The sequence below is a fragment of the Mytilus edulis genome, chromosome 2 (genome assembly GCF_963676685.1).
Source record: "Mytilus edulis chromosome 2, xbMytEdul2.2, whole genome shotgun sequence".
Classification (NCBI taxonomy): domain Eukaryota; kingdom Metazoa; phylum Mollusca; class Bivalvia; order Mytilida; family Mytilidae; genus Mytilus; species Mytilus edulis.
The window spans coordinates 51,686,358-51,830,536 of record NC_092345.1 but is presented as its reverse complement, the minus strand read 5'-3'; the positions used below and the strand labels follow the sequence as shown (position 1 = coordinate 51,830,536).

General features: G+C 32.1%; 3 protein-coding genes and 2 long non-coding RNA genes across 8 annotated transcripts; 4 read left to right on the top strand and 1 right to left on the bottom strand.

The window, feature by feature from the left end:
• Positions 1 to 21,029: 21,029 nt before the first annotated feature.
• On the top strand, positions 21,030 to 49,024 carry LOC139510226 (uncharacterized). Of its 3 annotated transcripts, none has more exons than XM_071296700.1 (14): positions 21,030 to 21,215; positions 25,866 to 26,162; positions 28,582 to 28,761; positions 33,199 to 33,519; positions 35,311 to 35,517; positions 36,645 to 36,716; positions 41,324 to 41,494; positions 42,520 to 42,601; positions 44,296 to 44,510; positions 45,260 to 45,433; positions 46,277 to 46,410; positions 47,277 to 47,442; positions 47,769 to 47,924; positions 48,530 to 49,024. In XM_071296700.1, the coding sequence occupies exons 1-14, from the start codon at positions 21,155 to 21,157 to the stop codon at positions 48,640 to 48,642; spliced, it is 2,349 nt and encodes a 782-aa protein (XP_071152801.1). In that variant the 5' UTR covers positions 21,030 to 21,154; the 3' UTR covers positions 48,643 to 49,024. The 3 variants fall into 3 exon arrangements, with proteins under 3 accessions (XP_071152801.1, XP_071152802.1, XP_071152803.1); XM_071296701.1 differs by lacking the exon at positions 21,030 to 21,215 and adding an exon at positions 24,583 to 24,665; XM_071296702.1 differs by lacking the exon at positions 21,030 to 21,215 and adding an exon at positions 24,625 to 24,741.
• Positions 49,025 to 60,289: 11,265 nt separating this feature from the next.
• Positions 60,290 to 76,494, top strand: LOC139510225 (coadhesin-like). Its single transcript, XM_071296698.1, has 5 exons — positions 60,290 to 60,555; positions 67,939 to 68,199; positions 71,483 to 71,662; positions 74,582 to 74,974; positions 76,014 to 76,494. Exons 1-5 carry the CDS (start codon positions 60,495 to 60,497, stop codon positions 76,247 to 76,249), a joined length of 1,131 nt encoding a protein of 376 aa, XP_071152799.1. The 5' UTR covers positions 60,290 to 60,494; the 3' UTR covers positions 76,250 to 76,494.
• A 69-nt stretch (positions 76,495 to 76,563) lies between these two features.
• On the top strand, positions 76,564 to 142,581 carry LOC139510901 (uncharacterized). Its single transcript, XM_071297449.1, has 33 exons — positions 76,564 to 76,684; positions 79,113 to 79,283; positions 79,848 to 79,929; positions 80,951 to 81,168; positions 82,627 to 82,797; positions 83,351 to 83,484; positions 84,979 to 85,135; positions 85,570 to 85,725; positions 87,122 to 87,427; positions 87,793 to 87,972; positions 88,399 to 88,782; positions 89,553 to 89,753; positions 91,369 to 91,449; positions 91,824 to 92,003; positions 92,540 to 92,621; positions 94,117 to 94,331; positions 94,909 to 95,079; positions 95,560 to 95,693; positions 97,141 to 97,297; positions 97,967 to 98,110; positions 98,798 to 99,097; positions 100,963 to 101,142; positions 103,638 to 104,009; positions 104,684 to 104,890; positions 105,692 to 105,763; positions 106,899 to 107,069; positions 133,912 to 133,993; positions 135,799 to 136,013; positions 136,344 to 136,517; positions 137,575 to 137,708; positions 138,884 to 139,049; positions 139,726 to 139,881; positions 141,040 to 142,581. The coding sequence occupies exons 1-33, from the start codon at positions 76,564 to 76,566 to the stop codon at positions 141,150 to 141,152; spliced, it is 5,787 nt and encodes a 1,928-aa protein (XP_071153550.1). The 3' UTR covers positions 141,153 to 142,581.
• On the bottom strand, positions 109,616 to 110,902 carry LOC139512402 (uncharacterized). The gene is made up of 2 exons (XR_011662256.1): positions 110,281 to 110,902; positions 109,616 to 109,932 (listed from the first exon to the last, which is right to left on the bottom strand). It is a non-coding gene; the product is annotated as an uncharacterized lncRNA (long non-coding RNA).
• Positions 128,753 to 132,277, top strand: LOC139512401 (uncharacterized). 2 transcript variants are annotated; one of them, XR_011662254.1, is made up of 3 exons: positions 128,753 to 129,051; positions 129,459 to 129,512; positions 131,677 to 132,277. It is a non-coding gene; the product is annotated as an uncharacterized lncRNA (long non-coding RNA). The 2 variants fall into 2 exon arrangements; XR_011662255.1 differs by lacking the exon at positions 131,677 to 132,277 and adding an exon at positions 130,535 to 130,995.
• Positions 142,582 to 144,179: the final 1,598 nt, after the last annotated feature.

Sequence of the window (144,179 nt, the reverse complement as noted above, 5' to 3'; positions counted from 1 at the left end):
ATTCTTTCTGACAAATAATATGTAAAAAATGTATAACCATCACTCCAAACAAACAACAAGAAATATCTGTATCTTACACATAATAAGACTGTTAACAAGGTAATGCTAGTCATTAACTCAGATTTTGAATACTTTAAACTAAACAACCTTCTGTGTTAAATATTGTCCCAGTAAAAATCCCAAGAAAAAGCTTGTGTCATTGAAAATAAAACAAAAGACTTTAATTAAAATAATTTACATGCTATATGCATTTTGTCTATATCTATATTCGTCATTTATCATATTTCTACTAATCTCAAGGACAGAACACAATAGTGTTTAAACGTTATAATAAGTTCAGTCATGCATTATATCTTGCATAGTCATAGTTATGTAGCGAAATCGTGTATTATCGGCATATATTTCCATACCGGGCTGTTTTATTAAAATGTGTTGTTGTTTTTTGTCGATTCTTTGTTTGTTTGTGTTTTAACTTTAAAGACATACGTGTTTGTGTATTGTTTTCTATGTCATCCAAAATTTATGTATCAATTGCAAACTAAGAATTTTTATTAATTCATGTTTGTTTACTTCCACTGCTTAATTTTTCATGTAGATATTTACACTACTAGTATTGTATATATAAGGTACGTTCTGAATAGTTTTAAGTAACCTGAAGTAAAAAAAACCATGTGAACTGTCAGAGGACCATATCATATATAAATAAAGAAAAGTTATTGTACAAAATGTACATGAGGTAAAGGTCATCTCAAACATTTAGTCAAAGTTATAGTAATGTACTTTTACTAGTAAAATAGCACGTTCAAAAATGAAGAATCGAATGTCAGGGTTTCTCTCAGTCTCAGGCCGACCTTGTGTGATTTTAGTCGTTCGTTTTACTTCACTTTCGGTCATATAACTCCAAATAATTATTTATATTTAAATATCCTTAGATTTGAAATGTTTTGGTTTGGGCGTTCATGGCGAGATTATTCTAGATGGGCGCGTCGAACTTAATAATGTTATTTGCATTAACTGATTTGGGATTGCAAATTTGGGACTTTAGAGTGTGTGCACCGGGATTTAAGATTTTAAAAAAATCTATATAATATGAAGATAGATTAAAATACAGTGATTCTTTTGCATACCAGATATTCCACTCGCACATCGTGAATCATTGGATTAAACGTCCAAATTCTACCCGGCCATGCAAGAATGCTTATGTATTTTCATTTCATCTCTACAGATAGCCATAGGAGTACGAATGCCCATCTTTTTCTAGACTTCATTACAATGAATTGAACTTTATGATCAATCTTATATCTAAAACATTAAAATATATAAACGTTAACATTTTAAAGCTTTCGCTATAACTGATCAATATTTTACGCCTACTTTAAATAACAGAACATTCATGCTAACCTTTTTAGATATTTTTCTTCTTCAACTATAACGAACGATAGGACCTATTATATATTTGTTATCATGAGAAATATATATTGAATAGCTACTTTACTTATAGAAACACTAATCCTGATTATCTACTTACGCTTCGGGGGAACCTACGATCACATCCGGTTTTTGGTTGAGTTTGCGTTTTTCAATTATATGTTCTTTTTGTTTTGTTATATGTAATGTTTGTCTTTTGGTCTTTTAGTCCTTTCTCTTTTTTGTCCAGGGCGTCGTCAGTTTTTGATTTGTGCTCTTGATTTTCTTTTTGGTATCGTTTGCCTCTCTTTTATCCATGCACATTCAAGACAACCACGTCAAACATTATTGTTCAAGTTGAAAGCAAAAGAACTCAATAATACAAACTGACAAACGTAAAACATAAAACATAAAACATAAAACATAAAACATAAAACATAAAACATAAAAAATAAAAAAGGTTTGAGTCAAAGAAATAGAACATCTTTTGTTATTTTTGTTATTGATTGTACAATCGACAAAAATACTGAACATTCTGCATTAACAAGAAATTGAATGCAGAAAATTCTAGCTTTAAATCTGCTTAGAAATTAATGGATTCGATGTGTTAAACTATTGACTATTAAAGCAAGTTTAAACATAGTAATAGAACTTTTTCTAAAAAAGAGATTTTCCTATACATATGTCCATATACAACATACATATATGACCATGAAAGAAAAGAACAGTCGAAGATTTGATTACTAACAGTTGACCAGCTGATCAAAATTTATTTATAAAGGCCAGGTTAACTCTTTCACTGTTACAAATTACTGATCATTAAAAAAAGAATAAACTAACAAAAATTCTCAATTTTAGTCATACGTTTACATACTTAGACACCTTGTTTTCAGAATTTCTCATGTGTTATTAAGAGATTCCAAAACTAATTTTTATGCCCCACCTACGATAGTAGAGGGGCATTATGTTTTCTGGTCTGTGCGTCCGTTCGTCCGTCCGTCCGTTCGTTCGTCCGTCTGTCCCGCTTCAGGTTAAAGTTTTTGGTCAAGGTAGTTTTTGATGAAGTTGAAGTCCAATCGACTTCAAACTTAGTATACATGTTCCCTATGATATGATCTTTTTAATTTTAATGCCATATTAGAGGGTTTACCCCAATTTCACGGTCCACTGAACATAGAAAATGATAGTGCGAGTGGGGCATTCGTGTACTGGGGACACATTCTTGTTATTGTATGCTCTTCTATTCCCCTTGTGTTAATTAATTAACGGTGAGTTTAAAAGGGTGAATTAAGATCTTCCGCGTTAAAATGTCAGACTGTGGACTCATGTATTCGAAAATACTGATAGTGTAAAAATACCTGACAATCACTATGATTTTCTACAAATGCCTTGCATTTCATGCAATAAAGTCCAACAGCTCATATATGTGTGCGTTATATTTAATTTTGAATTACTTATACTTGACTCTTTATATTACAGATACTTCTTTCTCATAGTATCTATTACCAGTCAAGACAATGTTAACTGACCAGTCCCATCGTTACTGTTTTGTTCAATGGTAACTTCTGGTTTATCATCCAAGATCAAAAGGGGTAGTATTTAGAACTTAACACTAGACAGTATAAAAAATATATCATCAGATCAGCTTTTTTTTACTTATATTAGACAAAGCAATATGCATTAAGTTACAGTTATTTAACTGTGACCAAGACGTTCTGTCAGAAACTACATGCATGATATTTAAGACTAGATTATATGCGTCATTAATTAAATGCGATGTTCAAAACGTGTAGCTATATAGAGTTAAGAAATTGAAACATAATTTTCAAAAGACCACTCTAATTCTTTTACAAAATACAAACTGAACTATATAACAGATACTAATAGGTACACCAAGGTCTAAGATATACTTATTGGCTACACAATAGACAGTCAAATGTTCAGAATTTGCATAATAAAATATCAAGAATAACAGAAAAGTAGAAAGAGCAACATAAAGAGAGTGACAAGTTATAATGTATGCATGTTTTTTTTACGTGGAAACAGGTACACATTTAAGTTATTATTTTAAATAAAAAAGCTGGCCGGACTACAGTGTATGTATTTGCATTTTTCATGTCAGCATATAAATAGTAGACGCACAAAAATACCGAACGCGGAGGAAAATTCCAAACGGAAAGTCCCTAATTAAATGACAAAATCAAAAGCTCAAACACAAACACATAGGCAGTTAACAAATTCACGATCAGTGCATACAAAAAATCACGAAAAAGTCGACCGATTTTCTATTTTTATTTTTTTTATTTTTTTTTTTTTTTTATCAAAAAAGTGTCTCCCTTTCATAAACTATACAAATACAAGACATAGAATCAAAACCCGTATATTACAGGACTTTATTACAATAAGGGTTAAATATTCAACAGTAAATCTATTGCAAATTTTATATGGCTAACATGATTTAAGTAAAACGTGTTAAAAAAATTACATTTAATGAGTTTTAAAATCATTAAAAATAAACCATGTCAATTTTTTTGGAAACTAATGTTCATGTTACACATGTCGATAATGGCATTCAAAGATCTAAATGTTGTACTGCGAAAATGTTTTGCTTGTAGGTTGAGACACAGAAATATCGAATCAATCAACATATTCTTGATGTTGGCCGTAAAACGTGTATTGTCGATTTCGTTCGTTCTTCCTCATCACACTGTTTTATATTGTAATAAAATAATCAAATAACATAATTAGAAACCTAATCTTTAAATATATCCAATTTTTTTGAAATTTACCTGGGACGTTGATGCATTCGTTTGACACACACAATTTGTAATTCTACTAGGCTGTTTTTTGTGTACTATCCTTATAAAGTACTAAATGTTGGCCCAATTGCCGGCAATGCTATTTTAAGCATTATCTCCTTAAACAGCGTTTTTATAAACTATTGATGGAAAAACTGCTGTTGTTTAACTGGAGCTCGATATCTATTTGTGATTTTACCCCACTTTGATATTTTTGGTCCAGTGGCTTTTCGTGGTGAACGTTACGATTTCGCAGAAAGTTTCCCTAATTTTGATCAAAATAAAAAAAATATTTGATCATAAACATTTGAGGACAAATTTCTGCTTGCATTAAAATTTATTCATAATGCTTTACAGGGGTAAAATATATAATGATATAGCAACCAATCACAGATAGCCAGCTATTGTTATCTCAATGTCATGTTCCCTTCACAAATAGCTGCGCCCATGTACTTTATAAAGTTACATTGTTACCTATATAAATTTTAGTTATTCGTTCTTATTCTATGGTTAACAAGTCGAAATGTACTATTAACTCGGATTTCTCTTGAACTTAATTTTAATGTGCGTATTGTTATGCGTTTACTTTTCTACATTGGCTAGAGGTATAAGGGGTTGAGATCTCATAAACATGTTTAACCCCGCCGCATTTTTGCGCCTATCCCAAGTCTCTGGCCTTTGTTAGTCTTGTATTATTTTTAATTTCAGTTTCCTGATTACAATTTGGAGTTTAGTATGGCGTTCATTATCACTGAACTAGTATATATATTTGTTTAGGGGCAAGCTGAAGGACGCCTCCAGGTGCGGGAATTTTTCGCTGCATTGATGACCTGTTGGTGACCTTCTGCTGTTGTCTGTTCTATGGTCGGATTGTTGTCTCTTTGATACATTCCCCATTTCCATTCTCAATTATTATTATATTATTTTATGAATTTCTCTGTTCTGGGTGTTCTTGCATTTATTTGGACTTATATTTTGACATTTCTTTAAAGCGCGCAAGCCACAAAACCAGGTTCAATCCCCCATTTTTTTCTTTAAATGTCCAGTTCAAAGTCAGGTATATTGCAGTTGTTATCTAATAGTTCGTGTCTATGTTTGTGGCATTGTCGTTTGTTTATTGTTGCACTAGTTCTGTTGTTTCGTTGTTTTCTTCTTAAAATTGATGCGTTTTCTTCTGTTTATAACCCGGATTTGTTTTCTCTCGATCAACTTATTAGTTTTGAACAGGGTATACTACTGTTGCCTTTATTTATCCGTTTTCGTTTAGGAGTATAGTATCGTATTCTAGATATCTATCAACTTTTCAGTATACACTTTGTGTAAAAAGTATATACTGAAAACTTGATAGATAACTTTTTGTAATGATGTAATTACTTTCATTGACAGGGTCAATTCTATTACACCAGATGGGCATTTCGACAATAAAAGTTTCTCTGTGACTTTCCAGCCGAGAACATTTGTCCAAAAACTAATAAAACGATTAAAAAACTGATAAAACTCAAAATAAGTAATGAACAAAAAAAGAACTAATATAAATCAAAATCTGGCCAAGGAATCTTTTTCATGACTTAACTTTTTATAGTTAAGTTTCCTTATTCCAAAACAGTATATTTTTATCAAACAAAATTCGAATGTTCATGCCAGTTCACAAGTCTAACAAAATTACGTTCCAACATTAAATTTTAAAAAAAATCTGTTGATTTTTTCTTAACAAGATATGGCAGAAGTAAACTCCGTTGATAATCATAATTCTAATTAAATCCTATTGGTTCCATGTATATGGTATTTATCGGTATTGACTATTTTTAAATAGTTTTATACATAAATAATTACATTAGATGTATGTTTCATTGTAATACTTTAGTTTGATTGGCTAAATGCACATCACGTGTTATTCCGTAAGCAGTTGCATTGCTCAATACAACTTTTCATTCATGATAACACGTGGTCCAACAATAAAGTGCACAGGTGAATTAAATAAAAAGATATATAAAATTCGTGTTTTCATGATTATAGCTAAAAAAATGTAATTATAAGTATTGAATGCTTCTTTTTTAAACTTTATAGGGTTGTAAAAGCGTTGACCGTGCGCACATTTTTAGAATGAAGCGCTTCCGCGCTTCATACAAAATGTACTTCGGTCAACGCTTTTACACCCCAATAAAGTTACAAAAAGAAGCATTCAATTCTTAACTAAACATGTATTTCTGTTTGTTAAAACTTTTTAAATAGACCTTAATCCTGTAAATACCTATGTTTTACATTTGACAAACTTATGTGTTTCTTGAAATGTATATAACATTTATTTTACTAAAAGTTCTGAATCCCTCCTGTGGTTGCTTGTAATTATGAGCCAAAACATTTGATAGCTTTAAACTAAACAATCTTTTGTTTGTGAATTTGTCCCAGTAAAATCCCAAGACAAATTTCGTGTCAATGAAAATAAAACAAAAGACTTTAATTAAAATATTTTACATGCTGTATACTTTGGTCTAGTTAAAAATATTCGCCATTCATGAATACACATCGAAAAAAGTATTGCAACACCTTGATTTTTTAAAACTTGAAAAATCAGCCTTTTATTTTGGATGGAATATGATAAAATATTTGTAAAATAATATTGAAACATAGTTTATGATTACATTGGCATTTTAACGAACAAAAAATGTTTGAAAAAAAAAAGATTTAGCTAACCACAATTTTAATAACAAAATGAAGTGTTTTTTGTACAAAAAACTGCATTTTACAACTTTTACTGTAGTCGAACTTCACAATGTCAGACATTTCAAGATTGATCTTAAGATGATTGTTCACATCATGGTTGATCGTTATACGCCAAAGAATTAGTACTTTGCAGCCTCAATTCAAATGGTTAACCTCCACTTTACGTCTTCTGATTCCTGCCATAAATCGACCAATTTGTTGCTAAGGTAGCAGCAACCATTTCTGATGAAGGGCATTGTTTATTTCATCACGTGTTTGGACTGGGTGTCCTTTCGCGCACATTACGCCCAAAAGTGACCCATACATACTTATTGGCTACACAATAGACAGTCAAATGTTCAGATATTGCATAATAAAATATCAAGAATAACAGAAACGTAGAAAGAGCAACATAAAGAGAGTGACAAGTTATAATATATGCATGTTTTTTTTACGTGGAAACAGGTACACATTTAAGTTATTATTTTAAATAAAAAAGCTGGCCGGACTACAGTGTATGTATTTGCATTTTTCATGTCAGCATATTAATAGTAGACGCACAAAAATACCGAACGCGGAGGAAAATTCAAAACGGAAAGTCCCTAATTAAATGACAAAATCAAAAGTTCAAACACAAACACATAGGCAGTTAACAAATTCACGATAAAAAAATCACGAAAAAGTCGACCGATTTTCTATTTTTATTTTTTTTATTTATTTATTTTTTTATCAAAAAAGTGTCTCCCTTTCATAAACTATACAAATACAAGACATAGAAATAAAACCCGTATATTACAGGACTTTATTACAATAAGGGTCAAATATTCAACAGTAAGTCTATTGCAAATTTTATATGGCTAACATGATTTAAGTAAAACGTGTTAAAAAAATTACATTTAATGAGTTTCAAAATCATTAAAAATAAACCATGTCAATTTTTTTGGAAACTAATGTTCATGTTACACATGTCGATAATGGCATTCAAAGATCTAAATGTTGTACTGCGAAAATGTTTTGCTTGTAGGTTGAGACACAGAAATATCGAATCAATCAACATATTCTTGATGTTGGCCGTAAAACGTGTATTGTCGATTTCGTTCGTTCTTCCTCATCACACTGTTTTATATTGTAATAAAATAATCAAATAACATAATTAGAAACCTAATCTTTAAATATATCCAATTTTTTTGAAATTTACCTGGGACGTTGATGCATTCGTTTGACACACACAATTTGTAATTCTACTAGGCTGTTTTTTGTGTACTGTCCTTATAAAGTACTAAATGTTGGTCCAATTGCCGGCAATGCTATTTTAAGCATTATCTCCTTAAATAGCGTTTTTAATAAACTATTGATGGAAAAACTGCTGTTGTGTAACTGTAGCTCGATATCTATTTGTGATTTTACCCCACTTTGATATTTTTGGTCCAGTGGCTTTTCGTGGTGAATTTTTGATTTTTTTAACGAAACGTTACGATTTCGCAGAAAGTTTCCCTAATTTTGATCAAAATAAAAAAAATATTTGATCATAAACATTTGAGGACAAATTTCTGCTTGCATTAAAATTTATTCATAATGCTTTACAGGGGTAAAATATATAATGATATAGCAACCAATCACAGATAGCCAGCTATTTTTATCTCAATGTCATGTTTCCTTCACAAATAGCTGCGCCCATGTAACTTTATAAAGTTACATTGTTACCTATATAAATTTTAGTTATTCGTTCTTATTCTATGGTTAACATGTCGAAATGTACTATTAACTCGGATTTCTCTTGAACTTAATTTTAATGTGCGTATTGTTATGCGTTTACTTTTCTACACTGGCTAGAGGTATAAGGGGTTGAGATCTCATAAACATGTTTAACCCCGCCGCATTTTTGCGCCTATCCCAAGTCTCTGGCCTTTGTTAGTCTTGTATTATTTTTAATTTCAGTTTCCTGTGTACAATTTGGAGTTTAGTATGGCGTTCATTATCACTAAACTAGTATATATATTTGTTTAGGGGCAAGCTGAAGGACGCCTCCAGGTGCGGGAATTTTTCGCTGCATTGAAGACCTGTTGGTGACCTTCTGCTGTTGTCTGTTCTATGGTCGGATTGTTGTCTCTTTGACACATTCCCCATTTTCATTCTCAATTATTATTATATTATTTTATGAATTTCTCTGTTTTGGGTGTTCTTGCATTTATTTGGACTTATATTTTGACATTGCTTTAAAGCGCGCAAGCCACAAAACCAGGTTCAATCCCCCATTTTTTTCTTTAAATGTCCAGTTCCAAGTCAGAAATATTGCAGTTGTTATCTAATAGTTCGTGTCTATGTTTGTGGCATTGTCGTTTGTTTATTGTTGCACTTGTTTTGTTGTTTCGTTGTTTAATTCTTAAATTTGATGCGTTTTCTTCTGTTTGTTACCCGGATTTGTTTTCTCTCGATCAATTTATTACTTTTGAACAGCGGTATACTACTGTTGCCTTTATTTATCCGTTTTCGTTTAGGAGTATAGTATCATTTTCTAGTTATCTATCAAGTTTTCAGTTTACACTTTGTGTAAAAAGTATATACTGAAAACTTGATAGATAACTCTTTGTAAAGATGAAATTACTTTCATTGACAGGGTCAATTCTATTACACCAGATGCGCATTTCGACAATAAAAGTTTCATAGTGATTTTTCAGCCGAGAACATTTGTCCAAAAACTAATACAACGATTAAAAAACTGATAAATTTCAAAATAAGTAATGAACAAAAAAAGAACTAATATAAACCAAAATCTGGCCAAGGAATCTTTTTCATGACTTAATTTTTTATAGTAAAGTTTCCTTATTCCAAAACAGTATATTTTTATCAAAAAAAATTCGAATGTTCATGCCAGTTCACAAGTCTAACAAAATTACGTTCCAACATTAAAATTAAAAAAAATCAGTTGCTTTTTCTTAACAAGATATGCCAGAAGTAAACTCCGTTGATAATCATAGTTCTAAAGCCTATTGGTTCCATTTATATGGTATTTATCGGTATTGACTCTGATTTTTAAATAGTTTTATACATAACTAAACATGTATTTCTGTTTGTTAAAACTTTTTAAATAGACCTTAATCCTGTAAATACCTACATTTTACATTTGACAAACTTATGTGTTTCTTGAAATGTATATAACATTTATTTTACTAAAAATTCTGAATCCCTCCTGTGGTTGCTTGTAATTATGAGCCAAAACATTTGATAGCTTTAAACTAAACAATCTTTTGTTTGTAAATTTGTCCCAGTAAAATCCCAAGACAAATTTCGTGTCAATGAAAATAAAACAAAAGACTTTAATTAAAATATTTTACATGCTGTATACTTTGGTCTAGTTAAAAATATTCGCCATTCATGTATACACATGGAAAAAAGTATTGCAACACCTTGATTTTTTAAAACTTGAAAATCAGCCTTTTATTTTGGATGGAATATGATAAAATATTTGTAAAATAATATTGAAACATAGTTTATGATTACATTGGCATTTTAACGAACAAAAAATGTTTGAAAAAAAATGATTTATCTAACCACAATTTTAATAACAAAATGAAGTGTTTTTTGTACGAAAAACTGCATTTTACAACTTTTACTGTAGTCGAACTTTACAATGTCAGACATTTCAAAATTGATCTTAAGATGATTGTTCACATCATGGTTGATCGTTATACGCCAAAGAATTAGTACTTTGTGCGCAGCCTCAATTCAAACGGTTAACCTCCACTTTACGTCTTCTGATTCCTGCCATAAATCGACCAATTTGTTGCTAAGGTAGCAGCAACCATTTCTGATGAAGGGCATTGTTTATTTCATCACGTGTTTGGACTGGGGTGTCCTTTCGCGCACATTACGCCCAAAAATGTCCCATATATGCTCGATATTGTTCAAATCCGTGCTACGATCGGGCCAAGGAAGATAAACTGAATTCCATTGGAACAACGGATCTTCCTCCACGATGCTAATTTCCAACTATGGCGAGCTCTGCACTACATTGGATAAGGGCAACTGTGTGTCTGTTCGTAAGCAAAGGTCCCCGAAATGGTTTTATCGCACGATAACCAGAAGCGATGAGTCGATCTCGAACAATATTTGTTACAAGGCTCCTGTGTGCCCACCACTCTCATTTTAGGATTGTATTGTATGCAATGGGTTTCTTTCTGACCAAGCTTCATTATGCTTGATTGTCCCTAGCAGATGGCATAGGGGGTCTTTTTGATCTCGGATAGTCTTTAACATCGTTTATTGCCTGATTCTATTCTCAAAACGACTAATAGTGAAATGGTGATGACCAACAATACGTGCGGTTGTCACAGCGACATTCCTGTTTCTCCCATGCTGATAATCTGCCATCTTGCTGCGGTTAAGAGTTGTGGAGGACCCATTACAATGTGTTAATCACATAACTTTATAAACTTGGTTATTTAAAGTGTTGAAAACAATGAGGATAAAAACACCTGTTTTGCTGTTTACGAGTACAGTAGCTGCATGTGCAGATAAGAACTCATCGAGTCAATAATTATTGATCAAACTCAAAAAATGTTTAACTAGTTCTATTATAACAAATTACATATAAAAAAAATAAAGAGTGTTTTTTTAATTTCAATTTCAATTTGGTGTTGCAATGCTTTTTTCCATGTGTATATTTTGTCACGTCTTTACTCATGGTTAATAAATAAAAGGATTTAAATGATATAAAAAATCTAACTTGCATAATTTTCTCATTTGAATTGTTTTACATTGTCATTTCGGGGCCTTTTATAGCTCTGACTACTATGCGGTATGGGCTTTGTTCATTGTTGACGGCCGTATAGTTACCAATAGTTGTTAATTTCTGTGTCATTTTTGTCTCTTGTGGAGAGTTGTCTCATTGACAATCATATCACATCTTTTATTTTTATATATATCTTACATAATTTTATAAGCAAAATCATGAGTTGTCGGTGTATCCTTCATTAGTTTTAAAGTTGAGAATTGTTTTGGGTGTTGGGTTTTGATAATCGCTTTGATTTGTTTGTGTCTTAAAAGACGCGTTGTGAGTGTGTATAATGATATAATGTCATGAATACATCCTTTCCTATCAGTAATCTATCATTTATATAAGATAGTTTAGTTATGTTTTGTATACTGAGCAAAGGAACATCAAGCACACAAAGGTCAATGCAACATGACTAAAGGTTCCCGGCAATAATATATTCGTGGGAATTGGATATGTCATTCCTAATAACAACAGCATACCAAAATGCATTGATTTATCATTAGTGACATTCTTTCAAATGATAGAATAAAGAAACTACGCTGACATAAACAACAACCACAAATCTCGCCTTCACGACTGCATCGGTGCGATTAAAACATAACTTGCAGTGCATAAGAAACAAACATTTAGACGTATATATGTTCAATTATTTTCAAATATAAAGTTATAGCTACTATATCAAAATGGAAATCCCACATATCCTTTATAATAAAATACAATGGTCAAATACTATATCAGGGTATGCCAACAACTTGGTAGATTGTTCTACTTTCGAACTTAATTCAATGTGTTCATGGCAGAGGTTTTTTTTTTGTTAAATGATAAAACAAATTATAACAAATATCAGGTTCATTGTGTATTTCTTTGTGATGAAGTTTCGTCGACATTTGAACATGTCCATAGTATCAAAGGACCAAAAATTCAAAGTTCCTTTGCAATGCATATGTCTTCATTCGTTGTTAATTGACAAGAGTATCACAGGTTCCAAAAAATTGTCTATCAATGATGAACATTCCTCAAGCTTACTTTTAAAAACGTTACCATCAGGTCAAATAGAAGATAGAAATGAAATAGACTGATGGAGTGAAGAAAGCACATGACCGTTGCTTAATTTTTCATAGAATTTCTCTCTTTCTCTCTCTCTCTTTTTTTCTATTTTCTTTCGGAAGTTTAAAGTTCAAGATATAAATCATATATTGTAAATGATAATGCATTCGAATATGATTTTTTTATATGGTCACTAACTGTAACAAAGACAATCTATTAAGAATTCCATACAAGAAATTAAATACGGGGAAGTCTAGTCTAAATTACCTCCCGAAACAATCACGTGTGGTTTTAATGATTTTAAAGTGAAATCATGAATAAACAAAATTTGAAAAGAAATTTATACGTAAAAACCTCATTGATTGCTAAAGGACGTTTCAAATATCATGATAGAATGTTAGATAATAATTATTTTCTTGATACCCTCTTGAAAACTACGTATTTACTAGTCAATGTATAAAACAAAGAAAGAAAATAAAAATTTAGGTACAATTGACCAGCTGATCAAAAGTTTTAACTATTGAAAAAGAACAACTTAGCAGAAATTTAGTTATGTTTACCAGCACCTTGAGGAGAAAGCCGAGTTCTGGTATTGCCTTATTTGCTTAGAACTGAGAACAGCACTTTCTTTAAAATCTTAATGCGTTTGATGCGCTTTTCTGGATTTGCCTTCATTATGAACGTTCAAACCGAACATTTGAAAGCCAAATATTGAACCGAAATATAAGACCAAAAAGAACCGAAAGTTAATAGCAAAATTAATACAAGGCCAACTTTGCCTGAGTGCATTGCTCACAAAACTTGTATATGTTTGTGTTACGTAGCATGTCCATAAGACGCAATAATAAAAAAGGATGCTTTTTTACTGACTATGTTACGTTTACTGTTACTAATGACTGTTTTGGCAAAAAAACATAAAGACCCAACAAATAACCTCTTGGTAGATATTCTAAGTAAAACTCTGCAAAATAAAGGCAACAGTAGTATACCGGTATTCAAAAGTCATCAATCGATTGCGAAAAAATCAAATCTGGGTTAAAAACTAAAGCCGAGGGGAAAACATTATCTATAAGCATATAAGAAGAAAACAACGGAACACCAAAGTGTAACAAAATCAAACGCCAACACACATAGAAACGAACTATTTGATAACAACTGCCACATTCCTGACTTGGTACAGGACATTTAACGCAAACATGGTGGGTTTAGCCTGGTTTAATTGTGGTATAATGGCATGACAACCCTCCCGCTTTATGACGATGTTAAAAAAAAATTAAAACACTACGTTACAGAAATTCAACACAAACACACAAGAAAATTTATAACAGAGAAACGCACAAACAAGTGATATAATAGTCGACACAAACCAGAGAACAACAACGAACATATTACATCAACGACCACAGGATATCAGAAACAGTGAGCGCTTGTAAAAACATGCAATCTCAAATTTTGTAAAAAACAAAAATACGATATTCATTCAAAACATTTCACGACAAAGATGATAAAGAAAAATAATTATATAATTTTTAAACTACAAACGATAACAATGGATAAGACATAACAGATTATCAAACCGAAACCATAACAGAAACATCAAAAATTAAAAACCAATTGTTCAGAGAACAATTGAAGGTCTTTCCATCAAAACAATGTATTTTGATATGAAAAGTTGTGAAACTAAGTTTAAAATGTCATTTCAATCGTCAAATGATAGCTCCTAGTAAACTGATTCCAAAAATATATTGTTTCCATACATTTTTTTTTAAATAAGGGAGATAATTTGTTACTTCCGGTTTGAAAAATGTTACTTCCGATTATATTTGAATATTTACTTGACACTGATTCCAAAAATATCTGGTTCTATATACTTTTATATTAATAAAGTACAAAAAAATAGCTACTTCCGGTTTACAAAAGGTCACTTCCGGTTGTTTTTTTTCAAGGTTAAATGGTTTGATACCTTTTTCTAAAAGTTGGATATATTTATCATGTATACATATAGAATAAAATCAAAGGTCAAAATCTAGAACGTCAAATTAAGCTATGACCTTGAGATCAATTTCAAGGTCATAAACCAAGGACCTCAAATCAAAAGACCATAGGTCTTAATTATATTTAGTTAATGAGTTATATCACCAAACGCGTATTTTTAAATACAAGAGGGGAGAAAACTCCCTTTTACATTCAACGTACGCTTGCAATCAAAATTTACATCTTACGACATGTCGCAACTAACAATTTAGTAAAAATAATTTGTTGATATCTTATACAGTCTTTGAATATAAGTGAAAATAAGCCAAATTCAAATATAAGAATATGACCTTGACCTTTGACCTTGACCTAATTTTCATTTTTTGGGACCAAGGACCTCAAATCAAAAGATCCTAGGTCTCTATCACTTATGATCTATAAGATAGAAATTCATATCACTTATATCAGATGCATAAGGGGAAATAACTCTCATATGGAGCGGTCATATCGCTTCGGTCAAAATAGGACAAATCATGCGAAGGATATAACGAGCAATTTTGTAAAATAAATTTGTCATAATCTTTTACGGTTGCGAAGGAGATGCGATAACAAGGAAAACAGTGTTTGGGGAGATAACTCCTACAAAGAAAAGTATTCATTTACGCAGGGTAAATTTCAAAAGCGCATAAACTGTTCCATATCATATACAAAATATCTAAGCGACATATTGCGAAACAAATGTTTATCGCAAGAACAAAATTAGGCGGAAGAAAAAAAAAATAATCAGAAGAAAAACAATAGGTCTTTCCACAGAAAAGTGGAAAGACCTAATAAATACATGAATGTTTGATGTATAAAACACCGAGACACGTCGCACAGCAATGTAAATTCACGTGCAGTACAAGAGTTATATTCGGGAATATGACAATGATAGTATTGAAAGGCAATTTTATAATTATTTGGACAACAAACGATATGAGAAATCTTCTCAGTTAACAAAAAGATTTACCTCACTTATTTACAGAATGTATCCCAAACTTTATCGTCGACCGGTGTTCATTTTGATTAGAAACTAGCATTATCAAAGCTCGGTGACTATGTTTAACGCATCTATCCCATTGTCTATTTCAAATTGACTATGAGGATCGGCTCATAACAAAACTTAATGACAAAAGAAAATTATTTAGCTTCCCAATTATGACTTTTCTACTATTTTTATATATATTTATATATGTAGCAACATTCTAGCAGCGCATTAAAGTATGAACTATGTATCTCTCAACTGATACGATATTTAAGAGCTTGCATTACCTATCATGATTTCTTTGATAAAGGGTTTCTCTTTATAAGGAATCATTAAAACTAAGAGTACCAATGGGTGAAGATGGAATCCTCTCTTCGAAAATTTACGGACACCATCTCGAGTTGGTTGACCGGTATGCATTATTTGTTTCACAGATGACGACGAATATGTTCCAATTGTCGTAATCGTAAATTCGTCCTCTTTTCCTCACATGTGACCTGCCGAAGAAATTTTATCCATGTGTGAGTACTTACAAGAGAAACACGACATGTGCAATATGCGGAGTAAGATCTGCATAAACTTCCGGGGAACACAGGACTTGAGTGCAATTGAGTTTTTCGGATAAAATTTTATACTACAAAGTGAAACATTACGACTCATCAATAAATTCGGTTCGAACTCGACATTGTCATGTCTAATCGTTTGCAAAGTGATTCACAAAACAGGCGGCAAAAAGTTGCAGGATTGTTACTTTGTGCATATAGTGCTATGGCAGCATCGTCCAAATATCGTGAACAAACTTCTTAGTAGGAATTGAAACTTGCAAACTCAGCTTCAAAAAGATCGAAAATTTTACAGGAAAGTTCAAATTTAAATAATCCCGTGTCTAAACAAAATACATATGGTTAGTGGCACGTTATTGCAAATATTTATAAAATCTGTTGGGTTTTGTGTACTGCTGATCGTTTTCGTCGTTATTCATTTTTAGCCATGGCGTTGTCAGTTTATTTTCGATTTATGAGTTTGACTGTCCCTCTGGTATCTTTCGTCCCTCTTTTACTAGGTTTGTAATAAGGATCTCACTGTGAAAACTAATTTTCAGCATAATCGTTATCTGTAAAAACGTATGTGATTATGCGCGGTCGTCCTTATTCAATCACGAGAATCAAACAACGGCACGAAAGTTTGACGCAATACTTTTTGGCAAAGGATCTGTCAACATACATACTACACGTTTTTCTCAAACTAGTACGAAAAAGTTCAAATTTACTAATAAAGAGACAAATACATAGCACATTATTGATAACACGTATTTTATTTAGTTATCTGCTGAATAAAAAAATGTTGATAATGTAAAAACACCTGAATATTATGATTATGATTTACGCTATACAATCTTCATAATTTGAGTATAAATTTTCAGCAGTTCGTATTTGCGTTTTCGGAACAGTAGATGATTAAGGAGAAAGGTATACTGAGCCCTGTATTTTACATGCGTCTTTTGGGTGTTATTGCATTTGCAAGCAGGGCAACTGCCAAGTCCTCTTTCACAAGTGTTAAAATTTTGTTTTATTGAATTCCTAATGTTAGAAAGGGTAGTCTATAGAACTTATAACTAATTAGAGAATAGATCAACAGATCAACAGATCAAAAGATCAGCTATTTGTATTGCCGACTGAAATTTAATCAAACAAAATGTATTCGATTGTATGGTTAATGAACTCTTACAAAGACTTTCAGTCAGAAATCATGTACATGATAATACAAGGTTAGATCAGTTTATGATTGGTTAATTTGATGTGAAGTTCAAACAGTGTAAAAGTAAAGTTATTAAATATATCTTTTCAAAAGAAACATTGCATAAAACACTTTTTGATAATCATGTTAAAACGTAGAGATATTTTGAAACAGCCAACCAATCCGCATCCGTCCTTTTTGTCAAAAATATATTTACGATTTAAGTTTAACGGATATGATCAAAAGAAAACGAAAGATCAAGGATAAACTAATTGGCAATTCGCCAGCTGGTAAATATGTGCATATACTGCAAAATAAAAGTCGCGTACGTGTATACAGTCAGATACGTATATACATTTATAAGATACGTGTATAACCAATCTGAACAGAGAGACATTTAGAAAAAAAGATGTTCATGTTTATGTGAAATAATCTAACAGGTCGTCAGATTGAATACTTTCAGTTGTACGTTTAAATGACGAACAAAAAGAAAAAAGAAACGTTTTTCAGGCTGTTATAACATAAAAATACTAAACACAGGATATCATGGAATGTCTCAGATAACCACGCAAATGTTCCTGTGTCACTACTGGCGTTCCCTGCGTATTTCATTATGGGAAAAGCTATGACTTTCTAAAAACTGCAACGTTGCAATATTACTATAATAGCATATGCTTCTACCAAACTAAACTTGCTGATTTGGACGGGGCTGTAGTCAGCTTTAGATGCATGAGAACAAATAATGTTTATCTTTACATTTAAAAATACAGAAATTTAAATTACGTGAAAGACTGGTGGCAATTTGGCCTGAGTTTATTTATATATAGCCTTGTATCTTTGATAACTTTATAATTCAATTATGTGTATTATAGCTTCATACATTTGGCTGTAGCTACAGTGTATCGATGGTATTTCAAAACTAGAAGCTAGGCAATAAATATCAAAGTGATCTCAATACAGAAATGTAAAAGATTTCAGCCAATATCGAGTATTAATTCAAAACTGAATGAAATTAAGTCTATTGAAACCACATTTAATAAATCTAAAAACACTTACCATTATTTCGATATGTTTTGCTTGGATAATTAAAAATTTTCTCATCATAGTTTGGAAATTTACTCCAAGGTACATTGTAACCTATAAAAACAGCAATAAGTGCCATTTTACGACAAAACGGACAATTTTCATTCCTTATTGTTAATTTTCCATTTTTGAACGGTGAAGTTCCTTTGTCCCTTTCTTACGGTGTGTATATTTTACAAATCCATCGCTATGTTCGTGTCCGTATTGACGTCTAAGATATCATTGAACATAATGTTTGTATAACTGGTAAATATATAGAGTCAGAGATTTCGTTTTCCGTTGCAAAGTTAATCAAATTAAACGAAATTTGATCTTGAAACAAAGATTTGTTTTGGAAGTTTGGCTGATCCTATATAATTCTTGTTAAAAACGGGACATCGTATCCTAATTTTTACAATGATGTAGAAATGATTCATATAAACTCGTTCATCTTTTCAAAAAACTTCAAAGGTCAGCATTTTAACACCGAGGTTAAATCTGTAAAAATTGTTTATATCGTTACTGAACAAACTTACCACATATATACGTTTCGTCTACAAAAGACTAATCAGTGACCCTAAAACCCTAACGGGAGGACTTGTGCTTGATTTTCATATGAAGAAGACATAATTTGCAATCGGTTTCATTGAGGTATGGAGCTGGCATGTCAGAAACTGCTAGTAATCCATTATCCACGGTTACTGCAAAAACTATTATATCAGGGGGGGGGGGGGGGGGGGGGCAGTGCTTATAGTGTCTATTGTTTGATGTTAATTGGACTTCGTACCGATCAATTGGGTTATGTCATTTGTAACTGAATTTTACAGTGTATTTTTATGATGTACTGTTCACCACTGTCTAAGGTTAGATGAAGGGTTGAGCGTTTGTTGTCTCATTAGCAATCATACCACATCTTCGTGTTGTTTTTTTTTTATTGAGAAGTATTTTCTAAACCAAAACCAAAAGTATCAGATGAAAATCTATGACTAATTAATTGTTGGCAAGATTTTATCTCGTTAATCGTCATGGAGGTAAGGTGTCTCAAATACGAACCACACCAATGGGTTTACAACTTAGTGAGAAAATCCAGCACCCGGATTCATCTGACCCCTGAACAATAAGCGGTACGTGTATACTATATATATATCAGCGAAATGAACGCCACGCTGATATACTACGAAACGTATAATATATGTTTGCTCATGAACTAATTCCATTTCATATATGTTTTTTAAGGTTCTCTCACTTTGGCGAAAGTTTTATATCCCATTAATATGCAACACCCTTGAAAGCACGTTCTCTCTTTGACAGCTTTACAACAATTAATAAGAACATTTAAAAAAAAAAAAAATACCATTAAATTATATTTCAAGGGAGCTGCACATTTTAGCGAAAAAAATTGAACTACTAGGGAACATTTGAGCGCCGATATAAGAACCAATTTTAGCGTCGGATTAGTCCTTTCACCTGTATCTTCGGTAGCCCATTTTAGCGGAAAACTTACCAGCTGGTTGAATAATACTCACTAAGCTTTGGGCAGAAGTTCAGTGTAATTCAAAGAGAACAAATAATGGTCTAGAGTCGTTCCATGCTCATTATAGTTGTCACCCAGCTATTTGCATTTTTCTTGATACTATTATCAAATTGCAAACAACAACATATAATAAAAAAACGAAGTATAGACAAATGTGCACCAAAATCTAGAAAAGATATAGCGAAAGAACAATTTCTAATGCAATTCAACAATATTGTACCGGGGGTATATCCAGAGTCGTTCTCTAGGATATAAATTTCAGGCTCAGGCTAAAACGAACATTTAACATTTGTTTGCATTTTTTAGACATTTAGTGCTGCACATCATATATGTTTTATATTAAGCTGTCTTGAATCTAATACAGTTTTTTTTTATTTATTATATATAATAATGGGTTAAGATTATTTCGCTTAAATGGGTATTGACAATTTTAATTTTCGCTAAAATGGGTTAAAAATCATGCGCTAAAATAGGTTCTACTTTGGCGCTAAAACGTCCTACTTTTTTCGCTATTAAAATGTCCATCGCGGTATTTCAATATATAAATTGTTTCTACAACAACAAACAAAACAATTTAATTAAGTTATTTATTTATTGAAACCATTCAAAACTATTCTGTAATTTATTATCATGATCATCATCATTACTATCAATAATATTCATTTTCTAATTATAATGACATGGGAAAAACACTGATGAATGATGATATGCAAATTGATAATTTCGGTTGTATTACTTTTATTACTTAACTTCCGTAACAGAAAAGATAGTATACAACTTATATAAAGTAAGCTTGTTGTTGATTGGTTATATAAAACGCAGTAAATATATTTGTTTTGTTACCTTAGTTTATGTTCCGCCCATAATGGCATTTGTTCCAGGAATAATAATAATTTCAAAAAATACTAGACATCCGATATGCAGCTTAAAAGGTTAAAATTCAATGATCATTAATTTATCTTTCCATTTCACCATGTCCATTTCAAAAGTTTAACTTAGGATAATGGGGCATGCGTAATCGAACTCGAATAAAACATAAAACTTCGGTTTCTTTTGTTAAGTTAATTAAACATTTAAAACGTTAATGAACAATGTGGCTCTTAAATGTTTTCTTTATTTCAGTGTGTATTTTACCAATTACTGCAGTTAAAAGTAAGTATCCAAAGATACGTAATTTAAATGTGCTGGCGAAAAAGGGAGGAAAAGAGTAGCTGTTATATTGATAAAAATACAATTCAAAATTTGAAAGAAAAAGGGATGCATGATTTCAATGTTGGATTTTGATTGAGGAAATTGGCTCTGAAATAATGACTTAATATTCTGCGTTAAAAATGGATATTTTACGATTTTTTTTCTGTATCCATGGGCCCGCTTCTTTGAAATAGTAAATGAGAAAGGATTAAAATCAACAAGTGATACTTATTTCTTTATGCAAGACGATGTTTGTTATTGGAATAACCTTCATCAGAAACACAGTTATACTAACAGTTTGAACTACACTAAATAGAGAAGATTATCAGAAGCCAGTGGCGGATCCAGAAATTTCATAAGTGGGGGCCCACTGATTGACCTAAGAGGGGGCCCGCTCCAGTCACGCTTCAGTGATTCCCTATATAAGCAACCAATTTTGTTGACAAATACTTCGGCTGAGCAAATAGCCTTCGTCAGTCAATAATTTTAAAAATGTTGTCAAAATTATTGACACTGTGGAAAGCTTATTGTTTGATAAAACATCTCATATTAGTTTACAGTACCGTTGGCAAATCTTTAGAAATGGATTTCATTTTATCTTTATATCTTATCTAAAAAAGTAATTATACTTTAACTACCAATACCATGCAATTGTAGTTTTAAGTGCGTGTTTAATATTGTCAAATTTAAGATGATTTTTTTTAATAATTTTCCTACAGTTTTTGACCAAAGTAAAATTTAATAACTTGAAGTTTTTAAAAGTTCCAAAGAAATAAGGGTTTAAACAATTTTTACTTTTACATGTAAACTATATAATGAAATGGAAGCCCATATACATGTAGGACCTCATGTCTCAGTGAAACTATAATTTGAATTAAATTCGTTATCACGAATATAAAAATTCGTTATAAAAAATATTAAATTCATTATCACGAAATTATAGAATTAGTTATTACAAGTTTTTGTAATTCGTACTAACGTTGCGCACGATGTTGCTATATACAACACGACGTTACACCACCACGACGTCAAAGAGAGTTTGCTGAAACTTTTGACGTACATTTATTCAATTTGTAAGTTTCATTTGCTTTTTTATGTTGTTGGTTGATTCTAAATCTGTCTCTATTAATTTTGTGATGTCTATTTACCATGAATTTATTTACCTCAATTTGTGGAAATCGATTAAATAATTTTTACCCTTAATTTATCTTAAAATGTTGTATTGTCGTGTAAGTAATGAACTTGAAGGAAGGAAAATTGGGACAGAAGTACACGGTTTTCAATAAATGAATTATAACAAAACTTTAATCGCAGGGGCTGCTAAAATTGCATGGTGCATGTCATCTGTTATTGTAAATTTTTCATATCTTGATTCAACTCTAAATAATACAAATATATTCGACACTCTGCAAGTAAATAGAATAAAATTGAGAATGGAAATGGGGAATGTGTCAAAGAGACAACAATCCGACCAAATAAAAAACAACAGCAGAAGGTCACCAACAGGTCTTCAATGTAGCGAGAAATTCCCGCACCCGGAGGCGTCCTTCAGCTGGCCCCTAAACAAATATATACTAGTTCAGTGATAATGAACGCCATACTAATTTCCAAATTGTACACAAGAAACTAAAATTAAAATAATAAAAGACTAACAAAGGCCAGAGGCTCCTGACTTGGGACAGGCGCAAAAATGCGGCGGGGTTAAACATGTTTGTGAGATCTCAACCCTCCCCCTATACCTCTAACCAATGTAGAAAAGTAAACGCATAACAATACGTACATTAAAATTCAGTTCAAGAGAAGTCCGAGTCTGATGTCAGAAGATGTAACCAAAGAAAATAAACAAAATGACAAAAACATTTTATTTTGTTTTGCGGAGGAAATTTCGAAGATTCTGTTTTAAATCATAGGGGTTGTAGGAACAGCGTGCGTGACGTTACTATTTAAAATGGATTAATTTCGTAATCACATTTTTTTGGCAATTTGTGATAACGGATTATAAAACGTCACGGATAACGAATTCTTTAATATACAATCCCTGAAGGATAATTTCGTCTCAAACGAATGTGTAAAATTTGTTATCACAGTCTTTTTTTTAAATTCATGATTACTGATAAAATTCGACGGGGCACTCTCATATCAACTCTTATTTCCCCGATTCCTTATTTTTAAAATGCCGACAGCTTTATGACTACACGTGCACATTTTTTTATTTAATTAGAAATTTATTTTGTTAGTCTGGGATTCAGGCTTATTGACACGCCGATAGTGTTGTTTCAGAATGCTAGGCGAAGCATGAATCGATCAATCACTTTTCATTCAATCACGTGATTGGCTTAGTCCGATGTTGAACAAACAAGCGGACTATAGTGTGTGATAACATTGTGTGAGGGAATTCGACGTTTGCTGTACCACTGTTCACTCCAGCGCAATTTATGACAATACCACTGTATCAATTAGAATGATTTTTTTTGCAGTGTTTTAAGAAATGATTTTACTTTGTTGTCGCGTATATTCGTGATACATACAATGTTTTAAAAAGGCGAATTTTCTGTATAAAGTCAATGATTATGTTGACTTTTGAAGGCCAAACTTTTTACAGCCTTAAATACGCAAATAAAAGATCCAAAAACTATACCAATACAGAATGACATGTTTATGAAATTATAGCAAATCTATTGGTTAATAAATTTTTATTCGTTGTTGCAAAATAATGAACTTAAAATATCTGACATTTTCTCCCTACCCAGTTTACCCCTATACATTTTTATGATGTGGACTGGTCATTGTTATTGAATCGTAGGCAATTTGATTGGATTAAGTTGTTATTAGTTTACCTTCAAACTTGTTTATGCCTTTCATACATGACTATTGATTAATTAGAACGTGCATGAATGTGTACGGTAACTAAAATTACCTTCAAACTGGACACTGGACGAGTCAATATTATGTTTAATCAATGAAAGTTAAGGTATGAAAGGTAAGAATTGCCACTTCTTCTATTTTCACAAAATTTTCTGAATACACAGTTGAAAGATTATTTTTTAAAAGCCTATTGTGGAGATAAAAGAGAAAGTTTACAAATAAGACGTTTTTTTGAAATATATTTTACGCACGACTACGGCAGGTAAAATTATTATTTATCATAACAAAAAAAAGCATTTGTCAGTCTTATTGGAAAGTGTTAATTACAATTAATCCCAAACTTAAGAAGTCAGTAAATAAAGTCAAAATATGTTCGATCTGCCTATTTCTGAACATCAAAAGTCAATACGATCGTTTTAAAGTCAATTTCGTCTACCTCACAAAAAAATCTTGTTAGGCACTATAAAACGGATTAAAATTTTGGCGCCAAATAGTCGATACTTTCACTTTCGATTTGGATGAACACAAGGAAGCACGTGTTCAGGTGTTGGTGTTTAATTATGTCTTGAGAAAATTTAAAACAATCGCACTCCTTAAATTTATAAAAACACGTATTAATTATGTAGGTTATTTTAATATGTTAATCAAAAAAACACCTGTCTGACTATAGTATAATACATATATACTAATATTATCAACATATTAATTTACATTACATCCTGAGACTACGTACTAGACTAGTATTTAGTTGTCTCAGATTAGATATTAGATGTACATTATTAGATATATTACATACTAGTATATATCTGTCATACTATTTCACTTGTGATTTCCCAATTGAAGAACCACAGGCACTTCTTTCTATCAGAGACATATCTGTTTCTATCTATTTGTACAATTCATGCAATTGTAGGTCCACTATCCATACATGTAATTAAAACAATTGTGACAGGATTGTTTCCCTTAGAAAATAAAGTAGAACACTAATTAGTCAACCACAAGTGGTTGAGCTAAGGAAGTACTTCTTTAGCTCAGTCGGTTAACACGCTGCCTTGTAACACAGAGGTCCCTGGTTTGAGTCCCAGTGGAGAGTGGAGACATGCGATTTTGCAAGAAGAATTATGCTCTCCGGATACACAATGTCAACATTAATTTTGTCAATTGTTGACAGTGGGTCTCATTTAGTTCTAAGCTTGATGCGGGATTGCCAATTTTTTGTAAGTGTGACACTGTGACTTGAAAGTCAAATTATTGTGCTATGAAAATGGAAATGAAGTCTAGTGGGACACAGAGGAATTTACAAAAAAATGGGAATTTCTAGCGTTCATAGTGTAAGTAGGATACAGGAATCTGACAACAGTAAGCGGAATCTGGGATCAGAACCCCCCAATGAGACCCCCTTGACCATTTAATAGTTGATTTAATTTTGAAAATCAATATTTCAAAATAACAATCTGTAGTCTCAGCATTAAACTACCAATGCTGCGAAATATGGGATCACTAATTTTTGCCTACCTGAAATTTGGACCAATGAGTTAATTGCCAATGTTTGACCACACTATGACACAGCAGCATAATTGTTGGACATGTAAGACAATCTACATGATCTAAGCATTAGCCATATTAATTTAGGGAGCCTGAATTTAGTTAATTAAAATGGGATGGCCAGTTGCAAGAACATTAGTTAATTAGCACCAGAACAACATCTATAAATGATTCTATATGTAAGTATTCTTTTTATTACAGTGAACTACACCTTTGAAGGAAGAGAAGGAACCGATGCACTATTGAATTGTATTGGAGAAGCAGGAACAGTGTCTAATTACGCTGACTATGTATACCCAGGAGATCCATACATTGTTATAGATGAAGTGAAATATACATTAGAATCCTTTAATGACTGTCTACATAATTACACATATGGTGTCAAGAACAAATGTGACAATCTAACAACTTGTAATTTTCAAATATCCAATGAGTTAGTTGGAAGTTCCTGTGGAACTGAAGGAAATGCATGGTTAACTGTACACTACCACTGTGTTCGTAAGTTAAACACACTTTTTATTATTTGGTTTAAAGAGGACTTTCAAATAACTTGATATAATTTTAATAAAATGTGTGAGAACCTAATTCTCATGAGTATTAACCTATGTTTATTTTTGTCTGTTAGGTATAGGCATTAATATTTCTATTTATTATATACTGTAGATTCATTTATTTTCGTGGGTATCAATTTTCGTGGATTGAGAAAAAAAGACGTTTCGTGGTATACGTAAATTCGTGGATCGCTGATTACAACAAAAAATTTGATACGTAATTCGTGGATTTCTTTTTGATTGAGGAGATCATATAACCTCCTTGGTTTGATCAATAATAACAAAAAAAACAAAAAAAGAAGGAATTAATTGAAAAAGTTTTGAATCGTCAAAATCCTCGCTTGGTCATTCTAGGTTAAAGTGTTCATTGATAACTTCGATTACAATAATGGACAGAGACAACTAATTATTTGTTTGTTTTACAATTTATAAACTCTTGTTTGAATCCTATAAGGCATTCAAAACTTTATGATTGAAAGCTCATTTCCCTAATTACGATATAATAAACAGTGATATAAGTAATAGGTGTGAAAATAAATGTTCCTGTCATAAACAATATTACCTACGGGCAATATCCCCGTACTTAATCCTATTGATTTTTAATCAGTGGTAAACCAAACTATGACACGGTAATTAACAACTTGCAGTTATTTTCCATGAACAGTTTTAATAAATTTTATAAAGTAAATTATCACTGATATTCGATATATTTATTATAGATTTAATCAAAATACTTGTATCTTCTTTCAATAAAAAACACGTGTTATGTTACAATGTTTGTACCTAGTCAACACTATACTAGAACTGCATAACATCCGACTCTATACACATTTCTTGGGATTATTCTTCGTTGAATTCTTAAATTCGTGGTTCGCTGTGACCCACGAAACCCACGAAAATTGGTATACCACGAATAAAAATGAATCCACAGTACTTGGTAGTAAATACAGAAAAATTGTATGTGTAAATCAAACGATCAATGGCAATCATGATGTATCAGCTATCGGTGATCACCGTATATCATCATACAGCGGATATAGGTACTAACCAAGCGGGCCTGAGCGATTTTGATCTTACACGGTTACGAAAAATCTTTGTTTTGTTCACATAATATCAATGTGTACTTCAATCTAAACATAATTGCTGTTTTAAGAAATCAGATTTGGTCGTAGGTTGATGATTAGAGATGTCTCATTATGTTCCCAAAACAAGAGGGATTAAATTACTAAAAGCATGTGCAAATACTTGTAAAAGAAGTTGGCTCTCGTCTCATCCGATATAATTCTATATTCATTGCAACTCTTTTTCTGATAGAAGGTCAATGCGTGTGTGTAATAAGTATAGCTGTTTTACTAATTGGCATTGAAATCTTTCATACATGTACATATGTTATTTTTCGATATTTTATCTCTAAAGAAGCGTTGTGTACGGTGTTTAGCTGACCACATAAATATTTATGTACGTTGCATAGTTAAGTTGTACACAAAAACTTTATTTTCATACTCTTTTATTACCCAAACAGTTTCAAGGAATGAGTAATCACAGGTAGGTTTATGATTGGTAACCATTACTGTACTGTTGCCCTGTATTAGGTTTCTTTCAGATAAAACATGTAAATGTCTCAACAACTGTATCTAAATTGAAAGTGGGTGTTGACTTTCACACGCATGAACAAGTTAATTGTTCTTATTTGAATATCAAAGTTGTTTTATGAATCTAGGAAAAAATCGATGTAAAAATTATTTCTGAGCAGGAATTTCAAATGTTGAGAAATGTACATTGAATATATATATTGATAAAGCAAAACAAAGATTTCCGTTACCTTGTAAGGTCAAAATCGATCATGCTTGCTTGATTAGTACCTATATCCGGTGTACTGATGATACACAGTGGTGATGATATCGATATCAGTCATAGTTGAAAAGGCTTTATCACATCTTTAATCTGTATGACGTCAGGTCAAACCTCTGATCTGTATGACATCATTTTACATAAAAATACATTACTCGTCGGAGGTATACATATATAATAAAGTGTTATGATACGGCTTTTTCAATATCACACATGATACCATTAATCCTCATTCAATATCTTCCCTAGAACAGCTCTCTTGGGATTATATTGGTGTCTCTGGTAAATATGGGTGTGACATTGAAAAAAGCCATATGTTTGGTTTTACACTAGTAATTTTTGAGGCCCTTTATAGCTTGTTGTTCGGTGTGAGCCAAGGCTATAGTGTTGAAGGCTGTACATTGATCTATAATGGTTTACTTTTACAAATTGTTATTTGGATGGAGAGTTGTCTCATTGGCACTCACACCACATCTTCCTATATCTATATGATAATTTTTATATATTTAATACAGGAGATGGGGCCTGGACAACATGGAGTTCCTGGGGTGGTTGTTCTAGAACTTGTGGTGGTGGCTACAAGACTCGGACACGAACTTGCACTCATCCTGCACCAAATGATTTCAGCAAAAATCTAGTTTGTATGGATGGTAGTGTAAATCAGATAGAAAGATGTAACACTGCAACTTGCTCACGTAAATATATATATAAATTATAAGATCATTGCATGAGGCGAATGTCATTTTGATGTTTTAAATATATATCCTCTACTTTGAAAGCAGGTATTGGTGGTTCGGCTGTTGTTTGCTCTATGGTCAGGTTGTTGTCACTTTGACACATTCCCCATTTCTATTCTCTATTTTATTTGTAGAGGCATCTATCCTGGCTATCCTCTTACGTCTTTAGTGTCAACTAAAATGAAAGTATTTTACTATTGCCTTCAAAGTGTACACTCACAACTATAATTCATCAGATAAGAATACTGAATAGTGTTTGTTGACTGAATGCGTGTTTTAAAAGGTACTAAAAGAAAGTATTAAAACTATGCATCTTGGGCCAGTTTCAGAAATCTGTCTTAGGACTAAAACATGTCTTAGGATGGTCTTATGACATATTTCACTCCTAAGTGGATTTCACAAAGTATTCCTAAATTAAAACATCTCTTAAAATTGTTCATGAAGTTACGACTACGCGAGAGGTGTCTAATGATGGTCTTAGGGTAGTCATACATTTATTTAATTATATTAATTACACTCATTTATTATCTTGTCCTCAATTTTCATTTTCATGCTAAATTTTTGTAGGGTGACGGATTATTATGATTTGTCAACAATCAACCTTTTATGTATTGATTTGAAGCAATGATGCACCATTTTATCCTTGACCTTATCATAACCAACACAGTGACAACTTTAAGTAAAATATCTTTGCTAAGATCATCCTGAGACAACTTTGAGACAAGGTCTGAGAATGGTCCATAGATATTTATGAGAGGACCATAGGACATGTCCTAAGATGTTTTATGACAGGTCTTAGGAATGCTTTGTAATATCCACCCCTGGACATTAAAAGTATCAAAAAAAGATAAAATACTCTAACATGAATGAAAAATAAAAAAGTGATGAAAATATTAATGAGGGTAATAACATCTGTTGCAATAACAGAAACATATCTTTATTTTTCAAATTTGTACAAGTTAAAACCATTTTAAGCATTATTTTGTACAGGTTATAACATGTTGTACGAGGTACTTTTGTACAGGTTATAACATGTTGTACGAGGTACTTTTGTACATGTTATAACTTGTATTTATGCATTTAGCTGCGAAAACGTAGCTCTATTGTCCTTTGTTTTTTGTTTTTTTTACCATAGACCCGCAAATATCAAAATCATCAAAAGGACCTTAAGAGCTACGTTTTTGCAGCTATTATGCATTATACAAGTTATAACATGAACAATATTTTTGTACATGTTATAACCTTTAAAAAATTGCAACTTGTACACGACATATACATTTTGTACATATATTAGTAATTGTACATACATTTTTTTATTTCTGGGGCAATATTTATTTATAAAATATAAGTACAACACAGGATTATGAAAATAAATAAACATAAATGTTGTGATCATAAAATATACACCTCTCTATAAAGGTTGATTGTGGATATAATAGACCCTGTTTACACTGGCAAAATAGACCTTAAAAAGACCAGTTGGCGTTTACATTGCAATCCAGTGCATAATACACTACAGCATCTGACCTTTATTTTCATATCTAAATCTAAATAAAACATTTAAACCCCAAAAAAGATCAATGCAAATAAGATTGATCTTTTTAAAACCTTTTTCTAGAGGTAGACTTTTTAAGTCCGGTTGAAGATTAACCTTTTTTGTAAACAGGGTCTTATAAAAACATAATGGCCTTCTGGAATTGACAAGAAATTTTGGCAAAATTGTTATTTCAAATTTTGATATTTTATTAACTATTTTTGAAGATTTTAAGAACCCAAAAGGATATCCTATCCATGTATGATTTCCATTTGGTTTAAAGAATGTAAGGTATCTGAAACTATTTTAAAAATGTTGTAGAATATTTAAATGTTAAGGTCCATCATAACCATTTGGCTAATATGGCCGTATTTACACAACAAATTTTACCATTGAGTACAGACAAACCTGTGCACCTGGAAAGAATAAAAGCATGGCAGGATGGAACTAGATAATTAAATTCTAAATGCATTTTATGTTTTAGAAATTATAAATTTTGCTGGATTTTGCTCTTCATTTTTAGCTCACCTGGCCCGAAGGTATGTTCCTTATGAGGTGCGGACCAAGTTTTGTTACTTTGTAGCGGATCCATCATCCAAGATGGCCGCCAGCAGGGGACTTAGTTTAACATAGGACCCAATGGGAAATACATACAAATGTCTTCTTTTAGAGAACAACTGAATCGAAAGAAGTCAAACATAGCACTTTTATATTCAGGTTGCACTATAATAAACATTTCTTCTTCTTCTTCTTCTTCTGCATGAATGTTCCTTATGAGATGCTGACCAAGTGTTGTTACTTTGTAGCTGATCCAACATCCAAGATGGCCACCAGCGGGGGACTTGGTTTAACATAGGATCCTATGGGAAATACATACAAATGTCCTCTTTTAGAGAACCACTGAATGGAATGAAACCAAACATAGCATGAATGTTCATAATTAGATGCTGACCAAGTGTTGTTACTTTGTTGCCAATCCAATGTCCAAGATGGCCCCCATTGGGGGAACTTAGTTTAACATAGGACCATGTGGGAAATACAAACAAATTTCTTCTTTTAGAGAAACACTGAATGGAATAAAACCAAAGGTAGCATGAATGTTCCTGATGAGATGCTGACCAAGAGTTGTTACTTTGTAGCTGATCCATCATCCAAGATGGCCACCAGCGGGGGCTTAGCTTAACATAGGACCGTATGGGAAATACATACAAATTTCATCTTTTAGAGAACCACTGAATTGAATGAAACCAAACATAGCATAAATATTCCTTTCCTAATGAGTTGCTGGCTAAGTGTTGTTACTTAGTAGCCAAATTTTATCTTTTTATGCCCCACCTACGATAGTAGAGGGGCATTATGTTTTCTGGTCTGTGCATCCGTTCGTCCGTCCGTCTGTTCGTTCGTTCATTCGTCCGTCCGTCTGTTCGTTCGTTCGTTCGTTCGTTCGTCCGTTCAACCGTCTGTCTCGCTTCAGGTTAAAGTTTTTGGTCAAGGTAGTTTTTGATGAAGTTGAAGTCCAATCAACTTCAAACTTAGTATACATGTTCCCTATGATATGATCTTTCTTATTTTAATGCCAAATTAGAGGGTTTACCCCAATTTCACGGTCCACTGAACATAGAAAATGATAGTGCGAGTGGGGCATTCGTGTACTGGGGACACATTCTTGTTTTATATGATTTCAAAAACCCAGACAGAATCAGGTGAGCGATACAAGCTCTTGAGATCCTCTATTTTTCATTCCTGCAGAAGGTGCAACAATAGATTAATTTGGGGAAAAGTTTGAGAAGGTTCCCTCATATAAAACATGTTGTAGGGTAGTATTGATGTAAATGGACAATAGGTGGACAATAGGTGGACAATAGGTGGACAATCGACTTCTGCTAACAATAGGTGATTAAAACTGTGTAACTGAGTGGACCATATTAAATGAAACTTGTGTGTTTGTTTATATTGCTATCTTCTGCAGTCTGGAAAAACAATGCACATCAAAATCAAGTTCAGTTTTTGATTTTCTGAAAAATAAAATATCTACAGGTCCTGTCTTGTCTTACTTTTATAGACAGAGCTGCAGATAAGCTGCATATTTGCGTGATTACGCAATAAAAATAATTAAAAACCTAATGCAATTGCCCATTGCAGCATTCAAAAACCCAATTCATGCAAAGGAAAGCCCAAGTATATGCCAACACCAGGATTTCTTCACGCTTTTATTCGCTATCATGCAGCCGGGCAGGGTTAATGCGAATGACCGAATAACACTTGTAATGACCGAACAACACTTGAAATTTTAATTTTAGACCATATTGGTGACTTTTAAACACTGATTATCAAATATTATTATTTTGAAAGTGTATTTGATAACTTAAAAATGATTTACAGCAAGCAGGTAAGTTCATAAATATCATTTTAAAAAAAGTGTCAATAAGTGTGTACATCCAACATGACAACCTTGTCACATGCATGTGGTATATATGCATTATCCTTGGTCGCCATGTTGGATGTCTTTATGAACTTACCTGCTTTTTATAGATCATTTTTAAGTTATAAAAACTTTATAATATTCTATTATTTAATAACCCTAATTTGTGAATCTACCTTATCTGGAGCTCTGATAGATATGTCAGTTTGTCTATACTCATAGTAGGTTTTGTGCTGTAAACACGGCCATATTTATCAATTCCTGAACTGTAAATTCAGAACTTATTGCTATGTTTTTATTATTGTAAAAAATGGAACAGGGTTATTATATTGATTTAAACTCAATTTGATTTTTTTGTATGAATTTAACAGGATTTTTCTCAATATCTCAAAATTTAAATTCACTTTAATTCCATCATTTCTTTTGAATTATATTTCAGATTCTCAACGTAATTTAGAAGGTAGTAACTTTGTTCAAACTTGTGATGATCACAAAACCAATGGAAGTCTAACTGTTACCTATGCTAGGTGGCATAATGGTTGTGGGTGTGGAGGAAGTCATGTAGCTGGAACATATCAGACCCCATGCGATAATAACTATACATGTTCTGTTCCTGTTTCCAGATATATTAATTTACCTAATTATGATTATACATGCTATTCTTCACATTTAACATATGATGATGATGATAGGACCATATATCGTACAGTTTCTTGCACAAATTATTGTTATATTTTGGACTCAACGTATACATGTAAAAGTTAGTATCTTACAAATCATAAGACAATTAGATGTTTTGATTTTATAGTTAACATGAAGCACACAACATACACATATCTGACAGCTTTTTCTTTACATTATAAATATAAGATTAGAAGATGCATGTGGTATAAATGCCAATGAGACAACTCTCATTCAGAGACCAAATGCCATAGAAGTTTAAAACAACTGTAGGTTACCATAAAGCCTTCATTAGTATTGTTTCGAGAGACAGTAATCAGGGATTCAGTGATTTTCCTAGTGTTTAAGGGAAGGGGCCAAGGGCCCATGCAATTTGGAATAAAAGTTTGTGAAATGTTGGATTAGCGGAAAAAATATATTAATTAGCACCAGCCGCGTGCAACTTGGTCCCCAATAAAATTTTGAAAAATTAAGAGCAAAATTCTGCGTTTTGAGAAGGAATAAGTTATAATTGCATAAATCTTGACAGTTTCAAGAGATTTTTAAACTAAATACCACATTATGACACCAACAAAACCTTACAATGAAGTCTATATACAATTGGGATTTTAGAGCTGAAAATTTGGGAAAAAAGAGCATATTTCTCATTGGGACAGGGGCCCATATTCAGACCCAAATAAGAGGGTTGGAAAAACCTGCCGGGATTTGTCTAAATTCTTTTTTTCTTATTTTCTTAGAATGATAAATAGCTAAAATATGAAGTTGGGTATGAACTTTAACTAGACAATTTTGAATTTGATACCAGTAATTCAAGATTTTAAGGATCTTAGAACATTAATTCAAAAAACTTAAAATCTGGTGGCCCTCAAAAAATGCTGTAGGTGGTTATATTGAAGTACATTCAAGCAGTCTAGTCTTGTTAACACTCTCATGCAAACATTTTTATCTTGAGAATCTTTTATGAATTTTATACCTGCATTGTTTAAAATAAACATAAAAAATAGTACTGATCAACTATTTGTAAAGGAGTAATGTCCCTTAGGAATATAGTTTATATTGAAAACTGCATTGTAGGTTCTCTGCCTTTCTTGTAGGATTTTTTTTATAAATTAAATCAAAGATGTAAATGAACAATGTCTTGAACAAGTTAAAAATCAGCCCTAAACAAGTATTTTAATAAGCTCATGACAACAATGCAAGTTTTATCTATTATCTTTAAACCATTCTTGATTACAGAGAATAACTAACAGCAGAAATGTCCATAATTATGAGATCTACATACTGTCCATGTGGCATTTGAATGATTTAAAATTGAATTTTTGTCTTTTTGCTATGTAATTTATATTAAAGTTTGCATTGTAAGCACTCTCATGCCTACCTATGTTGTCCTTTTTTTATGAAACTTATATTAAAAGATCATTCAGCAAGGTCTTTGTGAAGTTTATAATTGGCACCCATCAATTATATCAGTCATATCAAAATTTTATTTGCAATAAACAAGAACAGTGTTCAAATGTGGGAGTTATACCCTTAGAAGTAGAAATTGTATTATGTGCATACATAACTATTGGATAATTATGAAAATGTTAGAAAGAACCCTTAATAAATTGTATTGGAGTTGTGGGCCATTGCCATTAGTGGGGACATTGACATACTGTTCCTTTTGTTTCAACATTTTATGATATCAAAATATGTGTGAAATTTTTGAAATTAACAATTTTGAAACATAATGATCATGGCAGAAAAAGTTGTGTAAAAATATTTTGTATATACCTTAAAATAATTTGCCTTTCTCACATGCATGTGGTGAATGTATTTGGTTAGAATATTCCCATATAGTTTTCTACAGTTTAGTTGACAACTTTTGTAGTTCCCCAATGGACTCAATGGTCTGAGTGGTCTGTCTGTTCTCAGACATGTGATAGAGGATCCCAGATTAGAACACGTGAATGTGAGGAGGACACAGAATCAAACACAAGAGATGGCTACATAAACAGATGTGGACAGAAATATGATGAAACACACATACTAGAGACCAGGGAATGTTTACTATTAGGGAATCACCCATATTGTACTTGTAAGTATATGAACAAACACATTTATCCTAATGCGTAGACAATGCTGATACTTTAACTTTATAATGCATTGCTTCGTAAGTAAAACCATCAATTGCAGTATCAATGAATTATAGCTTTTCAAAAACACAAAAGCTTTGAATAGAAATTGTAAGTAGCTGTGAATCAAATTGGACAAATATTTACCACTTGATTTGGCTTAAGTTTAAACATATTTATTTATAGTGGATTGGGAAACAAGTGATTGCAACTTATTTTAATCCCTTTCCACTTTGCCAGTGCAAGTGCTGCCTTGTAGCTGCATAAGTCTGCTCTTTTTCAAAATCTACAAGGCTGTATTTTATGTGCAAGAAATATGGCTCTCTCTTAACACGGGTCAGCCATTTATTTCCCCTTCTGATGGACTATCATCCTTTCTCAAGACCTTACTCGCAAATGGTGTGAAGGGAGAGCCAAAAATTCAGTCAGTTATAAGAGGGTGGTAAAGGGGGGGTGCTTGCATGAAAAAAACGTGAAATAAGACATAATTTCATGTTGAACGTAAAATAATTTCTGTAATGAACGTTGCACGAAAAATAAATACTTTTATTTGAACCTTTTGTGACTGAGTCACTGTCTTCTTGTATATATTAACTCTTTGTTTTACTTGATATTCCCGATTTAGTATACACATTTATGATATAATTGGGTTACGTCTTTTAAAAAAGTATTTCTTGACGATCCCTGCCAAGTGTTTGAATTTTATTTGAAAAATACCGAGCACGCAAAATAAGACTTTGAAAATCACGATGCACGTAAAATTAAATAAGCAGAACATGTTGAACGAGGCACCCGTCTTGCACGACTGAACGTCAAATAAAAAAGTAAAAACACGTTGAACGTGAAATAAAAAACGGCGATCACGTTGCACGAAATTAACCCTTTACCGCCCTCTTATAAAGCAACAAAATAGCTGTTTTTGTCATACAATATAGTAGCCCTTCATTTCACTTTGATAGATTTGAAAATTAAGCATCTCATTGGTACATATACTTGGTACAACCTTGTAGATAAGAAGTGAAATTCCTATTGCTCTTTAAAATTAAAGGCTGAACAAAGTTTTTATGTTACTTTATTAAATATTTTATAGATTGTGAAGACAGAACATTTATTTATGGTGATGATGTGGCATTAAGAACTGTGAAAAACGATACAGATGAAGGTATAGTATTTTAACATAAATGACAATTCTAGAGTGAAATTTATTTACTTAATAATCTGTTTCAAATATCATTAACACATTATCTTTTCACTGATCTGAAAAAGATGAGCTGAAATTATCATGGAGTTAAAGTTGACTGTTTTATTATGATGTTTTATACATGGTCATCTGATCTTTTGAAAAATTATTATTGATATGAAAAATGTAAAATAAAACATATACAGCACATCTATGGTAAACACCAAAAGTTTTAACAAACAGAAAAGTTATTTGAATGGTTCTTATGTGGTATTGTCACACAAGTGTTGTTTTTTTTTTTTTTTTTTTTTTGCAATTAGTCAGTTCAATTTCCATTTATTAATGATTATTGGTTAAATAGTATTGCTGAGATGAAACAGCTACTGCTGAATAATTGTATCATCCAGTTTGTGACCTCAGCTGAGCAATTATAGTTTCAACACCTGAAATATTTTTAAGATAGAATTTCTTTTGTTAAATTAAATTCATCTCTTGCCAGCAATGGGAAAACACTTCCATAATTTCAATAATAAACAATGGAGGTTTTTAAGAAATCTTTATTTAAACCTTCAAATGATCTCCACACCAACAACCATGAAATTTGCTAGGATGAAAACTTACTGCAATAGCTCGTTTTATAAACAACATATAACCTTCATATCCAATTTTTTTCAAATTAAACAAAAATAAATTTCAAAATTAATTTTATTTTTTATTCCAATCAAAGTAAAGGTGTGCAAGTGATGAAACATTTTAATAATCAATTATCAGATAAAATACAGTTGAAAAAGTATTACAAGATAGTTATTAAATACAACATACCATGAATCAACAAAATTTTTGAATGATAGGACCATTATCTATTCGTCAAAGTCCGTAATGAATGTACCTTATATATAGTTTGACTTTTATTGTTCCAAAAAAGACAGAGAATACCTTTGTAGACTAAATTTTATCATTATATAAATATCTTCATGTAATTTAGAACTTTAAAACCAAAGAAAGTATAAGCTAATGGGAGATAACTCTATCTTCTAATTTCTCCATAGATCAGTTCAGTTAAAAGTTGCTCATCAGAAATAGTGCAATTAATTACTTAACTGTATCTTACTATTTGTCAATTAACTTAAAAAAAAAAAAAAACTTAATTTTAAGCTAAATTTCCTCATTTAGCAGCTCGGGGAAAGAGCAACAGATTGTACAAAAAACATTTAAATTTCCAATTTTAGTGATAAACAAAAATCCCTCAAGAAAGACCACCAATCAACAGCTAATAAAATAGTTTAGACAGTGCTCCTATAGGGAGGAGATAATTTTGACTTTTACCATTCAGGAGTTATGGTTCTTGAAAGATCGTAAAATGGTGTTTCCATTCACGTTGTTGCATTTACTCACGAACCATTCAATCTAAGCTTTTCAAATTTTAATATGTTGATACTGATGAGGGGGGATAGGAGGGGTCCTGATCCCGAAATCCTGGGCTTAAAAACACGAAATCCCGAGGTCCCGAATTTAAATAAAGTAAATCCCGACGTCCCGAAATCAGAAAAAAAGAATTCCCGGATCTCGAAAGGGTCAATCCTGAAATCCCGAGCTTAAAAACATGCGATCCCGGAGTCCCGATAAAGGTTCTATCCCCCCTCACTGATGACAAAATGGAGGTCAAATTTGATATTGACGATTTTCACTTTCACCATTCATCAGTAATGGTTCTTGTGATTTTGTCAGGACACAAATAAATGTTAATAAATCTGGTTTGCTGTCGTTGTGACAGCCTCTTGTTAAAGGAATTTATTGGTGTATAAACTCGACCAAGTCACTCACAAACAAAAAAAAGTCTGATGGAGTTTTATGATATGTTTGTGAGTGACTTGGTCCAGTAATATACACCAATAAATTGCTTTAAAAGGCGTTTAACCTCTATCCTACATAAATTGTATATTAGACTCATTTAATAGACCTGGTGCATGAATATATTTGTTGGTTTACGCAAAAATATGTACTCCATGAAATTTGATTTCTAATAAAATATAAACTACAAAAACTGTTATTATCATTCAAACAAAATTTTTATGTTTATTAATTAATTGAATGATTATGGTGAAGTGAAAATAACGTTGATCTGTATTGTTTTATTATCGCCACTATCTTGTTTACATTTGTTATGAAAAGAAGTTAGGTCAATGTCATCTATCGATAAAAATAAACAACGTCAAGAACAACTACTGGAAGTCCTCTCGACCAATCATATTTAGGGGCGTAGCTACCCGGAGGCACGACAGCACGTGCATCCACGTCGTTTTCACACAAAAAAAAAACAAAAAAAAAAACAGAAGAGAGAGATGAGTTGGTCAATCAGAATCAGACAGCGTGATGCATGTATTATCATGATTATGATATTTGTTTAACGTTTGGAGACTGTTAGTGTTGGTGTCTTTTCCGTCTATCCTGGATATTAGTTTGACAACCTAGATACAAGTGTTGATGAAGCTGTTCATGCAGAAAAAGATCGTAGCTCCGCAGTTGCGTGCACATTGATTCGGCATGCAAAAAAGAAATGGCAAAATAATTTTTTTTTATAATATTGAATGTTAAAGGAAACACCTATGTTGTCATTTTTTTAATTGATGAAATATCATTAAATAACGACATTTGGTTTCAAAATATTTTTTTTTGTTGAGATTATGACAATATCGGAAGGTAACTTGTATCTTTTACAAGATTTGAATTTGTAATACTCAGTCTAAGATATGTAGTTTTGGGGGACATTTTACAGTGTACAGTTCATCAGTTTGCAGTTTGGAATGAGATGTACCAATTGACATTAGAATTATCAGATCCCTTCGATATCGTTGAAAATATGCCGAGGCGATGTGGTTGGCAGACTACCGGAGCCAATCACCCTGCAACCGTGCTGCAACCACGCCAAAACAGTATTGGAAAGTCTAATTATGTTTTGCGTTCATAGACCATATGATAAGGGAACTGGAGAGTGGAGTCGCGTCAAGTTATCAGAAAATCGCTTCTTTACGCTGTATCTGCTTCATCGTGTTGTAAGAAATATCACAAACGAACAAATCTCAATATTGTCTGAGACATATGAAACTGACCTCTGGCATGTAATTTTGACGAATTCAATTTGGAGTTCGCTCGATGCCGAACAAGTACGCTGGTTTATAACATCTCGCGAGTGCTACCATGCCACGATGGCCCTAAGATCTATCAGTCACGGTACTACGTATGTAAAACAAATGTACGATCAACAATGAACAACGACATTTACATAGCATTACTGAATATTCATCGGGATTTCAGTGTGAATGTTGACAATAGAGAAGTTTGTTTCTGCCCAGACCCGAAGAGCAGATTTTGGACAATTTTGAGTAAATTCTGTATCTCAAATATGTGTTGTTTATGTATTACTATATTCATAAGATTCATTAATAGTTTTACATTCATAAATTTTTATCTACATATAGCTCCTCTTTTGACCGTCCTATGACCGAAAACAGAAAAAAAAAATTCTGCATAATAGGGTCCCAAAATTTATTCGCCTCGCTCCGCTCGGCGGTACTTGCTTCCACATCGTTTCTTTCTAGCTACGCCCCTGATATTAACGTATTTCCTAATATACAAATCATATAAGAATTATTGCTTTATATTGGTTAATGAGGTTCAAAGACTGTTGAAAGCAAAAAACCTTATTATTGCATAGCAATATAATATTTCCCACAGAAAGTAACCAAAAGTTAGTGTGCAATAAATTCCAATATTGCACTAGTGCAATAAATCTTCAAAATTCATGACGTTATCAATGACAAAATCTTAGATTAAACCAATTTTTACTTTCAAATATCATATTGCTATACAATAAAAGGGTTATTGCATGAAAATTGAGGAATATTGTCCCTTGTAGAACAATTGCACTCGCACGCTCGTGCAATATAAAATTCTACTCAGGACAATATTCCCCAATGTTCATGCAATAACCCTATATTACCAGTACTTATTTTGTTCTCAATAAGAGTAGGAGTCCTAGAATAAAAGAGAATTCATATTTCAAAATGAAGCCTTTTTAATACTAGAATAGCACTGAAGCATGAGTTTTTATGCCCCACCTACGATAGTAGAGGGGCATTATGTTTTCTGGTCTGTGCCTCCGTTCGTTCGTTCATCCGTCCGTCTGTGCGTCCGTTCGCCTCAGGTTAAAGTTTTTGGTCAAGGTAGTTTTTGAAGAAGTTGAAGTTCAATCAATTTGAAACTTAGTACACATGTTTCCCATGATATGATCTTTCTAATTTTAATGCCAAAATATAGTTTTGACCCCAATTTCATGGTCCACTGAACAAAGAAAATGATAGTGCGAAGTTCAGGTTAAAGTTTTTGGTCAAGGTAGTTTTTGATGAAGTTAAAGTTACATCAACTTGAAACTTAGTACACATGTTCCCTATGATATGATCTTTCTAATTTTAATTCCAAATTTAAGTTTTGACCCCAATTTCACGGTCCACTGAACATAGAAAATGATTGTGCGAGTGGGGCATCCGTGTACTATGGACACATTCTTGTTATGTATTTTCTGATTGTAGGAAATGCTGTCTTGTTGAAGAATGATATAGACATTATTAGATGTTGTGGATTAATTGCCTATTGGGAGTTTTTTGCAACTAATCCAGGAACTTTGAAGTTTATTGTATGGAGATCTACTGGTGAAGATAACAGCTATACAGTTGTAGGAACCAACTCTGTTAACATTTCTGGTAATGTTTACTTTTTAACAGGAAATATTTAACTTTATGTTAATTGATTTAAGTAAATGTACTATTAGCCAATTTTTCCAACATTTAAGGTGGGTCACTGGGAATGGTTTTGTGTAATTTCTACTTATTTATTCTAAAGATTGTGAATAATATCACAGTTACAATCTCTATCATGCATTTTAACTTTAATCTATTTTATTACTATGGTTGAGCACTATAACTAATTATAAAAAAAAAAAATTCTATCAGCGTTATGATAAGTCTTATCAACACTGAAGATGATTCACTGTGGATTCATTTATTTTTTAGCCTCTAAAGGACAAGGTTCACTAATGGCACAAAATGGCCTAAAATATCAACTTTATCATAAAACACCAAAAAGGTCTCAATTTGGTTCGTAAATGGGTCTATTTCAAAAGTATAAATACTAGATATATCAGTTATTTTCATAAGAGTACAAGATATCGCCAAAAGTAAGCCCATTTTGGACATTTTGTCAAAATATGATGATTTTGTGCATTTTTCAGACCTTAAAAAATTTAAGCGGTCATTGCTCCATAAATGGTAAAGGAAAGTGCCAGAAAAAATATTTTTGTCTTAGTAGTATTATCACAAGTATTTCTTTGTGAAATTTGTAATTTTTTGGCCCGATTTAAAAAACATAAAAAATTCAGGGCCAATTTTAACCGTTCGTGAACCTTCTCCTTTCGTGTAATGAGAAAAAATGTTGCCAATGTCTGCAGACAAGCCTATAGAAAGTTTGAATTTCCTTAACATTTACTAAACTTCATTAATTTTCCTACACCCCAAAAAAAACAAAAATTGGTACACAACCAATAATCATGAATCCATAGTTCACAGACTAACCAGTTTTGTGAATTCTAGAAAAAAATATGCATAAAAGATATGTGCTGTTAACGATAGTTTAATCTTCATATATATAAATACTGTTCAATACCTGAATTAACAATGTTTGGTACATTATTTCACTTTGTTAAATTAACTAAGAGTTAATCGTATTACAGATACTGAAGTCAATAAGATATTCAAATTTATACCTGACAGTGCTGACCGTATCACAGTTATAGCAGATGATTTGATTGGATGGTAAGTTTTCAGTACTGGATATCAAATTAGAAGGGAACTCATGCGCAATAGTGTCTTCACCTGTCTTTCCGCTTGTTTAAGTCTCACAATATATTTGTTTGTTCAAATTTTTCTGATGCTTTTGTTTATATGTGAAAATTGCGAAAGGATAGGTTTCATGTATATATGTGCATTTTAAATTTTGTTTGCAGTATATGTATGTTTTTAGCATTTCCTGAAATTATAAATATTAATCTTTTAGTTTTGTACAGCATTGATAAATAAATACATGCAGAATTTTCTGAATTTGCCCCTGAATGAGGATTTAGTATTAGATATGTATCCACTCGGAAGAACTGAGTAATTTTTAGCAAAACTTACAAAAGATATGAACCAGTTTTCAGTCTAGTCACCTGACACTACCCAGTAGCATTGCACTCATATTGATGTTATGCAGCTACTATACTATTATGGAATTATTTGAGGATTTTTTCCACATTTTATTCAACACTTGGGAACTTTTCTTTTTAAAAAAAATGTTTTTTGCAAGTTAAAGCATCCTGACAAACTGAAATTCAGGTTTATAGCTTTGGGCTGGAGCCTGTAGTTTTAAGCATATGGGTTTGGCTATTTGAATGTTTTCAGTATTCTTTAAAAACAACATCTTAATTCAAGTGTTTTTTAAATTTTTCTGGAATTATCTCCCTTTGCACATGGTGATTGTGTATGATTCATTATGTTGTTTTGTTGTTGTGCAGTTGTATAAGTCCCTGAGTGCCATGTTGCGAATAAACATAAAATGCTGATAAAAAATGGTTTAGAAATGAATCTTTGATTTAGCATTTGAAACAGCAACACAAAGCAAGAGTTTGTTATTCAGTTCTTTTTATAATGAATATGGTTTAACTTAAGGGGGCTTGCAGGTATAAATCAACATTTTTTTTAAATATAGAATTTGGCTTTTTTTTTCTATAAATGAACTTAATCACATACTGAATAGAAAAATAATATAAAAAATGGGGTCACAGATCATTTTTAAGCTCACAATCTACCTTCGAGAAATGAATGCATTTTCGTTGAGGTACGCAACAGCCCGTGTTGATTTTGCTTTTTCCACCTGCCCACCGTGGGCAGTCCACCCGTGCCCACTCTAGCTATAATCTCTTTATTGTAAAAATATTGATTGCAAATGCTTATCTGCTTTTTTCAAGTGATTGTCCTTGCAAATCTTTAGATGAAACTAAAGAAATTGCATGCCCACTCCTACAGGTGGGCAGAGTGGACAAGGTAGAAATTTTGCCCACCCGGTGCCCACTCCCATGGTGGGCCGGTGGACAAAGCAAAATCCACCCGAGCTGTAGTCTGGTACTTTATTTCTGTTGAACTAGTAGGAGAAATATAGGTATTATTAAAATAAAAAAAGAACTTAATTACAGAAATTGTTTGAATTTTACAATTGTTTAGTTTGAGTACTGCTTATTTGAAAAACATAATGAAAAATGTAGGTCACTGATGCGAAAAAAAAGATATTTCAATTTTAATGCAAAAAATTGGCTTTTTTGCACCAAAGGGAGATAATTTGTAGCTTTTTAATATTTTGAAAGTCATCTGAGGCCAAAACGAACCAATATTTATGGTTGATTTTTGTACATGTACCATATCATAAAGTAACAAATAATAGTGTAATAAATAAAATTTGTAATTGAACTTTTAAGGTTTGATGGTGGTGCTAATATTATTGGCTATGACAACTGTAGTTCTACATACAATGCATCAACAAGTAATCATCGTGACCTACGACCAAATTACTGCCCAACACAGACCTATAGAATGACCTTGGACAAGGAACCAGAAGATGAAGATGTTGTCCTGTGGTCTGGTACCCGCTATATTGACAGAGTATATGTTATGCAGTACACAACAGTGGAAAGTAAGTTTTGGTTCTGTTTGTACAAACATAATATTAAGATTCCCCTGAAAAGATCATATCATTGGTAAAATGTGCCAATGAAATATTTTTTTATTGATTTTAGTTGCTCAATTTGTTTTAACATAGTCGGACATATTAGATTGGAGAACATCATTTCGGGGCCTTTTACAGCTAACTATGTGGCATGGGTTTAAGTCATTGTTGAAGGCTGTGCAGTGACCTATAGATATTGATTTCTGTGTCATTTTATCTCTTAGAATGAGGAGAGTTGTCTCATTCACAGCCATACCACATCTTCCTATGTTTATATCAACTTAATTTATTCATAAAAGTTATAGTGGTAGCACACTAAATATTAAAATTTTTTAGGAACCTTGATTTGTTTTTCATCAATTTAAAAAAAAATTTATAACAGCAATCCCCCCTTTTACCCTTTACATAGTTTAACTACAAACAAAAAGTTGCATTTGACTTGAATTTGTATTGTTAAGCATAGACTATAGATTCATTATAATTTGTTGGATAACAATATTGTGAATTTCATGGGTAAAGATGAATCACAAAATTAAATGTTCCAGCGAATGTCAAATTCCCTGTAGACTTATATACAGATTTAGCATTACCAAAAAATTAAATATACAGGAACATGTATATTCCTTAATGCACATGATGTACGTAAAATTAGTACCCACAAAAAAAGATAAATCCAAAGTATGTAAAATAGTATGCCTGTTTTCTTTATATTTTAGATACTTCCCCTTATTTCAACTTGTCAAGATACCACAAGACAATACCTGACCATTCATATATAGACTTTAGTATTATGGACTTTTACTTCAATGACACTGATTATGCTGACTGGTTTGTTCTTGTTAAACCAGAACATGATGCAGATCCATATTTCTATTATGATACTTTTGCAAGTAAGTTTTTACTTAAAAAGTGAATGCATACTAGATTTGATATTTTTAAAGTATTAATTATAATGGAATTACACCCTTGCAATAAAGTTTTCCACCTTGATGCTTTAGTACTGATTACAGCAAATAGTAAAACATCAAAAATACAAAACTCTGAGGAAAATTCCATTAAATTGACAACAATGTGTGAGTAAAACAATCAGAATTAATAGTTGAAAGTGTCAAAAATAAGGGAACAGCAGTCAACATTGTGCTATAATCTTAATTCACTATATAAACAAACAAACATATAAATAAAGAAAAACAAAAAAGAGATATAGACAAAGTACACCAGCCAAAAAGAAAAACAAGAACAAAAAAATGAACCATAACACAATAACACAATGACAGGATGTAAAAGTACCAAGCCACGTCAAGTGAATGAGTGATTCAATTGATCTACAAACTCCAACAATATTACTTGGAAAAAAAGGTAAAAAATAACAGTTGAAACCGAGCATTTTATTTTCACTTGTTAAAAAGAAATGATTTTTAAAATAAATTATTCTTAAAAATGAGAATGGAAAAATTGCACTTGGTAAAATATTTTGTTCAGCCGTAAATACACCTGGAAATCAAATTCTTTATTTATAATCAGTTGCTCATTTTCCCTTCATTATCCATTAAAATTGTATATAATTCAAAACTTGTGATTTCTATTGAATAATATCTTATCTCTAGAGTAATATTTTAACTTTAGATAACTATCTTAACTATCTTAACTTTAGGAAATATCTTAACTTTCAAGACATGGATGTTGTGTGTTACGGTATATATATAAATATTTTCCTTATTTTCTCTCTACAGAAAGTGTACATGTTAAAGATCAACTTCCACATATTAATGGAAGACAGAACTATGTTCATGAATTCATTGTATGGGCTGATGATTCTTGTTACAATAGAGTCACAGGAACTGTTACAATAACATCATTCAATGGAGTAAGTTAAGTATATGTTATCCAGTAAGTCATTTTAAAAGAAAGTCTAAGGTCATTGGTATCCATCAATAACACAAAATCAGTAAATGCACAGCAAAAAAAACGCACCAAAACCAATGGAACAGCCGCCCCCCCTTTTTTGTGGGAAAAATTTGGTTGATTATATAGGGAATCACTGGAGCATGACTGGAGCAGACACCCCCCCCCCCTTTGGTTTGTAAGTTAACCATGATGAGTTACGGATCAAGTTTAAGTTTAGTTCCGCTCCACTAATTTATGGCGAAATTACTGGCTTTGGACTTTGAGAATTTGTTGAAAATCACAGTTATACAGTCTTTTTTTCTAAACGCCTTCGGATATTGCGCTGATTTTTGGTATGTGAGCATACCCGTAGCCAGGGGGGTTCGTCCGAACCCCCCTTGAAATCAAATAAGCACTGTTAAAGTCAACGTTTTGTTAAAATTGTGACTGTTAAAGTTGAGTTCATGAGTCCAACGAACCCCCCCCCTTGGAAATTCCTGGCTACGGGCCTGGTGAGTTAACCATGATGAGTTACAGGTGAGGTTAAAGTTTAGTTCTGCTCCGCTAATTTTTGCTGAAATTACAGGACTTTGATAAATTATTGAAAATCACAGTTATACAGATTTTTTTTCTATATGCCTCCAGATTTTGAGCTGAATCAGATGTTTGATATGTGAGACTACCATCATGTTTGTGTCCACATGTTTTTATATTGAAATTGCAGATTTTTCAACATTTTTGGACGGGGCCATTCGTGTCGCTTTGACATATCTAGTTTACATTTTGCTTTAGCGTAGTAATCTGGTTTTTATTTATTATAGAATGTTTTGGTCTCATTTATTTCAGCCTCCTACATTTCCTGATTTACCAAAGAGAATATCGATAAGTGAGTCAAAGATAGGAGCACTTTACACGTTTAGTGTTGACGATCCATCGAATGGACCAGACACCATCACATGTCAATACGAAAGAGCTATACCTAATTCAGAAAGCCACAAATTTTATATTGAGGGTAGGTATTTATATTGTATTTCTTTTGTCCAATTATGATATAATATCAATAATCTTTCATGGAAACATATACATTAGGCTCTTTCCTACAGAAATATTGTGCATTAATGGATTATTTTGTTTGAAATGTTGAAGAGACAGTATAAGGAAGCAAATTTTTATAGAATGTCAAATTTGTTTTCAACTGACCGAAGATCATATGAGCTAATGCCTTTACTTGGCATCTATCTTTGTTGTAAACTTTTTCAAATATCTTCTCTTCTAAAGCTCTCTGATGCTTCCTTATACTGTTGTTCATTAGAACATATATTTAATCATGTTTTTTAGGTAAGACAATATACCTGTACAGCAATGCTACACTGGACAAAGATCTGAATCCTGAATATGAGATTGTTATATCTTGTAATGATGGAACAGATACAACAGTCACTTTCCTTAAAATAGAAATAACTAAAGAAATAACAGACTCAGAAGCACCTCCAGGTAATTTTTTTCTTGCCACTGTGAGATACATGGATCAATGTTACTTTCTGCCACTATATGTGATGTGAAGAGTGCTTCCATGGTCTCATAATCTCATTGTAGCTTTCTTGCCTTAAGTGCTGGAGGTAATGTATATGCTGCTTTTCCACTGAGCACATTGTATTTAGAAGTAAGAGCAAAGACTGTCTTGCTCAGAGTCTGAGTAACGAGTCATAGTAATGTGACACATAATGTTGAGAATGGAAATGGAGAAATATGTCAAAGAGACAATAACCCCACCAATGAGCAGTTAACAGTGTAAACAAATTTGGGAGTATTATATCTTTTCAGTCTGCGAGTCCTTTCATTCATTCTTTTGTCCTTCTGTCTCACTTCAGGTTTAAACTTTTGGTCAAGGTAGTATTTCATGAAGTCGAAATCCAATCAACTTGAAACTTAGTGTACATGTTCCCTATGGTCCCTATATAGCTATGATATGATTTTTCTAATTTTAATGCCCAAATTAGAGTTTAACCCCAATTTCACAGTCCACTAAACATAGAAAATGATAGTGCAAGTTGGACATCTGTGTAATATGGACACATGCTTATTTTTTTGTGTTTCAGATTTTGTCCTGATAGAGACTGGTGTTATCTTTGCTGCCACCTTTATTGCTGTAGTCATTAATGTAGGTGCTGTATATATTATGATGATGAACTCATTGATGATAACTCCATGAACATGAAATAACAATATTGTAACAACGGAAAAACTGTATTTTGCTAGATTGAAGTCAAATCTGTTTATTTAATTAGGTCTTTTTTTCTGCAAATATTTTAAACTCTACCGATTATGTTTTATTGCTTTAAAGACAGTGTAGATTGTTATGGACGATCAAATTTATACCTTTGTGAAGATATATACTGTCAATTCAGAAATCATTGCAAAGTTTTTACTGATCTAAAAATTTATGTTGGACTTTGTTGGCTTGAAGAGAAGAATTTTACAAGCCTGAAAGCAAATTAACAAGTCTGAGCTGGTGATCTTGTGTTTATGCGTGAAAACTAATTTGTTGTAATTGTTAAAACATTATCAGTATTAAAATAAATTGTTTGTTTAAGTATTCTGTTAGTATTTTTTTAATATAAATGAATTTTGCATTTTATTGATAGCTTGTTAATAAAGTGTTGATTTTTCTATATTATTTATTATGTGGTAAGGTAGGTCTTTTTAAACCTCAAAAATGGAAAAATCTATTGTTTTATTATAGATATCATCTCATGATGCAGGGGTTCCCATTATTGTGTAAAAATATTGAGGCTAATACATAGTTTTGTTCCCAATCACCTATGAAAGAGTTTGCTTACTTGGGGGCAATTGAGGCCTAAATTAAAATATTGTTTGTTTGCCCTTTTCCGACCCAATGTTCTGAAATAGGGTAGGTAGGTAGGTAAAATATTTTATTTTATAGATACAAAATCTGCATAATGTTATTTTTGTCTGTTTTGCTTTGGCTAATAAGTTTCTGGGACTATTAGTATAATATAGTCCCAGGAAGTTTTGAAAAAAAAATATCATGTAAAATGTGAAGTTAATTCATATGCACTACTATTTTGTTTTCAGATATTAAAATATAGAGCTGTGCCGCATATTTTCAACGTTTATATGCCTGGAACTTTGAAGAGTTTTAACTAATATTCTGTACTACGTACCTTGTACTCTTACCTCTACTTAAAGGTTTTCTGTCAGAGATAACTTTGTCCTGGTAGAATATGTCCGGGCAGACATACGTTACTAGTAGGAAAAGTTCCTAGAGTGTTTACATTTTTGTGTGTGCCTATGTTTCCAATAAAAATGCTAACGCTTGAAGACTTGAAACTCAATTGTCACGTATTTTACAAAGCATTTATAAATGATCTGTATGGAAAACTTGGGCGATTTTACTGCCAAATATTCTCCATTTTACAGGCTTTTGTCACCTTTGGTTCATGCCAGATATAAATAATATAGCAATGGTGGCCAAAAGCATCGTTAACATAATCATCCTGATCTACTGATCACAGAAGGCCATCCCTACATAGAATACAACGTTCGTTTACAAAATAGTTTGTACACACGTTGATAATTTTGTATTAAACGAACTTTTTTGTAAATGAATTCTGCTCTTCAAGTATAAAAATACAGAGTAAGGTACGTCATATCATGATTTCAAAGCATTCAACATCAATTTCAAACAAATGCCAGCTTCCTTAACAGGTAAAGATAAAACCCGAGGATTCCCGTAAAAAAGTTTTGAGCAGGAAATACAAATATAAGATTTTTGGTAGGAACGAAAAAATGAAATAAAATAAAATTCTGCTAGTAAATACAAATAAAAGATTTTCAGGCAGAACGAATTTATAGGGTCGGTCGGTAAAGGGCAAACAAACAATATTTTAATTTAAGCCTGACCCTTTGGTTGTTGGTTCATGATTTAACAAGAATCGCAAGCATCAACTCCAGATATCCAATAGAGAGTAAACTTGAAATTAATAAACTGAGACTACTTTATGGTAATTAATGGCCAAAACAGTTGTTTTTATATTGTTATTCATATACAAATGCAACTGACACAATTCTCAGATACAAGTGTTAAAAAGAAATTTCTTAAAGGAATTATCCTCAGTCTGTATAGGGGAGATAACCTTATATGAGAACAGATTATGCCAGTTATTACTTCATCTCATTACATTCAGCAAACAGAATAACACCTGTATAAAACTGAAGTCTATGAAAGAGGGGGGCAGGACCATTTGTCATTGACTTTTGTTTTAAAAACAGAATTGTACAATACATTATGTGCCAGGATAACATTTTAGATGTTAGATGTCAGGATCGGGTGTTTTTAACCTTGGGAATAAAGTATAATTCCTTTAGTTGGGACAAAACAATTAAAAAAAAACAAAACAGGATTGTATTGGTATGTACATATAAAAATGTTGGAGCTTTTCAACTCAAATCTATGATAAATGCTTGAAAAAATTAAAAACACTATACTTATCTCCCCTGTTTCCCAAAAAGATCATTATTTGGCATTGAAAACTAAGAGTCAACATATACTATAGGGTCTTAAACAATGATACTTAACATGTTTAACAAATACCAGAGGAGAAATTTTAAGAATATATTATGTAAGCAGATTGCAAAAAAAAAAAAAAATCAATAATGCTTAATTATGATCCAAAATAATAATTCAGGTGATACATACATACAAATATAGTGCAATAGAGTATATGTTCATACAGGAACAGGTATTTTAGCTTTATTATGACAAAGTTTTCAGAGGATCAAATATATGTTACCAGAAGAATAGTAAAGGTTTTCATTTTGTTTTATACCTCTTTTTAAATGAAATGATGCTTTATCATGTTTATAGTGATAACTGTATTACTTGAATTGTTTAAACAAATAGATGTATAAAATTCTAGAAGTATCTGTATGATATTCACAACCCACACATCATCTAAAATTTCTGTTTTAATCAGTATAAATAGTAGGAACTGTGAACCAAATTAATTTCTGTTTGAAGTGCTGTTCTGTACTGTTATATTGTGTATCCTATATATTCATATGTGGCATATATTATCTTTGAACAGCCTACATGCATCACATATATTATAATTGTTGGATTACAAACTGTGAACTGTGGAATAATTGTTATTCATTAGACACACTTGGATTATAAACTTTTAATTCTCATTGGAAAGTGATTGGTACCAGTAAACTTACAGAAAACTGAATTGTGGATTGTCTTAAAGAACATTCTTTGTAAGTAACTTCATTTTACGAAAAAAAAAGAGAGAGAATATATCAAAGGTGACGCCAAAATTCATAAGTTAAATGTAAGACAATATTATGGCAAAAAAGAATAATGATGAAATGACCAACAAAAATAACAAAAAAATGGAAAAAAAATGTAGGTTAAGCATTATCAGTCCTAAAGAAATCCCGGATTAAACTCTGGTGCTCCAAAAAGGTAATCAGTTCCTGCTTCTCTAGTTTCTACAAGCCCAACACAGAGCAGAAAACAGCCAAATGCCACCAATGGGTGTTGGAGGTTAAAGTATTCTTCATTTTAATCAATTATCCATCATTGAGATGATTCGGTATTTAATAATAAAATCCACATTTTAATGTTTCTAACTTGAAGGACGAGAATATTTTTTAAGAACTTTTTAAAGATAAATCAACGATGGATTTAAAAAAAAATTAGTAAATGGGCATTTGAAATATAGATTAAATTCAGCTTTGCCTTTTCAATTTCAGTCAACAAGGAAATGATTTGAAGGTTGCTTTACAGGTTATTTTAATGTTTGTAAAGAGTTTGCAAAAGGCTGCATCATGGAAGTAAATGGTTCATGTTGTCTGACCACTATGCACACAGATATATCATAATACAGGTAAGATGCTTTAAGAAATTCATGAAATATCAAGTAATTATTTAAAATTTCAGTGTTAATTGCTTTCTCTTCTAAAATAAAGTAAACTTTTTATCTGCCTTCATTCTGTTAGGTGATGAATTAATGCAGTGCTTATATCAATCATGTCAATATTACAAATTCAACTGGTTTTTATCAATATTACAAAATCATATCACTTTTTTTTTCAATATTACAAAATAAACTGGCTTTTAGAAGTATTACAAATTCGTATGACTTTTATCAATATTACAAATTCATATGACTTTTATCAGTATTACAAATTCGTATGACTTTTATCAGTATTACAAATTCATATGACTTTTATCAGTATTACAAATTCATATGACTTTTATCAGTATTACAAATTTGTATGACTTTTATCAATATTACAAATTCATATGACTTTTATCAGTATTACAAATTCGTATGACTTTTATCAATATTACAAATTCATATGACTTTTATCAATATTACAAATTCGTATGACTTTTATCAATATTACAAATTCATATGACTTTTATCAGTATTACAAATTCATATGATTTTTATCAATATTACAAATTCATTATACTTTTATCAGTATTACAAATTCGTATGATTTTTATCAATATTACAAATTCATATGACTTTTATCAGTATTACAAATTCGTATGACTTTTATCAATATTACAAATTCGTATGATTTTTATCAACATTACAAATTCGTATGACTTTTATCAATATTACAAATTCGTATGACTTTTATCAATATTACAAATTCGTATGACTTTTATCAATATTACAAAATCACATATGTTTTTTATGCCCCACCTACGATAGTAGAGGGGCATTATGTTTACTGGTCTGTGGCTCCGTTCGTTCGTTCGTTCGTCCGTCCGTCTGTGCATCCGTTCAGGTTAAACTTTTTGGTCAAGGTAGTTTTTGATGAAGCTGAAGTCCAATCAACTTGCAACTTAGTACACTTGTTGCTTATGATATGATCTTTCCAATTTTAAAGCCAAATAGACTTTTGACCCCAATTTCACGGTCCACTGAACATAGAAAATGAAAGTTGGAGTTTCAGGTTAAAGTTTTTGGTCAAGGTAGTTTTTGATGAAGCTGAAGTCCAATCAACTTGAAACTTAATACACTTGTTGCTTATGATATGATCTTTATAATTTTAAAGCCAAATTAGTCTTTTGACCCCAATTTCAAGGTCCACTGAACATAGAAAATGAAAGTGGGAATTTCAGGTTAAAGTTTTTGGTCAAGGTATTTTTTGATAAAATTGAAGTCCAATCAACTTGAAACTTAGTACATATGTTCCCTATAGTATAATCTTTCTTATTTTAATGCCAAATTAGATTATTACCCAATTTCACGGTCCATGGAACATGGAAAAGGATAGTGCGAGTGGGGCATCCATGTACTTTGGACACATTCTTGGTTTTTTTTATCAATAATTCAAATTCAACTGGTTATTTAAAATATATAAAGTCCCCTATTTTGCTCTCCTATAAAAGGGCTATAATGGGCTGCTCCCATCACTTAACCAATATATATGTGACATTTTTGTTGTTAAAATGAATGCATGCATTGTCTATTATGAAAAAGATAACTTTGTTCAGATCAGATGAAAAATATATCAGCACTACCTGGAAGCAGAATAATTTTCAATTAATTAATTCTCAAGACAAGTTTGCTATATTTTCTGTGTTTTGGCTACTTTTAAGTTGGCAGAGCCATATACACTTGTCCCTCATTCAGTCATTCTGCTATGACCAGCTGTTAGCCTTTTTTTCTTAACATTTTTCACTTTTGTGTTTGGGGCCGTTGATTTGTTCAAACACATCTAGTTTCGCTTTTCATTTTCTGCTTTCCACAGTAGATTCAGGTACTGTAATTGGTATCTGTACGTGTGGTACCATGTTTGGGCTATTACATTGAATATTTTTGTAAACATTGGGGTTCCAATGAATGATATTTTAGTGGTTTTAAGAAGTTGTTGTTTACTAAAAGATAACTAGATAATAACTCTTGATTACATTTTCATTTGATAACAACCATTACAAATACTCATAAAAGATAGCAATTTTATATGTTGTATGCCAGAGAGAGTTAAATATAATATGGTACTGAGTCACTATGACAATATGTCCCAAAAGGTTAATCATCAGCCCCTCATGGTACGAATAATCCCAAAGTTTATCAAAATCTATGAAAAGGAAATTGATCACTATTAATGTTTGATTTAGTAAGAATGAGTTCAGATGAAAAAACTTCTTTTCTTTATTTTAGAGCAAAAAATTGAATTTGGGCTGTTTATTAAGGTGGTACCTAACACTACAGGGAGATAACTCTGTAAAATCAGCTAGACGTTTTAATTACGTTGTGTTGTTAAGGTAACACGATACCGAATGACGTTACGCCACGAGTTATCGTTCCTGACGTTATCAAATAACGTTCACACATACAAGCCAATGCTGCAGGTTCTGCAATCACAAAGTGAGTACATAATAAAGAAAAAATATTTTTGATAATCATAACTATGTGACATTTTTAACGGTTACTTTTTCTAGATGCAGAGTGCCGAGAGTTTTGATGCAATACGTAACGGTTAACTTTTCGACATAGATTGTTTTATCGTTTTCCGGCAATTCTTCTGCTCATTGTTAACCTTTAAAAATGTATTACTTTACTTTTACTTTTAATTCATATTCTGTTTCTTTAATATTTTAGCATCTGCACGATTTATCTATATATGTGCTTATGCAAAATAGATTGAGTTTTATCACTTTATTTTACTCTTTAGTTAGTTTATTTTTGCAATAAAAACTTTTGCATGATGCACGCCGTATCCCAGTAAAATTTTGTTTTGAAAATAGAAATCTTGTCTATAGAAACTTAGGATCATGTGTAAAACAACGGGGAATTGTACAACTATTAATTGGTGTTAAAATGGTCGTCAAAAACACTGCTCGGGCAAAATGGAAAAAGGAAATTTATCTGGATGAGAATACGGATAGAATAAGGCAAAAAAGCACAATACAAGCAGACTTTGAAACTCATACAGAAAATAGTTTGTTAGTATGGAATGTAGAAAAGTGGTTTAACTTGGTTATTTTGCCGAATAACATTTCCTGTGTTCCAAGTGTAAATATTCTCATTGGTCTGTACAGAGTAAATCTGATATAGTTTCGGAAACATTTAAAAAATAAAGTGCTAGCTTCGTAATAACATAGACCAAGTCTACACAGGACAGACAGCAACATCGGAATGAGGCCTGAGAAAGTTACCGTAGGCTGAGAAATACATGGGAACTTGATTCGGCAAAAATTTAAAAAAAATAAAATCAGGTCCCGTTAGAGTCTGATTAAAGCCAGTCCCAAGTATCCACTTGCATCAATAAATATTTTTGTGTGATTTGAGTTGGAAATGATGTACATGTACAAGTTCGGAGACAAAATGACTGATAGATAATTAACATAGTTGCCTTTTTAGGTCATGGGTGGCATATTGCTCACATGATATACCCTCATTTTGCAGTGTCAGTCCAAATTTTCTCAACCATCTTCCCGGATCGCCTCTATTACAAAACCTATCTATTATTGTATTAATGTTAAATTGTTCTCGTCCTGAACATGCATGACATATTTGCCACTGGACGTTTAAGCAACCAACAATCAATCCTACAATTTACACCCGTCACTTGAAACTTCAGTTGTTAAAATTTAAATCATTGCCTCTATTTTTTTCAAAGAAATCGACAAAGTTTACGAATATTTACGCAAAAAGAAATATCTACGTTTCCGCTTGCTAATTATGGAAGTGGGGTAACATGAAACTTTATTTGTAAAAGTACAAGTACAAATAAAACCAAAAAAAATATGGAACATGTCATTTGTACAAAGAATGATAAATAGAGACATGGGATTTGCAATTTATGAGATAGCAACATCTGGACATTTAACGACATCAAAACCAAAGACATCAAGCAAATTTTGACTAATGGTAATTGGACGAGCATCTTTTTATTTCTAATTTGTAGTTTTAGTAAATGTTGGCCCCCTAAATTGGAAAGTATAATTATCACAGTAAAATTTCAGTCTCCTAGTACATATGTGTTTAAGTCCTAAAACTTTTGTTCTTCTGGAGAAAATTTACTCGGAATTATTATAGAACGCTTTTTTTCTCCGCGTCCGTTCTACCGTCAATCCCGCACTTGGTGTATATAGGGTTTACAGTCTTTTTGCTTCAGGTTTAAATTATGTACCTGGTGTTACTACTCATATTAAAAGTGCGCATATCGTCTGGATTTTCTTTATTTTTTGTTCATGCCAGGTTGCTGGATTAGGCGTTTTAATAAAATATAAAAGGCACGCAGACTCCGGCTTACATCTCCTAAATGTGGAATTTCAAGCTGAAACTTTTATATTTCGCATTTGCAGTTTGTTTTACTTATAAAGAATGCATATATGATCTCAAGATTTGTTCGTTAATAATTTTCCACAAATGACACTGTGAAATTTTGCATACAGTTTGCAAGGTTTGTCCGACTTGTTGAGCAGCCAACTCACATATTTACACCACGCTAAACCAATGTGTGTAGCAAGTCAAGAATATGACGGCTGTTTATCTATCATTCTTTTAATGTATTTGAGCTTATGATTTCGTCATTTGATAAGGGACTTTTAAGTTTTGAATTTTTTCTTTGAGTTTTGTTATTTTATTTTTTAGAATGTGCATTTTATCAGGATCATTATTTTCCCTCATAATATTCATAACTAACAGAATGTTAAACCTTTTTTGACTGGTGCATCAAATGTGTCTTTTATTAACAACTGTTTTCAAAATTGTATTGTATCGTCCCGAACATGCATGAACTATTTGCCACTGAACGTTAAAGAACCATAAAGAACCGATCAATTATAAAACTATAAAAACCGATCAATTATAAAACTGTTAACTGAATAAAATTTTTAAAGTACTCTATTTCTGCATGGATGAAGCAACGACACCATCTTTGTCTTAAATGATGGAGTTAAAAACTCAGTAATTCAAATGAATCCCTCGTGAAATTTTTCATGTTATTTTCACGTGAACTTTACAAAAATATGAAGGTATTTTTTATGATTTTAATTAAATGTTTTAATAATCTTATTTTGAAAATTTACGTGAATTCAACGTGTACCTGATTTATGCATGATTCACGTGGAACCAATTAACCAGTTCAAGCAAGTTTCAAGTATATACTCGTTGTGAAAATCAGACGAGATTAATGTTAATTCATGTGAGTGAAATTTCCAGGTGCAGAACGAAATAAATTATATCAGCAGAATTGTGTATTTCATTACAAGGAAATTTACGAAACCCGACAGCGGAAATAAAAATAAAATAAACACCATTCAGATCCCGACACATATTTTGTTTTCAATATCTCTGAGTAGTAATACCGTAACGTTACATTCTGTATTCAATAACGTCACACGTTTTCGGTCCAATTCTAATGGTATCAATCAACTTTGAAGCCATTTATCTCAAAAACAAGGATGGTGACATATGAGTTTCTATACGTGTATGGATTCAGTATGCAATTCTGGATATTATGTTAGTTTTTTGTTTTTCTCCGTATATAAGAACATAGCCATCCATTGGAAAATCTAAAAAGTTAAGCCGAAAAAAAGGCATTTCCCCTATATACCTAGGTAAATTTGTCGCCAAAATTGACGTTTTCCTATGAAAATACCAAGAAAACATAAATGGTGACGCCCATTTTTTATCACATATTCCGATGTAACTCGATTCAAAGAACACGTGTGCCAAAAAGTTTGGAAATCGGGAGATATGCCATTCGGTATCGTGTTACCTTAAGGGAATATTAAGCTTCTCAATGATCAAAATAAGTGTTTGTCAAACTGCTATATAACCAGTGTAATTTTTCTGATAAAACGGTTGGTTCAAATTTTTTGAAATTTTTACATTTTTGTAAAAGGGTCAAAGTAAATACTTTGTCCAAATCTTAAGAAAATTAAACGAGCCAAATTAATTTTAGTTAAAGTGTTGGGTACCACCATAACTGACATTGACAGAGAATATATCATCTGAATACTGTAAACCAACTTATAATTTTCGTGGATACTTTCTTGTCCTCTACCAACACTCCCTATATTTGGATTTGGCAGTTTTCTTATTTACTTAATGTACATAGTTTAATAAGGGAAGATCCTAGTTTTGCAAATTTGGGAAGATTAATACCCTCATTATTTTCCTACTGGCAAGAGTCAGGGAAAATTAGTTGGTTTACATGTAAAATATCAGCAGTTTGTTTTAAAAATATTGAGAGATGTTTTGATGGGTGTTTGAAAATGTTTGTAAAATTATACCATAAATTGTAATTTCTATTTATAGCAAAGAAGTAAGTCTGATACGTCAGAAGGACACACAAGTTGTTTTTAAAATCGGTTAGAAAACAACTAGATTGTGTAATTTTTAATTATTCAATAGAACAATTGGGTAATTGTCTCAAAATCACTGATTTGTGCTTCCCAACTTTCATTTTTTTTCTTTTGAATGATTTTGATAGATATTTTTGTCAATGATTCAAGGTTATTGTACTCACTTTTGGTCAACTATATTTGATTTTACGTGTCAATTTTATTTATATTAACATGTAACTTTTTTTAATATACATTATAAGATTTAAAAAAAATGAAAATGAAGTACATGTACCACAATTTGTATTGTTCAAACATATTATGGCTTTTTCTAGTAAGGTATTTTGATGAAATGAAATGGTATAACTATTTTACAAATGTCTGATAAGACCTAATACTGGTGAAGTTTGGTCATATATGATGGTATAAATGGGCTTGATGAACTGTTGCCTTTATTTTTATTATGCGGTGGAGGTGGATCCATATTCAAGATAAGAACATGATATGTGATATACATATAGACCCTATTTATTTACTAGACCTACAAACTCAGCCAGATTAATAATGTGTAAGTTCCCAAAGAAACTGTCTACAAGTAGACATGTCAACCTACCAGGTCACATTTTTCTGACTCCAATCCAATCCATTTTTGCTTTTATACCTAAAAAGTGTGTGTTTATAACGGAGAAGCAGCTAATACATATTTTAACGTCTTTTTCTTGACTCAACTTTGGTTCAGACCCATGCCCTTCCCCCGTCTACCACAGGTTAACCAAACAGTCATAGAAAAATGAAATTTGTATCAATTTTGTAAACCATTGTTACCATTTGTTTTTGTTCTACCTTAATGAACTTTAAAACAATTAAAGGACATGAGACATTGATCATGGTTTTAAAAGGTTAAAAAGACGGATTTTATCTATTCCTTTTAATTTCTTCAGAGTGTAAAAACAATTGTTTTAATGTATACTTAATTTTATACCACATGGTTCTAAGGTCCATAGATCTCTGTCATATAAATATAGGGGAACTAGGGGAAAATATTTTATTTATTCACCACAAAAATGTCATCCTATCTACTGCATGTACCGGTACTGTGAGAGTGTAAAAAAAAATATTGGTTCCTTTCTTTTTTAATTACTCATCTTATTTATAGGATGATATGAACTTTTTCACCACTAAATGTCCATCATTCCTAACCTTAAACATAAAAAAATTATGTCTCTTTTGAAACCACGAGGCATTATTCAGACCAAATTTCACAAAAAACATTTTTGAGTTATGGCAACAGTTACTATAAATAGAACCAAGTAAATGGAACAAATGTTGGTGAAAGGATTTTGTTGTTGGGGTCATCATTTTATTTTGTGAAACACATTATTAAGTAATCGGTATTCTAAGCTTGAAAAATCGTGAAATGATTTATAAATATTAAGAAAACCATATGTAACCATTTTTGTTTGTTTCTTATTTATATAACCTTAATGAACTTTTCAAAAAAAAAAAGGAACATGAGACATTAACCGTGTTTTTAAAGGTTAAAAAGACGGATTTTATCTATTCCTTTCAATTGTGAAAACTATTGTTTTAATGCATACTTCATTTTACACCACATGGTTCTAAGGTTCATAGATCTCTGTCATATATATAAATATAGGGGAACTAGGGAAAATAGGAGATTTGTGTTTATCATTTAGTTTGATGTCCACAATATCCAAATGGGTGTTTTAAAGGTGACATGTGTCCTTTTTTGTCTGATGGGAACATCTGTAGCAGAAAGTAAGTAAAACTAATAAAATGCATCAAATCGATCATTTTTACAAAGTACAAATTTTCTTAAATTGATTTTTTTTTGGAAAGGGAGGAAGGGAAAAAAGCCTTAAATGATTAAAATGAACTATGAGGTTATATATAGTTTAAATCCCAAATAATATACATTTTAACTTTTAAAACATAGAGCATTTTACAATATATACTTAATTTAAGACAAAATTGTTTAATGTCCTATCTACTGTGTAAAAAAACTAAATATATGTCCCATTTTTGTTGTTGTTGGTCATCTTATTCATACGGTGACATGAACCTTTCTTTTTTGACCATTTAGTGTCCATCCTTCTTGACGTGATTGATAGTTTAGATTATTTTTACCGATAACCACTAGGAATTTCAGCTGACAGCAACTATAAACATCTAAACATTTCTCTTCTGAAAACAAAAGGCATTTTTAAGACCAAACTTCACAAATATTATTGTCCCACACGCGATGCAGGGGACATTGAAATACTGGGCGTCTGTCTGTCTGTCTGTCTGTGTGTATTTTTGTCTGGTCTTGTTAGCCCTCTAATGGGTACAGTTCTTGCCAGATTTTTTTTTTATAAACTTATACTATAGGTTGATATCAGCAATATCTGGTATAAGTTCTAAAATGGTGTACTGTTGACTTTAAAAAAAAAAAAAAGAGTTATGCCCCTTAGAAACATTAAATTTTTTTTTTTTTAATTTTATTGCCTGATTTTTATAAATCTTATACTGTAGGTTAATATCAGCAAAATCCCAGACAAGTTCTAAATGGTTGATGATCAACTTTATTTAAAAGACTTCTGTATTGGAAATATTAAATTAATGGAAAATGGCCTTGTTAGTACTTTCATGGGTACAATTTTTGTTAAATTTTTATAAAATTTACTATAGGTCAATATCAGCAATATATATCTGGGACAAGTTTTATAGTGGTGGATGATTGACTTTTTTAAAAAGAGGTATGCCCCTTGGAAATATAAAATATGTGAAAGTAGGGGACATTGGAACTCTGGGTCTCTTTAAATAAAAACTCTTGCTTTAAAATTGATCGTAAGTTATACTGAAATGTGTATGATTTACAACTATTTATACTCTTAAGAATTTTTGTAAAAAGAACTGCTGTTGTTTTATTTTTTTTTATTTTTTATGATCTTTTATTATTGGTCTGATGCTAACAGACTTAACTAACTAAAACTGGTGATAAGAAATTTTTACAAACCTTCAATCAAACCAACTGGAATTTAAACTAGAAGTTATCTTTTTATTGGAGTTAATGCCCTCTAACTTTTTCCTTCGTGATGATTTTTTTATATAACTATTTCACATAGGACATATGAAGGATATTTCAATAAATAATGTTGGAAAAAAGCTATCATTAATGGAATAAAAGCATTAAGATATATCATTAACTATATATTAAAGATATCTAATATAAAATAAAAAGATAGATAAACAAGACATTACAAATATTTAATAAGATATCTTATATAATTATATTTATAAGATATCTTGAAAATTATATGAGATATCTTATAAACTATATGAGATATCTTGAAAATTATTTGAGATATCTTATAAACTATATAAGATATCTTATAAACTCTATATTAGATATATGATAAATTTTTTAATATATCTTATATGTATAATACATTAAAGGTATATAATTATACCCCCGCTTTGAAAAAGGGGGTATACTGTTTTTATATCCCTGCTTTGAAAAAGGGGGTATACTGTTTTTATATCCCTGCTTTGATAAAGGGGTATACTGTTTTTTCCTCTGTCTGTCCATCCATTCATCTGTCCGTATATAAGTTAGCTATCCTTTGTGATGCGTTTTCAGATTCATCACTCAATAACTTCCTGTTTAACGAAACTTGTATCATTTTACACATGATAGCCAAGTTGGAAATTTTCGTCACATTTTTCTTCTTAATTTAATTTCGGATGTAACACAACTTCTGATTGGCTGACGTCGTTTTGTTTATCAGATCATAGACATAATTTAGTCATTTGACCGTGACGTCATCAACGTTTTTCAGGGTTTAAAATGGAATTTAGAGAATTAAATTAAAAGAAATAACTAATATTTTATCTGTCTATTCGAAATAACATAAAAAATGTGGTGCACACTTTAAAGTAACCCGCTATGTGGGTTATTCAATGTGCACCACATTTTTTATGTTATTTTTTCATAGACAGAAAAAATATTACAGTCATTCTTTAAATAAAAAGTTGGCCTTTAGATACTTGTCTAAAATAAACTTGTTTGATAATTAAATTTCTGTTTGAATAGAACACCAAAGTCTACCGTCATAAAATTTTACTCAGCACCCTGAATAAACAATTTTGCTTGAAACACAAAATCCTATATTTTTAACAGTTGAATTCTATAAATATAGATTATAACATGGCATTTTTCATATCAGACCCCTTATCAACCTGAGTGCTGACAGGCTTAAGGGAAGATTTTGACCATGGGCTGATAAGGGGTCTGATATGAAAAATGACATGTTATGTTCTTTTTATCATATACTTCAACAGTAGACAAACAGACAAAAACTATTTTTAAAACTTTGAAAAAATGCTTTTATTGTAATTTCTGTATTGAATTTTTTAATAATATATTTTCCTGATTTCTAAAAAAAATTTTGTATCCAACTTCGTTAATTTTTACACAAAGAAACGTACCTGAGTGAGGTGTATTTTCTGGAATTTACCAAATGATTTTCCAAATGACATCAAAATGTCATCCGATAACGTTACTGCAAAGCATGCGATAATAACGGGAAGCAGTTGATATGAAACAGAAGCAGTTGATATAAACCGGAAGAAGTTGATAACAAAAGTCATATCACACAGCTCAGGCAATTCTTCAAATTTAATGAATAATGTATATGTACAAATAAGTTTTATCATGGGGTGCAATTATACCATTATTTTCTATAAGTTTATGATAAAGTCTTGAGTAAAATTGAGAATGGAAATGGGGAATGTGCCAAAGAGACAACAACCCGACCATAGGAAAAAACAACAGCAGAAGGTCACCAACAGGTCTTCAATGTAGCGAAAAATTCCCACACCCGGAGGCGTCCTTCAACTGGCCCCTAAACAAATATATACTAGTTCAGTGATGAGTACCATATTCATACTCCAAATTTTTATGACGGCAAGGCTAGGCCAGATCAGTTATTATAATTGTTATGGTGAATTCATTCATGTGTTACAGGTACTTAACCCTTTTTAAATTTTTTTTTACCATATTTTTTATTAGACAAAATGAATGTCTTTTAATTACATGAGTCAAACTAGATGATTATTTTAAAATTTATTTAAAGATTGATAGAACTCATATATATTTTTTAAACTGTTATAACATTTTGATCCTCTATGTTTTGTATATTGTCTGTAAAGTTCATTACTTAGTTACAACTTAACAGAAGGTATATGATATGTGTTTGTTTTTTTAAATATAAATGATTGTTAATTTTAAATACATAGTACACTAAATATATTGTAATTAGAAGGCATGAAAGAATTAGACCTATTAATATATATACGGTCAAGGGATATGAATTATTCTAGTATAAAGAATTTTTACCGACGTCATTTGTAATTCAACTCTTCAAGCCCTGTTTATTAACACAAAGATTTGGACATATTATTTACACTTAAACTAAATTACATAAAAAGTTATTGTCTTTTAATCAGATAATTGAATATAAGATCTTTCTGTAACTTACAATTAAATAAAACACATAGTTAAAATTTCAACATTATAAATGTAGAGACAAATTTATGTCAGAAAACATTTAGAGCAATGAATAAAAGTTAATTGTTTTTTGTCACAAACATATTTACAGTAAAAAGAAAAGACTCTGACAAGGCGACTCAACTTTTGATAATATTAGCCCCGTAGGGACCATCCACACAGTTGCTAGAAGACAGTGCTATGTCCCTATTTAGGTTCTTACAAGTGAATTCCCAATCAGAACCAAAAATCTTGTTTAAAAACTTTACAGAAACATACATATATCAGCTGGTTAGCTTGGTTTCAATAGGTTCAGTGTTTCTCATATCTTTGACTGGTTTTTTTTTACACTAGTAAGTACTTTTAAAATTGGGACATATGACTGGTTTTTTTTTACACTAGTAAGTACTTTTAAAATTGGGACATAGCTGGACTAGTATTGTGACTTAAGTTCTGATTGGGAATTCAAATGGCACAAAATTAGTTTGATATGATATGATTGTTAATGAGACAATCATTCCCTAAGATTAAAGAACAAGGATTATTTGAATTACTACAGGTTCAACATACAGTTTATAACATTGAGCAAAAACCATGATGTATATTAAGCTGTAAAAGGCCTTCAATGCAAGATTGAAAACTTAACAGCTTAAGGGGGCAGACCTTTGTTCAGGGAGATAACTCTTTAAATCAGTTAAGCGTTTGTAAAAGTCAAGTTCATCAATGTAATTTAAGCATTTACCTGAAACAGATTGAAAATAATCTATGTAACCTAGAAGCTTAGAATATGTTTTTGAAAATAGTTGACACAAACGTACTGATGATTTATAGAGTTGTTTCCCTTAACCAAGGTCTTCTGCCTTAAGGGCAACGAAAAATAGCTATGGCAGATAGTAACAATCAAAGTCCATTTGATTACAGACTGCACTTTTTTTTCTATGTTTGTTTTTTGGTTTTTTTTGGGAAAAAGGGGGGGGGGGGGGGAGCAAACTATAGAAGATACAAGATTGATAAAAAAAATGTGATGAATTATATTCTATTTTAGTTTTTATACAAAATTGTTTTTTACAAATACAAATTTTACAAATACAAATTTTTTATTGGCACAAACTCAATTACAATAATTGGCAACGGCCCATACAACTAGTATACAAATAGTAATGATGCAGCAATTAAACAATACTATATAGCATATCATTGGGCACATTTCCAACAATGAAATGTGCAGCTATAAATATCAATATATATAGGTTAATTTGTAAGAATTGACAACTGACATAAGTATATTGTATGTTATAGCTTCAAATTGTTCATATTACTCATTTATAAGGACATTTTTCCTTAATTCAAATGATTGATTAATAAAAGATAATATTAATTTTAGTGTTTTTCTACACTTGTTATTAAGTAATAGTTTGATATATTCATCCTCAGTTTTGGATTGTTTGTCATAATTTTTAAAAATAGGACAATTTTGATATAAGAACATTTCTTTGTGATTCATATTTTGTGCAGTGCAAGATAAAATGTTTTTCGTCTTCTATATTTCTATTATGACATAATTTGCACAACCTCTTTTCTCTGTTAACTTGCATATATCTACCTCTTTCAATTTCAAGATTGTGTGCACTTAGCCTTAGTTTTGCCAAAGGTGCCCTATCTTTCAACATATTCAATTGGTCAACATTGTGTGCACGTTTATTTGAAAAACAAAAATGTCGAAAAAATGATAGTTTTGATGATTCTGTAATATATGAATTCTGTTCTTGTAAAATTTGGTCATGAATTCGTTGTTTTATTTTAGCAAGCATATAGGTGTAATACATAAGTAATTTTATTTCTTTGTTGTAACTTCGGTGCTGATGTTACTTAGGTCTAGATGGAAAGTCTTGGCTGTATTTAGGGGCCTTGAACAGAGGTTAAGTTGGTTCTAATTTTTCAAATATCATCTTCTCAAGAACCATGGTAACAAAACTCTCTGTTGTCTCTTTGGCACATTCCCCATTTCCATTCTCAATTTTATATCTCCAGATATGTTCCGTCCCTTAATGGACCTGAGGGGCATTTCTAGGCTGTTTGAAAGAGGGGGTGTAGAATATAATCTTTTGCCAAGATGAGTGAGGAGAAATGTTTTTGGACCTTTTTTTGGCTATAAAACATAAAATAATTGTGAAATGTATTAATAAAACGGTTACTGACTTGGTGCATGTGCATTTATAGTTTAAGTGTCAGGGTTTCATATTTTTTATCCCAAATTCTCTCCATTAAAATCTATGGTATATTAAAACAAATTCCAGGGTATTAGGCATTACTTTACATATCAATAGTCCTAGGCCAGGATTTTATAACCAGGGGGCGTAATTCCTGTTGCTCTACTGGAACTACTGGATTTCAACAATTAAGCATCAAATTATGAAGTACATGTATTAAAATAGACTCCATGATACAAATTGGTGAAAAAATTCCACCTTCGGATCATTCAAATTATGTATCGATTAACATGTGAATATCAAATCTTTTGAAGAAGTTGTAAATTCAATTGAAAGGTTATATCATATATGAAATGGGCATGAACAATAAAAATAAATTTTTAATGAAATCTTTTCCTGAACATTTGATATAAATTATACCTGTTTTGTTAAACTATACCTTTTCACTGTTTTGGTTTTTTGGAAAATGTTGCTTGTGATGTATTTAGACCTCTTTACAAAGACATTCATTGTGCATGCACACAAATGAAAAATGCAGGTTTTACCCAACGCAATCATAGGTCTGAACATGGTTTTCAAGTTAGTAGATATAAAAAGATGCCATATGAGTGCCAATGAAACAACTCTTTATAAAATACATTGTATTTATTACTCCGTTCTAGATAGTCAAACCTGACCTCTTCCAATGCAAGGTGAAAAAAACCATTACCCTATTTCAGACAATTTAGCTAAAAATGCAACACCGTTTGTGGGGACATATCCCGTATCATTCAATAGCAAGTATCCTCCGGGTAGATGTAGAATGGCCATTAAGGAGGTGGTACAAAAAAACACCATTTCATGTATAAATTTACTTACAGTTTTTGGTTGTTTAAATAAGGTGTCAAAGTCTCCCATTGGATGAGGGAATCAGTATAAAAAGAAATCAGAGTATGTGTTTAATTATAATGAATATGATAAATTGCCGTATTCAATACAATATTAGCAGAGTTATATGATAGTTTTCTTTTCTTTTTTTTTGAAAAAGGGGGGGGGGGGGGGCGTATGCCCATTATGCCCTTACATGGACCCGCCCTTGACCTCTGATTGATTGTGAAGAAAGTTTTCCATGATGAAATTGACATTATACAAAATATAGCTATGTTACTATATTTAGGAAATAAAGACAACTAGTGGCAGTATAAAAAAAAGGTAAATAATTCAAGCTTCAAAGAGACTTTAGTTATTTGCATTTTTTAAAGGATTTATGTTGAATAAATTAGCATGTTTTGGCCTGATATTTTCAGAAGTTTTACCCCTCTCATTACTGTACTTAATTTATGAAAATTGTATTACCCCATGGTGAAATATCAATAATCAGTGGCCAATTATAAAGCATTTGATTTTTTGAACTTCTTGCAGATTACTACTTTGTTACTGGAAAAGAGGGAACTGTAGCTACATTGGATTGTATGCAAGAATATGTTGGATACATCAATCCATACATTGTGGTGGATGAAGTCCGATATACATTTGAGGATTGTCAACATTATGACATATATGGTGTGAAGAACTTATGTGATAATGAGACTACTATTTCCTTTATAATTACTAATGAAAATGTTGGAAGTTCTTGTGGGACTGGCGGAGATGCTGGATTATACATACGCTACCACTGTGTCCGTAAGTTAAAAAAATATTTATCATATACATCAATTATCATTAATACATGTATAAAAAAGGAGATGTGATATGATTGCCAATGAGACAACTGTCCACAAGAGATCAAAATGACACAGACATTAACAACTATAGGTCACCGTACGGCCTTCAACAATGAGCAAAGCCCATACCGCATAGACAGCTATAAAAGGCCCCATTAAGACAATGTAAAACAATTCAAACGAGAAAACTAACAGCCTTATTTATATAAAAAAATGAACGAAAAACAGATATGAATCACATAAACAAACCACAAGCACTGAATTGCAGGCTCCTGACTTGGGACAGGCACATACATAAATAATGTGGCGGGGTTAAACATGTTAGCGGCATCCGAACCCTCCCCCTAACCTGGGACAGTGGTATAACAGTACAACATAAGAACGAACTATAAAAATCAGTTGAAAAAGGCTTAACTCATCAGATGGACAAAAATACAAGTGGATGTGGCGGGGTACTTATACATCCCCACACAAAAAGACACAATGAACAGATCTGAGAGTACTCGCAGTTATCTGACAGCTAGTTCAAAGCCACTAGCAACTAATAAAAAAATCATGCATCTAAGACTAAACTTTAAGTTGATTTTGGAAGTGTTTCTCAGTTCAGTTGTACAATTTTTTTTTTTATGATAAAGGATAAGATTTCCATCCATCAGCCAAGTAAATCCAATTATAAATCGTTTTAGCTCATCTGGTCTAGAAGGATGATATGAGCTATTGCCCTTACTTTGTATTTGTCCCCTGTTGTCCTTTAACTTTATAAAAGTCTTCTCTGCTGAAACTACTTCTGCTGATTTTGGAAGTGTTTCTCAGTTCAGTTGTACAATTATTTTTTTGTCGAGCCTGCAACTTTTGTTGCAGAAAGCCCGACATAGGGATAGTGATCCGGCGGTGGTGGCTACGGCGGCTACGGCGGCGGCGTTAGCTAACTTTTTAAAAGCTTTATATTTTAGAGGGTGGAAGACCTGGATGCTTCATACTTTGTATATAGATGCCTCATGTTACGAAGTTTCCGTCAGTCACATGTCAAATGTCCTTGACCTCATTTTCATGGTTCAGTGACCACTTGAAAAAAAAGTTCAGATTTTTTGTAATGTTGAATTCTCTCTTATCATAAGTAATAGGATAATTATATTTGGTAAATGCGTACCTTGCAAGGTCCTCATGCCCGTCAGACAGTTTTTACTTGACCTCGACCTCATTTCATGGATCAGTGAACAAGGTTAAGTTTTGGTGGTCAAGTCCATATCTCAGATACTATAAGCAATAGGTCTAGTATATTCGGTGTATGGAAGGACTGTAAGGTGTACATGTCCAACTGGCAGGTGTCATCTGACCTTGACCTCATTTTCATGGTTCAGTGGTTATAGTTAAGTTTTTGAGTTTTGGTCTTTTTATCTAATACTATATGCCATAGGTCAACTATATTTGGTGTATGGAAATATTTTATGATCTATATGTCAGTCCCGCAGGTTTTATTTGACCTCGACCTCATTTTCACGGTTCATTGCTCAGTGTTAAGTTTTTGTGTTTTGGTCTATTTTTCTTAAACTATAAGTAATAGGTCAACTATATTTGTTGTATGGAAGCATTGTTAGCTGTACATGTCTGCCTGGCATGGTTCATCTGACCTTGACCTCATTTTCATGGTTCATTGGTCTTTGTTTAGTTATCTTGGTTAATGCTAAGTTTATGTGACAGTTTTTAATAAAGTTTTATACTTAGGACTATCAACATAATATCAATAATTAGTAAAGAAGGCGAGACATTTCAGCGTGTGCACTCTTGTTTAATGATAAACGATAAGATTTCCATTCATCAGCCAAGTAAATCCAATTATGAATATTTTTAGCTCATCTAAAGAGCTATTGCCCTTACTTGGTATTTGTCCCCTGTTGTCCTTTAACTTTAAAAAAGTCTTCTCTGCTGAAACTATTTGGAAAATTTGAATTAAACTTGACCATGGTCATCATTGGTATATCTTGTTTAAATGATTTAAAAAAAAAAATAGTTCAACATGGCTTAAAATAGAATGTAGACCCATCTTTTCTTATGGACTTAAGTCATCACAGTTATTCAAATGACTATATAGTAATAATGCTCCAATCAATACATCATTATTGTTATATACATATACACATTCATGGATCTACAATCTGTCAATACCTGTATCTTGGTATTGCAGAAGGTCTTGTTTTTCTCTGACTGTTTATGACATCTTTACACTGAATCCATTGGATGTTGGATGTGTACTGATAGTTTAGTCTTAGTTGCATGATTTTTTTTTATCAGTTGTTAGTGGCTTTGAACTAGCTGTCAGTAACTGCGATTACTTTCAGATCTGTACTTAAGTGTCTTTTTGTTTTTGGGAAATACCAGTACACGGCCATGTCCATTCTGTGTTTTTGTAAAATGTATTTCTATTTGAAGCCATCTGCTGAGTTAAGCCTTTTTCAACTGATTTTTATAGTTTGATCATTCTTATGTTGTACTGTTACACCACTGTCCAAGGTTAGGGGAAGGGTTGGGATCCCGCTAACATGTTTAACCTCGCCACATTTTATATGTATGTGCCTGTCCCATGTCAGGAGCCTGTTGTTCAGTTGTTTCATTTGTTGATGTGATACATATTTGTTTTTCCTTCATTTTTTTTGGTACATAAATTAGTCTGTTAGTTTTCTCATTTCAATTGTTTTACAATTGTCATCTTGGGGTCTTTTATAGCTGACTATGCAGTATGGGCTTTGTTCATTGTTGAAGGCTGTACAGTGGCCTATAGTTATTAATTTCTGTGTCATTTGTGGAAAGTTGTCTCATTGGTAATCATACCACATTTTTTCAATATTCTTGTAGGTTCGATATTAATGGATAATTTGAATATCAACCAAATAATGTTCATATGCAGTAAAACATGAAACTGTGGTTGCTGTTGTGACAAACGATGTTTGAAACCCTAAATTTTGATCATATTTTGTTCCCATATTCATGAAATACCTTCACACAAATTTTTATGAAAAAATCACTAGTAAAACTGAATAGACTGTTCAGTATTGATACAATTTGTTGTACGTATGAAATCTTAGGAATATCAGTTTTGATTTTATAGTGTATGAATATAGGTGACTGTGATGAAATGAAGTATGAAAATTTTATTGATTTGTTATTTTTGTTGATGAAATTATAGCTTGATTCTTTGCTTACTCATGTTCTCAATTTTTATTTGTTTATTATACTTTGTACAGGAGATGGAGGCTGGTCATCTTGGAGCTCTTACAGTAGCTGTACTAGAGGTTGCAGTGGAGGATACCAGACTAGAACACGGACTTGTACTAACCCTCCACCAAACTACTACAGCAAGAATCAAGCTTGTATGAATGATAGGGATTATCAAACCAGAAGATGTAACACTGGAGCATGTTCATGTAATTGAATTTTACAACTTTAAAAAAAAACATTTGAAGAAATAAATTTTAAAGTATACACTAGTGTAACCTGTCTTATTCCGACACACTGGGGAGACCAGAAAAAATGTTGGATTAAGCAGGGTGTCGGTATACTGAGTTTTTTCTGCAAGAATAGGCACATATAGTTTGGAACCATGAAAATGTGTCGTTTAAAGTAGGATGTTAGAATACTCAGGTCTAGGAATAGGCAGGTCACACTGTACATTTTTAACATTAATAAAATTATGGCTTCCAAAACAGTCATTTATTCCAGACATTTATAAATTTACTGGACATTGTCTGCCTGGGAAAATTATGAAACGGGCGTAACTTTTTAGTTTTTCAAGGCTTACTAAGAGACTGTCATTTTAACATAAATCACAATCTTTTTGACCCAACCTTTTGCCTTAAACAGCAACACATTTCCAGTCATTGAAGTGTCATGATAATTAAGTACTATCAAAACAACTTCTACTTAAATATCTTCTTATTTTAATCAAGGCTAATTAGTTGTCGTACAGCTGATATTAACCTGTTCGGACAACAGTTTTAAATATTTTGTACTGGACATTGATCGGTCTATTTAAAGTTCATTCCAGCTGTTTGCATTTAATTAATTTAGTCAGATTAGATTAAAATTATCAGAAATACCTTTATAAATATGATTTGATGAAAAGTTGAAAATGAAAAATTGTCAAAACCACGTTGTTTAAACTATTACATGTGTGCGCATGTGTGCAGGTGGGAAATTTAGATTCATTTGTATGAGTTATTTCCATTTAATAGAACAGACATATAAATTTTTGTTGACATTGAAGAGCTAACCGATAGGTCAAATTTGGAGCAAAAACTTCACCAATAATATTTAACACCTTTGAGCTTTTCTCATCATTCAGCATTAATCATCCGTGGTTATCTGAGACTGTCCGTCATTGTTTTCCTCTAACTTTTAAATAAAAAATCTTTAATATCTTGCTAACTAGAATAACATTTCATTTGTTAATTGGTAAGTTTTCTCTTCCTTTAAGAATTGTTATTTTACCAATGGATTAACAGCTCCATATTTCATTTCATCCATAATTTTAATAGTACGTGCTTCATTTGCAGAATAATGAGTCTTATCAAATTGGCATGCATTTAATATATTTGATTTACTTAAAGCACTTCAACCTCTTAAATGATGCATATGTTGATACTAATTATTTTATTATAGCTGTAACATGTTGCAATTTGAAATTGACATATTTGACCTAGATACGACAACCGTTCATTGTGGCTGTTCAAATCTCCTTCCTCTGAAAAATCACATTGCCAGTAGTTTACTTGTTTACAAACAAAAAAGGGAGGTTCATGGAAGAGCCTACACAAACGCTCCACACTTATTTACCTTAATTGTCCTTTAAATCAGTATTGAAATAATTGATGCAAGCTGTAATTTATATATACAGTCGATTCCACTTAATTGCATACCGCTTAATAGCATAATTCGGTTAATTGCATACTTTTCTCCTGCACAGAACCATTTCCCATTCATCTAATGTTAAATTGTACGGTTATATGCATAGCCCCTCAAGTGGCATTTCGGTTAATTGCATAGAAAATAATCGCCAGCTAGATATGCTTATTTAAAACTGACGAGATTTTTGACCGGAAACAGCAATTTGGTAAGTATATTTTTCTTGAATGCATCATATTTTTTTTTATATTATTTCACATTTACTTCTGTGTTATTTAAATAAAGTTTTAAAACAGTTTCTTTCGTGTTTATATGATTATAAAAAAGGCCTCGATGTGTACACAGGTAAAGTTTCCCTTATTCTATTTTAAGCCTCGAGGTCATAAAGATGTCAATCAGCTGATTGTTGTAAAAACACAACCATTCTATGATCTTCTATCTCAAAAGGTGTTAATTATTGATTGAATAGCAAACATTGTTCATAGATTACATTTTGGGTGTATTTTTAAAACAATAACGCCTGCTAATTATCGATCATTATCCAATTTGCAATCTCGTAATTTGGCATGGGGTGATCTACATTTATGTTAAATATTACAGGGCATTTATATATGGTTGAAGAATTTCATACATCAATCTTTCATTTTTAATATTTTTTGAAAAGAACATTAACTTAAAATTATTATATTTTCTCACTTTCAACACTCGTGTCCAGCAAATAACCCGTGCAGGGCCCCATTACCTGTTTTAAAAAACTGCTTTGCATACTGTATACGAAACTAACGAGGTTATTGTAACAGTGTTACATCACTGTGCAATCAGTAAATACTGCACATTAAAGGCAGTTCATTACACATTTATTGTATCAAATGATTATAAACTGAGTAGCATTGTTCAACAGTTTGTTTTAATCAAAGCGTAAAAATATAATTTGTACATCCGGGTTAGAGAAACAAATCTATTTTTAGAACAATTTTATTTTCGTATCTCAGGTAAAGGAAAAGTCGGTACATAAATAAACTAAAACTAAATGTGTTTATAAACTTTATTGAAAGAATAAACAATGAAATAAATAGCACAACACTAGACAAATAACTTTTATTAGAATAAATAATCATTCAATATGTTTTAAGTGGATTATGGACGTTCATCTTTCTTCAGGATTTCCTCTATCGATGTTATTTGACTCCGTATTTTGGCATTTCGGATATAAGCATACTCCGCTTTATTGCATAATTTCGTCTGACAAATAGGCTATGCAAATAACCGGAATGTACTGTATACTTTATTGTAGTTTTAACATGGGTAGGCAGTTTATTTGTGTTATTTTGGCCCTGATGATTGCTAATGCAAAAATAATCACGAATATAATGCCTACCCATGTTAAAACTACAATAAAGTATAGCTTGCATCAATTATTTCTTAATTCAATTGTATTACAGACTCTGGTGGTACTTGCAGAAATAACTATTTTCAGCCAACTTGTTATAATTTTAACACCAAAGGGAAGATTGCTATCACATCGGCAACCTGGAAGGAGGGATGTAGCTGGGACTATATAGATATATCCTATAATGTTGCTGGGACTATTGGAAGCAGCTGTAATAATCATTATGACTGCTCTGTATTTGTTAACGACGATTTACAATCCTGCTACACCAGCTATTACTACACTGCATATTACATGCAAGGATATCAAACAAGAGACTGCTGGTTTAGTATAATTGGTATTGAAATTGGGTGTGGAGATTACTACACTGCTTACAGACAGGCGTCATATAAAGCATGGTACAGACAAATTTGTGGTGTATTGAGCTATGGATACACATGTACAAGTATGTATCTAGTCTTATGTTAGAGAGTAATATACTTATAAGTTTGCCATTAATATAAGCTCAGAGAAGCTCAATAGAATATGATAGAGTACCCTTTATGAATTTAGGAGTCAAATTTAATTAAGAATTCAATTGTATGCATTTAACATTTATCCAGTTTCCATCTAATAAGATATTGTGTACCATTTTAAAACCTATGCACAACAGCATGAATAGCTGATGAGTTTCAATTTCTTATAGATTAGACTAACTTTTCAGCCTTATTGTGTAAAATAAGTTTAAGCTTAGGTCAGATTAGGATGAAGCACTTAATAAATGATAAAACAATGATATATATTGAATCATGATTGCTCAGTTGTATAAGCATTTGCAAGTATTATTTCCATGAATATTATTAAGCCCCACTCCCTCCTCATTGGTTCATTGATTTGTGCATACTCAGTAGCTGACATGTTTTTGTTTGTGTTCAGTTTAGTTTAAAGGGATGATAAGTAAATGATATTTGGTTATAATGCAGCTGAATTAGCATTGACATTTCTGGTTTCCACAGGGGTAATTTAGCCCTGCTCCATCAGTCATAGTTCATGGCTTTGAATGTTTTTTTGCATTTTACTTGTTAAAATATTGCCATTTTAATCTCAACTTTTGCTTCAAATTGTCAAATTTCATAAAGGTGAGGCATATTTCTGTGTCAGCAGTGTAAAAATTATCTAATATTCATTACACTTAGGAATTTTTAAATAGTTACAACCACAAAAATCTTTTTGCATTCATATAATGGTATCATGTCAACATTGTCAGTGTAGTCTGTAGTGTCTGCATCATCCGCCAAAGACACACATGGTTTCAGGACTTGACTCAAGTTTAAGTGAATGGGTCTCTATGAAATTTAATCAGAAAGTTCAATGCCTGTTTAGGGATGATACTTATGTAAAGGATACATGTATTCTAAATACTTTTACAAAAAATCTGCTTGTATTTGTCTTCAAAAGCTTCCCTGTCCAGCAAATAAACAACATTTGATATTTTTAATTTTTAGTTCCTCAGTGGACGTTATGGAGTGAGTGGGATGGATGTACTGTATCCTGTGGTAGAGGGACCCAGACTAGAACCAGATCCTGTGAAAATGAAGATACAACAAGTGATGGTCATACTAATGTTTGTGGACAAAGTGGTTCTGAAGTACAGACATCAGAAACCAGAGAATGTTTACTGGCAGGCGCTGTACCCTATTGTGCTTGTATGCATCTGAATAAATTGTCAAGAAATTCATAGTTATATAAGATTACTTCATTTAGTAGCACAACCTATTTGTCACTCAAATCATTGAAGTGTTAACAAATTTTTGTGCCACTGTGGTCAAATATTTTTTTTATATTTCTTGTAAAAGCTGCTTTCAAAACTATCAGGTGTACAACCATAATTTCTCAGGTGAAACTGGTTTACTGTATAAGTCTTAGATTGATTAACCCCATATAAATAATTTATTAAAATGCCTGACATTTTTAAAGAAACCAAAATAGAAACATGTTGATTCATTAGAAATTGTTTATTATTAATTTCTTTGATTTTTTTTTTAAAACAGCGAAATGAAACCCATGAATTCATCAGCAATATTTAAAACAATGTATTTTTTAGACTGTGATACTGGAACTACGCACAAGTACACCAGTATAGACTCTATGACGTACAATAGCGATACGTCATCAGGTATGTATAGACAATAAGACATGATAACAGAAATCAATAAAAACTAAGGAATAGCACTATAATAGTTGCTGCTATTCATCTAAACAGATGCTTTTTATGCCCCATTGATGAGCATTATGTTTTCTGGTCTGTTTCATTTGTCCATCCATCTGTTCTTTCGTTCGTCTGTCCTGCTTCAGGTAAAAGTTTTCAGTCAAGGTAGTTTTTGATGAAGTTGAAGTCTAATCAACTTGAAACGTAGTACACATGTTCCTTATGATATGATCTTTCTAGTTTTAATGCCAAATTATAGTTCTGACCCCAATTTTATGGTCCAATGAACATAGAAAATGATATTGCAAGTGGGGCATCTGTATATACTATTGAGCCATTCTTGTTAACAAGTGGTTTAGCAATGATTTGAAGAGCTTACACCCTTACAGTATGATAAAAAAGGTGAACCAATAAGTTATAGTATTATTAAACATATTGATCTGAATATGAAGTGCTTTTCATGTACCGATTTTTATTCTCTACGTGTGTCTAAAACAGAAAGCTTTCTTTGTTTTTAAGAATTTCATAATTTTTCTAGAATCTGTTTCACACAAAAATGTTGATGCAAGGGTCTTGCTGACATGTCAGTTTTCTAGTTTTGTGATGTTCTTATTTTTTTTTATGTATCGTTTTTAGGGAAGCAATTTTAACCTATTTGTGACTATTAGTTTTAGTGTTTTCAAGTTGCAATTATAAAGTGCAGGAATATATACTGATATAGATATATTAGCTTACACTCAGTGTTCTCCCCAAGACCTTTTAGCATCATGGTAATGTGATGCTATATTTCTGAATTGATTCTCTAATAGATTGTATTATAGATGTGATGCTATAACTTTAAGAAACATGATGGTATTTCAAATTTCCTTTTTTACCAAGATGCTATATGAAATATCCTGGGAAAAATTATGAATCCACTTACTGTGGATTCATAATTATTCGTAGGATACCAATTTTTGTGGGTTTTGTGGATATAGGTAAACCACAAATTAAAATTTTAGAGAATTGCATACCTGTCAACTGACCCGGATTCTGCGGGTGTGACCCGAGATTTTCACAGTTCTGAGGGATCACCCGGATCACCCGCCGGGTCATTGAAATAACCCGGAAATTCCGAAAATGACCCGATTTCACCCGTATTTCTTAGCCTTGAGATTGATTTTCATAAGTAATATTCCTTTGAAATACCGGCAAATTCGTAATTCTTCCATGAACATGCAGTTCATCTAGCTATGTAAACTGTCAAATTAAGTGACCCATTAAGTGCATGGCTTCACTTGACAGCTTTGGTGTCAAACACACTGTTGATAAACACCAATTACCTTAGCTTTAGGTCGTAAATAAATTGCCCTGTTGTTTTACAAAAATATTTCAACTAAGAGTTACTTCCCCTTATTTGTCACCATTCAAAATTATTCCTTATATTTACGTTTTATGGGTGAAAAAGATTAAATCATAATAATATAAAATTCAAATACATATTGAAAAATAACTTTTCATTATTTTTATACCTTTATACAATTTTTAAAAAAAAGTTGAAAATTATTTTTTACATTTATACTTCCTTTAACTGTATTACTATATTTTATCATAATCTCATTTCCTTATCAATTGAAAGGTGAATGTTCATACACGTAATACCTCTACATGGTATGTTTGAAGGCTATAGCTAGTAGTCTCATTTTAAAATTTCATTTGAAATATAAATTTTAGATGATGACAATAAGGAAAGGACATAAGACTGTGATATACAAGTTTATAAATATCTTTAAAAGTGTAATGAAATAATAATAAATAAGATTTAAAATGACTTAACCAAGTGAACATGCATTGATGTTTTGGTATCTTTGATATACATTATAAGAAAATGTACCATAAATACTGAAATTCAGCTCGAAAAAGTTCGTACGCGTTATGACCTGATATTTGATTCTTCAATGCAGGTCATGACCTGCATTTTCATCGTCACAGGTTGACAGGTATGGAATTGCAAATTTGCTATATGATTAAATGCAGAATTTTGGAAAACGACAATATCAAATATCCTCAAAAATGCAAGTTTAAGGGGGGTAGGAGGGGTCCTGATCCCGAAGTCACGGGCTTAAAAACACAAAATCCTGAGGTCCTGAATTTAAATAAAGTTAAATCCTGGATCCCGTTTTTTGAAAAAAAGAATTCCCAAATCCCGAAGGGGTAAATCCTGAAATCCCAAGCTTAAAAACACCCGATCCTGTAGTCCTGATAAAGGTCCTATCCCCCTTCAAGTTTCCCTTAAATCACGAAATTGGTACAACAAAAGTAAATGAAGCCACAGTATCCTACCTTTCTCCTTATATCTTTCACAAAAAAAAGAATGAATTAAATTTTTCATTTAATATCATTAAATATGTTTCAGGAAATGCTGTTCTGCTTGAGAGTGATGTAGACATAATAAGATGTTGTGGAAGAATAACATCCTTTCGATTCTATCCAAAAAATGCTGGCACTGTTAAATTTGCGGTATTTAGACCTACTGAAGATATTGATTACAAGAGAATTGCTGCCACTTACTCTGTCACAGTGGTCAGTAAGTATCAAAATCAGAAAACAAAAATTAATATATTAATTATAATCATAACTATCAATATCATTAGTTACACTAGATTGTTTCGTTACATTTCCATCAAAAACTTACTTTGTTTTAGTGAACATCATTCATGTGTTTAGATGCATTAATGTCACTAACTTCCCATGTTGAGGGAGTGATTGAAAAAATTATGCTAACCAAAATGGCTGCTAAGGCTATAAATAGAACATAGAACATAGGATTAAAAAGCAAATATTGTATATTATTTGGAAAAATATCTTCAGTTGAGAAATCTCACACTGACAAAACTGTAATAATTTACTGAAAGGTCAGATAACTAAAAGATTTATAGCCCCTTAATTAGATTTTTATGCTCAATTTTGCGTTTGATAAAAAAAAATATATTTAAGATAGAGAGAAAATGTTAAATCAAAAATAATCAGCAAGGCAAGATCTAGAATAGGTTAGACAGGGATCATCATCAATCCAATCCTTTTATTTGCCATTTTCTTATTTTATATCAATATACAGAATCAGTTTATGTTTAAAACAATATTCCAACAGGTGGAGATTTGAACAGTATGAAAACAGTTGTACTTGATGAAGCAGATAAGATGACAATTGCTGCAGGTGACAGTATTGGATGGTAAAACATTTATATTATAGTCATATTTATATATTATTGATTATATTAAAATATAACTGCATAATCATTCAAGGAGACTTATTCATAGTTTTTATGCCCTACTTATGGGCATTATGTTTTTCCGTCTGTTGGTCTGTTGGTTCGTTTGTCCTTTTGTCTGTCTGTCCGGCTTCATGTTTACGTTTTTAGTTAAAAGGTTTTGGTCAAGGTAGGTTTTGATGAAGTTGAAGTCCAATCAACTTGAAACTCGGAAAACATGTTCCCTATGATATGATCTTTCTAACTTTAATGTCAAATAAGAGTTTTGACCCCAATTTCATGGTCCACTCAACATAGAAAATGATAGTGCTGGTGGGTCATCCCTGTACTATGGACAAATTCTTGTTCTGTATATTTTGTCAAAAGACAGCATTAGCTTGATTGCTTGATTAGTGTTTACTAACACTTTCAGCACTGTTCTGCTATTTTGTGTCTGTCAGTTTTTTTTGGTGCTGGAAGAGTGCCTGGAGAAAACCATTGACATTCGGTAGGAGAACTGACAGTCCTAGTCAATTAAGATTGGAGTCAAGTGCACCCAAGAGCAGGGTTCCAACTCACAACATGCATGACGTGTTGACTGGTTAGTGATTAAAGAAATTGAACTACTTAGACCACTCAGCAACTGAGGCCTTGACAATGTTCGAAGGCTTTAAATAAACTAAACAGACAAAATCAAGTATATCATTATCCTATTGATATATTACAATTTAATGTCTTGTGTGTATGAACAAATGAACTGGACCGTGTCCTTCAATAAATCTAGTAAATGTTATTTCATATAGATTAACAATACTTGATGGTTCTCAATTTTAAGTGGCCTGTTTTACTTTAGTAATATTGTTTCCTTTAAAATTCCTAAATTTTGAGAACTATCGCATCAGTTTTTTTTCTTAATATTAAATGACCAAGTATTATTTTAAAGAATTTTTGTAATGCTATCCATTGGATCTGACGAACTTATTTATATCCATATTGTTTACAGGTTTGATAATGGTGCAAATGTTATTGCCTATGATACATGTTCTTCAACCTTGGATCCTGATGCCAGCTCAGCTACTGCACTCAACTATCAAACAAACTACTGTCCAACCAAAACTTACAAACTGACCATTGGTGATCCAGTAGATGGTGCTACAATACAGTATACAACAGGTTCCAAATACACAAGATTTTATGCCGTGGAATATAAAGTTACAACAAGTAAGTGATCACTGCATTGTACCTAATAAGGGTCCTGATTATTTATTTGTGGAAGACATATGATATCAGCTTGTCTGTCAGTCACGAATGGTTTCCACACTCTTAACTTTTAAACCCCTTGGACCATTATTATTTATCCCTTTAAGGTGTGTCATACATTATGTAGTCGGGTTACTGTCTCATTAGTGTATACCTCACATATAATTTCATTCAGATAGTATGTTTTGACAGATAGTAGGCAATGGGAGACAACTCTATTTTCTTACAAGCAAAAATAATTTATGTGAATTTTACATGACTTTAGTTACTCTTTCATTGAAAGCAATGCAATTTTATGGAACAATCTCATTTGTTATTATTTTTATGCCCCTCCTATGATAGTAGAGGGGCATTATGTTTCCTGGTCTGTGTGTCTGTCCGTCCGTTTGTTTGTCTGTCTGTCCGTTTGTCCCGCTTCTGGTTAAAGTTTTTGGTCAAGGTAGTTTTTGATGAAGTTGAAGTCCAATCAACTTGAAACTTAGTACACATGTTTCCTATGATATGATCTTTTTAATTTTTATGCCTAATTAGAGTTTTGACCCCAATCTCATGGTACACTGAACATAGAAAATGACAGTGCAAGTTTCAGGTTAAAGTTTTTGGTCAAGGCAGTTTTGGATGAAGTTGAAGTCCAATCAACTTGAAACTTAGTATACATGTTCCATATGATATGATCTTTCTAATTTTAATGCCAAATAAGAGTTTTTACCCCAATTTCATGGTCCACTAAACATAGAAAATGATAGTGTGAGTGGGTCATCCGTGTACTATGGACACATTCTTGTTGATAATTATAATCTAACTTTAAACATGTATTTCCCAAACTCATCATATTCATGGGATTAAACAATAGTAACGTCCAATTAATTATTGCAAATTCTAACTTACACATTTTTATGTTCAACATGGATGGACATCATCACAGACCCCATTTGAAAGACTTCGAACTGTAAACATTTTCATCTAAAACTTTGGCTGAGCCCAAAATTTAAAGCATTAATATTTAGTACACTGATCACTGTGTAGACCTGTATCTGGTAAGAAAATAAGTTAGATGTGAAATAAAGAATGGCAATGAGCAATGTGTCTAGTAGACAATAACACAACCAACAGCAGAAGGCCATCAATGGGTCTTCAACATGGCCAGAAAATACTTCATCCAGATGCAGACTCCAGCTGGCCCTGAAACACAAATGTGTACTAGTTCAGTAAAAGAAAAAAACATCAAAACAAACAAAGGCCAGAGGCTCCTGACTTGGAATAGGTGCAAAAATGTACTTTGCTTGTGATGATATAATCAGAAGTTTAGCCTGAGTGCTGTAAAGTATACAACCAATCCAGTGTGTATTTACTTGTGCAAATTATTTTGTGATAGCAGTAGCTTAGAATCATAAGATAAACACCTTCTTTATATTTCAGATACAGCACCAACATTTTCTATGAGCTCTCCCACATCTGTGTCTATACCAGACCATACTCCTATTGACACCAGTGTTATCCACCTTTATTTTAACGATACTGATTATGGCGACTGGTTTGTCAATATATACTCAGAGAGCCATCCATATTTCTACTATGACTCTACACTAGGTATGTATAATGTTAAAATAATTAACAGTAGACTTTCTTTTTTTCACGAACCAGTCAGTCCTTGCAAAATTTTTGTCAGATTTTCTCACCACCTTATAGTGATACTTAGAAATAATGGCACCCAACATCAACATTTAATTGAATTGTTTAGAAAATTTGTCATTTTTCAGCAACATTTTTCTAAACGAGTTATTTAATTTGTGCCTCCTACAGTTTTCAGACCCTTGAAACTGCACATAAATATTACACATCCATTAACTTTCTGCACCTGTTTTGTATGGAATTGTTGGCTTTCAATTTTTCAAAAAAAGTACCTTTGTGTTACATCAACCCATCTGCAGTTTTCAACTCAGCATTGATGCATTTGAAACTTCACATAAAGTTGTGCAACTGTTTAGGTTGTGTAACTCGCACTATGATTATTCTGTTTTGTATTTGTACATCTCATATAACCTGGCCATCAGCATTTTTGAACCACTTCATTATAAGAATTGATCTTTAAAATATAAGAATGCTCATTTTACTAATAATATTTTTTTACAAACTTTAACAGACACAGTAAATGTGAAAACTGTCTTGCCAAAAACAATTGGTACACATGAACAGGTTCATGAATTTATTGTTTGGGCAGAGGATTCCTGCTATAATAGAGTCACAGGAACTGTTACCATAACAACCTTCAATGAGGTAAGTCATAACAATCAATATTTATAATTTTATAAAATTAATAGTGGAAAGTGCTTTTTTTTACCCTTTTATTTTTATTTCGTGTATTTTCTGTCATTCTGTTAATCTTTTTAGGGAATTTTTGTGCCTCACCTAGGGGCATTATGTTTTTTGGACTGTACAGCCGTTTGTTTGTCTGTTTGTATGTTTGTCCCACTGTCTGTCTGTCCTGCTCCAGGTTAAAGATGTTGGTCAATGTGGTTTGTTGATGAAGTGTCCAATTTATATTTGTTTGGCTTTTTAATAATTTTGATCTGAGCCTCACTGATGAGTATCATGTAGACGATACTGGCGTCTGACATATCAAAATTATAAGCCTGGTACCTTTGATAACTATTGAAACTAAGTACACATGTCCTCTATAATATAATCTTTCAAATATTAATGCCAAATTACAGTTTTGATCCCCATTTCACTGTCAACTGAACATAGAAAATGATAGTGTAGGGTGTCAGTGTTGTATGTACACATTCTTGTTTATTTCCAAAACCTTGCAATTTATTAATTCATCATCTTTTTAAGTCATAGAATTAATGTCAGGTGACAAGAACCCTTGTATTACACTTCAGATAGAGAAATTTTAGTTTAAGGTGGTACCCAACACTTTCATTAAAATTAATTTGGCTCGTTTAATTTTCATAAAATTTTGACAAAGTATTTACTTTGACACTAAAACAAGTATATAAAAATTTCAAAAATTTTGAACCAACCGTTTTGTCAGGAAAATTACACTGGTTATATATATAGCAGCTTGACAAACACCAATTTTGATCATTGAGAAGCTTAATAATCCCTTTACAACACAACGTAATTAAAACGTTAAGCTGACTTTACAGAGTTATCTCCCTGTAGTGTTAGGTACCACCTTAACTTCTGAGAAATATAATTGAGGATAGAAATGGGGAATATGTCAAAGAGACAACAACCTGAACAAAGAGCAGATAACAGCAGAAGGCCACCAATGTGTCTTCAACGCAGCAAGAAAGTCCCACACCCTGAGGTGGGCATCAGCTTGTCCCTAAATAAAAGTGTGTACTAGTTCAGTGAAAATAGACCTCATACTAAACTTCAAAACATATAAATGAACTGAAATTAAAAAAACATACTAGACTAACAAAGGCAAGAGGTCCCTGACTTAGGACAGGCGCAAAAAAGTCTGAGTCTAATGTCAGAATAGGTAACAAAAGAAACTAAGCAAAATGACAATGATACATAAATTTACAAAGGACTACTAGCAGTTACTGACATGCAAGCTCCAGACCTCAATTAGACTGATTGAAAGAGTATGTCTTTATCATATAAATAGCAAGCACATTGTCTTCTTTTGCTGTGATGAGCAGTTAGTTACAGAAAATAGTGATGTTCTATTCATTTTTGACATTTTGAGGATAGAAAATATAAAATAAACTTGTGGATCAAAGGCACTAATTATAAATGAATATCTTTATAAAACAGCCTAACTACTTCCCAGACTTACCAAAGACAGTTGTGGTGGATGAAACTGACACAGGAGATCTGGTACCCTTCACTGTTGTGGATGATTATGGTGATCCAACAGACAACTGTATGATATCAGCAACCAGTCCTTCAACAACTATGTTTGTTTTAAATGGTAAGAAGCTGGAGTCAGTTTCATAAAAAAATATACAATTTACTTAAGACTGATCATAAGTCATGGACAATTCAGTATACTTACGATAAATCTTAGTTGTAAGGTTTTTATGTGAAACCGACTCCTGGTTTTAAAGATATTTCTTCAACTGATATTATAATGTTTGGCTTACCTTCTGTCCTTTTGCATTTTTTTAAAGTTTTTAATCTATTGCTAGACTTGTATTCGTAGAATCCTGGACATTTTTTCACATATGAAAATAAAAATTACATAAATTTATTAAATGTATTTTGTTCCAAGTAAACATTTTATAAGTTTAAAAAAAATCTGTGAACCTGTACTTTTAATGCATCATAAATAAAAGTCTATGGCAACGCATTGTCATTGTCATAAACAAGGCGATATACATTAATGACTGTATACCTTTGGATCAGGTTGGAATGTTGCATTATCAAGTTCAGCTGCTATGAATAAAGATGCAGGTGCTGAGTATACTGTGGACATAGAATGTAATGATGGAACAGATACCAACGGTAGTTATATAGTGATCCAACTTAGGAGGAATATAACAGAGGAGGGAGAACATGAACGTAAGTATACACTGTATTCTAGCTGAAATTGTGATCCTAAACTAGCTTCGTTGATAAGTATGCGGTCCAACGATTTACAGAAAAGAGCGACAATTTACGGAAAAGAACCAAACAGTACCAAAAAGAACCTAAAAAAGAGCATTCATATATATATTTTATATAGAATAAAAGCAATGCATATATACACGATTAATTTATACTGTTAACAATTCCTCTTAAATAATAAATGCATAGTTCAAATTTAGTTCGTACATTTATACAGAAATGTGCACTTGCAAAAAAGAAACAATATAGCTTGGTTTTTTAGTAATATTTTTTTTAATTCAAGTATGCTAAATGATTTTTAACTTTTTATTTTTCATCAAGGATTTTAATCTTATCATTTAATCATTTGTTTATAATAGGTAATAAGAAGATACACGGTCAGCATCTTGCCCAGTGTAATACAAAAACTATACATGTCATCATCAACGTTTCCTCTCGGATGTTAAATGTCAAATACATTTGTTAATGTGCCACTCTGACATGTGATTTAATCATGATAATCGTCACCCCAAGAAAAAGAAAAAGGCTTGTTTTGGCACTTGTTTTCAAAATTACAAAAAATGGTGAGAGCACGTAATTGTAAATTTCGATAAATAGCTTTTCATTTATAGACTTAAATGATTTGCATTTTGCTAATCTCCTTTGAATACAAAAAAAAATATCCATATCCTTTTCGGTTCTTTTCGGTCATTTTCGGTTCTTTTTGGTCCTTTTCTGTAAGTCGTCGCTCTTTTCTGTAAGTCATCGAAACCCATAAATATGCATGACCAAAGATTTAAAAAGAATAATCAAACTATCATGTCACCCAACTGAAGGTTGAGAACATGAATGGGAATATATCTTGTCATCCAAAACAAAGGATGTAAAAATTATTTTAAAGACCAAACAGCCTTTTTTTTCTTTTTTTTTTGCAGGATTGAAAAAATCATGCTTTTAAAAATACAAATCTACTGGAAATGTGAAAAAAGAATTATGCTCCTATGTTCTATAGTTTTTGATAATTTTAAATTTAAAGTAACAAAAAGTAATGTTCATATTGCTGAAACACACAAAACTGAGGTTGTTATAGTGACAAAACGTAGTCGGTACCCCCCTATTGTTTCATGTCTTATTCCTAAAATCATGAAATACTTTACTCAAAATTTTAGGAAAAATCACTTGTAGAAATTAATAGGCTGTTTAGTCTTAAAGACATTTAATTCTGATGGATTTTTACAGGTTTTATAAACATAGTTCAAAAAAATCATGAACATTTGTTGTCTTCTATTCTATAAACCACCATCATTGGCAGTTTTATTCTTCTGTTTTTATGACAATCATTTTCATTATTTGTTTTTCTTCTAATTTGCAGTTCACTATTATTATAACCAGACAGAGGGACAAGTAGCAATATTAGATTGCAGTGAAGAAGTTAGAACTTATGATTCCTATATCGATTTTGTTCCCCCAGAAGATGTGTACATAGTCATAGACGAGGTCATTTATACTTTTTTTGACGCTCGATGTATTCATACAGCTCAATATGGAGTTTACCATCAGTGTGAGCGGGAACATAAAACTACATGTACTTTTGATGTGACAGGGTCAAATGTTGCTAGCTCTTGTGGTAATACATTGGAAAAGATAGGTGGATTATTTGTTCGTTACCACTGTGTCAGTAAGTTTATGCTTTTCTTATCCATATACATGCACTTCATTATATAATTTTATTTTTTAAAATGTGTGATGATAAAATTGAGAATAGAAATGGGGAATATATCAAAGAGACAACAAACTGACCAAAGAACAGATGACAGCTAAAGGCCACCAACTTTTTGACTACAATATAGGGATAAAACTGTTGAGATAAAAAAAAAAAAAAAAAAAAAGAAGAAGAAAACAACAAGTTATTGTTTTAATGCATTCCAGTTTTTATTTTTAAAAGAACAAATTTCACTTTTTGGAACCAGACTTAGATTCATTTGAATTTTTCGTTATTGATTTAATAAGATATTAAAAAAAGGTAATTAATCTTTTGAATAGGAGAAGGAGCTTGGACTACATGGGGAGAATGGGGAGACTGTAGTAGGAGTTGTGCTGGTGGCTATGTCCAAAGGTTTAGAAATTATACCAATCCTGAATCAAATTTCTTTGCTGAAAATGTTGCACGTGAAGATGAACTTCATTATGATACTAAAAGATGCAATATGCATGATTGCACATGTAAGTAGATTAAGCCTTTTTAAGGGGTCTATATAAAGTCACTGACCATTTAAAAACGATTTTTTTTGTCAGAACATTTTCAACTCATACAGAAATAACATAATTGTGTAAGAGGCAAGTTGAGTAATGAGTAGGTTTTTCAGAAAGGACTACTGGTCTTAATACTTCTTAATTTATTTTTTAAAATCTAATTTCTGATCTTAAGTACTTAATGTAGAGATAAGTTTGTTGGGAGTGTATATTGTGCTACATAAAAACTTTTAAAGACTCTTTAACTCTGAAGTTGTTGCAGAGGTTTGTAGTTATTTATTTATTTATTAAAAAGCGTAAGAAATGTTAGTCAGTATACATATATAAGTTGAATTCTGCTGTGTATTAAAGAATGTTTAGACACAATATTTTAACGATCCTTATTTTATGTTCCAGTCAATGGAGCTACCTGTCGAGATGAAACTTTCACAGCAGTTTGCAGAGACTATGATACAGATGGCAGAATTTCAATACTTGGCAGTACATACACCTATGGTTGTGCCTGGAACTACAATACAGCTGACCCGTCACATGACGTGACATCTGCTCTTGAATCCCACTGCGGCAATCGTAATACATGTCCCGTTGTTGTCAGTGACGGTAACATGGGACAGTCCTGTAGTTTAATGGATTATATGACAGACAGTTTTACATATGAGTCAATGTATTGGTGTGGACAAAATGGCTGGTATTCTTGCTACTCGACAGTATCTGACTCTAACCGGAAGTTGAATTCTTTGTCATACTGCGGGAAGTTGTACTGGGATTATCAGTGTACAAGTGAGAATTTACAGATTTTTGTAAAAAAAAAAAGACTTCTTTTATTCAAATAGAGCTCTTTTAGTATATAAATTAAAAAATTTCTTTATTTAGATGGACCTGTTCGATTGGCAAAGAAATTCCTTTTTTCCATGAAGTGGTTCTATTTGTAAACAACTTTTTTATTCAACTAGACCTGTTCTATTTGTTAAAAACTCCTTTTATTCAAGTTGAACCATTCAGCATAATGCAATTTACAAATTTATTTTAACAAACTTTGAGGAAAGATACATTTAATTTGTGATCTCATTAAAAAATGGCTGATGACCTTTTTAACACATTTAAAGCACTTAGAGTCACCACTGAACTCACCATTGAAGTGGAACACTAAACCCCAAAATATCATCCTAAAATTATGAAAACTATAGATATCAACCATTATGAAAAATAAAAAAGTTGAGAAATGTAACAAGACAAATTTCTACCAAAAATTTTAGGAAGCTGTTCAAATATGATTTCCATTAAATATTGTCCATGATAACTATAACTGCCATTGATTTTTTATGGATTTTTTTTTCAAAATTGCAACTCTTACAATAACTTTCAAATTGTATGAATGTATATACATTGATAGCATAATCTTATTTAAAATCTGATAATAAAAATATATTATAACAAAAACTAATTTTTAATAAAAACTAGAAATGCTTATATGGTTGGATACTATTTACATTGTTTAAACAAAGAAACTTTAAAGTTAGGGTCTAAATATTTTGTTTGTTCTATTTTAGTACCTCAATGGGCAATGTGGGGTGATTGGTCATCCTGTACTGTTACCTGTGGTCAAGGAACTCAAACCAGGCATAGGTCTTGTGAAAATGACCATACAACCCTTGATGGATATAACAACGTGTGTTCTCAGGATGGGTCAGAAAAACATAGACAAGAAACCCGGGATTGTCTTCTAAAAGGAAGTCAGCCTTACTGCACTTGTTAGTATTCCATTTTTAACCGGATTTTTGTGACAAAAATGTCGGTTATTGATTTGGGGATGTACGGCGGGCGGTCGGGCGGCCGGGCGGTCGGGCGGGCGGGCGGGCGGGCGGCAATCAAATGTTGTCCGTGCATTAACTCATGAACCGTTCAACCAAAGCTTTTAAAATTTTAATATGTTATTACTGACAACTATACGAAGGTCAAGTTCAATAATGGCGATTTTGACTTTTACCGTTCAGGAGTTATGGTTCTTGAAAGGCGGCAATCAATTGTTGTCCGTGCATTAACTCATGAACCGTTTAACCAAAGCTTTTAAAATTTTAATATGTTATTACTGACAACTATATGGAGGTCAAGTTAAATAATGGCGATTTTGACTTTTACCGTTCAGGAGTTATGGTTCTTGAAAGATTGAAAAATAGAGTTTTCAGTCGTGTCCGTGCATTTACTCATGAACTGTTCTACCAAAGCTTCCCAAATTTTAATATGTTGTTACTGATGACAGAATGGAGGTCAAGTTCAATAATGACGATTTTGACTTTTACCGTTCAGGAGTTATGGTTCTTGAAAGATTGAAAAATGGAGTTTCCAGTCGTGTCCGTGCATTTATGCATGAACTGTTCTACCAAAGCTTCCGAAATTTTAATATGCTGTTACTGATGACAAAATGGAGGTCAAGTTCAATAATGACGATTTTGACTTTTACTGTTCAGGAGTTATGGTTCTTGAAAGATTGTAAAATGGCGTTTCCATTCACGTTGTTGCATTTACTCATGAACCATTCAATCTAAGCTTTTCAAATATTATTATTTCAAAATGTTGATACTGATGACAAAATGGAGGTCAAATTTGATATTGATGATTTTCACTTTCACCATTCATCAGTAATGGTTCTTGTGATATTGCCAGGACACAAATAAATGTAAATAAATCTGGTTTGCTGTCGTTGTGACAGCCTCTTGTTTTTTTTATTGCGAACCCAATTGAACCTTTCCATAGATTCACCTGATAACTACCTGTCCATTTAAACTTTTAAATAAAAGTAAAATAAATCTAGACAAAAGTCAAAATAGACAATGTCAAAAATACTATATTTGAATTATTTTGAATAAGTACAGAAAATGATATTCTTGTCAAACCATGAATATTTTTTCTTGATTTGTTTGCTTTATAGATAAATTTTAACCATACTTTCTTTATTTGTATAAAGCAAAAGTGGTGATGATTGTTAATTTATTTGTCCAGAATTTAAAAAAAATGTTTACTATAAAATCCTGTACTTATAAATTTAAATCAAATCTTTATACGTGTATAATTGTTCCTTTCCCACTGAAATTATTAATGGCTCTGTATAAAAAGCCTATTCTTCTCATTCAGCCTAGGTAATTACACATAGATGTTTATATGCATTGACAGGTTTGGATTATAGAAGGTGGACAGTGGCAGATCCAGAACTTTTCCTAAGGGGGGGCCACTCCAGTCATGCTTCAATGATTCCCTATATAACCAACCAAATTTTTCTCATGAAAGGGCCCCCCCCCCCCCTGGATCCACCCATGGTGGAGTATTGTATGTTCCTTTTAATTATACTAATTGGTTTATTTATTTCAGATTGTATAAATGAGTGGCATTACCCTTATAACCAAATTCCAGTATCTAGCATGGCAAATGGCTATAGTGATAGCTCATCTGGTAAGTACTGAGAATGATACAGTCAACTTTGTGTGATGATGTGCTGAGGATGTGTATGTAAGTTAATTGAAGTATGGAAGTTAATAATTGATGAAGATTTGCTCTTTCTATGTGATTTCATAAGACATGGTCGCCTTTTTTCATGACGTGACAATAGGAAATTCAGAGGAAAGCAAGAAAGTTTGACACCATATTCAGATTTTGACCAATGAAGAACTGTGATCTAAGGAACTACATGTTGATTAAAAAAAATCAACAGGTCAGGAAAAGGATAAATCGTGTTAAAATTAGAAAAACATGTATATCAAATTGGGTATTAAGTAATGATAATTCTATAAGGTAACATTTTCTTTTAATTTTTAACTGTATTTCAGGAAACGCTGTTTTACTGGAGAGTGATTATGACATCATAAGATGTTGTGGATTGATATCACAATGGGTATTCCGTCCAGCACGGTCTGGTTTGGTAACATTTGTTGTATGGCGACCTACAGGATTTCCTGGTGAAGATGAGTACAGAAAGGTTATTGGAATTAATTCCTATAGAGTTTCTAGTAAGTTTTTTAAACATTTACTTGATTAAAACAGATACAGTGTATAGACCTGATTAATATATTTTGTCGCCTATATTTTTTTCCTGTATATTTCATATAACATCACAATTTTTCATAGAATTATTTCAAAAATTGTTATTTAGTAAATTTTCATATACTTAAAATTAAAGTTGTGTGAAAATCAATTGAAAATGACAATGATTGATCACATCATGATTTGTTCGAAATATACAATGAAATATGTGGCAACCTTCATTCAAGTGGTACAAAGACTGAGTTGATTAAAATCTGACAAGAGATAACCACAATTTTATTTTTAAATGTGATTTATATGATGATTTTTTTACATATTGCAATTGACTATAACTCATGTCCACCTACTGAAGATCTAGAATTAGCTTTTCATTTATCTATCCAAAGGTTACTATATTAAAGATATCATTATTTTAAAATTTAAAAGAAAATATCTACATAAAATAATGATCCATTTTTTAACCTTTTAAATATCCTATGCACCGTTTTTTTTTAAATTTTAGTTGATGAGATAAATACTGTAGTGACATACACTCCGGGTACCACAGAGAGGATAGCTGTTACCAATGGTGATATGATTGGCTGGTTTGTATTCTATCTTCAGTGTGTCCATTAAAATAATGGTATAAATGACAAATAAATGAGCCTGTAACTAGACATTTGTAAATTATGTTTGATTTCCACAGACTGAGATCTTTTTATTTTGATATAGTCACAATAAAAATAAATGCTTTCAAAATTTAAACCAATTTTATATTTGTAAAAATCTTGTGATTTATACCTCAATACAACAGGTTCACTAACTTGAGATTTATCCTTCCATACTGCATTGGTTCGCATGAAAATACCCAATTATATGTATGTATACATGTTGTGATAATTTTTACCAGAAATAAGAAATATGATGTCCAGAAATAAGAAATATGATGTCCAGAAATAAGAAATATGATGTTTACAATACCAATAGTATAATAGTGGGATATTTTCATCTAGTCTGTAAACAGTTCCAGCATTTAAACCAAAATGAATGAAAGAGACCTGTTGGTTCTTTCATGAACTTTAAACTATGACCAAAACAGCTCTAGTAATTACTGAATTGGTTTTCTAGCTGTTTATAATCCACCAATAATTCCTGATATTCAGGTATTTATTGCAATATAACCTGGAAGCTGAATTATTCCCTACAATCTCATGGTAGCAGGCTTAGCCTTGAATGTGGGTGATTGTGGGTTTGATCTCTTGTTGTGTCAAACCCAAGACTAAATAATGATATTTACTACTTATCTGCCAAGAATCCTTATTGAGGATTAAGAGCAAATATTGGTTTATTTTGAGTCATAATAATGTACTGATATCAGTTTAAGTGATTAACCCCACTCAAGTAAGCATGGCTTTTTTGTGGTGGCTAGTTTTTGATGGTGGAGGATTCTGGACTACCTTGAGAGAACCATCAACCTTCTGTTGTAATGTATCAGAGTAGGGTGGATTTTTTTCCTGTGGACTGTTTTTATAAAACTTAAATAGTTATAGCACCTTTGCTAGAAGCCAAATATATTCATATCACATAAACATGTTATAATGAGAATTTATTAATTTTTTGTGGTTACCAATTTTTCGTGGATTGAGGAAAACTTACACTTTCATGGATATTTAATTTTGTGGTTTTGTCTTTGTCTGAATACAAGCCAATGGAAAATTTGTCATTCGTTAACATTCAAATTGTGGTTCACCTGTGCCCACGAAATCCATGGAAATTGGTATACAACGAAAAATAATGAATCCACAGTAGTCCTTAATATGCATACAATCTTTCCTGCTAGACATTTAGAATCCTTCAGTTTATCAAACAATCATGAACCTTGTGTGTATTTTTTAGGTATGACACCAGCAGTAACAACATCATAGCCTACAATGAGTGTAATCCATCATTATCAGGCTCCACCCTGCAGTAACTCAACCAATCATAAACCTTGTGTCTATTTAGTTACAACATCATAGCCTACGATGGGTGTAATCCATCATTATCAGGCTCCACCCTACAGTAACTCAACCAATCATAAACCTTGTGTGTATTTTTTAGGTATGACACCAGCAGTAACAACATCATAGCCTATGATGAGTGTGATCCATCATTATCAGGCTCCACAACAGATCATATCTTCTTTACAAAGAATTATTGTCCTGCAAAAACACGTAAAATTACAATAGGTACTCCTGCAGTTGATAATGTAGAAGATTGGAATATTACAGCTCTAACAGGAAGAGTTTACGCTGTCCAGTATTATATGGTTGCTAGTAAGTCATTTGTATTTGTCCAAATTTGTGTAAATACTAAAACTTTTAAACATTTGAATATGTGAAAGCCATTTGAATAAAGATTGTGGATAATTGATACATGCCTTTAAAGATTTTAAAGGCTAAAATTTGATTAGCTGATGTTGTTATTACCAGAACAAAAAGTAGAACAGAGTGTTTTCAGATCCTTGTTAGACATAGGATCTGTTTTTTAATCCAATTAAATTCAAATACCGGTTAATATAAAAGTCTGGAGATATGTGGTTTGATTGCCAATGAAATAACTTTCCATCAGAGTCCAAATAACATAGATGTAAGCAGCTATAGGTCACCGTAAAACCTACAACAATGAGCAAATACCATGCTGTAAAGTCATCTTTAAAAAACTCCAAAATGATAAAATGTGAGACAATTATTCAGTGGCGGATCCAGCCATTTTGAAAAGGGGGGGTTCCTAACCCAGAGTAAAGGGGGGGTTCCAACTATATGCTCCCATTCAAATGCATTGATCAGCCAAAAAAGGGGGGGGTTCCAACCTAAGAGAAGTCTATTGCATTAAGAGTCAATATCTTTTCAGACACACCACCATACTTCGCATTGCCCAAGTATACAAAAAATGTACCAGATTTTTGGACAGAGGACATCTATGTGATGTCATTCTACTTCACGGATGACGACTATGGAGACTATTTTGCTGATATACACCCAGATTATGACCATGAGTATTTTTACTTGGACCCAACTAGACGTATGTAGTTATGTTTGTTTGTTTGATAATTTTTTATTTTATTTTTTTTAAGATAATTTGTTCATATATTGTCCATCAGTGAAAACCAAATTGTCTGTTAATTAGTACAAAATTACATTATACAAAAATATCGTCCTGATCATTAATGAAATATTTGCCACTTGACATTAAGCAACCAACAAATAATTAGTCATGATACCAAATTAATTGTATGTACATTTTTAAATTTATCAAGTGGTGCTTGAAACCAGATATAAAAAACTAAAAAAGTTGACACTGATCCACATCTTTTAAAGTACTCTGAAGTTAAATGTTGATACAAATTGAACATTAAAAATAATTAACACTGGCTGAAAGGGCTGAAAGGGCAAAGCTTGTTAAATAGCAAAGTGAACCAGTTTTGAAAATTTTTATATGAGAGGTTGACGAATTTAGATACATCAATACAATGTTGAAATATTTTGATTTTAATCTTTTCAGAACAAATTCGTACAAAGACTGATATTTTCCATGAACATACAGTGCGCAATCACTATTACACCTTTGTTGTGACAGCTGTAGATTCTTGTCACAATCCAGTGACAGGAACTGTATCCATGACAACCTACAATACAGTATGTATTTAATGTATCAGCATCATTTTTTATGCCCCATTTATTATGCCCATTTATGGGCATTATGTTTTCTGATCTATGCGTCTGTTCGTCATTCCATTTGTTCATTCGTCCGTTCGTCCTGCTTCAGGTAAAAGTTTTTGGTCGAGGTAGATTGTGATGAAGTTGTAGTCCAATCAACATGAAACTTAATAAACATGTTCCCTATGATATAATCTTTCTAATTTTAATGCCAAATTAGAAATTTTATCCCATTTTCACTGTCCACTGAATATAGAAAATGATAGTGTGTACTTGGGAGACATTCTTGTTCTGGATCTATCCTTGTCAAGTCTGTATCTCAGAAACTAAAGTATGGTTCATCTAGTTTTAAGACAATGTGAAGTTTTTTGTGATTTGAGGTCAGTTTCTAAGATACTATAAGCAATAGTATTCAGTTATGGGATGATTAGATATTGGAAGATGTGTCAAGGGTTACATGCCGGTTAGGCAGGTATCATCGGACATTGACCTCATTTTCATTATTCATTGGTTAATATTATGTTTTTTTGTGATTTGATCAGTTTCTCAAATACGAAAAGCAATAAGACAGCTATATTTGGTGTGGCTGTAAGGTGTACATACCTGTCTGGCAAGATTGTTTGACTTTAACCTCATTTTTAAGATTCATCAGATAAAGTTAAGTTTTCCTCTGTATGTCAGTTTTCAGATACTTTAAGCAATAGGTCAACTATACTTGGTCAATGGGATGATTGTAATGTATTCATGTCCTTCTGGTAGGTTTTATCTGACCTTGACCTCATTTTCAAGGTTCATTAGTAAACATTAGGTATTCTTGGTTGAAACTGTTTTTCAGATACTGTATTAGCAGCAATAGATCAACTTTGTCTGGAGTATGGAATAATTGTAAAGTGGAGATGTCCATCTTCCTTGCGTGTTTTATCTGACCTTGAACTCATTTACATTAATCAATGATACTGTTAATGTGATACTTGTAAAAAACTTTATCTTACTTGAAACTTTCAACACAAATTCAATCATGATCAGAAAGTTGGTGCAAGATTTTAGTGTGTGGTATCTTGCTTTAAATAAGACTTATTAAAATACTCAAGTAGATGCTAATTTGTATACTGTAAATTCAGAAATTATTCCGTGCATTTATTATTGCCATTTTGTCATAATAGACTTAAATGTGATTTTAATTTATTCTAATTTTGAGAAAAATCCTGTATGATTCATATAAAATATTTCAAAATGCAATTTTAAATTATTCCGTTTACAACTCTGTCACATTTTTTGCAATAATAAAAACCTCGCAATAATTTTTAAATTTACAGTACTCAATATTTGTGTCTTGCAGATACATAAAATAAAAAAAAAAGTAATTTCTTTACAAATCTCCTGTGTTTCTAATAAGGTTTACTTAAAATTTCTTTTGACTTTCCAGCCACCTTTTATGAACAATCTGGATGCATCAGTAAATATATCTGAGTTTATGACTTATGGAGAAATTTTTACTGTTGATTTTGAAGATAGAGAAAATGATTCTTTTACTTGGAGGATTAATAGAGTAACTCCTTCAACAGATATGTTTTATTTTGAAGGTATGTGTCTATGTTGTTTATATAATATTATTAAACACTTATATAAATTGTTGTGGGTATAGAGTTTTTAAAAATTTATTTAAATGCCAAATTAGAGTTTTAAACCCAATTTCACGGTCCCTTAAACATAGAAAATGATATTGTGAGTGAGGCATGTGGTACTGTGCACACATTCTTGTTGAAGATTAGTCTTATTCAGTTATGAATCCCAGACATTTTTATGCCCCACCTACGATAGTAGAGGGGCATTATGTTTTCTGGTCTGTGGGTCCGTTCGTCTGTCCAGTTTCAGGTTAAAGTTTTTGGTCAGGTTAGTTTTTGATGAAGTTGAAGTCCAATCAACCTGAAACATAGTATATATGTTCCTTATGACATGATCTTTCTAATTTTAATGTCAAATTAGAGTTCTGACCCCAACTTCATGGTCCACTGAACATAGAAAATAATAGTGCAAGTGGGGCATCTGTGTACTGGGGACACATTCTTGTTTATTTATATTTATATTATATAGTATTTTTGGAATAGTTTTATGGTATATTTCATTTATTGGAAAAAATTATAAAATATACCTATACTTTGAAGTGTTGGTGGTATTTTTATGTTTTAACTGTGTTTTTACTGATAAAACATTATAGTGTCAAATGTTGAATTGAAGAATGTATTTTACAGGTTCAACAATAATGTTGGTAAATGGGACTGTTCTAGATACATCAATTCTACAATATGTATTACAAATCCGAACATATGATTATGACAGAGCAAGAATCAAATATTTAACAGTGGATGTAATAGTAACTCCTGTTTTAGAACCCAGTAAGTTGGAATTTATTAAAACCTGATCTCAAACTTGTTCAAATTTTAATTATTTTTTTTTAATTTTAAAGAATTAGAGGATATCAAAATATGCCACTATATTTACTTTTTCAATAAATAGTGAATTATTAAGAAAAAAAAAAATCAGTATTCAAAATGGTGGCTTTCCTTAGTTACTGACTGGTAGAATGTGGAATCTTACCCTTCAAAATGTTTGTCATTCTCCAATGAAAATTATTGTTCTAATCAAAGAAAATTGCAGTTATTTTTTGACATATCATTTCACTAAAGTTTTACCCCTCTATTCAGAATTGGCAATTGCTGCATCTCCATTTAGCAAGAAATTTAAGCATGACAGGGAGAATGGCTAGCCTTAAGAGAGGGGAAAGATACCGTAAAATGAAAACTTAAGTGTACACCAAAGCGATTGGTTAAAAAGTGCTTTATGAACAATTGAAATCCAACCAATGACATGATGTTTATTTTCATTTTGGGGTTACAAACAATAAAATTACCCATAGTCCTTTAGATTCTGAAACGACCTATTAACAAGGAGGCATATACTTCAAAGTATAAGCCTGACCTATATTTTTTATGGAAATTTGAAATTTAGACTTATATAAACATTGAATTAAATTAATAAAGATGTAAAGGAATTTCAGTTCAAATTTGTTTGCTTTTCAACAGTATACTATGAATACAGTTCTGTGGAAGGTAACACAGCTTCATTAATGGAATGTGCCAATGAGGTCATACCAAAAGAAAATTACACTGACTACATTCCTCCTCTTGATGTGTTTATCGTTATTGACAACGTAACATATGACCTTGCCAGCCATTATGGATGTCTTCATAATTTGACCTATGGTGTCAAGGACAGGTGTGACAACCAAACTACTTGTTCCTTTCTGGTAACCAATGCCAATGTTGCCAGTCAATGTGGAACAGAAGGGGCTGCTGCATTGTGGGTCAGATATCATTGTGTCAGTAAGTACTAAAAGTTCAAGGTCGAAAATATGGACTATGAAGAACAGAAAGAGTGAGACAAAAATTTTCATATATAAGTATTTTTATGCCCCATTTATGGGCATTATGTTTACTTGTCTGTGCATCCGTTCTTCCATCCATTTGTTCGTTCTTTTTTCTGTCCATCTGTCCTGCCTCAGGTTAAAGTCTTTGGTCGAGGTATTTTTTTTATTAAGTTGAAGTCCAATCAACTTGAAACAGGGTACATATGTTTCTTATGATATAATCTTTTGGTCCACTGAATATAGAAAATGATAGTGCAGATGAGACGTATCTATACTACAGTCACATTCTTGTTTATTTCTGATTTTGTTTGTTATAGCTCATATAAGTAAATTTAACAAATGTATTTAATTGAAAGAATTCCAGAAAGATTGCCATTCAATAATATTTCCACTGAAATTGGGCAAAGTTAATTTCGGAAGGTGGTGTGTTTGATTGCTGAACGTTGACAGGGATGGTGCGATAAAACTCTGTTGCTGATTTTCAATACATGAAGTTGTAATAAAAGGTGGTGCTTCATAATTTAATGTTTGATATGACGTCAAGTAGACTGCTGATTTTTATGATTTTTCAATTGTCTAAAATCTGTATGAATATACAAAAGTGTACTCATCTGTGTTGAGAATTTCTTCTTCAATATCCTCTGTATCGATTGCACTTATAATTTGTTGATTTTTATCTTCCAAGAATTTCTTCTTCTGTTCCACACTTTCGAATGTTGCTAAAAGATCTACCTTGGCTAACTCTGCTTTGTTTTTTAAATCATCGATTTTTTTGTAAATGTCTTGTAACTACACTTCTGTGAGCTTTCCTAATCGATTTCAGCTTATTCATATCCATTGGTCACAGCACCAAAATGTCGGGAATACATGAATTAAGTAATAAAATGTTACAAGTTCTAATATGTGTAATCGATCTATAAGAAGCCCAAGTATACAAGTGACACGTCACAAAGTCTTGACGTTACAATATAAGACATAAGTGACTTCCTGTGTTGTGTTCGCGCCATATTTACAACACAGTATGTGACTTCAAACTGGTTTCTTATTGGCTAAAACATGGTGAATCTTTTTTTCTTGAACATTATATTCACTTAGAGGTAAAAAGTTTGAGAGGTTAATATGAGATTTGGAACAGCTAGCATGTAGCAAATAAGCTTTATAATGACAACATGCACATTATTGTTTTTCTTCTCTTTTGATAAATCATTGTATTATCCTCATCAAAAGTCAATAATTGTATAAAAATTACCATTATAAGATCTTTCACATTATAAACCTTAAGGAATGCAACACAGCCATTTGACCCTTTTACCTGATTTTACAATAATTATCTGCAAAACATATACATTTTTTAAATGCGTTGATACTTTTTTTCTGTTATAGTTGCATCAAAGATTTCCCATCGATTTATTTTTTTGTTAAATGGATTTAAGGTGGTACCCAACACTTTCACTAAAATCTATTTGGCTCGTTTAATTTTTCATAAAATTTTGTCAAAGTATTTACTTTGACCCTTTTATGAAAATATAAAAATTTAAAAGATTTTGAACCAACTGTTTTGTCAGAAAAATTACACTGGTTATATAGCAGTTTGACAAACACCAATTTTGATCATTGACAAGCTTAATATTCCTTTTACAACACAACGTAATTAAAACGTTTAGCCGACTTTACAGAGTTATCTCCCTGTAGTGTTAGATACAACCTTATGGTGATGTTGGTTTTACATGAATAAGATAGCAACCAAATCTTCAATTTCAACAACAAAAATTATGTTTTTTTCTCTATTCTTATATAAAGTGTTTTTATATGTCACTTTAGGAGATGCAGCTTGGACAGCATGGAATAACTGGCATGACTGTACCAGAACGTGTGATGGTGGATATAGAGTAAGATATCGTAAATGTACCAATCCACCGGTGAACTACTTTGGATCAAATCGTAGCTGTGAAGACAGTATAGATAACGAATGGGAACAGTGTAATACACATATATGTCTATGTAAGATATTTACTTATTAAATAAAATGAATTAGTGGGGGTGTGTCAATGAGACAGCAACCAAATGATGATTATAATCAAATGACAAATAAATGGCATCATATGGACACATATAGATTCTTGACATTGATACCAGTGGATTACCAGATTTATCCAATCAACATACATGTAGTTAAATTATTAATTTTTAGCTCACCTGGCCCGAAGGGCCAAGTGAGCTTTTCTCATCACTTGGCGTATGTTGTCGTCCGTCGTCGTTAACTTTTACAAAAATCTTCTTCTCTGAAACTACTGGGCCAAATTTAATCAAACAAGGCCAAAATCATTATTAGGGTATCTAGTTTAAAAATTGTGTCCAGTAACCCGGCCAACCAACCAAGATGGCCGCCATGGCTTAAAATAGAACATAGGGGTAAAAAGCAGTTTTTGGCTTATCACTCAAAAACCAAAGCATTTAGAGCAAATCTTACAGGATAAAATTGTTTATCAGGTCAAGATCTATCTGCCCTAAAATTTTCAGATGAATCTGACAACCCGTTGTTGGGTTGCTGCCCCTGAATTGGTAATTTTAAGGAAATTTTTCTGTTTTTGGTTATTATCTTGAATATTATTATAGATAGAGATAAACTGTCAACATCAATAATGTTCAGCAAAGTAAGATTTACAAATAAGTCAACATGACAGAAATGGTCAATTGACCCCTAAGGAGTTATTGTCCTTTATAGTCAATTTTTAACAATTTTCATAAAATTTGTAAATTTTAACTAACATTTTCCACTGAAACTACTGGGCCAAGTTCATTATAGATAGAGATAATTGTAAGCAGGAAGAATGTTCAGTAAAGTAAGATGTACAAACACATCACCATCACCAAAACACAATTTTGTCATGAATCCATCTGCTTCCTTTGTTTAATATTCACATAGACCAAGGTGAGCGACACAGGCTCTTTAGAGCCTCTAGTTATAGTCCCAGCCTGAGGGTTTGACTTTAAAATTATTATTTAACTATCAAGATTGGATAAATCTAATAATCCACATGTTACTATGTAAGAATCTGTTTCTCATAAGAATAATAAATTATTGTTTTTGTTAAACGAAAAAACCCATCAAGTGTATTCCTCTTTCCACAAAGTTGTTGATTTCATCAACACCTGTTAGCATATTTCGATTCATCTAGTGAGCTGATTTGATTTAAAAAAATTATATTTTGCATTCAGAAAGGGTTAGATTGCTACAGAATTAGAGATATGTGGATATTTTATTTAAATATATTATTAATCATGGTTGAAATCGCAGGGCAGTGATTGCATTGCAATTGTATCTGGTAACTATGTACATTGTTTATATCTCCTGCGCCTCTATATCATAACTTTATTCATATTGACCAATCAGGATGCAGCATAGGTACCGTTGATACGTCTGGCATTTCATATAAACCAATCAAGAGCTAGTATTCATATTTCCCGCCTCATTAATTAGCCAATCAGATTTTAAGTAAATTATCATCGTTTGGCATCATTGGCAGTTTCAGCATTCAAAATAATAACTTGCAGCAGCAAACACCTTGTTTAAACTAAGGCTTAAAATTTTTATTCTCATACTTATTAATTATAAGTTTAACAATCGAAAATTATAAGTTTAACAATCGAAAGTGGACAGTCTATACAGTACGATGGAAATCTTACATTTACAGTACTATGTAATGAATTTACGATTCTAACGAAAGTGTGATTTCATCTGTGAAAAAACTTCTTGATAGGAATACAGTGATTAATCCGAGGACTTCAAGATATAAACTCGTGTGGTACAGCGTAATAGTTACCGATGAAACAGTGTAGGTTTGGAGTTCTATTTTGGAGAACCACAGTTTTTATTACACATCATTTATCTTTGATATTCATGCATTACTTACATTTTGTATTTGCCTTAATTCATTTAGCATTATGTTCAATTATTGTATAATTGAAATAATTACATGCATACTTAATAAACTATGGTTAGTTTTCCCAAACCTGTCTTTGTTTAGATATATAACCAACACTGCCTTATGTTCTATTTGGCCGCTGAATCCTTTGGGTGTATCCAAACTTGATTTAGGACGTTATATAAGTCATACCATATCAAGCGTTGGCAGGCAGGCTGAAATGAGGCAGTGTTTAGCACCATTGGCATAGGGGGGAAGGGTGGGTCCCTATTTTCATAACATAAGATTAATATAATTATATAAGCTGTCAAGCTCTCAATCATTCCAAGTAGAATAGAAAATGGAAATGGAGAATGTGTCATGGAGACAACAATCCAACTAACAGAAAACAGTGTAAGCCACCAATGGGTCTTTAACACAGCTGAAAATCCTGCACCCAGAGTTGGCCTTAAGCGGGCTCCTAAACAAATGAGCGACACAGGAAGCCTTTAGATATTTTATTATAGAAAGTATGACTGGCTTGTAAAAATTACTTCTTTGGGTTATTATGTTACATTTTTTTATTTGCAGATAGTAGTGAAACATGTCGAAATGACTACTTTGATCCTACATGTTATATCTATGATACCAACGGTACATTAGCCATTACTAAAAGTAACTTCAGAGATGGCTGTGCATGGGACTATAACACAGAGGATCCATTTCATTGGGTTCTTCCTGTTGTTCAAGCAGATTGTGAGAACCATTTTGATTGTAGTGTATTGGTTAGTGATAATCTGTATCCCTGTTACACTGATGAGTACCAGACGGTCAATGAAACTTATTTGGAATATCACCGCAGTGGTTGGGGATGGCTTTCTTACACAACTACAAAATGGAGATATTACACAACCAGAGTTATTTCAATTTGTGGTGTCTTGAGATGGAGTTATACTTGCTTAAGTGAGTCTTTTTCTTCTTGCTTTGACATTAAAAATGACAACAAATATGAGGGGGGATAGGACCATTATCGGGACTCCGGGATCGGGTGTTTTTAAGCTCGGGATTTCGGGATTGACCCTTTCGGGATCCGGGAATTCTTATTTTCGGATTTCGGGACGTCGGGATTTACTTAATTTAAATTCGGGACCTCGGGATTTCGTGTTTTTAAGCCCGGGATTTCGGGATCAGGACCCCTCCTATCCCCCCTCAAATATATATCTTATATTGGTATAAGCATTGAAATATTTGAGTTTTAATGAAAAAAAACTGATTTGAGATTTAAACTACTTGCTCTCTAAAAAGTTGATTTGATTTTCTTTTACTTGAATCTTATTTGTTGGCACTGTCAAGAGTAATCAATCATAAAAGTTCTCAAGTGTCAATTATTTTTTGTTTTAAGTGAATTATTCTTCAAAACCCTTTAGTAGTACTGTTTGGGAATTAATAAAGACCTGATTGTTTGTATACATAACATTATATTAGATTTCAATTAATGTTTAGATATTTAAAAAAAATATATTTTTAATCAGTCCATGTAATATTTTTACTGAAAAATGACAAAGACATGATTGCAATGGAAAATATTGTAATTTAATCATATTTTTACGTACATAAATTTGATTTTTTCTTCCTAGTTCCTCAATGGACTCAATGGTCTGAGTGGTCAGACTGTTCTCAGACATGTGATAGAGGATTCCAAGAAAGAACACGTATTTGTAAGGATGATACAGAATCTGACACAGAAGATGGGTACATTAACAGATGTGGACAGAGATATGACGAAACCCATACACTGGAGACGAGAGAATGTTTATTACTGGGGAATCATCGTTATTGTACATGTAAGTACTTGTTAAAACTTTCACATACATATACTGCAGTAATTTAATGAGATTAACAAGTTTCAATATCTAAAGGGTGCTTTAGGATAAAAACAGAAAATAGGTATGTCAGTAGTGAATCCAGAACATTTAGAAGGAGGCCCACTGACTGCCATAAGAGGGTGCCTGCTACAGCAATACTTCTATGATTCCCTTTATAATAAATCAAATTTTTCCGATGAAAAAAGGGGGGCATTCCTTGATCTGCCTATGTATGTACAAATTTGGGAAGTGATAAATTAGTAGATTACATTACTTTTCCATTACCATTCCAAATCATTACATGTAAATAAATTCTCTCAAATATTAATCAAATGATATTTGTAGTTAGACATTTTTTTTTATGTTCAAACAAACAAAAAATTCTGAAAGAATTGGTTTCCTTAAAAAAATGTTACCAAAAGTATATTCAAAATCCTGTAAAGGTTTTTAATGCCCCTCCTATGATAGTAGAGGGGCATTATGTTTTCTGGTCTGTCCGTCCTTCTATTTGTTCGTTCGTTCATCTGTTCATCTGTTCATCAGTTCGTCCCGCTTCAGGTTAAAGTCTTTGGTCAAGATAGTTTTAGATAAAGTTGAAGTCCAATCAACTTGAAACTTATTACACATGTTCCCTATGATATGATCTTTCTAATTTTAATGCCAAATTAGAGTTTTTATCCCAATTTAATGGTCCACTAAACATAGAAAATGATAGTGTGAGTGCAGCATCTGTGTACTATGGACACATTCTTTTTTATAATATCTTTCACAAATTAACAGATTGTGAAGACAGAACATTTATTTATGGTGATGAAGTGCCCATGAGAACTGCTGAAAATGATACTGATGAAGGTTAGTGAAACACTTTAAACATTACCAGGTTTTTTTATATTCCTTACTTAATCAAAAATCAAACATTTTTAAATTATCTCTTGTGTAGCTTCATTCTTATCAGTTTACAGTTTTGTTACTCATGATTCCTTTATTTATGAGTGTACATATTTCGTTTCTTTGGTTTGATTGTGGCAAACTAAAGTTAGAAAATGGAAACCACAAAATTAACAATTTTCCCATTTTAAAAGGGGAATAACTCATAAACGGTAAAAGCGATGCCACCCATTACATTCCTCATGAGTACAAATTGTACTATTTGATATTTGATTTCATCATAGTTTTTGCCTTATAATTCTGCATTTGTAATCTTGCTATAACTTGCTGTATATTTTACTATAGAAAAGATATATCCTTATTACTTTCGCCAAATATAACCATGCGTTCCATACTAACATCTAGTAAGACAAGCACTCTGTCAATTGTCTAAACAGAAATACAAATATGCCAAAGTGATTTAATTAGTCAATTGTTCAATATATTTAAAATTGAAGGTTAAAGACCGCTGACAATATGTTTTTTAATATCAGTGTGTTCTGAAATTTTCCTTAAATCTTTCTAACTTGAGATGCTTGAATTAGATGGGTTTTCCTTAAACAAAATTGAGTGAGATTGCAGACATAATATTTTTACTTTGCTTAGGGAAAAAATGATTTTAAGATAACCAATGGTGTTTCAAAATTCAAACAAGAGTGTGTTTCTCTTCCTCAATCTCATTGAAGGTCACTGACAGGAGTTTGATAATCTGTTTATTGCTAATTTGCCTTTGACATCATTGATGTTTAAATTGATAACATCAAGTGCACCATTAGTTTCTGACAATAATTGTCATTCCAAGCCAGTAGCTTGATTTGAAAAATAATAACCAAAAAAAAACAAGGGAAAAATACGCAAAATAGTGATAGAAACAGATTTATGAGGTCTTTCAAACTGTAGGAAGTTTCTCAGGGTTATCCCCTTTGAATAGATTTTAGCTGGGAAAACCCATCATTTTCAAAACTATAGATAATCTTATGTATGCTATTTTAGAAAATGCCAATGTGTTGGACTTTTCCGGATCTAATTATATTTTGAAATATCTGAATTTTTGCTATAGGAAATGCCATAGTGTTGAAGAATGATATAGACATCATAAGATGTTGTGGATTAATTGCCTATTGGGAATTTTTCCCAGTAAATCCTGGAACTTTGAAGTTTATAGTGTGGAGATCTATTGGTGTAGATAACTACTATGAAGTTATAGGAACCAATTCTGTCAATATTTCTGGTAAGTCCTAATAAATCTGGTTATGGTGAAATTCTTGTATGGAGAACTGTTGATTGGCTACTACTAAAGTATAGGACAAACTCTTTAAAAAATGACTGAATTATTTTTTCTGTCCATGAAGAAAAATATCATAAATAATGTAGTACATACTTTAATAACCTGTGTAGCTGGTTATATAAAAGTGTGTATCACCTTTTTGATGTTATTTCAAATAGACGTAACAAAATACTACTGTAACAGTTCCTAAATATAATTAATAATACTAAATTCATTTTTCATGAAGCAAATCATGAAAAGAACATTGATGATGTCACAGTCACATGACAATGTTACTTTTATTAGCTGATAGCCAAAAAGTTCCAGCCAATAAGAAGATGTGTTCGTTTCATCCAAAATTAAATTATTTGTGCTTATATGAAAAAATAAGGGAGGATTTAAATACGAAGTTGGAAATAAAAAAAAACATGGGTGGAAGATGGTCCAATAAAACCAGATTCAAAAGAAAAGATGAACAAACAATACACAGAAATAGTTTGGTTTCTGTTCCACAAGTGTCACCAATCATTGTAAGTTACCATCCACTATGGAACATTTGATGTTTATTGTTTAAAACAAGAAACTATAAGTTCTGTCTCATTCATCTCTTGGAAACACTAAGAGCCCACATTCATGAGCACATTTTAATTGTACTACAGTTTAAATCATGCTAAGTACTGTAGAATCCTAATCAAGCTTTTTTTTTTTAAAAGAGAAAACGTACAGAAATTACATCTGCATAAAATTGTATCAGTAATTGAAATAGGAAATTCTTAAATTGATGAACTATATATAACCGCTTGTTATTTGTTTGAAAGAATTTTCAGAAACTGTCAAGATTAATCTAGGGTTAGCAAAGTAGATATATAATACATTAACTGATATTTGAAAAAGTATTTGTGGCTTCATATATAGTGAACGCGTTCTATTTGAAAAAGAGAAAATCTATTTTATTCTCTTTTTAGTGTGGTTTCAAATTCGGTAAACAAAAAGATTGTCAACGTTTATTGTAAAAAACATCTTTATTTGAAGAAGCGAGGCGATTCAGTTGCTAAAAATTAGTGAAAATTTATCCAGAATTACACCTGATGTTAACTTTATATTCATGCAGCAACAAAGAATGATGAAACTCATTGAAATTTTTCCTCATCTATTATCATAATGAATTTAAAAATAAATGAAAATGGGGAAATATCCCCGGAATAAAATGACCTTTAGTCTGGGGAAATATCCCCAGAAAAAAGACCTTCAGACTGGGGAAATATCCCCACTTTTCTTCAAATATAATTATAAGTTTGAGAAGTATGTGTAAGTAACTGTAATTAACATCATGAATAAAGTGGGGAAATATCCCCAAATTAAATATAACTTTCATTATGGTGATAAAAGAATACGAAATGGGGAAATTTCCCCATTAAATTACAAGTAGTGGGAAAACATCCATACAGGAAGACAACACATACGTGAACACTTAACAATATTGGGGAAATTTCCCCACATGAAAATAATCTTTAAAACAAGCTGTGTAATTGGTCATTTTCTATGTCGAAGAAATAAAAAATATACATGGAATGGGGAAATGTCCCCATTATGTGTATTTATCCATTTCTACAGCATTTTGCAAAGATTTACTTTCCGTCTAAAAATGTCAATCTTGAATATAAAAATGACGAACATTTATCAGGTGAAGCTTGGAAAAGCAGTGTGATTCTCAATGCACTTTTCAACTGATTTTTTTTTATATTGCAAACAAGTCAAGCTAATGAAAATACTGCTTTAAATTCTTTTTGCAAAGTTAGATAGCGGGCCTTAGATTTGAAGGTCATAATTAACACTAACTAATGTACATGTGCAAGACTTTAAATGACTTTGAAACATTCAAATACGAAATAAAAGATGAATCTTGGGGATTCGCACTGTCCAGTGGGAAATAAATATGCATATTCAGGACAAGAACAAGTTAATGTAACATGAAAAATAACTTTACTTTTCACTTGAACCACACGCAGAGTCGGATTTTCAACAAGCTAATTCATAAAGGAGGAGTAAACGATACCAGAGGGACATTCAAACTCATAAATCGAAAGTAAACTAACGCCATGGCTACAAAAGAAAAGACAAACAATAGTGAGTAAGAAACGTCAAAGAAATTAAAACCTACAAGCAACACGCATCCCACCAAAAGCTTGGGGTGATCTCGGCAACTCCGAAAGGGAAGAAAATACTGCTTCACATGTGACAACCGTCACGTTGTTCATAAGATAACAGTCCACCGAAACGGACATAGCATTATCACTTCGAGCCAATCAATCCTTTGATCAAACTCCTTCATGCTGCGTGCTAAGCGGAGAAGCAACAAATACAAATTCTAAAGTCTCCGTTTTCATCCAGCCGGGTTCCAAACTTCGACCTCTCGCACTCGGGGTGATCACGCTACCACGTATTCGTGTATCCATCAAATTAAAGGAAAGTAAACGAGATAGAAATCAATGTTTTTTCAAGAGAAAACATAATTACAAACTGTTTAATGTCAGTACAGCACAAGTAGAAAATTTAAACTCTTGAAAATTACATATTAAAGCATGCACATTATTTTGAATAAAACATAATTGTACTGTTGCTGTTGAAACCATATGTTGTTCAACTGCTAGGTAAAATAGCCACAACAAATATGATACCTCATGTATATAACAAATCAAATCAAAAAAGAAAATGAGTTCTATTAGTTCCTGTATTATAGAATAAAATATCTGTTTCTTTTGACATATATAGCCATATAGATATGAGCTATATATGGTGCGTCTAGTTGTCATGTTCTTCGTATTTCCTGAAAATACATAAAAAAAAAAACAACGATTGATTTCGACCTTAAATGTTGTTAGTTGATGATTAAAGAAAAACAAATAAATATTATAAAGTAGTCAATTACCGATTTCGAGTTGAGTTTGCTTATAAAACGTCCAGATGTTTTGCTCAAATGAAAAATATTTAATTTGAAAAGAAGATAAATATTTAGTTTTCTCAGTGATATTAGCAAGCAAAGACAACGCGTTTGACATTTGATCCGTGAAGAGACATTTCCAGTCATTAATTCCACTTTCAATTTTTTCGATAAATATTTTGTCAAAAACTGGCGTGGATACTTTTGGTACACCCTTTGGCAATTCTACTTCACCTTTATCGTTAAACATGAACATTCCACTTGTTGAAATCTTCCAAGGCCCCGCATGATTGGATTTGTAACACAGTTTAATCTTATTAGATACTTCATCCATTGTAAATCTATAATGTAATGGCTTGATATGTTTCCGTACATCAGCAATAAATGGTTGAAGCCAGTTCCTAATATCGTATTGCCAAATTAAGTTACTTGGATTTGGTAAGAGATCCAAAAGCTCAGGGATTTTTTCTGCGTCATTTCGACGGAGGGAATCTACTATTTTGCTGAAAACCGGCGTCAATATCCTCATGTGTGTGTCCAACATACAGAAAAGAAAGGTGAACCTGCAAAAAAAAATATTTTCATAAAAAATTCTATCAAATTTTATATTGATTTATATTTTAAAACTGTCCGCATTACGATTCTTGTATGTGCATTCTTTTGCTAATTGTTTTGACATTTCTCTGAAGCAATATTGCGACAGTCATGATAGTGGATGTATGTGGAGTATTTATATATTACACTTGATACATTATTTCAGGGACGGTGTTCCATATCATGAATTCAGTTAGTCTAAAAATACGACGGGTGTCCCTCGAGGAGCTGTTAACCGAGTTTTCCGGTGGTATTGGAGTTACTTTATATTATTATGTAATGGTTTGTCTTAGTTGTTTTACTGTTGAATATTGAGATGATTTATTTTAATCGACTTTTCATTATGATTCTCCGTCGGTATATTTTCTCGCTTTATTATATCTTATTCATCATGTTCATTTGGATACAGTTATTCATGTTAATACATAATGATACGACCCTTACTAAAATGGTAGGAGGAATCACCGATCAATTCAGTAGGAACAAGAATGTGTCCTCAGTACACGAATGCCCCACTCGCACTTTATTTTCTATGTTCAGTGGACCGTGACATTGGGATAAAAACTCTAATTTGGCATTAAAATTAGAAAGATTATATCATAGGGAACATGTGTACTAAGATTAAAGTTGATTGGACTTCAACTTCATCAAAAACTACCTTGACCAAAAACTTTAACCTGAAGCGGGACAGACGGACGAACGGACGGACGGACGAACGGACGGACGAACAGACGAACGGACGAACGGACGCACAGACCAGAAAACATAATGCCCCTCTACTATCGTAGGTGGGCATAAAAATACGTGTGTCCATTGTCATGATTGTATTCCCTGAATTTTTTTAGATAGGAATTCTATTATCTAACAGTAGTATGATTACTGTGGGCTATAAGATATCAAATGTCTACCTCTTGACATACTTTCATGTGCACCAGTAACTCGCAAAACGATAAAACATATTTATTTTTGTTTTCCCGCCAGCAGTTGTCCGCTTGAATATACAATACTGGAGGCAACGTTCCACCCTGCAAAAATTATAATTCAAACCTTAAACATGTTATTTTATTTATCTTGCTCATTCATTACTTGATGTGTCAAAACAGGAGTTTGTTGTCCACTAAATAGCTGTAGCTGACTAAAATAATTGCAAGTATATGATACTGCCTTAGCAAGTACAGTATGTCCAATAAACATACACAACAATATGTGTTATTCCTCCCTACCGTGTTGCTTTTAGTTGTTTTGTCATCGTAGTTGTAATGTTTTCCCCCTTCTTGATGTGGTATGGTATATGCTATATTTGTAACATAACCGAATTAAACTTCGATATTAATTATGAAAAGACAAAATATTGGTTGAAATCCATGTTGCTTTTTGTATATCAAGATACATTGTATTAAGAATGTCCCAGACCAGGGGCGGATGCAGGAATTTTCGAAAGGGGGGGGGTGCTAACCCAGGGCACCCAGGGCAAAGGGGGGGGGGGGTGCAAAACATATGTCCCGATACAAATGCATTGATCGGCAAAAATAAAGGGGGGTGCGCACCCCCGGAACCCCCCCCCCCCCCCCCCCCCCCTGGATCCGCCACTGCAGACACCCGCAGAAGTCGACTTAAACACATACGTATGCATGTAAACACATATAAATTTTTCATAGATTTTATATTCAATTATAATGCAAAATATTCTATAAGAATACTAAACCACCGAGGCTGTACCATTTTAGTAGGCTTGACTTCTAACAGATAACAAAAAAAATGATATTTCTTTTTTTATGTCTCTTCATGATTAACCATGAACTTAATATGTAGTTCATCCTTAAAGTGGAAAAGTAAAGATAATCGGTTTAATAGATATTACTATCTAGTAATAGCATAATTTAGTCAGTCATAATGTGAATCTTTTCAGTCAATATAATTATGTATGCACAAAACTGATAATCTGTGTATTGCACTATTTCGGATCATTTCTACTGAGGGCTATTTGAAATTTTCTAGTTTGAATTGTTCTATATTTGCATTGTTGTTTTGTAATATTTATAGCTGATTATGGACATTGATTTTACTCATTGTTGAAGGCTGTGTGGTGATCTATAATTGTAATTTTTGGTGGCATTGATCTCTTGTCACATTCCAGCACTCTGCAATGGTGGTTTCTATAAATTTATCATTTATGATTATGAAATACATGCTTTTCTATTACAAATAAATCAATACAAGTAAAGGCAAAGGCAGAGATAATCGTGTGTAAAATAGCAGAACAAATGTGTCGTCAAATAAAATAATCATTGTAAATGACATTAAAACAATGACATGATTAAACAATTCCTAAATAATTAAATTAACCTATACTGAGCCAAAAAAGTTTAGCAACACTTTTTTTTAAATTTTTTTTTGGTTGTTTCTGGATTTTTTTTTAATAAACATCATTGATATAATCCTTAGTATTACCTGTATTTTTAAGCAGTCGTACTTTTTTCCAGGTGATTGATTTTGCGCCATTTTAGCTTTGCGCGTGTAATTGATGTTTTACCTTCTGTACCTGTACTTTTAAGACGAAATTTAATTTCGTTTTTGCACTAACGTTCAGAAACACACCATTGGTAAGAAAAACACATAAACGTTTGAAAAAATTGCATGGGGCGTCAACCAGGCCTCTTCGAAAATGACCGTCAGATGGCTCTTGGAATGGTTGATGCTTGCATGAGTGTTACTGACGTAGTGGATCGATTTAATGTGCATAAGTCAACAGTTTATAGACTGAAAAACAGTTATCAACAAATTGCAACAGCACTGGATAGGTCAATATGTCGTAGACCAAAAACAACCATCGTCAAGGGAGGAGCGCTACATTCGCTTTACGTCAACACGGGACAAGTTTTTTTGTGGCCACAACAGTAGTGCATTGACTAAGGGCAGCTGCTGGTGTGCCTGCCAATACTTAAGTGATGCCCTGAAAGCATGGTCGAGAAATTGATTTTGAATAACACAATACTCAATTCCGCTTTTTGACCCTCTCGCGCGCCATACAAAAAATATTCTAATGAATATGCGTGTTAAACATACATTTTGCTTCTCACATGTCATAATTCATAAAAACAAATATGTAACCCATAAAAAAACGACAACCACTGAATTACAGGCTCCTGACATGGAACAGGCACATACATACATAATGGGGGGGGGGTAATCATGTTCGCGGGATCATAATCCTCCCCTAACCTGGGACAGTGGTACAACGGTACAACATGAGAATGTATTTTGTGACTTTTCAAAAGTAATCCGTTTTTTCTTCTTTATCCTGTTCACTAGCCCAAATATACTTATTTTATTTTATTAAAGAAAACCGATATGCAATGACTTTGTAAACTATGCTCAACAGCAAAATAAACTGACCATCGCCATATTTTTAGTACATGTCTTAGGCAGCAACCATTTCATTTTCGGGGGGGGGGGGCAAACAATTGATTTTCCCATAAAACGACAAGACAAGACAAACTATTTTATTTTCTCAGTCATAAACGTGTACAATAGTAGCCTTTTTTCTCTCTCGAGCCTTTGAATGTTGATTTTAAGAACGAAACCGTATTAAAGAAAATTGTAGTATGTTTTAGTAAAAAAAAAATATAGGTTGCTGTTGCTTTTTTTAACGCAATTTGTACTTAATAAAAGTATCTCCCATGCCTATCAATTATGCAATAAAAAAAGTATCACGCAAAAAGTACTCGAAAATTCTTTTGAGGCCTATTAGGTCTGAGTAAACTATGTTAATTTTCCTTTTATGACAATGCAGAGTGAACGAAGCATCTAGTAATAAAACATATCGGCTGCACACATCGATCAATTAGATTAATCATAGTTTTAATTTTGAATACCATATTATCTTCATAAAATGTCTGTGCCAAAAAAAAATCGTTTTATAACCCCAGCTTCATAGTGCGTGATTTATGACAACTTGCCGCTGGGTGCGTAAATATTAATACCGATGTGAAGTGCCTACTTCTTAAAGCTTTTATATAAACAAAATAATTAATGCATTTGTACATTTTGATTGGAATAGGTATATTAATATTTCTATCTGTTATTAAAGGATTAACCACGATTATTGAGGGAAATCCTCTCGTTGTGAAAGTAGTTACTATCATGCGTGTTAAGGAATTTTTGATTCTCGGACTATCATTTTTTTCGACATTCGATTTTTATCTCAATATGAACAATTTTGTTTTTAAATCCTGTTATTTTCAATGGGAACCCACAATAATTATTTAAAAAGTTCTTGCCGCCTCCACCTCCACAAAAAATGAATGGTCAATGTCTAATATAAAATCATTAATAAAATGATATCGTAAGTATAATGCTTTAAGTTTACTCGGGGGTGGAGAGCGGGCACTTACTATGCAATGAGTGACAATAGTGGAATAGGTTAAAATTTCTTGCTACATGATATATAATAGTTGATAAATTCAGATATCAATTATGGGTTCATATTATCACTTGCTTGATAATATCAGAAGTATCTGAAACAAATCAGATGCCAGTATTTATTTTTAATGCGGTTAAACCACAGTCGACTTGTAAATGCATTAGCTATTTGTCAAACTAATTAATCTCTATTATTCTAATGTAGTATTTCCACTGATGCTAGTCATAGATGCTATAAATCCGATTATTTTGACATTTGCACCTACATTTGTAATTACCATATCCAAAGGTTTGTATACATGAAACACTATACCATTGATCAGTGGCAGATCCAGAATTTTTCACAAGCCGGGGCCCACTGACTGCCTAAGAGGGGCCGCTCCGGTCCTGTTTCAGTAATTCCCTATATCATAATCAACCAAATTTAGCATCAGTAGTCAGAGCTCATGTTTTGTCTGTTATTGTGTATATATAAGCCGACCCTAAACAAAATTTACTTACTTAGTACTTACTTTTCTTAATCTTACGTATACATGTATATGGGTTATATTTAGTTTTTAAAGATCATTAAAACCGAATATTTTTTTTTTTGTTTCGATTTGTTTTGTTGTAATAATTCACTACGTCAATTGATAAAAAGCATCAATATAAATACAAACATGTTTAACCCCGCCGCATTTTTGCGCCTGTCCCAAGTCAGGAGCCTCTGGCCTTTGTTAGTCTTGTATTATTTTAATTTTAGTTTCTTGTGTACAATTTGGAAATTAGTATGGCGTTCATTATCACTGAACTAGCATATATTTGTTTAGGGGCCAGCTGAAGGACGCCTCCGGGTGCGGTAATTTCTCGCTACATTAAAGACCTGTTGGTGACCTTCTGCTGTTGTTTTTTTGTTTGGTCGGGTAGTTGTCTCTTTGACACATTCCCCATTTCCATTCTCAATTTTATTTCACATATTTAGACGTTATAATAACCCCTATCTAATAATTTCACTTTGACATTAGTTACATCGTTTATTGATTTGTTATGGCCACTTATATTTCTTATTTGCCGTATTGCTTCACCTATAATAAATCCTCGGAATACATGCTGTGATTGACAGCTACTTTTGTATTTCTGTGTGTATAGATATAATAATTAGTTTCTTTAAAATGTATTTCAAGGTCAAGAATGCCAGGTGTTGTAAATTATCAATTTTTACAGCGGATGAGGGCATTCCGGTGTATTGCTATCGCCTAGATTTCCATTACGTAATATTCGTTTTGGTTTTTTGAACCGATCTATAAACATGATGAAGACATCATCAAGTGCAAACTTATATTCCTTATCGCTTGTTAAAAATCCATTACTCATCACATACTTTTTTTGAAAAGATAAATTAATAATATTGAAATGTTTTGTTATACGTATAAACATTTAGTGAAAAATCATTCAAAATAAATATGCACACGCATGCGGTAGAATATCTCAAGAACGTTTGCAATCTTAAGCAACGATAACTCAACCATGCACTAGCACTGCACTATTATTAATATAGAAGAATAGAATGATATACAATGAAAATACACGTAACTGTAATATACAAGTATTAATATACTATATAACAATAATATACCTGAGTAACTATACGGATTTGTATCACGTACTTCAATATAATAGTCATTACGGTGAGAATGAATTCCCTGTCATTAATTTATCTACGCACGAACTTGTCCAAGAAAAAAATTATATCTGCACATAAAACCTCATTTTCAGGTATAGATATGGGGTTTTTTCTGAGACAAGTGCTTCTCAGACCATTCACAAGAACTTGCGGTCATCCGATTTTCAGTATTTCAGTACTTTGGTTTCATTCTTCGAACAGAACCCTGCATAACTGGATAATTTTAGGTCAAGGGAAAACGTTACGTAGCCCTAAGCAATAAACCATACAGGCCTCATTTCGTAGCATATTATGTTGAAGTAGATTTCATATTATAACTTAAATATTTTAGTTAAATACAATGACGATGATGGCGGCCTAAGGCTCTTCGCGGTTTTATTTTGTATTTGTTTTTGTGCAGTAGTGTTATGTTCAATTGAACTAACATATATTGTATACTGAGCATGTTTGGTGAGAATATAAAAAAGAAGATGTGGTATGATTACCAATGACACAACTATCCACAAAATACCAAAATGACACAAACATTAACAACTATAGGTCACCGTACGGCCTTCAACAATGAACAAAGCCCATACCGCATAGTCAGCTATAAAAGGCCCCGATAAGACAATGTAAAACAATTCAAACGAGAAAACTAACGGCCTTATTTATGTCAAAAAATTAATGAAAACAAATATGTAACACATAAACAAACGACAACCACTGAATTACAGGCTCCTGACTTGGGACAGGCACACACATAAATAATGTGGCGGGGTTAAACATGTTAGTCATGTTAGTAACTCCGGAAATAATTATACTGAATCTGATCGTTCATGTAAATCATGAAACAAGACATTGAGGAATTAGCAGATGGGAATTTGTTGGGATAAACTTCAGATTTTGCGGTCATTAGTTATCTCGTACATTACTTAATAACTATCATGCAATCGTTGGTCATTTTATTTTCTCATGAGGATTGATTACTACACAAATTGTCTGTTCACTACTGCATGGCTATGTAAATATTTCTAAATTAATAAACTATGGCATGAGAAATAAATCATACATGCAGAATACTTGCAGTTTTAATAAGTTAAATATTGTTTCTAGATAAACATTGTGGTCAAATCTATAGAGACAAATAAACTTATGACGCTTGAAAATAAAAAAAAATCGCAAAGGCTTTAACGGAATAGTGATTTCTGCTGTCATTTTGAAAGCGTAATGTTGACTGTAAAATTAAATCCATGCATTTATCTGTAAAATACCGAATTACCAAAAGGATCAAACCATTTCTGTATTTACTATTTCATGACTTTGGAGATTATAGTTTATCAAAGTAGCATTATATACCATGGAGTTTACAAAAGTATAATGTTAAAAAAAATTACCTAAACTTACTAAAAACGTATAATGTGTTATTTGTTCTTATTAATTTTGTTCACTATTTCTCCTTGAACAAACTAAAAGCACGAAAAGAGGCTTATAAAGATAGAAATATATATATTGTATTCAAATATTTATTATTCAACAAAAATTTAGAGTCCTGAGGGGCCTGGTTTTCGAAAGTATCATAAGATATGTCATAAGATATATCTTAGGACATATTATTTTCTAATATTTTAAGTAATGATTAAAAAGTGATAAATATAAAAATTAAAATGAAAAGTATGAACATATTAATATTTACGAATATTTTATTTCTTTCATATAATGGACATGAAATTTTATATAAAAAGGAATTGATATTTGACTTGAAAATTTGTTAAAAATTAGTTTGTGATAAATAATAAACTTGAACTTCGTTTTCGTGTATAATCATACTTTTTTTAAATGTGAATACTTTTTAGATTCGGTACATCGAGTACCCGCTTATCGAAATGCCCGTGCACATACGTTGATATAGTTCTATCAGAGACATATATATGTCTCTGGTTCTATTAACTATACTAGGAACTAAGTAATATGTATATGTATTATACAAAACCATGACTATTAGAAAAGAATTCAAAATTATATGTCGCAGGAGATTCAAATTTTAGTTCACGTAGTTGAGAAAAATAAAATCCTTGCTATTAAGCTAACTGAGATACATTTTTTTGTACACAACAAATATTTGTATTGCAATTAACATGAAATTAAACATGAAAAGTAATTAAAATTTTAGTTTACAATCATAAGACCATCATAAGTCATGTCGCGAGGGGTCTTAAGTTTACCACAAAAGTTATGACAATTCGTAACTTAGGACACTTTCGAAAACATATCTTACGACTATGACATGTCATAAGACCATCATAAGACATGTCTTAGTCATAAGATACTTTCGAAAACCAGGCCCCTGACTCACTAAATTTTGAGGTAAATCATGACTGAAAACTGTAACAATAGCCTTTTATTGAATTATCAATTGTTTAGCAATAAGGTCTTTAAGTTAGTCTAAATATGTATATCAATTAAAAAAAAAATTCAGATTGTAGTTTGGTCATGAAACTACGGTGGCTACGGTGGCAGAATGCGGCCATGAAAGAAAAAAAAATTATGTTGTTCCCTCAAGATACTATGTCGTTCCCTCAAGATACTATGTCGTTCCCACAAGATAGTTATCTCGTTCCCTCAAGATACTATGTCGTTCCCACAAGATAGTTATCTCGTTCCCTCAAGATAGTTATCTCGTTCCCTCAAGATACTATGTCGTTCCCTCAAGATAGTTATCTCGTTCCCTCAAGATAATTATCTCGTTCCCTCAAGATATTATGTCGTTCCCTCAAGATGTTATGTTGTTCCCTCAAGATACTATGTCGTTCCCTCAAAATGCTATGTCGTTCCCACAAGATAGTTATCTCGTTCCCTCAAGATAGTTATCTCGTTCCCTCAAGATAAATATCTCGTTCCCTCAAGATACTATGTCGTTTCCTCAAGATAATTATCTCGTTCCCTCAAGATACTATGCCTATGTCGTGCCCTCAAGATGTTATGTTGTTCCCTCAAGATACTATGTCGTTCCCTCAAGATGATATGTCGTGCCCACAAGATAGTTATCTCGTTCCCTCAAGATACTATGTCGTTCCCTCAAGATAGTTATCTCGTTCCCTCAAGATACTATGTCGTTCCCTCAAGATAGTTATCTCGTTCCCTCAACATAGCAATACAATTATATTGATTTATTCTTTATTTTCAACTTCGAAACGGTGGAGTAAAGACGTGGAGTTACTTCCAATTCACTTTTTAATCAAATGCGGAACAATGCAAGAACGAGAAATTTAGACCACCGACACGAAACACGGAAAATAAATAAGGGGAAATACGAAGCACGCACATCGAACCAAACACGAGAAAACGAGAAATAAAACACCAAATCACGAAAACACGTAAAATGAAAAGGCCGAAAACGTTGCACGAAAATAACCCTTTACCACCCTCTTAGAAAATAAAATTAAAAATGAGCCACAAAATGTTTTATCATCTCCTATTCATGGATTTCTAATACATTAACCTAACTGTTTGTGTTGTGCATGTGCATATGTATGTAATCAGTATCTTCCTTAGATTTAATTTTCAAATGTTAAAAGGGTGAAAAATAATTCCTTTTCTGTGTATCCATGGCAACATTCTGCATTTATTTACCATAAAATATTGCAAAAAGGGGGTAAACATGCATGTCACATATCCCCCCCCAAAAAAAAATTTGGATCAAACTAGAATTCCAATGCCTTTGAGTGATACCTTTTTAGAAACAGTTTTCATAAATCTTCCTAATGATCAAATAAAAAATGGGTGTCTTTCGCCTAATTTTTTCGAAAAATCTAATCACAAAGTTCGTGCGACAAAAAGTTGGAAAAAAACATTACAAAAATTGCCGGACCAATGTATGGTATGGACATACAAATACGGACTGTCATACAGAAAACAGCCTATATTACATACATTATATGATCTTGATGTTCATATAAACCCAATACGAAGGCTATTTTAATACTCAGCTATCCAAAAATGAATTTTATTGCACACTAGCTCTTATATTTGAAAAATCCTCAGGGGCCAAAATGCGAAACTACACATCTAACTGTGGAGTGCTACTTTTACTGGGACTCCGGGATCGGGTGTTTTTAGGCTCGGGATTTCGGGATTGACCCTTTCGGATCCGGGAATTCTTTTTTTCGGATTACGGGACGTCGGGATTTACTCTATTTAAATTCGGGATTTCGAGAGTTCGTGTTTTTAAGCCCGGGATTTCTGGATCAGGACCCCTCCTATCCCCTCTCAGTTATTCTCTTTAAATACAGAATTATTATATCATTATTATTATGCAAATATTCTACTTTTGGGATCTGGCCACGTCTACAGTTCCGCTTCGAAGGGCGAAATGAATCATATATTAATACAATTTTAAAATCTTGAGGGAACGAGATAACTATCTTGAGAGAACAACATAGTATCTTGAGGGAACGACATAGCATCTTGAGGGAACAACATAACATCTTGAGGGAACGACATAGTATCTTGAGGGAACGAGATAACTATCTTGAGGGAACAACATAACATCTTGAGGGAACGACATAGTATCTTGAGGGAACGAGATAACTATCTTGAGGGAACAACATAACATCTTGAGGGAACGACATAGTATCTTGAGGGAACGAGATAACTATCTTGAGGGAACGACATAGTATCTTGAGGGAACGAGATAACTATCTTGTGGGAACAACATAGCATCTTGAGGGAACGACATAGTATCTTGAGGGAACAACATAATTTTTTTTTCTTTCATGGCCGCATTCTGCCACCGTAGGTGGCAGAATGCGAACATGAAAGAAAAAAAAATATGTTGTTCCCTCATGATACTGTGTCGTTCCTTCAAGATGATATGTCCTTCCCACAAGATAGCTATCTCGTTCCCTCAAGATGCTATGTCGTTCACTTAAGATACTATGTCGTTCCCACAAGATAGTTATCTCCTTCCCTCAAGATAATATGTCGTTTCCTCAAGATATTATGTCGTTCCCTCAAGATACTATGTCGTTCCTTCAAGATGTTATGTTGTTCCCTCAAGATGCTATGTCGTTTCCTCAAGATACTATGTTGTTCCCTCAAGATGTTATGTCGTTCCCTCAAGATACTATGTCGTTCCTTCAAGATGTTATGTTGTTCCCTCAAGATGCTATGTCGTTCCCTCAAGATACTATGTTGTTCCCTCAAGATGTTATGTCGTTCCCTCAAGTTATTATGTCGTTTCCTCAAAATACTATGTTGTTCCCTCAACATAGTTTTAACATTGTATTGATATTGCTATGTTGAGGGAACGAGATAACTATCTTGAGGGAACAACATAGCATCTTGAGGGAACGACATATCATCTTGAGGGGAAAACATCGTTTCTTGAGGGAAAGACATAATATCTTGAGGGAACGACATGATCTCTTGAGGGAACGACATATCATCTTGAGGGAACAAGATGACTATCTTGGGGGAACAACATAACATCTTGAGGGAACGACATATCATCTTTAGGAAACGACATATTTATCTTGTGGGAACAACATAGTATCTTGAGGGAACGATTTGAAAGATCGTCGAGTCCAGTTCGTAAAATGTATGCATTTGTTTTTTGAATGAAGTAAAGCGTTTCCAACGAGTTTTTAAATCTAAATTATTTTTAAACAATCTATAGCTCCATTCGATCATATTTTTCATCTCGATATCCCTTAATTTTTTTCAATATATATATTTTCAAAATACAGAAAAGAAGATTAAGTTTTGTTGAATCGACCATGAGTATAGTATGTGATATTTTTTTCTCATTGTTAAAGACCTACGGGTAGCCTGTAAATCCTTACGACCGCTTTATTGTAATGCTTTTGCGCCACTTTGCACACAATACAGTGATTTGTTATGTTAAATCTACGCAAAAAAAATACAAACCCAACAACATTTAACTTAGAATAACTATTTTATAACACTAATTTTAAAAAAACGTGCATACATAAAAGTAATAGTTATGAAAAAAAAATATGTCGACATATATTTATTCTTTACATGTAATATCTTCATCAGTCGTTCTGTTCATTTTTTTTTAAATACTGTGCCATGTCACACATCAGATCTAGACCAATTACTATAAAACATACCAAAAAGTAATTATGCTGTTTTACCATGATACTGTATAGATAAAATTTCTCTGAAAAAAGTTTAATACCGTAAATATTAGTTAGTTTTCTTACGCTTTTGTTTTGTATGTGTTTGATAGCTAGCACAGTATTACATGTATTATGCATTATACTAGATGGTTGTTTAATGGAAAGAGTTTTAAAGTCGAAAATAGTAAACCACTCATATATACACTAGCTTTCATTCATTTTATAACACGGATATCATTTAATATTAAACGTTTCCGGGCAGTTGAAGAATCAAACCACATGGGATCTTTCTTGTGTAGCTGAATAAAGGAGTGGTGTAGTGCATACACCTTTCAGATGATGTAAAATGTAAAACTATTACATCTATGGTAAAACCAATTGACAAGTCGATTACTAGTTATTGTATTGATATATGTCAGAGATAATATAGTTTCTAATGAACGAACGAATCATTGTAAATGTAAAATTACTGATCTTTATCTGCGATGAAAACTCAAGTTAAAGCTTGTAGTAAAAATTATAACAACAATACCACATCTCGCGTCTGAGACAGTAAACATATTTTGACACAAACACAAGCTATTTTATCGTAATCATAAATAAACAATTATGTATACTAGTATACAAAAATCTGGAAAACCAGATAGGTTCATTATACATGCACCTAAACTGGCCATTCGTTAAAGAGCGGAACAAATGAATACCATGTAATACTCTATGCTTATTCGTATTTATACATTAATTCATAAAAATCGTTTGTAAGTGAGTAAAACGTTTTTTAAGCGTCTTAGGATGTTTATTCATGTTGTTTTTATGATTTTTGCAAGATATTCGGAATCCTCTGGGTTTTTTTTTATGTACTTTCCCAAAATATTTTGCCCGCTAACCCCTACTTTTATATATTTTCATAATGTTATTACACAAAGTTCTATTTAAAAATCTAATAAAATCCTTGTTATTTTTTTAAAAGTTTTTGTAAGAAAAAAGGTGCAAATGTTAAATGTATGAAAAATATAGAGAGAATGATTTCCCGCCAAATTTTCAATGCCTTTTTTTTTTTATATTAGTTCACGGATGATTTTGGCAGTCTAATTGTTTTACCTTTATTCCTCCTTTATTCATACCCATTCTTATTTTTATTTTAACTGTTGCTGTGTGCTGTGTGCAAATTAAGGACAACCGATAGACAAATGCAATAACATCAATAATTTAAGACCTCATTAAAGATTAAAACAAAATTAAATTACATTAGACACATTTAAAACTTGACGGTGTCACCGTCAAGTTTTAAATGTGTGGAAATGTGTCCTATCGAATAAATAGAATAGAATAGAAGAGAAGAGAAGCAGTGGTGGATCCAAGGTTTGAACCCCCTTTTTTTGGACGATAAATGCATTTGAATTGGGACATGTAGTTGGACCCCCCCCCCCCTTTTTTTGTCGTGGGTCATGAACCCCCCTATTTAAAATGGCTGGATCCGCCCATGAGAAGTTTAAATCGGGGTTACATGAACATTACAAACATAAGCTTGGCAGTACTAGTAGAGTTTCGTATCAACATTGCTACCTTTCCAATTTAAAAACATTAGCATAATAAATATCTTTATCACGCTTAAGGACTATAGTCAACTTCATGTGCTACATTTGACTTTTTAAGATATACGCATTTAAAAGATGATATATTCTAAATGTACACACGTTTTATGCTCTTAGATAGCAAAATAATTTTGTGATGACTTTAGCCATTATTGAAAGCCCTGTCAGTAACTTTTGCAATTTAGCAATTTTAGACAACATAGACATTCTATCGTCTTTATTCATTGCAATGGAAAAAAAGAAAATGTTCTGTACCGTTGACAGTACTAGAATCACATATTATACATATGTATTCTGCGTGCAGAGGTAACAGGATGCATCTGTCTAGTTATATTTGTAAAATGTTAGGGAGCTACCATTTGATTTTTATGGGGGGGGGGGGGGGGGGTGCTAGGATGAAAAATCTTGTCCTGCATTTTTTTTAGTTTTAATCTCTGTCCTGCCTTTTTATTTTTTAACTTTATCCGGTCCTGTTTTTTTTTCTTAGTTTATCCTGACTTTTTTTACATAAATTGTCATCCTGACTTTTTTGCAAGTGTCTCATCCTGCCTTTTTTTTTTTTAACTCAAAACTCCTGTCCTGCCTATTTTTTTCAAATTTCATCCTAGCACCCCCCCTCCCCCTCCCCCTCCCCATTAAAAACAAATGGAGGATCCCTTATCTAGTATAAGATGCATCTGTCTAGTGCAATCAGCCAACTATTGTACAAACAACAGGTACACTAATATTTTTGTTGTTGCTTTATTTCTACTTGTTCAAATTAATGTTCTGTTGTTGAACGAGCGGTAATGCGGATATTCCTTTTTTTACGTAACAGTTAATTTTTGGGGTCCGCGTTAAGCTACATGTCAAATTCTTTGAAAAATAAGGGACACATTTTTTAGATTTTATACAACTAAAATTTCAAGTGAATGGTGTAAATTTCAGGATAAAAATAATATACGTTTATTTTCGGAGAAAACACATATAAGTACTTGCTACGAGTCTGAGAAAAGCTCGGCGAAGTTAGTTTTTCGTCATGTTTCGAATGCTCATACACATAAGTTGTATATTTTCCGACAATGTACATATATCATATATCTATCACACTCGCGGAGAAAATAGATACATGCGTGGAATGAAAAATGTGCTGAAAATACACGTTTGCAATATTGGAAATTCCTTTGTGGTTTTAAGGAATGGTAATACTTGTTTTACGCACTTGAACGTAACCTTTATTGCTTTTTTTCATAAAGTGTATATCATATCATATTATGCGTACATTCGCCATGATAACGATTTTAATTTGAAAATAAGTTGAAATAAAATTATACATACCTGTCCCTTTTCTGTCTCATCTTCGCTGTCGCTAAATACGGCATCGGATATCATAAGCATTGAAAGAAATAAAAAGAAAACACATTTTAAATTAGGAAAACCATGGTGGAATTATAAAATCGACGATTATTTCAAAGTACACATCTAGACCGATGTGGGCGTGTCAAATACCGGCTGTTTTCAAGAGAAGGGTCAAATTTTAACTGTGATTGACATGCAGGCTAGGGTGAGAAGTATAAATTAGTGTGAACATATTATTAATTAAACACTCATTGGTAGGATCATAGATGTAATGGGTATTACATCTATGGTAAGATATTCATTAAGGCAAGTTGGGACATTGTATTAAACAGTGGTGATTTTTATCTTGTGCTTGGACGTTTCGAATGGGGAAACATAAAATATATCATACCTGGAGGATTAGGATTTTTTTAAAAAGGTACTGTAGCTTAAGTTAACTTAGTCTTGGCTTATGCCAATGCAGAAAAAAATGAGAACGATTTTTTTTTTATAATTTCACATTTTTCTAATTTAAAATTACATTTTTCAATACATTTTGTAGTTTTGATTGACAATTATTTTTAGCCTTTGGGCAATCAAAAGCTGACATCCACTATAATATTATAGCCAAAAGTGATGAAAGTTGCATTAAACACCAACAAGTAATCAATAAATCTTATAATTTCAACAGTTCATTAAAATTCACTTTCAAGAAAGTACATTTTGCTTGGTTTCAGTTATTGTTTTAGAAATGTTAAAGACTTTAAACGTCATTATCCACCAGGGTGCGATAATGACCGGAAATGGTTCAGTACTGGTCATGTGTTAACGAGAAATTTTATTTTTCTTAATTGACGAATTTAACAGGTTTTCTTTTTTAGATCACCTGGCCCAAAGGGCCAAGTGAGCTTTTCCCATCACTTTGCGTCCGTCGTCCGTCGTCGTTAACTTTTACAAAAATCTTCTCCTCTGAATCTTCTGGGCCAAATTAAACCAAACTTGGCGACAATCATCATTGGGGTATCTAGTTTAAAAACGTGTCCGGTGACCCGGCCAACCAACCGAGATGGCCACCATGACTAAAAATAGAACATAGGGGTAAAATGCAGTTTTTGGCTTATAACTCAAAAACCAAAGCATTTAGAGCAAAATTAATCTGTTTATCAGGACAAGATCTATCTGCCCTGAAATTTTCAGATGAATCGGACAATCTTTTGTTGGGTTGCTGCCCCTGAATTGGTAATTTTAAGGAAATTTTGCTGTTTTTGGTTATTATCTTGAATATTATTATAGATAAAGATAAACTGTAAACAGCAATAATGTTCAGCATAGTGAGATTTACAAATAAGTCAACATGAACGAAATGGTCAATCGACCCCCTAAGGAGTTATTGTCCTTAGTAGCCATTTGTAAATTTTTACTAACATTTTCCACTGAAACTACTAGGCCAATTCATTATAGATAGAGATAATTGTAAGCAGCAAGAATGTTCAGTAAAGTAAGATGTACAATCACATTTCCATCACCAAAACACATTTTTGTCATGAATCCATCTGCTTCCTTTGTTTAATATTCACATAGACCAAGGTGAGCGACACAGGCTCTTTAGAGCCTCTAGTTTCATTTTGTTTCAAAATAGTCTACTATAAAAGATACATTAAAAATAATAATGAAGGCAATATATGCATTACCGAAAAGATCAAATCTAGAAGTTTAGTTATAGCACTATATACATGATATATAATAATGACTTTTGCGTTATAGCCAATTATTTTAACATCTAAAATAGATGTAGCAAGAAATGATCAACAATACGCAATTTGCACATAAGTTACAAATACTCAAATTATCAGTAACAGGATGAGTTTTACCAATATTTTACGTTTTTAAGGAAATGCGAATGCGAAAGCTATCCACCAGAGTTCAAAGCATTAAATTGGTAGTAAGCTAACTTTTCCTATAATCTTGAAAACTACAATAGCTAGAAAAATTTAAAAGGTGAAACAATTTTTAAGAAAAGGAAGATATTAATTCATTTATGTTGTTGTAAAATTGGAATTGATGCAATTGTACTTTTAACTATATTTGACTACAAATATTTGCCTTGAAATGGGTAAATACGTTTGCCCTTAAAATGTCCGATGTAATTGCGTCCTAGATTTTAAATACATGATATACATCAATTCGCAAAGCATATATTTTTTTCTAAATATAACTGAACGCGATCAGGTTCAAGGCTTTATGGTTTTTGTTAATACTAATCTTTATTGCAAAATTACACCTATAAGGGTCAAGCAATACATTTCGTTGACTAATTTGAATATTTCAGGTTTTAGGAGTGGATGGAGAGGTTCAAAGTGTTCAGCTTAAAGATTTCGATACACAGAAATCCTTATTTAAAGACCAGTTCAAAGGGACTTTATTTTCAAGATCAACCTTCTTAAAGGCGTGGTAAGACTTTTGTTAGTCATTGAACATTTAGAAATTAAATGGTAGCTTCCTTAGTAACACAAATAGATAAAAATAAATAGATTAATTTAATTCTTGAATTTGACAGCAATACAAGAAAAAATAAAATGACCTGGGATTTAGTAAGCTTAATATATATATCTAAGATAGCTACATAGTTTGATGAAAATCCAAGTTGATTTGAAAAAGTTATAAAAAAAATTAAAGATGCCTATCTGAATTTATATAATAATTTTAATTTTTACCTATTGTAAAATTAAATTCTTTCATTTCACAGCAATAAAATAAACTACCTAATAAGCTTGAATTTTGTAAAATCAATATTTAATTTAGTTAGATGGGCTGATTAACACCAGTCAAAACTAAATGTGAAGGTCAAGACTAGTCGAGACAGGTCGAGACTAGTCAAGACAGGTCGAGACAGGTCGAGACAGGTCGAGACAGGTCGAGCATTGGTCAAGACCATTTCAGACTACACAAAGATCATCAAGTACTGAATCAGACTATTTAAGTAAAGTCGAGACATAGTCGAGTACACTAAAGTACAGTTAAGTACAGTCGAGACAATGTCGAGACTAGTCGAGTAAAATGTGTGCTCGATTTTACTGGTCGAGCACAAAAACTGGTCAATTCAGACTCTGAGCAGTTTGTAGTGTATGCTTACTGCTGATTGTGCGGTTAACCTTTTTAATATGATAAATTGAACCTCAAAATAGGATTTTATTTGTAAAAATGTGACAGTTTTTATCAAAACAAAATATTATTTTGATAGGAAACAGAGATGACAATTGAGCTCGAGTCAAGAACTTTACATGCAAACGAGGTAAGTTGAGGATGAACTTAGGTGAAATTAAATAAAGCAAAAATTTAAGATAGTTACTATTACCCGGAAGAGCATTAGATAAGCCTCAAAATAAGCTAAATACATTGAAATGTCATGGAGCTCATTTCGAGATATTTGATTTTTAAAAGATGGCCGGATAAGGCTGACTCGAACTCTGTGTATATATCTGTCTGACAGGATTTATCTGACCTTCACCTCGTCATGCTCATTGTCATCATATTTTAAAATGTCAAGTTTATGCGATACTTGTAGTTAGAGCTTATTCTTTAATAATTTCCACATGAAATCAGTGATTAGTGAATCGGACGAGACGTTTCAGTATGTGTGGTTAGTCAATTAAACAAAACACTGATTACTTTGATTTACAAACTCAATTATTTTCAAAGGAAATGAAGATACCTGAGAATCAGATAAACATCAGATCATTGGAAGTAACAAATGTGAGTATGAAGTATGAATATGTTTTATTTGTTTCTGCTAGTCCCATGTCGTGGATTATGAAATAATTTACTGAAACTTAGATTACAAAATTGTAATGCCTTGGGCAAAGTGAATCAGTGAAATATATAACATGTGTATGCAATGTAGTTTTAAGCTATCGACCGTTATATTTCTGTCTTCTCCGCAAAATATCAACGAGCACCTAAAACAAAAACATATATATATATTATTTTTAAGTTCAGATTTGCACGTTGTGTTATAATTCAGCTTTCTTTGGAAAACCGGTTGGGATCCAGTTCGCGGAAAAGGTGGGGAGGGGGTGTAAACCTGGAACATCATGATACATTTGCATTTTTTGTGAACTTCAAAAATAATCTAATAATTATTTCCAGTAATGTGTCATTGCTGGAATGATTTCACACTTAATTGAAATATTTGTTTGTTTTTTACTTGACGTTAAATTGGGCCACATTTGTACATGTTAAATGTCTGTCCCAAATCAGTAATTTAGTGGTCGTTTTGGTTGCTGTTTGTGATCTATGAAGCATTTCTATTTATCGGCCGTTGATATTCACGTTTAAATTTGTATGCCCCACCTACAATAGTAGAGGGGCATTATGTTTTCTGGTCTGTGCCTCCGTTCGTCCGTACGTCCGTTCGTTCGTCCGTGCGCTTCATTTTAAGTTTTGACCACAATTTCACGGTCCACTGAACATAGAAAATGATAGTGCGAGTGGGGCATCCTTGTACTATGGACACATTCTTGTTTGACATTATGTTAAATCGTATTTTTTAAGCTTACACTACGGCATATGATTGCTTATTGTTGAATATTGTACAGTAAAATATAGCTGCTTACATCCAAATCAATTTACGTCTATGTGATATTGTCACTAGAAATCATACCACATCTTTGTATTCCTATTTAGTTTAAAACATATCATTTTAATAAAATTAAAAGCAGCATTCAAACAGAGGTGAAATTCTAAAGAAGATTACATTGTTTAAATTTTTTTCTCAGGATTTCGCAATGAACGAAAAAGTAATGGGCTTCTGGAAACTGGAGAAGAAATGGTATAATGCAACAGTCCTAGAAAAAACTAAAATCAGGTAAACCATGATATACATTAAAGAGAGATTACAAAAGAACGATGAGTAATGAGTTGATTGATTGTCAGGTAGTTTTTTTGTTGTTGTTTAAGGCCACATTGTGCACTCTAGGCTATATCATAGATATAGGAAGATGTTGTATGTGTGCCAATGAGACAAGTCTCCATCCATGAATTTTTTTTTATAAAAGTAAACAATTATAAGTCAAGGTATGGCCTTCAACACGGAGCTTTGGCTCATACCGAGCAGCAAGCTATAAGGTGTCAGACCACCAATTACTCCCTCAAATTTAGAACGTAAAAGTAGGCCTACTCGGGACAAAAAATAGTGCATTTGATGTCATTGTTTACTTAAACTACACAACAAATTTGCAGAAATGAAACTTTTGGTGAAAGAGAAACATATTAAGACCATTTTGAGCCCAAATTTACTTGTCTATGAGTTGAAATTAAAAATTGAGGATTAATGCGCTCCATAGTATACTAATTTAAGATTTCAAGAAAACCAGGGGTTATTTTTAGTGGTACATCCATTCGGAAGGTCTCTTCTTTCTTATATGGCTTTAAAGGTATGTCGAAAATTGGAATGAAGAAAGGTGATACCTGTACGATTCAGGACATACCTGGTTTGTAAGAGGTTAAACTTAAGATAAAAAATTTAGAAATCTATGAAAATTGCAAAATTTGGTTGAACAGATAGGGACTTTTAATTGGTGGTCTGACACCTTTTATAACGGGCCCAAAAAAATTACTAGTGTTAAACAATTCAAACAGGAAAACGAAGAGCGGTCTAATTTATATAAAAATGACCGTTTGCATTTATTGGCTGAGAAAATTGGCGTATCTGGAGAGAACACAGAGCATCACATGTCCAATCAACAGAAACAATGCACATATCATTCGAAGTAAAAGACTCACTAAGGAGTCAACATTTCGATAAAGTCTAGGGAAACATCATATGAAAGGAAAGATGTATATATGTTTGATCTAATTGTATATGCATACTTTGTGTTTGGTTTTCTGTCCCTTTGATTGGATAGTCTCTATTTTACAGGTTACAAAGTCGTATTTGCAGACGACAACTTAGTAAGAGTGTTAGGTCTACAGAATCTACGACAAAAGACATCGAGATGAATTCAGCTGAAGGTGTTTTGTTTAACAAAACACTTTCATATATATATGAACTTAAAAGAAACTCACAAGTCATCTGATAATGTTCTCAAAACAGGATATAATAAACAATATCAACAACAAAAGGAAGCTGTATTTCCTTGTCCTTGAACAAAAGACATTTAACATCAGTCAAATGATCCTATATATTTATACATGTATACAAGAATGAACAAGGTTATATATGTTATTTAATTTATATTGGGACATTATCATGGTATCTTAATGACAAAAAAAACAAACATTCACATAATTAGCTTGTTTGGTCTGAATGTGCTTGTAATTTTATATGACAAACTGTATGTAGAATAAGAAGTAATTATCACACCATCAATGAGACAACATCAACGACGAAAATAAATAGATGAAAAAGTATGCAAAAATCATCAACAACAGATAGATGTGCGTAGAATCGCCAAGTGTGTTACAACATTATGCACATAAAGCTGTTCAATATAGTTGCAATATTAAAATATGTAACAATGTGTCATAGAGCACTTTTTATAGTAATTAGTAAACACAATCCTAGCATATTAAAATTTATGATGATGTACTTGTGCAAGTTATTGAGTTTCATCATTAACAGAATTACTTTTATAAATTCACTAAAACATAACCACCGTTTACATACAGGATAGATATTTTCTGAACATCAACAGCTTCAGGAAAACTATTTGAAATTTGAAAATATCGATATTTGGTATAACAAATTGATTGGAATTGATTTTTAGTAGTGCGGTCGGTAGTGTCTGCTTATTACATTTTAAACAACCATAGATTTAAATTCCTTGTTTGTGTGCGTTTTGTGGTTTTTGTGGTTTCGTAAGAATATAACAATCCCTTGTGTTTTTGTGGGTTCTTGTTGCTTTGTCTTTGGTTTTCTATGTTGTGTTTTTACTATTGTTTGTCTGTTGGTCTTCTTTTTAAACCATGGCGTTGTCCGATTATTTTCGACTTATGAGTTTGAATTTTCTTCTGGTATCATTTGCCTCTCTTTTAAGGAGGTCTGTTACTAATGATGACGATTTAAAGTAAGCTCCTCGTGTTTAAAAGCAATCTGTATTCAAAACATTCTGCCTTCTTCATACGGATAACCACAAAATATTCAAACATTTTGTCAGGAATCTGATGTTCAGTAGATGTCGTTTGTTGATGTGGTTCATAAGTGTTTCTCGTTTCTCGTTTTTGATATAGATTAGACCTTATGTTTTCCCGTTTTAATGGTTTTACGCTAGTCATTTTGGGCCTTTTATAGCTTGCTGTTCGGTAGGAGCCAAGGCTCCGTGTTGATGACCTTTTTATACCTATAAAGTTGGTTTTTTTTTACAAATTGGGACCTGGATGGAGAGTTGTCTCATTGGTACACATTTGTTTCATAAGTAGTCAACTGTCTAAACACTGTCTAAATTTCACGACTTGGGATGACAGTTTTAGTACATACAATTATTTGATTTGCCGTAAATTTGAATCGTATGAGATTATGGGGAAATTTCCCCAATTTGAAGTCAACAATATCTAATATGAACATGATGAGATTATGGGGAAATTTCCCCAATTTGTAGTCAACAATATCTAATATGAACATGATGAGATTATGGGGAAATTTCCCCAATTGATAGTCAACAATATTTTCTATGATTTGAACATAATGAGATTATGGGGAAATTTCCCCATTTGATGGTCAGCAATATTAAAGCTTGTATTTTCAAATTAATAATCTTATCGTGGGAATTTCGGCATTCTGATGTTTTTGGTTGTAGATGTGAATGTGGGGATATTTTCCCATTCTAATGTTATTGGTTTTATATGTGTAGTGTATGTGAGGATTTTCCCCACTGGTACGTTTTTCAATTCAAGAATACTAGTTTTCTTCATTGAGTGGGGAGATTTCCTCAAATTTGATAAAATAATGTAAGCGCATTTCCATTAACTTATAGATTTGTTGACAAAAAGTGTTTATTTCAATTCACATCGTCAACCAAATTTGAAACAACAAAAAAAGAGAATAAAATAGAAATTCTCTTTTTCAAATAGAATGCGTTAGTGATAGTTGTCTTAGCTTGCAAAATAACAATAAAGCATGTTACATGTATAGTATTTTTTTAATTTATTTTTACAGCCTCAGATGTCAACAGTGTTTTTAAATTTACACCTGATGATTCCGATCGTATTTCAATAATAGCAGAAGATTTGATTGGATGGTAGGTTAAAGTAACAAAAATGTATAAGAATAACTTAATGGCTTGAATCATAGATAGCATAAAAGAGCACAATATCTGTGAAGTTTTGATTGATACGGTAACCATAGTAACATCAAACTCATATATGTACTTTGATCAGTACAATCAAATTCAATTATGATTGGAAAAGGCATAAATCTCATAAAGTAAAAAAAAATGTAAAGTACAGTTATGTAGCTTTGTTTGGAAAGACATTAAAACTTGTATGAATATAATTTAATAAAATTGAGAATGGAAATGGGGAATGTGTCAAAGAGACAACAACCCGACCAAATAAAAAACAACAGCAGAAGGTCACCAACAGGTCTTCAATGTAGCGAGAAATTCCCGCACCCGGAGGCGTCCTTCAGCTGGCCCCTAAACAAATATATACTAGTTCAGTGATAATGAACGCCATACTAATTTCCAAATTGTACACAAGAAACTAAAATTAAAATAATACAAGACTAACAAAGGCCAGAGGCTCCTGACTTGGGACAGGCGCAAAAATGCAGCGGGGTTAAACATGTTTGTGAGATCTCAACCCTCCCCTATACCTCTAACCAATGTAGAAAAGTAAACGCATAACAATACGTACATTAAAATTCAGTTCAAGAGAAGTCCGAGTCTGATGTCAAAAGATGTAACCAAAGAAAATAAACAAAATGACAATAATACATAAATAACAACAGACTACTAGCAGTTAACTGACATGCCAGCTCCAGACTTCAATTAAACTGACTGAAAGATTATGATTTCATCATATGTACATCAGGCACAATCCTTCCCGTTAGGGGTTTAGTATCATACCATCATAACATATATGAGAAGAACATAACCCGTGTCATGCCAACAAGTTTGCTTTGAAATTATCCATTCCTTACAGAATTTATGTTTACCTACATCAAGACATATTTCTTAGTTTGATTTGAGTGATTATCAGAGTTTTGTCATTGCAGATCTTTCATGTTTTTTTTCACAAGTCTCTGTGATAACTCAAATGTGTTTTGTCCAAATAAATGGACATAGACAATAATAGTGCATTGACTTGACATATCAACCATATAAGGATGAGGCTTAGAAACAGGGAAATGCGAGGCTCTGCCAAGCTTTTTCCCCGTTTCAGGCCGAATCCTAATATCGTTGATATGTCAAGTCAATGCACTATTGTTGTCTTTATACTGCAATCTAAAATAGTACATTTTCAATTGTTGTTTAGTGTGTATGTACTTATTTAATTTAAATATTGGGAAACTTCCCCCTTTTATAAAAAGGCCTCATATCATGCAGGCGAGAAAATGTACAGCACAATGAAATGTACATCTACCTCCAGTCGATGATGCACAAGTTTGTTTGAGATTGAACTAAAATATCAACAATAAGCATAAAACATAATGATATATAGTTTGCAAACCAAAAATATTAACAAGTGAAATATGTTTTTTTTTCTAACAATTGAAAAAGAAATAAGTTTATGTCGTTGTATACATTGGAACCAAGAACAGGTTGAATAGGTCGTATGAATAATTGATTGATAATTTCCTCAATTTCTATTTAAATATTCATGAGAAAAAGTGATATCAGGTCAGTGACTGTATATGACATAGAAATATACAGTCAACGCATTTTGACTGCTCAAATAGAACGAGTGCAGTTTAAATTTCTATAATTACAAATGTATAACTAAGATTAGCACTTTTTTATTGAATATAAGTTAAATTTATTCTTGATAGGGTGATATTATACACTTTTAGTAGATCTAAACCTTAATGTAAATTTGTTCACAGGTTTGATGATGGTGCCAATATTATTGGCTATGATAACTGTAGTTCTGCATACAATGCATCAACACCTGATCATCGTGACTTAAGACCAAATTACTGTCCAACACAGACCTATAAAATGACCTTGGACAAGGAACCAGAAGACAAAGATGTGTTCATGTGGTCTGGAACTCGTTATATTGACAGAGTGTATGTTATGCAGATAACCACAGTTGATAGTAAGTTGTTAGAACAAATTGTTATAAATGTTTTCTCAAATCACATGTTACAAGTGTTAGTTTTTTTTTAACCTTTTCAGCAACGCTTCAGACAGCTGATGTTGAGTCCCATTTGACCGGGATTTGTATATACCTAAGAAAAACATTGCAAACAAAATTTTTTATCTTTCCTTGGTTAGTGCCGCGATGAAAGTGTAAACATGGTGTTTCAGTTTTTTGAAAACCAGGTCAAAATTAATTTAAATTTTCAGATTTTATTGGAATTTGAAATGGGTTAGAACTAATTGATGAAGTAATGATATATAATGAATGTCTGTTTTCTTATTGTAGATACTCCCCCATATTTCAACATATCAAGATATGATAAGACAATACCTGACCATTCAGATATAGACTTCAGTATTATGGACCTTTACTTTAATGATACTGATTATGCTGACTGGTTTGATGATATTGAACCAGAGTACGATGATGATCCTTATTTTTATTATGATACATTTTCTAGTAAGTATTTTGATAAAAATAAATGAACATTCTTGATGCCGAAAAAAGCAAATTCACAAAAATACTGAACTGCAAGGAAAATTCAAAACAGAAATTCCCTATTAAATGGCAAAATCAAATGGTTACCACATCAAAGGAATGGACAACAACTGTCATATGAACAGCAATGAAGAAATTTGAATAATTCTATCATAGTTTATTGATAATTGTTTACAGGTTAATTTTCAAATTTTGTGTATTTTAATGCCCCACCTACGATAGTAGAGGGGCATTATGTTTTCTGGTCTGTGCCTCCGTTCGTCTGTCCGGTTAAAGTTTTTGGTCGAGGTAGATTTTGATGAAGCTGAAGTCCAATCAACTTGAAACTTAATACACATGTTCCCCATGATATGATCTTTCTAATTTTAATGCCAAATTATAGTTTTGACCCCAATTTCATGGTCCACTGAACATAGAAAATGATAGTGCAAAGTTCAGGTTAAAGTTTTTGGTCAAGGTAAGTTTTTGATGAAGTTAAAGTTACATCAACTTGAAACTTAGTACACATGTTCCCCATGATATGATCTTTCTAATTTTAATTCCAAATTAAAGTTTTGACCCCAATTTCACGGTCCACTGAACATAGAAAATGATAGTGGGAGTGGGCATCCATGTACTTTGGACACATTCTTGTTAGTACTTGAAAGGGTTTTAATTTTAAATCAGTTGTGTTTCTATTTAGTTTATACCTGTTATTTTGCTTTCTTTTTCTTAGTGCAAAAATATATTTGACAGCTCACCATACTTGTCTAGTGATTTTGATATATCTAAGTCCATTTTGTTTTAATGGATTATCCATAAGGGCTATTCCAGAAGAAAATATATGGGGGGGGGGGGGGAGGGTTGGAAGGCAGTTTTTGTCAGCACCCGCCACCCAGACAATTGTAATTGAAAATTATAGTGCATTATCGTGTGAAAAGTTGCTCTGATATCCATCACCCATGTATTATAAATATAATATGCCTTCCAACCCCCCCATACATTTTTTTCTGGAATAGCCCTAATTTATTTTTTGTAGAAAGTGTCCATGTTAAAGATGAGCTACTCCATATCGTTGGTCAACAAAACCAGTACCACAAGTTTATAGTATGGGCTGAAGATTCTTGTTACAACAGAGTTACTGGAACTGTTACAATAACCACATTCAATGGAGTAAGTTGTCACAATACTGTATAGCAGGTTATTTCGCTGGGTGGTTAATTTTTCCTTATTTTCGTGAATAAAACAAAATCCCCAAAATAAATTCCCCCAATTAAAAATGCACATGCAAAGGTATTGGTGAAAGTTTTGAATTCACCAAAATAATAACCGACAATATATTTTGTAAACTTTATTCAATGAAAATTGCGATATTACACCCACAAAAATAACTGGCTATACAGTATTTTGTCGTAAGTCAAGAATTTTTCGGCTTAAAGGTTACTGCTTGCTTACAAAGAACATATATTATGGCCTGATGGAATTGATTTCAATGTTGATTTGGAAATATTTGTTGTTGTAGGGTTATTTTGGCAATTTGCTGAAAATATAATTACTGAACTTTGATGTACGAGTATATTAAAATATGGATGTGTGGTATGACTTTCAAAGTGACAACTCTTCATCAGAAACCAAATAACAAATAAGGTTAGACAGAAACTAAGGACACCAACTGAATAAGAGGCTCACTTGCCAACTGGTAAATGAAACCAGCCATATGCAAGTGTCTCAGCTTTTGATATAAGCCACCATTCATATGCAAGTTTACCATATTGACTTTAGAAACAGAAGAAAATTTTACAATTACAATTACTTCTGAATTGGAAACATTTACCTAGTTGCAGAACTTTTAATATCTCTATTTATATTTACTTACAAGACCATCAAAACTGATTTCTCATGGACTTACACTGCTAGAGTAGAACATTTAGTTACTGAGGTTTCAAAAGAATTTAATTTACATTACCAACACTATACTGTTGATACATTTACAGTATATTCATGGATACCAACCTTCAGGGACTGAGAAAAAAATGTATTTTTGTGAAGGGGGTCTCATTAGGGGGTTCCGATCCTGGATCCCGCTTACAGTTTTGTCAGATTCCCGCATCCCGCTTACACTATGTACGTAAGCAATTCTCATTTTCTTGTCATTTCCCGGGTCCCACTAGACCTCATTTCCTGTTTTCCCGAAACAATAATTTGATTTTCACGTGTCACGCTTACAAATCGGCAATCCCGCGTCACGCTTAGACCCCAATGAGACCCACTGTGAATACATGTTGCTGAATTTTAATCATTTATGTTTAAGATATCAAAGTTTTGCTGTATATGACTTTCCTTTTTAGCCTCCAACGTTTCCTAATTTACCAAAGACAGCATTGATTAGCGAGTCCAAGACAGGTGCACTGTATACATTTACAGTAGATGATCCATCTAACGGACCTGACATTATTACATGTGAAATGTTACGATCTATTCCAAGCTCAGAAAGCCACAAGTTTTATCTTGAAGGTATAACTATTGAGTTTTAGAATTAATAATGTGGTGTTGAAAGGAAGTAGTTAACAATTTAGTCCTTTGTTTCCTTCGCCATCAATTTATTATTTGTTTTTTTTATCGCGTTGCACCTCATGCATGAAGTCATGTAGGCAAGACTTTAATTGTGCTGTTTAAGATTGTGGTGACAACAATTAATTAGGTTGTGATAAGAATTGTGTAAGGGGAACCACTAGTGGTAGGTTAATGACATATGGTATGTAGTTGTATTAGCATTGGTAAATTTCATTTCCATGGAGATAAAAAGCTAGTTTTTACACTCCTCGCAGAGTAGCTGTTTTTTTTTTTTTTTTTTTCTTTTAAGAAATCAATTAAATAGAATACATGTATCATTAAGAGGATACTAAGGGGATTAATTGTTCTTTTTGATTATCTCATAATCAATGTTAATATAGTTTTATTTTGAATTTTTCGTAACTGTATTTGTTTACCTTTTTTGTAAACTCAATATAATGGCTGATTGTCAGATAAAATCCTTAAGAACATACATGCAGTTGGATTCAAAAGCTAACAAACTAATACACAAATATACAATCAACAGATAAAGATTATGTTCTCAGATTTATGTTCTTTTCACACATAAAAAGTTTAAGATGCAAATGTATTACTCTTTCTGTTAACATATTTCTAGGGAAAACAATTTATTTGAATGAATCAGCCACACTTGACCGAGATTTGATTCCTGAATATGAGATTGTTATAGCTTGTACTGATGGGACAGATACATCAGAAACCTATCTCAGAATAGAACTCACTAAGGACCAATCAGATTCAGAAGCACCTCCAGGTATTATTATCTTAAATGTTGAACAATTATTTAATTTTGTTAATATTTTTGCCTTGTGTCACTTTTGGTGAGGCTGTTGCTTATGATTTAATTTGCCTATGTTTAAAAGGGCAATTTTTATAGGACAAATATGTCAATTACAACATTTTTTTTTACATCAAATTGTAAGAATCAAAAGTCACTCTTGTTTTCAAATTATATCATTCCTAATTAATAAAATAAATTAGGTCGTTTGTTTTCTCTTATTTTTTAGGGTAAATTGACATTGCGATAAGACGTGTCACGGTACTTGTCTATCCCTAATTCATGTATTTGATTTTGATGTTATATTTGTTATTCTCGTGGGATTTTGTCTGATGCTTGGTCCGTTTCTGTGTGTGTTACATTGTAGTGTTGTGTCGTTGTTCTCCTCTTATATTTATGCGTTTCCTTCAGTTTTAGTTTGTTACCCTGATTTTGTTTTTTGTCCATGGATAGTTTGAACAGCGGTATACTACTGTTGCCTTTATTTTGAAGCAATTGAAGAATTAAAGATTGTTGCATTTTTAGGGGCCATACAATGTCAGACTATAATTATAACCCTTCATTTAACAAAGACCATAAAAAAGTGACATAAATGAATATTTCTAAAGACCAAAAAAAACAAAACAAGATCAGCAGAAATGACAGAGTTTATGTTTAGGTATGGGAAACTATGAACATCAGTCTGAGTCATATTTAAAAAAACTCTACCAGGTGAACACACAACTTAGTTTCCTGTAGATGTATATACACCTTATATGTATGAGATACAATAATTCTGAACTGTGTACATTTTGGTACTAACCTTATGATGTTGTTTATTTTTATTAAAATTGTCCAGATTGATGATATTGTACTGTTCAGTGTTCCTCTTTTTATTAAGAATATTGAATTGTATATTGTTTATCTTTTTTATTGGATATATATTCATAATTACCCATATGTGCCATAGCAGTACAGCTCTCTCTCTATATATATGTTGGTATGAGGTATGGTGCTGTTGGAATGTCTATGAGGTTGTTGACTATTTTATTGCATTGTATGTTGTCCATATTTTTTATCAAGGGTATTTATTCACTAATTTATTGTATTGAATGTTAGTCCTCTTTCTGATTGTTTTTTTTTTTTCTGTTTCAGAATTTATTCAGATAGAGTCTGGTCTGCTGGCTTCCTTGACAGTTACTGTTGTAGTGGTGGATACAGTTACAATGTATTCAATGATAATGAATTCATTAGTCTTTGTTCCATAACATTGATATGTATATATAAACATTGTATACACTGAAATTTTGCTACGCAGAAATAATTAAATGTATTTCTTCAAATATTTAGACCAATTTGACCTTAGCTTACCATTCAATTTGTTAAGAAATGGATGCTTTGAACAGATGACTTTTTTTTAACGTTGCTGGCGATGTTTCCGTAGATTTTACTTTTCCCAATAAATACTTACTCTGTCAATTTATACAAGCACATTTTGTTTATGTTTAAATATATTTACATCTGTTGAAAGAAGTATACAACATCAAATTATAAAAATACAAATTGTTTAGTATCAAAGAACTTTTTTTTGCAGCAATTTTTGTTGATGCTCAGTGCAATTTGGGTACTAGGACGTAAGAGTTACTTCTATTAACTGACCATTTTTTTATCAATCAGCTTTTATTTTTTACCCCAAATTTATTGGTTATCATTCCTTATATAATAACTAACTTGCACACAATAATTCTAACCTAAATGATAACATATTTCTAAAATTTTAGTAATCTTTTTAAAAAATCTTCTCCTCTGTACCTACTGCGACAAATTTAACCAAACTCTGCCACAATCATAAATGGGGTATCTAGTTCGTAAAATGTGTCCCATGACTGTATGGCTAAAAATAGTACATAGGGTAAAATGCAGTTTTGGTTCATATCTCTGAAACCAAAGCATTAAGAGCAAATCCGCTGTTGATAAAATTGTTCATTAGGTCAGGATCTATCTGCTCTGAAATTTTCAGACCAATCGGACAACTTTTTGTTGGGTTGCTGCCCCTGAATTTGTAATTTTAAGAAAATTTTGCAGCTTTTGGTTATTATCTTGAATATTATTATAGATAAAGATAAACTGTAAACAGCAATAATGTACAGCAAAGTAAGAACTACAAATAAGTCAACATGACCAAAATGGTCAATTGACCCCTTAAGAAGTTATTGCCCTTTATAGTCAATTTTTAACAATATTTGTTAGTTATGTAAATTTTTGTGTAAATTTTTACAAATTATTTTCAACTGTCACTTCTGGGCCAAATTAATCATAGATAGAAATAACTGTAAATAGCAAGAATGTCCAGTGAAGTAAGATCCACAAACACATCACAAACACCAAAACACAATTTTGTCACGTGTCCTTTGTTTAATATGCACAAAGACCAAGGTGAGCGACACAGGCTCTTTAGAGCCTCTAGTTTTTAATCCAAACACCAGGTTGAACTTAATACCAAAAAGGTGTATGAAATTACTGATTAGGAAGTCATTTTATAGAAAAAAATTTATAATTTGCTTAAAAAATGTCAGTAGGTTTGAATTAGTACATTTCATATTTACAAATGGGGTATTTGTTTTTCATAGACACATTCTTTTATTATTTATTGTTATTGTTATTGTTGAGTATGTGTGAATAAAAATTTTGTTTTTATTTCATTGTTTAATTTATTTATTAAATTGTTTATATATTCCACTGTATCATTTGTGACTGACGTCTTTTTATTGTCTTGGATCACTCATACTTTTTCTTTGAAACATGATTGTTTCCAAGATCCAAACAGTGCATCATGATCTTGTACCAAGATTTTATCTAGAAGGTCAATGTCAAAGATTATACACATACATTGTTTTGATATGGTGTCCTATGAGTTCTGTATGTTTGTGTCTTTTTACTGCACTAAGATGTCAGTAACAAAAAACCTTCCGAAATAATGCCATTAAGCAGCTGCATAAAGAGCACATGATATGTCTGTTTGCGCATATTGAAATTGTTGCCTGAATAAATGGAATATATTTGTTGGACTCTTGTCAACTTCTATTTCTAGAAAAATCTACTTGCAATTGTAAAAATCAAAAAGAAAGAAAGTGAGGCAATTTCCCCCCACCCCACAAACTTTCTTAATAATTTAACTGATTTTATTTTAACAGTAACTTCATTCACCTTTTGTATTTTGATCTATGACTTTTCTGCTATTTTTTCTATCTAGATGGGTTGCTGTTTCATTGACCTATATACCACAGATCCTTTTATTCTTAACAGATCCTACATATGCTCAGCCCCCTTAGGAGGACAAACAATAAATATACCCCATGCAAACAAAGTTGCATAGAGTACAGGAGAAATAACCTGTCAGTCCTGTTCTTGGTATCTAAACTGCGCAGCAACCTCACAACAGAATTTCATTAAACTTTGTAGATAATAAGGACATATAATGTAGATGTGCATATCCACAGGAAATTATCAATGATTTTTTTGTCTGAGTTGTGCGGCGCTGCACCCCTTTGAACTTTTTTTTTTTGGACTAAATATACTACTGCAAGAGTTTTTCATATCAACTAAACCAAAACAGAATTTCATGAATCTTTGTAAATAATTAGCCCATACTATTTAGATGTGCATATATGGTTCATAAGGGTTTCTTGTTTTTTATATAGATTCATTGGACCCTGGGTTTTCCCATTTGAATGGTTTTACATGTCATTTTAGGAGCCCTTTATAGCTTGCTGTTTGGTGTGAGCAAAGGCACGGTGTTGAAGACCATACTTTGACCTATAATGGTTTACTTTTAAGAAATTGTGATTTTGATGGAGAGTTGTCTCATTAGCACTCATACCACATCTTCTTATATCTATAACCACATAAAAAATAAATCTGTTGTGGGTTTAAAAGTTTTTGAACTTAGGAATCTGGTGAGCTATTGTTTTCCCAGTGACAATGTGGGGGAGTGAGGTATGTGTTGTGTTTTTTTTTCTTCAACAGATCGACTGCTTCTTGATATTAAGCCAGAACCTATCTTGGCTTTAGTTGTAAATGAAAACAAACAACAACAAAAAAACAATCATCTGTTTATACAAAACAAATATTTACAAAATTTTACATAACATGATTAATAAGCACCAAAGTGAATCGTGAACACCATGAAATTAAAAATATCAAATAAATGAATGACAACAAAATATGACTTATTTTTGGAAAGTGTTACATATGAATCTGTATAATAGTTGACTATACTTCACAGTACCGCTTAT

What these genes read in the sequence shown, in the direction of transcription:
- LOC139510226 (XM_071296700.1), top strand. Translation starts at nt 21,155, where the DNA reads ATGTGGCTCTTAAATGTTTTCTTTATTTCAGTGTGTATTTTACCAATT. An exon ending in GAAAAACGATACAGATGAAG is followed by an intron (nt 36,717 to 41,323) that starts GTATAGTATTTT and finishes TTCTGATTGTAG; the next exon opens with GAAATGCTGTCTTGTTGAAG. An exon ending in AGACTCAGAAGCACCTCCAG is followed by an intron (nt 47,925 to 48,529) that starts GTAATTTTTTTC and finishes TTTGTGTTTCAG; the next exon opens with ATTTTGTCCTGATAGAGACT.
- LOC139510225 (XM_071296698.1), top strand. Translation starts at nt 60,495, where the DNA reads ATGGGTGTTTTAAAGGTGACATGTGTCCTTTTTTGTCTGATGGGAACA. An exon ending in GGGAACATCTGTAGCAGAAA is followed by an intron (nt 60,556 to 67,938) that starts GTAAGTAAAACT and finishes AACTTCTTGCAG; the next exon opens with ATTACTACTTTGTTACTGGA. An exon ending in CATACGCTACCACTGTGTCC is followed by an intron (nt 68,200 to 71,482) that starts GTAAGTTAAAAA and finishes TACTTTGTACAG; the next exon opens with GAGATGGAGGCTGGTCATCT.
- LOC139510901 (XM_071297449.1), top strand. Translation starts at nt 76,564, where the DNA reads ATGAAACCCATGAATTCATCAGCAATATTTAAAACAATGTATTTTTTA. An exon ending in CCATAACAACCTTCAATGAG is followed by an intron (nt 83,485 to 84,978) that starts GTAAGTCATAAC and finishes TTTATAAAACAG; the next exon opens with CCTAACTACTTCCCAGACTT. An exon ending in GGTCAGATATCATTGTGTCA is followed by an intron (nt 99,098 to 100,962) that starts GTAAGTACTAAA and finishes ATGTCACTTTAG; the next exon opens with GAGATGCAGCTTGGACAGCA.